This window comes from Talpa europaea (genome assembly GCF_964194135.1).
Source record: "Talpa europaea genome assembly, chromosome: 12".
In the NCBI taxonomy this organism is placed as follows: Eukaryota; Metazoa; Chordata; class Mammalia; order Eulipotyphla; family Talpidae; genus Talpa; species Talpa europaea.
In genome coordinates this window covers 70,538,884-70,680,419 of record NC_140079.1, presented here as the reverse complement: position 1 = coordinate 70,680,419, position 141,536 = coordinate 70,538,884, and the positions used below count along the sequence as shown (strand labels likewise).

At 50.3% G+C, this 141,536-nt stretch overlaps 6 protein-coding genes across 8 annotated transcripts in view; 4 read left to right on the top strand and 2 right to left on the bottom strand.

The window, feature by feature from the left end:
* The window catches only part of IGSF8 (immunoglobulin superfamily member 8), a gene marked incomplete at its 5' end in the record, with an annotated part of 6,178 nt that extends 2,485 nt beyond the window's left edge, over positions 1 to 3,693 (bottom strand). The window contains 2 exons of the mRNA XM_084249483.1: positions 443 to 820; positions 3,639 to 3,693. Coding sequence (XP_084105609.1) covers positions 443 to 820; positions 3,639 to 3,693 — 433 coding nt within the window. The remainder of the gene's footprint in view (positions 1 to 442; positions 821 to 3,638) is intronic.
* A 14,519-nt stretch (positions 3,694 to 18,212) lies between these two features.
* On the top strand, positions 18,213 to 37,931 carry LOC311182491 (sodium/potassium-transporting ATPase subunit alpha-2; the record flags this gene model as incomplete). Its single annotated transcript, XM_084251316.1, has 23 exons — positions 18,213 to 18,224; positions 22,669 to 22,773; positions 22,987 to 23,046; positions 24,432 to 24,635; positions 25,050 to 25,163; positions 25,409 to 25,543; positions 26,225 to 26,342; positions 27,879 to 28,147; positions 28,900 to 29,098; positions 29,219 to 29,328; positions 29,475 to 29,609; positions 30,286 to 30,475; positions 30,583 to 30,758; positions 32,454 to 32,590; positions 32,950 to 33,100; positions 33,204 to 33,372; positions 33,602 to 33,756; positions 33,999 to 34,122; positions 34,274 to 34,419; positions 34,651 to 34,781; positions 36,660 to 36,761; positions 36,871 to 36,962; positions 37,903 to 37,931. 23 exons carry the CDS (start codon positions 18,213 to 18,215, stop codon positions 37,929 to 37,931), a joined length of 3,063 nt encoding a protein of 1,020 aa, XP_084107442.1.
* A 6,996-nt stretch (positions 37,932 to 44,927) lies between these two features.
* On the top strand, positions 44,928 to 71,638 carry LOC311181662 (sodium/potassium-transporting ATPase subunit alpha-4-like; the record flags this gene model as incomplete). The annotated part of the gene is made up of 22 exons (XM_084250104.1): positions 44,928 to 45,053; positions 45,227 to 45,286; positions 47,020 to 47,223; positions 47,513 to 47,626; positions 49,188 to 49,322; positions 49,592 to 49,709; positions 53,432 to 53,700; positions 55,749 to 55,947; positions 56,176 to 56,285; positions 56,490 to 56,624; positions 58,259 to 58,448; positions 58,584 to 58,756; positions 62,351 to 62,487; positions 62,878 to 63,028; positions 63,331 to 63,499; positions 64,735 to 64,889; positions 65,017 to 65,140; positions 66,367 to 66,512; positions 68,889 to 69,019; positions 69,113 to 69,214; positions 71,349 to 71,440; positions 71,610 to 71,638. 22 exons carry the CDS (start codon positions 44,928 to 44,930, stop codon positions 71,636 to 71,638), a joined length of 3,069 nt encoding a protein of 1,022 aa, XP_084106230.1.
* A 3,187-nt stretch (positions 71,639 to 74,825) lies between these two features.
* CASQ1 (calsequestrin 1) lies at positions 74,826 to 83,349 on the top strand (the record flags this gene model as incomplete). Its single annotated transcript, XM_084249344.1, has 11 exons — positions 74,826 to 75,086; positions 76,520 to 76,604; positions 77,308 to 77,408; positions 77,644 to 77,755; positions 78,196 to 78,269; positions 78,614 to 78,744; positions 80,179 to 80,224; positions 80,586 to 80,640; positions 80,837 to 80,937; positions 81,600 to 81,674; positions 82,722 to 83,349. The coding sequence occupies 11 exons, from the start codon at positions 74,826 to 74,828 to the stop codon at positions 82,863 to 82,865; spliced, it is 1,185 nt and encodes a 394-aa protein (XP_084105470.1). The 3' UTR covers positions 82,866 to 83,349.
* A 3,658-nt stretch (positions 83,350 to 87,007) lies between these two features.
* PEA15 (proliferation and apoptosis adaptor protein 15) lies at positions 87,008 to 93,238 on the top strand. The gene is made up of 4 exons (XM_084251527.1): positions 87,008 to 87,083; positions 91,691 to 91,865; positions 92,692 to 92,847; positions 92,989 to 93,238. Exons 2-4 carry the CDS (start codon positions 91,694 to 91,696, stop codon positions 93,051 to 93,053), a joined length of 393 nt encoding a protein of 130 aa, XP_084107653.1. The 5' UTR covers positions 87,008 to 87,083; positions 91,691 to 91,693; the 3' UTR covers positions 93,054 to 93,238.
* A 3,636-nt stretch (positions 93,239 to 96,874) lies between these two features.
* Positions 96,875 to 124,493, bottom strand: DCAF8 (DDB1 and CUL4 associated factor 8; the record flags this gene model as incomplete). Of its 3 annotated transcripts, XM_084249172.1 has the most annotated exons (12): positions 96,875 to 96,991; positions 97,505 to 97,621; positions 98,013 to 98,132; positions 101,682 to 101,812; positions 103,368 to 103,475; positions 103,994 to 104,051; positions 104,624 to 104,696; positions 113,434 to 113,544; positions 118,295 to 118,389; positions 119,375 to 119,515; positions 120,460 to 121,142; positions 124,445 to 124,493. In XM_084249172.1, the coding sequence occupies 12 exons, from the start codon at positions 124,491 to 124,493 to the stop codon at positions 96,875 to 96,877; spliced, it is 1,803 nt and encodes a 600-aa protein (XP_084105298.1). The 3 variants fall into 3 exon arrangements, with proteins under 3 accessions (XP_084105298.1, XP_084105300.1, XP_084105299.1); XM_084249174.1 differs by lacking the exon at positions 98,013 to 98,132; XM_084249173.1 differs by lacking the exon at positions 103,368 to 103,475.
* Positions 124,494 to 141,536: the final 17,043 nt, after the last annotated feature.

Genomic DNA, 141,536 nt, shown 5'->3' with positions numbered 1-141,536 from the left:
TATCACCTACTCATCCTCACGTTTGGGCTTGACCCCTATGTAAAATACTCAGAAAAGTGGCTGTCATCCTTCTCTGAAAACAAAAGAACTTAAGAGAGCAAGAATGGCATGTAGCCCAACTCCTTCCCCTCCACTTCTGCTTTCTGTACCTCCCCCTCTAGATCTGGAGCTTGTTCACCCTGCAGAGAAATGGCCAGGGTACTAATAAGCTTAAGGACACCCAGCCAGGAGGCAGCTCAACAGACAGAGCACAATGAGCTGGAAGGAGACCTGGGCAAGGGTCCTCTGCCAGTCATCGACTTGTTGGGTGACTCTGGGCAAGCACCTTACCTCTTTGGGCCTCAGGTTCCTTAGATAGCAAACCTGTGGGGTGGCTGGACAGGTCCCTCCCAAGCTCTGGCTTTCTACCTGTGGGGGGTGGCACCCCAGCCAGCACACGTACCTCTCAACTCCACCTTGCCACTGTAACTGCCCAGGTAGTGGGCATCAGTGGAGGGGGTGTAGCACTCATAAATGCCGGCATCCTGGGCCTGCAGGCGGGCGATCCTGAGCACCACTGCATCACCCTGCACGCGCTGCACTTGCACCTCCCCGGATGCCACGCGGGGTCCAAAGACTGCATAGGAGAATCGGGCATCCCTAGTGCTGACAATGCCCAGCGCAGCCTCTGGGGCCTCAGGTCTGTAGAGGAACCACTCGAAGTCCTGCTGGGCTGGGCCATCATAGCCGGTGACATTGCAGGAGATGGAGACGGCAGTGCCAGCCACACGGTACAAGGGCCCCTCAGGGACCAGCACCTCCCGGGCCCAGCACCCAACTCCTGTAGGGAAGGAAGGCAAAGGTGGGGATGTCTGGTCCTCATTTGCTTCCTTCCCAGCAGCATGCCTGACCCCCACCGTAAAGGGAAAGGAAATCTGAGGAAAGCTGGCCCCCAGCTTCTGAGAACAGGGCAAAGGTGCTTGGAGAAGAGGCAGATCCAGCTTTGCCTTAACCTCTGAGGGCAGATTGTAGCCAGCTGCTTCTAGATCTAAGCTTCCTCATTCCAACTGTCCTGGTTTCCTCCCCTGATCCCCTACTCCCAAGTCTCTGTGGTTCTCCTTCAGGGCATAATCGGGGGGAGTCATCTATCTAGAGGTTCCAAGACCACAAATCCCTCTCTTTAACTGGAGGGTAGCTGGCATAATCTTGTTCAGAAGTGCCGGTTGGCTCAGCTGTGTCACCTGGGCCAGGGGACTCAGACAATGGAGCCCGTGGTCCGCACTGGGCGGCACAGAGCAGTTGTTCTCACCACACAGTGTCTGCCCCATCCAGCTGTGTGGTGAGCTCACTGCTTCTCCCACCCATAGGACAGCCTGGCAGCTGGCGCTCAGGCGGTGAGAACTAGCCCCTGCTCAGCTCTGGGGTGGACAATCCCCTCCCCAAGTGCCTGTCGATCTTCCCAGTGCCAGCTGAGGCACAGAGTCCCCCAGCTCCTTAACAAAGCCTTCATTTGCATATGACGTGAAGTCATTTACATAAAGCTCTCTTATGTGGGGAGGCCCTAACCCCCAGAAGCCCCTTCCCACCTGGGAAGGCCAAAACCTTCACCCTCCCCCGCCCCTCCTGGTGACCTCAGAGAGCTCAATTTCTTCCATTTCTTCTGCACCCCTCTACAGTGCTGTTACTACATGAGATCACAGCACCCCAGAAAGTAAGCAGGGCTGTGTTAACCTGCTGCCTCCATTTTATAGGAGAGAAAAGTAAGGCGGGAAGCTATAAAGTCTTGGGCAAGATCCTCCTGTCTTACGTGCCATCCAGGTGTCCCTACAGAGGGAATAAGCTTGGGAGGAAGGTGGTGAAGCCCAAAGCCTGAAGGGGTGACCTCACCAACCAGAACTTTACCTAAGGAGCACACCCACACATCCCTGCAGGGGCTGAACCACAAGAGTCTGTGCTTCAACTCTGTCCTCCAGCTCCTCCAGAGCTCCCCTTGACTGTCTCACCCAGAAGGGCCCTTGGCCCCTTCTTCCTGTGACTGAGTCACGGGGGAAGGACACGTGTCCAGAGCACAAGCTGGACATCAGGAAGCCCAGGCTCCAGCACAGGCGATGGGCCCAGTGTCTCTTCACTTCCCAGGCCTCAGTTTCCATGCTGGAGGAGAACAGGAGCTCCAAGCTCTGCCAGGGATGGAGTTGTGACTCAGGTCATTCCTGCCCCAGGGTGTTTCATAATCAGGGTGATGGCAAAGACAGCAGACACCTTCCCTAGAGGCCTCCGGGAAGACTGCTCAAAAGGGCCCACTCCCAACTTCTTGGCTCTACAACTGCTGATTCCCAGAAATCCTCATGGGAAAGCCACTCCACTGCCCTAGGAAACCAGCAGCCAGGGAGCCCTCTGTCAGCCAGGTTCCCTCTGTGCTAATAAAGAACAGGGAGGAGAGATCTGCTTTGGATTCATACTGATTTGGATTCAACACCCAACCCTCCCTAGTTATGTTCTCTGGGGCAATTACTCCCTTTGCTTCATCTGCAACTGAAGCAGTGGGCACTCTGTCTCAGCAGCTCCTCAGGCTCTGTGCACCACTCCCCACTCACCCCACCCCAACCCCAGCTCATCTCTGCTCCTAGCTGCCCACAGGGGAAAGCAAGCAAGTGCTAGGCAACCACCCCAAGGCTCCTTCCTTTAAACAGCCTCCTGCCTCCTGCCAGGGCCCCAAGGAGAGGTCTCTTTCTAGTCCCGCAGGGCCCAGGGCCCCAAGGATAAGCTGTGGTCTAGAAGCAGACACTGAACTGCGTCATCCTGTGCCTTGACTGACAGCTCTGAGTCCTGGCGGCAAGACCACTCTCCACCCCTAGTCTGACAGCACTCATTTCAAGGCCTTGAGTCTCCTGAACATCAACACCGGCAGTCTCACTGTCCCCATGCCATAATCTCCCCTGACCACCTCCTACAGGGAGCCCTCCACTTCAGGCCAAAACAATCCCACTGTCCTCATGCATTCGTGGAGAGTGGACCAGAATATTCCACCATGAACACGCACCACAACAGATACAGGGTGCTTGGAGGTCCCTGCACCTGTCTCCATGTATCCCAGTTTCTCTTAGGGTAAGGAAACCAGGATAAGAGGTGTGACACTTGGTGGCTGACCACAGAGCCAAGTGTCATCTGAGAGAGGGAACCCACCCAGGGTAGGGGGGCGAGAGAGGGAACTGACCCTAGCTTCAGATGGTGGTGGCAGGGGTGGGGGGGATAGGGTAATTACTTCAAAGACAGAGCACTACCGGCCCCTTGGCCTCCAGCCAAGACCGGGCAATTAGGAAGACCAACAGGCACTGCCCACGCAGGGCGGGCACCCAGAGCTGGGCCTGCAGCTAAGTCTGAGGCACGGGAGTAGAACCCTAGGCCCTGCGTGTGCAACGCTGAGAAGTGGACACTGTCCAGAGGTCTGGCTGTCCCCGGGAGCCAAGGGGTGCGTCCTCCCGCGCCCCGCCCGGGGCCTAGAGCTGGGGAACCTTAGCCTCCCAGGACCGGCCCCAGGCGGCCACAAAGGGCAGTTGGGCGCCGAGCCCAGGGGGAGGCGCCCAACGGAGAAAGGGGTGCGAGGGCTCCGGATGGCAAGGCAGGCACCTGCCTGGGGGGCCGGGCGGGGCCGCACTTACCCAGCATCAGCAGCAGTAGCAGCAGCGGCGGCGCCGCGGGGTCCAGGGCGCCCATGCTGCGGGGCCGGTTCTAGGGGGGCTGCGGGGGTCGGCGTGGGCTCGGGGTTGCCGGGGGCTCGGGGGGCGCATGCCCGGGTGGGGGCACGAAGCGGAGCAGCGAGGCGTGGGTGCGCGAGGCTGGCCGAGCCGAGCGGGAGCTGCCAGCTCCCCTCCCTCCTCCCGCCTCCTCTCGCCGCTTCCGCCCGCCCGCGACTCGGAAGACCGCCCCTCCCGCCCGGCCCCGCCCGCAGCCCGCCTCCCGCCCCGCCTCCCGGCCCGCCCCTCCCCGCCCCGGGCCCGCCCCGCCCCGGCCCCCGCCCCGCCTCTGGCCGCCTGCCCGCGAGCCCCTCCGACTCTGGCCCCGCCCCGCCCCGGTGCTCGGCCCCGCCCCGCCCCCAGCCCCGCTCCACGGGAGCTCCAAGCCCCGCCTCTGGCCCTAAGCCCCGCCCCTGGACTCTGGCCCCGCCCCACCCGGGCTCCAGGCCTGGGGTTTCGAACCCAGGCTGGATGCCCAACTCCACCCTCACCCCGCCCCAGCGCATTGACGTCCTGACCCTGAACCCAGGTCCCTGACCCAGCCCGGAACCCTTGGTCCTGACACCTGGCCGCTCCCGAACTCCCGGTCCTGGCCCGCCCTGATTCCCAGCCCCCCCACTCCCGACCCCAGCTGGGGCAGACTGGCGGCCCCTGGGCTCAACCAAATTGCCTCCCACTCCGAGTTCAACCCACCCCAAGGACTCTCCTAACTCCAGCACGCCCCCACCCCAACTTTCCCTGAAAGTCGGGTGTGGAGCGCGGGTTGGGGGGGTGCCTGTTTGAGCACTTGAAGTGCAGCGTTTGCGCCATATGCTGGAGCTCCCCCCTGCCAGGCCGCCCGCAGCACTGCCCCTGTGGGACTGGCCGGCACGAGGACTTTCGCAAGGTCGCTGGAGACCGCGTGCCGCTCCCGCGGTGAAAGGGCACGGGGAACCTGTGTCGCCGCCTTGGGAAAAGTTACTGGCAACGGCGGGCCGCCCCCGCCGCAAAGGCGGAGCAGGTGGCTGCGGAGTGACCTCTGGGCAACAGTGCTTCCTGGTCGGTGATCCCATCAAGTTGCTTAACCTCCATCCTTTGTTTTCTTTTCTTTTTTCACCCTCAGTTTTCTTGTCTGAAGATTGAGCTGGGAAGCCCCAACGGGTCAGGTGACAACTGAGATAATGTACTTCAGGTGCTGGTCCAGTATTGCACGAAATAAATGGGGTTTTGTTTGGGGTCAGTTTTAAAATATGATTTAAAAGTGAGAGGTCGCTAGTTCCAGGAGGAGAGACTCTGTCCTTGGAAAGGTGGGCTGGCCATGGAGACTGGATCTTGGAAGAGCTTGCTTCCCAGCCTCTGATTCCTTTGTCTGTGCAGAAGATAGGACCAGAATGAGGGGAGGTTCAGCCAGGTCTGCTAAGCTAAGGCTGGTAAAGTGGCAACCATGGGAGATGACCCTAGCAGCCCATCTGGCCCCATTCAGCCCCCCACCCTCCCGCTCACCCCCTTCATCCCTTTTTCAGAGGAGTAAACTGGGGTCAGAGGAGGAAGGGGCATAGGTCCAACCAGGCCTGCCTGGACTTTCTATTCAGAGAGAGACCAGAGAAACTTGGAGGTGACCATCCCCTCCAACTCAGCAGGGGGCAGCAGGTGCCTGTTCACTCCCATGTCTCCAGATCCATTTCATCTTAAACCCATTCACAGGCCAGACAGAGCTGTGTGAAAACTAAAAGACACAGGGGAAATTTTGGATGAAAACACTCCTGTTATTTGCAAGTGTAGTGGACATAATGCCTTCTTGAGGCTTGAGAGATGAGGGATATTGCCAATCACCATGATAATGAGGCCATTTGTGGGATGCCAGCACAATAAGGAGGCCCTTTTTGATATTACTCTAGTCTCTACAGAGATTTTCCCAGGTGGTGTCATTTAACACAGGAGAAATCTGAGGCTCAGAGGGGTTAAGCATTTTGCCAAAGGTCACCCAGCTTTTAAGTGGCAAGGAATGAGGAACCCGGGTTTATTTGCCCCCAAAGCCCTAAACCTCCCCATAACTCACTGTGTCTCCTCCCAAGCCTGTTCATCCTATAAACTCATTCATTCCACACATATTGATTGGGCCAGGTTTGTACAGTGGCCTGGAGAGCCCACATGAACGCTGCCATCGTGATACATGGGAGTGCCAGGAAGACACATCATAAGCAAGTAATAACCGATCCCACTATGCTGTTGCACAAGAGACACTCAGGCAGCTGAGAACCCGATCTGGCTAGGGTTAGAGGGAGCAGGAACAGGTAGGTAGGTGTTGAGAGCCAGACAGGGTCTGTTGCCAGGAGGAGCCCCTGGGAGACTCAGCCTCCCCAACACGTTCTTCCCAGACTTAGTTTCAGAGGCTCCAGCAGGGGGCGCCCTCAGTCCAGGCCTGGCATGGCAGATGCTTATGTAACTGGAAACTTGGGGGGAGGATGTGAAACCCAGGCACGAGGCTGCTCACATATGCATGCATGTGCCAGCATAAGGCAGAGGCGCTTCCTGCAGAGACATCAACCCCCAACAGAACCCAAGCATGCGGGCGCGAGCGCACACACAGTCTCACACACAAACACAGTCACAAACACACTACAAGAGTTGTGTTGTGTGCATTGAGAGCATCTTCTGGCCCCAAACACATTTCCCTGCACCTTAGCCAGCACTCTCGGAGGGGGAAGCAGAGATGAAGGAAGGAGACTGTCAGTGGGTCTCAGACCAGGAGACAGGAGGGAGGGAGGAGCTTGGGATTGCAAAGGGCTGGAAGAGGAGATGACAATGATGACGGGGCTCTGTGGTCACATGATCTCACCAGATCCTGGCCACCCTCGAATGCCACCAGCTGTGGGAAGACATCAGACACCTGTCTTGGGTTTCATGTGTTTGTTAAATCCACAAGGCACTAGGTAGGCGCCACCCAGGTGTCCTGAGCATTGTTAAAGGTAATTAAGAACCACGCTATGCCCTGAGGCAGGTTCTAGTCTGGCTAAGGTGTCACATGTATCACATGTGACAGCCACCACCACAGCTCTCCAGGCACATCCCTAACACACTCCGTTCTAACCCACGCCAAGCACACCTTGGTCTCAGCTAACTTCGCCAGAACCCCAGGAAGCTAGTGCTATCGTGTCTCCAGAGGAAACAGGTGTGAGAGAGCATGTCCATCCCGTGTAACCAAAGATTGGTTACACTTGAATTTGAACCTGGGATTTTCTGAGTGTGGAGGAACCTGGCTGCTCCAAGAGGGACTGGTTGGATATGGGCTCTCTAGAGACCAGGTTAGATGTGGGCCCAGCACAGAAACACACTCCCAGTTATAGACAGACAGACTTGGAGGCAGAAAAACAATCACACACACTCATGAGACGCTCAGAAATGCCACAAACACACATGCAGCACTCAGCTCTTTTTTAAATGTGAATAAACCCCAGGTGCATGAAGCTGAGCAATACACACAAGAATGTCCTGTGGTTTGTGTTTACAAGACCTTGACCCGCACTGCCCGCATGAGCCATATTGTCCCACCCTCCCAACACGGAAAGTTCTCGCTGCTGACTTGCTGAGAGGCTCAAGCAAAGAGACAGAGGTAGAGCAAACCTACCTTTACCCTCACAACAGGCGCAGGCAGACACACACAGGGGGCCAGGTGGACTAGCACTGACCCTCTTCCCCTTGCTTCTCAGCCGGGTCTCTGCATACTCACGGACGGCTGTGATTATGTGTGTGTGAAATAGAGTGGTGTGAGTATGTGTGCATGAGTGTGTGTCTGAACCATCCCTGCCCTGGCTAAGCCCACGCTCCTGCCCACGTCCTTGAGCCCTATGCACAGAGGGCGGTACAGCTGTTCCAGAAGAGAGGAGTCACAGTGTCACTGCAAATTTGGCACAGCTGGGCCCTGACTCCTGAGGAGGCCCTGCCATTTCTGTACCAGATGGGTGCCAGCGACCGCCCACTCTGCATGCCAGGGATGGATCCCCTGAGCTGGATCTCCTCATCCTCCTCCCCAACAAGTTCCTATTCCTTGTGCCTCAGGACCCCACCCCAGCTGCCCAATGTCCCCCTCCTCCATTTCCATCTAAGAGAGAACTGATGGGTCACAGCATGACCCAGAGCTGACACTCTGTGCGTGACGTCATTTTCTCCCTGGAGCAAGCTGTGGTGGAGGTGGGGTCGATCAAGGGCAGAAGACAAGCCATAGTCTAGACAGCAGGCTGTGGGCTGTGGGCTGTGAAGGAGCCTGGGGGGCAGGAGGTGGTTAGTACAGGTGCTGCCTGAGTCACTGAGATTGAGCAAGAGAGGCTTGGAGAAGGTCATTTAAGAGCTTGTCCAGTCCAACTCTGAGCTGGGTGAGCAAGGCAACAACCATTACAAAATGCCTGAGGCCCTGCTTCGTTTTGGGGGCTGTTCTGTGCTCTCTTCGAGCTCTCGCTCACTCTGTACTCACAACCTCAGGGTAGGGGGTGGAATACTGTTGTGGCTGGATCTGCAGACAAGTAGCAGAGGCCAAAGAGGCCACGCCACTCACCCAAAGGTTTCCTGGTTGGCAGGAGGCAGCAAGCACCTCAACTCAAACACAAGCTGTCTCACAGCTGCACTTCCGCTCCTAATGTTCTTCATTATTCCCTAACCAGCACACAATTACTCACGTGGGGAAGATGCCATGTGCAGGCACACCCCCACATACACCTCTTCATGGACACACATGCCACACACTTATTCATGGACACACATGCCATGTGCAACCTTTCAAAATTTTTCTATTCCTAGCACACAGTCGATGTTCAATAAATATATGCTGAATGAGTGTGCTCAGTTCTGGAGGCCCAGGGAAAGAGGATCAGTGCGAGGGGTGTGTGTGTGTGTGTGTGTTAGAGGCTGGAGAAAGGGGAGACGGGCCCCTCTCAGGCTGCTAATGATGTGCCTGACTCCCTTCTAAGTTTATGCCCCAGGCTTTCGAGCATCACGGGGCAGAGGGGTAGGGAACAGGGACTCACAGTGGCTCTGGTGTGGAGGGGGTCCTAAATGCCCCCTCCCATCAGATAGAGGACGCAAGACTCGAGGAGAGGTCTGGGAGAGCACATGAGCACCCAGCCAGGCTTGGTCAAGACATCACCCTTCCCTGCCCCTCTCCTCCAACTGCCCCCTCCTCCATGGCCACACCTGGACACTCCAGGGACCTGGCACCCCTCGGCTGTTCCGACTGAGGAGTGGACAAGTCCCCTTTCCTCTGGTCCAACTGAAACAAGTGTGGAATTTTTCCAAAGGCTCTCCACTGGGAAAGGGAAGGGAAAACAAAGCCAGAAATAAAGACTACAACAACAAAGAAACAGATGGGGATGGTGGGAGTGAGCGGGCTCGCCACGGGAACGAGTGGGCCATGTCCTGATGCTAATGTGACCTCCTCTGGCTCGTGGCACCCTGTCCTCAGCCCTCGATGGCATGCCACCCTGCCTCGTTCCAGGCGGGCTTATATCTGCCCCTTCGTGTTGACTGAGCGTGTCTCTGGTCACTTAACTCTTGGAGGCTCTGCCCCCACACCTCGCACAGAGCCTGGCAAGGAGTCGAGGCTCAACAGACATTTGCCAAGTAATTGAGCAAGCGAGTGAGTGAGTGGGTGAGTGAGAGGGAAGGAAGCTGGAGCCCGTCTCTCCGGTGGCCAGATGGCCGCCACGGTGGGCACCGTCATTCCCTCCGGAGTTTGTCTTACACTGTTCACTTCCATCCACAGCTGACAGAACGCTTCTCCTGTTTCAGAGCCAGAATCTTCCATCCTTCAGGAAACAACCTAGAGAGGGTCGAATTCTATCCCTGGGGCGGGAAGAGGGCCGGACATTGGAATCGACTAAGAAAGAAATTACAGTCCCAGGCAGAACATAGAAAAACAAGGGCAGAAAATAATAGGTGGTGTGCACTGAGCCTTCGAATTCGCAAAGCAACTGTGAGTTAGAGTTGTTAAGGAAAATGAAGCTAAAGTTTGTCCAGGGAACTTTAGATCTGGGATTTCTTACCCAGCCATCCCCCCTCCACTGCAGCTCTGCACCACACTGCCCTTGTGCAGGACAAGCCACCCACGAGAGGAGCTGGGGCCTGGACAAGTGACAAGGGTGTGCAGATCCCCTGGCTGACAGGATAGGGTGACGGGGATCCAGGGTTGCCCACTCCCGGTGGGCACCAAGCTGTGGGGCTGAGGATGCCAGCAGCGGACCTCCGTGACCCTAGGGACAGGGCCTGGACAGAACAGACCTTGAAATGAGTGGAGGAGGCGAGTTGCCAGTCAGGTGTTCTGGTGTGTGGAATAAGCTTCTGTGTTCCCAGCTCAGTCCAAAGCCTTGGGGCTGGGATTCCAGAAACAGATGACAGAGCGGCCGAGGCACCTGGATTTTCCGGCTGGGTGGCCTGCTTCCCGTTACTGACTTTCTCCCGCCCGACCTGCCTCCCATGTGAAACAAGAATGACACGTTGATATCATGATGTCATTGTGGAGGATTGTTGCAAAGATGGAGCAAGCGTGTGTGTGATCAAAGCAGGGCGCGTGGTGGCAAGGTCTTGCGGGAGAGAGAGGCGAGGAGCACCTTCTAAATTTCCCTCAGCCCCCAGTCCTCTTGGAATAGGATGACTTGCACACTGCCCAGCTTCCTCGGCACAAGCCCGGAAGCCATCACAAGTTTATTTCCAAACTCGACCTCTGTGGCAGTGTTTCTCAAAGGTTCCATCAGTGACCTCTGACTTGACAAAAGTGGCCAGTCTTCATTTCCCCTTGGCCTCTCTCATAGTTTTTTGTCCCTGAAAACTTTTTCCTCTCTCAGCTTTCAGCCCCTTCTCCTGGCTTGTCTCCTTCCCTGTTTTCCAGATCCTTCCTCTCCATACTGGTGTTGCCATGGCTCTGCCCAAAGCCCTCATGCCCTCCTCTGCTGTCTGGCTCAGAGTCACCTGTGCTGGTGACCCCCAAAGCCTACCCTCTGTCCCAGGCTCTGCCCCATCCCCATCCACCACCCACTGAGTGCTTCACCTGGAAGCCCTGTCAGCTGCACCTCAATTCAATAAGCTCCAGAGTCAGTGCATAGCTTCTTTCCCAGTCTTCCCGCCTCACCCACATTTTTGTTAACATTGCACCAATAACCCCCATCCCAACTCCTTCCTCCTCCACCCTGCTGCCCAATCAGTGGCCAAATCCTAAAATTCTACCTTCAAGGTCCTAAGAGCCACCAAAAGCCACCAGGAAGGAGAACACACACTCCCAAAACACAGCAGAGAGCTCCTCCCCTGTCCCTTCTCACTGCCATCACACAGTCTTGCCCCTGGCCCTTGCCACCTCTGCCTGAATTATAGCCCTAACAGCCCCTCAAGTTGGATGGTCTCTCCTTTCCAGGTACACACACCCTACCATCCAGCGAACCCCCCAAGAGCACAGTTTTAATGAGATTACCTATCTGCTCAAAATTTTGAAAAGGCTCTCTTTGGCTTAACACCATATTTCTTAAACTCCCTTCATGGTAAGATACAGATTTCCCCCACCCCTGCCCTGCTGTAGCAGAATGTCCAAGAGATGTGCCTGCTCTTTTTAAAAAACACCCCAGAGTAGTCTTGTCATCAGACGTTTTAGGAAACAGTGGCATTTAGAATGGCTGCCATGCCTCCCAGCGGCTCCAGCCCTGTTTCCAGCATTGGCGCTGTGTTTGTTCTTTGTGCCCAGGTGCTCCACTTCCATGCCAGCGCCCGCACTCTCCTCTGCACCTGGAACACGCCATCATTGCTTCTCAGAGCCAGATCCTACCTCTTGGCTAAGGCCCAGTTAGAGTGCCGCCTCCTTCCAGAAGGCCTCCCAACTCCTCCAGCTGAGAACGCTCTAAGTGCAGGGGTGTGCCACCACAGCTGGCCATGCCAGTCCAACAGAGATACTCAGAGGCAGCATCTTGCCTTCCCTTTATCCTCTGGGGTTCCTGACCATGTATCCTGGAGCCAAGCACTCAGGGCATCTCTTTCTATGTCCTCACAGCATGGGGGAGAAGGGAATTCATGTGCAGCTCATGGAAGCAAATTGCTAAGGTTGGAACCCCAGCTCCCTACTTAGGTAAGGACCTTGGGATCTCTGTGACTCAGTTTCCTCACCTATAAATAGAGCAGTCATGAGGACAAAATGAAGTACTTGCAGAAAGTGCTGGAGTCCCCAGCTCAGAGCTTCACTCACTGCTCTGCTGGGTGAGAGCTCTTAGGGATAGTGCAGCTCAGTGTTCTCAGCCCTGCCAGTGCAGCGAGGCATCTGCAAGCCTTTCAGAAGTACTGATGCTGGGTCCCTGCTCAGGCCCGTTAAAGCATGATCCTGGGGATAAGGCCCAGGTCTCAGACTTTAATACAGCTAGGAGTGAGAATCTCCACTTTTTCATCGAGCGATCTAGCATGCATTTGAACTTACATGGGGAATTAACCATACAGTGAGTCCTCCCCTCTCCCTCCAGTCCAGCCCAGAGCCATGTCCAGTATGCTGTGGTCTGCCCAGGCCTGCCCTGTATCTGTGGGATGGGAGAATCACCCGGTGGAAGGCAGAGCCTGGGTCCCCTCGATCTCACTCAGCGGAAATGGAGGCACAGATGTGAGATGGGGTTGTCCTGGGGGGAACAGGTCAAGGACTGAGGAGGAGAAATTTGTGACTAATGGCTGAGCTTCTGACAAAAGGTCTGGGAACCTTGGTTATAATAGCTTCTCCAGGACAGCATGCAGCCAGCACACTACGAAGGCAGCAGACCCTCTGCACAATAAATAGCATCGAAGTGAGCAGTTGCTACTGACAACATTGATGGTGCAGGAGTCTAAGAGCAAAAGGATCCTGGGTTTGCAGAGAAACTGAGGCCCAGCAAAGCTGAACTCCCAGAGTCCCAGAGGAGCCCGTTCTGAGGAAGCAAAGCCAGGCCTGAGTGCCAGATGTTTGCAGGGCATCCTGTCCTAGCAGGGCGTCCAGACCACTGAGACAGCAGAGCTGAATCCTGGGCCAAATGGGGGCCTTGAGTGGAGAAGGAGGAGGCTGGAGCCCAAGCAGGCTGCCTCTGGATAGGGGGAGCAGGGGGCGGGGCGCTCTGGGCCAGTGGCTGGGTCAGATCTTAAGCCAAAGCAAACCTGCCTCAGGGTGCTGGGGCTGCCCCCTCCCTGCCCAGATTGAATCAAAGGCAAACAGGAACCCCAGAGGGCCCAGCTGTGACCTCTGCCCCTGCATTTAGCAAGACCCATTAACCCCCTCCTCCCTACCACCCACAAACACTTTTTCAAGAATCTGGTATTTGCTGATCAAGTACCAGCCAGGAAATGACTGGCTTCTCCTACCTCCCTCCACCCCATCCTTCTCCCCAGAAGACCCCCAGACTCTGTCCCACCTCCCTGGTGGTTCTGTGGGATACCAGTCCCTCAGCCTCCTTGCTTCTGTGTTGAGAGTTCCAGGGGTCAGCCTTGGAGCACCTGCTCCTCCAGAACCCAGACCTCCAGTGGGGGTTTCTCCTGATCCCATGGACTGAGCCTGAGCACAAGAGGGGGGAAACCTGGATCATGGGTATCATCAGAGCTTCTGGGGAGGTTCTCGCCTAAGGTCATACAGGTGGCTGGTGGTCCCACCAGCCATCTCAGCTGGCCTGACCAACAAGCACATGCCCTTAGGCCACATGAGGGGCATGGGGGGAGGTGGGGAGAGACAGAAGCATTGAAGAGTCTGGTCATCACTCAGGGAGGAGGGCTGGCAAGGCCAGGCCACAGCATTGGTCCAATTCTTTTTCCTCCCTAGGGCCCTCACCTGTGTGCCTAGGCAAGACAGAACATGGAAGGTCAGTGAGAAGGGGAAATGCCCGAAGGAAGCGGAGGCCAAGATGGAGGAAATTCCTCCTGGGGCCTTACCTCCTCTTCATTCTCTGAATTCCTTGTAGTGTGATTTTAACAAAAGGGATAGGAAGAATCTGGGTGAAAGATTAAAGATGATGGAACAAAGAGAGCCAGAAAAGAGGTTTTTATGATTTATTGAGTAGATTGAAAAGAAAGAAATCAGGGGAGATGTCAAGAGGGAGATGGAAAGGAAACCCAACTCATCCATGCTGTGGTCCAGTGGGGAAATTGAGGCAGCAGCAGGATTTGGGTAGTCCTCCTGGGATGTGAGCCCAACCTTCCCATTACTTGTCAGTGCTGCTGTGGGGTGTGGAGGGTGAAGGTGTTAGGGGGAAAAGGATGTCCCAAAGCAAATTCCATATAGGCTTTGTGGACTCCACCCCCACCCCAGGTCAAAGCCAAAGACACTGGGAACTCCAAATCCCATCACCACCAAAGGGAAGGTGGCTGGGACCTGAGGGTGGGGTTAAGCAGCCAGGTGGATACAAAAGGCAGACACGTGGGCTTTGGGGGCTCTCCATTTTTGGGCTCTCCGCCAGCTCGCAGCGTCCGGTCAGCTCTGAGAGTGACTTTGGGTTTCCAGGTCGTCGGATGGGGTAGGATGCATTAAAGACTTTATTTCCCTATTTTCTCCCTGAGTTGTACATTTTCCTTATTTCCTTTTCCCTTGTAAATAAACCTTTTATTAACCCTTTTGCGTGTGTGTGTGTGTAGTAGAGTATTCATAAGTCCTTTTAAAGCGCGCGGGTGAGGACCCACAGCCAGGAACCCGTTTAATATCGGGGTTGCTCTATAACAAAGGGGCTGAGACAGAGAGGGGGGTCAAGGTGCCTTTCTGGACGCTTGTCACGGCCACAGCAAGACTTCCCAGGCTCCCTCTACCCTGTCACTCCAAGACAGCCACACCCCCCAGCAGGCCCTGAAGCTCGGTGGTGGTGAGCACCACAGGCCCTGAAGAAAGTAGTGGAATGGAAGGGAGCAGGAGAGGAAGAGAGGCGAGCCTGCCCTGGGAGGACTGCCCACAAGAGGGGAGAGAGCAGGGCTGGCCAGAGGCCCAAACTGGACGAGGGCAGAGAAGTGGGGCGCGGAGGCGGGTAGCGACAGCTCGACAGCTCGACAGCTCGGGGAGATAGGCCTGGTTCTTCCTGCCCTCCCTCTTTCCCTCCCCCTCCTTCTTTCATGATCTTGAAACAACCTTCAAGTCTGGGCGGGAGGCCCCAGGAGGCCAGTCACTTAGGAAACAAAACTGTTTCTTGGAGACCTTGAAAGCCCATCTGCAGCTGAGCCGTCCCCACCCCCACCCTGCCACACACACTCTCCCATGGACTCTCACGTACACCCACACCAGCCCACGTGCTCTCACTGATCACACTCAGGCTTGCACACTCACACACACACTCGCCATGGACTCTCACGTATAGTCACATTGGCCCACACCTGCCCCCCTCACTGATCACACACATGCCTGCCTGCCACACTCACACATGTGTGTGTACTCAAATGCATTTGCACACACCACACATTCCTGCCACACTCACATGCACACATAAACACACACATTTGCACACACACATTCTCACTTGACTTTTATATACACCCACACCAGCCTACATGCCTGCCCTCCAGCTACATACACCAGCATACTCAGACATATATAAACTCACACACATATACACTCACACACACATAAACATGCTCGTACTTGCACATATATAGAGCTATTCACATACTGGTGCACAACGTATTTCTGCTGTCAGTACAATGGCCACACATTTGAATGAGTGTTAGCCTCTTGTGTCTTGAGGAGAACGCCTCCAGAATCAGCATTGGTACATTGGCATGCTCTCTTCCCCACACACAGGCTCCCACAGGATCAGCTCCCCTCAGTCATCAGCTACCCCCCCACACACACACGAGAGTGTATATGCACATAAGTGTGCATACACGTGTGTGAAGTACATTCCTCTGTCAGGCCCTCTCTCTCTCAAGCACACACACGAACCCCTACCTCCTAGATCTTCCTGTGCCCACCACATGACTGAGTCAGGGCCACCCTATCCTTCCCTCTCTTGAACCCCTGCTGACCTTTGACTGTCACACTCACTCCCAGCCAGCCACCCTGCCATCCTACCTCCTACCTTCAAGTCTCTTGGTCACTGTTTTGTTCCTCTTACTCCAAGGCCTTGGTCCAAACTGACACCCAGGCTGCCTTCAGGGAAATTAACGAGCTCCTGGATCAAAGGACCAAGTGTCTACACTGGAAATGTCCTGGAAGCTGAGGTCCAAGAAGAGAAGGAGGTGGACCCCAGAGCCTCTGCATTTGCCTGGGGGCCAGGTGTTCAGTGGTGCCAGGCCCTGAGGGGCAGACCCATCCCTTCTTTGGTCTGAGTTCCAAACATGTGAGCAGCAGTGCCCTTGGGGCCATGTGAGCCCCAGTGCCAGGCATGGCAGGGAGCCCTGCCAGGCTGTATGGGCAGAGGGAGGGCACAGTGCTTTCCGGTATTTCCCTGGCTGCAGGGCCAGGAGCCAGGGCATTGGAGGGACTGGGCAGTACTGGGAATGCCAGCAGGAGCAAGATTGGGGGCGGGGGGCAATGTGGAAACTGTGAGAGCCCAGAGTCTGAACCTCCACTCCAGAACCTTCTGGGACTGACGTGTCCCCACCCCCCCCCCCCTTGTGTCCTAGGATGCTGCGCAGAGATGACCCCTGGGTCCCCACCCAGGAACTAAGGAGCAGGTGCTTCCTCAATTCCATTACCCTCTCCCCATCCCAGCCCAGGGCAAGGCTGCCCTTCAGCTGCCCAGTGATGAGTGACCTGACCACCTGTGGCTACTTTTCTAGAGACTTCCCCCAGACGTCTCTCCTGATGTCTAACCACAGCCTGCTCTGGGTTCCAGCTACTTCTCACTCTTCTATGTATGCAGGGACTTTCTCCTTGTTGTTTCCTCCCACTGCCTATCTTCCCCCAGGCCCAAATTCAAGGTCACTGAGGGGCCAGGGGAGAAGGTGTCTGACCGTTCTACCCACCCTTCCTGCTGTAACCCAGGAGGAGAAGGAGGGCGGAAGCTGGACGTGACCTTCCGGATCCCTGTGATGGAAAATCCCACTGCAGGCCGGGAGGGGGCCAGTTATTTGGGGAATTCAGGCATGAGCCCAGTGGCTTGAGAGTGGCTTTTCTAGAGGAGAGTCCCGTAATCTCTCTGTAGGGAGTTCCCTCTGGGCCCAGCCTGCAGCACCTTAGGCTTTTGAGCTGAAGGCCTCCCCCTCCTCTTTTCTTTGCTCCCTTTGGGCTCAGAGCTCTCAGACCTGCTCCCATTCCACTGGCTTGCAGCCATTGCATCTCTGTGCCCAGAGAAACGGGGACACCCCTAGACAGTCCCATCCTGGCTGCTCCCAGAAGAAAGGGGTAGGATTTCATCTCCTCTCTCAACCCTTCCGGTTTTCCCTTCCTTTCTGTACCCCATTCTTGGTTTTTTTCATCAAATGAATAGCAGTAACACCCCTAGGCCCAATGTCCTTTTCCAGACCATCTCTTTTGCCCTTGCTTCCAATTGGTATGGGGTTACAGATACTACCCCCACATGCAGCCCCCCAGTCCGGCCTCCAGCTTCTCCTTTGCTGCCTTCTCTGTCTGAGGAGGTCTAGCGCACTGCAGTGGGGAGGCCATGTCTTCCTCTCTAACTCACTGTAACCTGGTCCCCTTACAACAGGGATTCCACATACCTCTTAAGAGTTGCTTCCCCTCTCCTTCCCACCAAATCCAGGCATGGATTCAGCCTAGAGCTGTCAGATTGATGGGTGTGTTCACTCAGTAACACAGTAGCAAGGGGAACAAGGCCCAGAGGTGTCATGTGGATGCCTGCTGGGTCGTCCCTTCCAGGCCACCTCCTTCATCCCCGGGAGTCCTGATCCTCAGACTAGAAAGGTAGCAACTAAGGTTGAGAGACCCTCTCCCCTCTGTCTCCTGACTTCTTGTTCCCTCTTGAGCCCCTTTTGGCTCTCACAGGGCCTCCTCCACAGTTCTTCAGATACACGGCGGCCCTGGGCTCCCACACTAGCTTCTTTGGCTTCAGCACCCCCACACCTTCTACAGTAGAGGAACAGTCTCTGATTCTTTCTCTGGGAGATTGGATGTGGACTCAGGCCTGAGTTCTGATTCTGTTTTATCAGCTCAAATTGTTTAATCTCTGGACCTCAGTTTCCTCACCAGGAAAACAAAAGGCCCGGTCAGACCACGTGTCCTCTGCATTTTGGATGCTGAGAGGCCGGCCCCCTCTGCCCCCCTCAGGGCCATTTCCAGCCCTCCCCTTCGTTTCCCCTCAGTAGTGGCTGCCATGGGCAGAGGGAGTTTGAAGGGAGCCAAGGGGGAGCACTCAGCAGGACAACGGACCATGCAGGCCAGTTGCTTCAGGGGCGGGAGGGGAGGAGTCCTCAGGGATCCTGTTTCAACAAACGTTTCTTTCCGAGGAGGGGAAGGCGGGGGAGAGGGGAGAGGGACCTATTTAAAGCTACCCTGTTGCTCAGCCCTCTCTGTCTGTCTGCCGGGGTCTCCAGAGTCCCAGGCTGGCGTGTGGGCTTGAGAGCCTCCTGGTGACCTCTCCTGTCTAGGCCCCTCAGCCACTCTGCCCCAAGATGGGCCGCGGGGTGAGTACCCCCAAGAGTAGGTCTTTTTATAGGGAGGAGCGGGGGTTCTCCAGAGGTGAGGGAGGTGGGCAAGCAGTAAGGATGAGGTGGGATGGGATGTGGAGGGAGGGGGCGGACGCTGACCGAGTGGAATGGTTTGAACTGGGAGCTAAGTCTTAGCTACAAATGCCTGACACATCCACATGCTCTTCTCTTCACCCCCACAACCTGCCCTAAAGCCACACATAATCCTTTTGCTCTCCCTCCACCTCCCTGCACCTGCATCCCTGCTCCTCCCACTGACCAGTCCCACACCTCCCTCCTTACTGCACCTCCAATCTCCCAGGTGGAGGGACTCTTGGTATTGCTAATCCTCCCTCTTCACCTCTCCGGGAAAAGATCCGCTCCCCTGAGAGTCTCAGCTGAGAGCCTGGGGGTCTAAGTCACAGGGAGCATTTGCCCTTGAGCCACTTAGCAGCTTCCCAACACCAGCCTGGGGCCCCAAGGTCCAGAGATGGCTGGGACGGGTGTGGGGAGGAAGAGAGAAGGCCCCCCGGGGCCGGCCGAGCCCAGCACCCCTCCAGATGTCCCGGCAGTGCTGTCTTCAGGCTCTGGGCCATGGACTTTGAGGACTTTCCCAGAGCTGGTGAGAGCTGCCTGTACCCCCAGCCCACCCACTCTGGGCACTCTGCAGCTGGGTATGCCAAAGGGAAGATTAACAGCCACTGAGGGGGCAGGGACAGGGCTTTGAATTCTTGGAAATGAAATTTCCATATGGAGAAAAGTGACCCAGTCCCTCTACATACTGCCTGACTGTTTTCCTTTTGTGGAGCGCTGGAGGGGCAGGGCAGCGGAGAGGGTGCTGAATAAAGTGGGTGCCCGCGGGAAACTGGGGGGGAGTTTCTGGGCCTGGAGGGGTCAGGCAAGGACTTGTTATTGCAACGAGTTTAGCAGCTGGGAAAACTCTCAGCCTGGACACCAGGGTTCCTGAGCTACGGTGGGAGCTATAAATAGAACCAGTGTGTATATGTGTGCATGTGTGTGGAGTGTGTGAATGCATGTGTGTGTGTCTATATGAGTGTGCATGTGTGCGCCCGGCCTGTGCACTCGCCTTAGGCTGGAGTTGGCAGGAATACCACCGATGGGCACCTGTGTCGTGTCTCAGCAGGCGAGTTAGTAAGCTCCATAATTTCAAGCATGGATTAGCATGGATATTTCTGTCCATGAGCATGGATGTCACTGAGTGTGAGCATGGATGTGTGGGGGGATGAGAGTCTGAGTTGCCCATTGGTGCTGTCTGTGAGGTGTGGGTTCCAGAGAGGAAAAGGTCACCACTGTGGGAAAATATCCTGTTTGCGCACCTTACGCCACACCTTGACCTCTCGTGTTCCCCCAGAGAGAGGGGAACCCAGTTGAAGCACAGGACCTCTGAGAAAGGCCAGGCTGAGCCTTGCTACCCCATGACCACAGAAGGAAGGCAGGCAGATGGCCTCTGCCCTGCTCCACTTTGGAACAGGGTGGACCTGTGCTATCTGCCTGGGAGGTCCTACTTGGGGTGTGATCTGACCTTGACTTCTCAGGGGAAACCTAGTGGGGTGGACACTCTCCCTCAACATCCCTGAAGACTCTTTACCTCCACCCCCCGGTAGCAGCAGGTGAAGCGACAGCAGCTGGAAACATATCTGGTTGTTGGGGCAGAGACACTGGGGAAAGTGGGATCTGCAGGATGAAGCTGAGAGTTCAGCTGCCGGAGGGACCCCTGAAGAAAGCACTCCCACCCACATCCTGGTATAGGATTCATTTAACCTCCCATCCCTGTCCCCCAGTCTTTGCTCCAGAACAAGGCCTAATGCCACCCATCACCCTGTGACCATGAAGGGCAGCGTGGGAGCTGGGGGAGAGACGCGGTGGGAGGGAGCCCAGCCTGCTCCAGCTGCCACTGAGATGCTGGAGAAGGGGGGGGGGCACTGGCTGTTTTCCAGCTGCCCCTACTCTGTCCCAGCCTCTAGCTTTCTCAGAAAGAACTCTCTGTTCTCCAGCATTCAAGACCGGAGAGGGGGACTTGTGGTTGGGGAGGGAAGAGGAGGGGGTCCTTGCTTCCTCTCTTTCTTTCTTGCCTGGGCAGCCCGCTGGCCCCAAATCTCTGCAGGCTCCTGGCCGCAGAGTCTGAGATCCCTGCCAGGACAGGAGGAGGGGGAAGGGCAGTGTGTCCAGCTCGCTCGCAGGACACCCGGGTGGAAGCCTAGAGCAGGGGTGCTGCATGGAGCTGCTTAGCTCAGCTGCCATCCAGTACACCAACGTGTGTGGGGCGGAGGTGTTTTTTAACCGTGCTTTCTAGTCTAATCTCCACGAATTTTATTTCACGTCTGATGTTCAGGACTTCTCAGAACACTGTTTCCTTGCCCCCAGCGGCAGCCCCTTCCTCTCTGAATGCCCCGGCCTGTTTCTTCCTGGAAGCTCCTACGGGTCACACTGAAATGCTCTGTCTGATGTCTTGCCTGCGTCCCTTTGCTACCCTCATTCACTTCTCGGACCATTGCCCCCACCTCCCAGCCCCCAAGGACAGAGCCTCAGTGTCCCCAAAATAGCAGGCCTTAGGAAGCCGAAAGCACACTTGATTCAGGACGCCTCATGCGGAAGCAAATGTTAGAACCACTGGTCACCCTGCTGGGAGGAGCGCTCAGGCCACCTCTCCAGGCATCCTTTTACATGGCCAGTGTCCAGGGCACGATGGTCCACCGCAGTGTTCACTGAGGTGCTCCTCTCCCACGCCCCGGTAATCTCACATTCAGACTTCACCCTCTCTGTGTGCTGAGTTCTTGATCTTTCTTGTCCAGGGCAGCGGCCACATTCCTGGGACTGCTCCTGACTCATTGGTGGGGGAAAAATGCCTCACCCCAGCGCACAGAGGGCATTTAGGCCGGTGAAACTATTCTGGATGATACTATAATGGGCACATTTGTCAAACCCATAGAATGTACAGCACCATCAGTGACGCTGGTGTAAGCTGTGGACTTGGCGTGGTTATGATGAGTCAGCGTAGGTTCATCAATTGTAACAAATGCACCATCTGGTGGGGGTGTTGGTGGCAGTGTTGTTGGGATGGGTGTTGATGGTGGGGGAGGCTGTATGTGGGGGCAGGGGGCATGTGGGAACTCTGTTCTTTCTGCTCAGTTTCGCTGTGAAGGTAAAACTGCTCTTTAAAAAAGATTTTTAAAACTGCATTGTTCTGCAAACAAACAAACAAAACCCCAAAACAACAAACTGCTTGGCTGTAGATAATGCCCAGATATTCATTCTATGGCAAAAACAAAGTCTAGTATAGTGTAGCTCATTCCTGAAAACCTAAGCAGCCCTTAGGGCTCAGTGGAGAAATTGGGGCTCAAGGACAGATCGGAGCAGCCCTCCAGGACAAGGACGCATATCCCTCTGTCTGCAGGAAGAAGGAGGACACTGTCTCCAGGCCTTCCACAGCCCCTGCTGTCCTGTCTTCCCAGGACAGCCTCCCCTTGCAAGGAGAGCTTCCTGCCCTCTTTCCCGAAAGTTCCCTGTGAGGCCTGGAAACCTGGGTCCAGGAGACCATAGACTCTGAAATAGAAGGGAGCACAGGGGCTCAAGGGGCTCCAGTTAAAACTGTTACCAACTTCAGCAGAGACCCAGGAATGCCTGGACCCAAGAATGACATGAATTTTAGTTTTAGATTTACTCTCAGAGATAGCTTCTGCTTTTTTTTTGACAAATGGGACCTGGCTCCCTTTTTGTCCAATTGTTCTTGGGGCCTTGAGTCTTGCAAACTGCCTCTTGTCCAGTAGTGGGGCCGCCACCAGCAGGATGGACAAGGTTCCCAGCACACCATGACCCCACTTCCTGGACTTGCTCTGACCCTCCAGCTCCTGGCTTCTCGAAGTCTGAACCCTGCTGAGTCTATTTCCCCACAGTCAGATCTGTAGCTGCCACTGCCCTCCAGACAGGTCCCTGTCCTGACACCTGACTCCCCAGACCTATGTACCCCCAAATCCCTAACTGTCTGTGCTCCTCTGAGAGTAAAGTAGCCAAGATGTTGGTACAAAGACGCTCCTACAGGGCCCTGCCACGCCCCCAACCACCCCAACCCTGTCCACTCCCTTCCAGAATTCTAAATAGCCTAGGATGCAGTTTGTTTGCTTTGTTTGAGCCCTATTTAGCAGCAGGCTTCTTTCAACAAACGGAATCTTAGCAGAACTATTAAACAGCTCAGGGTGGGAACTATGAGTCCCCAGCCCCTCAGTGTCCCCCAAAATGCAAGCATAGAACTCACAGCTCTGCCAGTAGCTTGCAAGCTGAGGGGCTGGGATCCCACCGCCCTCCAACCCCCCGGACTCTCACTGCCTTCACTTTTAGTGTCCCAATTCCCCACTGTCCAGGGGAAGGAGAGGCTCCAGCCTCTGTCCTCCCTGACTCTCTGGACACTCCCTTCCTCTTGCAGGCCGGCCGCGAGTACTCGCCTGCAGCCACCACTGCGGAGAATGGGGGTGGCAAGAAGAAACAGAAAGAGAAAGAGCTGGACGAGCTGAAGAAGGAGGTGGTCATGGTGAGCGCCACAGCCTGCCCAGCGGCCATGAAGGGGCCTGGACTGCGAGAGCTGCCCTGCAGCCCAGTGCACCCAAGAGGCTCTTGCCTATCCCTGCTCCTCGCCTCACCCCTATGCCAGCACTCCCCCCGACCCCAACCCCGCCATCCCCTCATGCACATTCTAGACACAGCCAGCCTCCTTCCCCAGAGTAAAGTGACTTCCCTTCTCCAGGATGACCACAAGCTCTCCCTGGACGAGCTGGGCCGCAAATACCAAGTGGACCTGTCCAAGGTGAGTAGGGGTCCTGGGCAGGCAAGAAGAGGTATGAGATCCCCATAGCCCCAGGGCAGAGGCACCTTAGAATTGCAGCACAACCCTTCACAGATGAGGACGCTGAGGCCCAGGCAGGACTGGCTGATGGCAGAGACAGAACTAGAGCCCAGAGCCCTGCCTCCTGGTCGGTAGCTCTTCACCCATGTACCAGGAGGCCAGGACCCCAGAGGGCCCCCAGGCAGGGCTCTTCCCTGCTCCAAGCAGCTTCAGCAACACACAACCTCTTGCAGAGCTGCTCAGTGGTACGAGCCTGTCACTGTGCTCACGGCTCTGTGCTGGGCCCGCTTTGCACAGCAGCCCCGTGCTGGACGTCACACACGCGTCTCCAGTCCTTACCCCTGCTGGGGAGGAGGGGCTGCATGCTACTCATTAGAGCAAGAAACCCCACAATGGGGAGTAGCTTCCAAGGTCACATCACCACAGTGGCACAGTCAGATTGCTAAGTCTGTCATTTTGAAAAATAAATCATTAATCACGGATTTTGTGGGTGGAAACCCCCTCCTGCAAACCTTCCCGGTCCGCCTCCTACAATTCTATGCCCCCTTCTTCTTGCTTTAGTTCCCTAAATAACCCTTTCACCATCTGGCATAACCTCTATCATTGTGCCACCCTGTAAGACCACATACTCCACAGGTGGGGACTTGGCCGTTGGGGGGGGGGGTGTCTTGTCCATCTTTCTCTGGACCACAGAACTGACATAGAGCCTGGTATGCAGTAGGCGCTCGATGCACATGTATTAAATAAATGAGTGGCAGGCAGAGAGATCAATCAGAAGTGACTGCTGATGGGGTTCAGTCTAGCGGCAGAAAGGGCGCAGATGCTGGGCTGTCATGCAGCAGGGCGAGGGCAGCTCTGGTACCTTCTGAGGGGGTGCAAGGTTGGGTAGAACCCTGAAGACTGGGGAACAAGCCAGGCCATGCCTGCTGGGCAAAGTGACAGATGGCCTCCAAAGCTGATGTAACACTGAGGGTCGGTAACACGGGGATCATTTGGGGTGCCTGGGGAAGGGGACCGCTGAAGGAAGCTGGGGGGAGCTAAGCAAGATGTCTTCCAGGCAGTCTTACCCGGGTTGCCTCAGGAGGAGCTGGTGGCCCAACCAAAATGGGTGTGAATTCTGTGACAAGCAGAGATGGGGACATAGTCAAACCCTCCCCCAACCTTCAGGGACTCCAACAACACACCACAAGGTCACCTCCCCTAGGGCCCTCTCCTGGCCGGCCCTTCTTCCACACATGCAGTTTTCTCTCCATCTGGATGTCTCTCCCTGCCAAGGAGTTGATGCGTGGTGGGGTAGGACTGGTTGGATTTGGATGTGCCTCTCACCCTCTCTTTTCCTCCCTCAGGGCCTCACCAACCAGCGGGCCCAGGACATTCTGGCTCGGGACGGCCCCAACGCCCTCACTCCACCCCCGACGACTCCGGAGTGGGTGAAGTTCTGTCGCCAGCTCTTCGGGGGGTTCTCCATCCTGCTGTGGATTGGGGCCATCCTCTGCTTCCTGGCCTACGGCATCCAGGCTGCCATGGAGGATGAGCCGTCCAATGACAATGTGAGCCAGCATGCTGGGTCAGCCAGCCCGTGACTGCCCAACCTCAAAGCTCCCATATGGCTGGGGGCAGGGAACAGCCCAGTCCTACAGGCCATTCTGCTCCTTAAGCTGATCTCTGTGTACCTTCTCTGTGTATCTGCACACTCATACACGCACATGCACACGCACTTGAAATCACCCATGACCGAGGCAGCCTATCTCCGTTCCTTTGTACGCAAGTGGACTTGCCTCTTGGCCCCGGAGAGAAGCTCTAGTCAAGGTTGTCCCTCAGACGGCCACCTTAGGAGGTTGGGATTAGGAGGGTGAGGTTGGAGAACACTTTCCTCTTCTGGTCACAGACAGGTGACACTGACACTGGGGTGAGTGGCAGCCCAGGGGAGAGGGCAGGTCTCTCTAACTCTGTCTCCTCACCAGCTGTACCTGGGTGTGGTGCTGGCAGCTGTGGTCATCGTCACTGGCTGCTTCTCCTACTATCAGGAGGCCAAGAGCTCCAAGATCATGGACTCCTTCAAGAACATGGTGCCTCAGGTAGCTGGTGGGTCCCAGGCTGGGCATCAGTTCCTGGGAGAGTCCAGCTCCCTTTCTCAGCCCTGTGTGCTGGGAATGGGTCATGAGCCAAGATGCCCTTCTGCTCTCCCATCAGGATCTGGGTTTGTGGCTGAGGGTGCAGGGTTTCTCGCCCTACTTGGGGGGTTAGAGGAATGGTGGGGCCAGCAGGAGAGGAAGGAAGGGGTGGACATGAGCACGTTCTGAGCGCCTACGCCCTTCCACAGCAAGCCCTTGTGGTGCGGGAGGGAGAGAAGATGCAGATCAACGCAGAGGAGGTGGTGGTAGGAGACCTGGTGGAGGTGAAGGGAGGAGACCGTGTGCCCGCTGACCTCCGGATCATCTCCTCACATGGCTGCAAGGTGAAGGGATTGCAGAGCCACTGGCTGGGTCAGAGCAGGCTGCACAGAGGGGAGGGTGCCAGCTAGAGCTCTAAAGATTGGGAGACTCCGGCCCAAATGCCAGCCCTGGGCACACACCTCCCAAGCCAAAACTCGTTTACATGTTTACATGTGGCGTTTGTGCAAGGCTCTGCATCCTGTGCTGGGAGGACCCTGTCCAGGCGGATTTCTCTAATACCCACTTTACAGCAACCACAGACTGAGTACCAATGACCTGTCAGCACTAATGTACATTCACAGATGCTGTCAAATCTGACTCTGCAGGAGGCTGTAATCAAGCAGGGCTGCTGTGCGTGGCCACACAGGCTGTGCTAGGCACTGCCCTAAGAGGTGCCACTGTCACAGACAACAGGGCTGGTGACGCCCCCTGTAGCTGTGCGATGCAGAGATTCTGGCCACATTCCCATTTTACAGACCCGTCAAAGGAGGCTCTGTTGGTTGAGTAACAAGCCCAAGGTCACATAAGAAGCCAGTAAGAGCCAGGTTTCCAGCCAGTGCAGGGACAATAGCTGAGTAATGCTATAAATATGTGATGAGGGCAAGTGTAATTTTGGGTCAGGGAGATTGAGAGCGGTCAGAAGCAGGAGACAGCTGCTTGCCTGTGTGCTTGCCCGCCTGACGGCCACACCCCTTCCTCCTCAGGTGGACAACTCGTCCCTCACAGGAGAGTCTGAGCCCCAGACCCGATCCCCTGAGTTCACCCATGAGAATCCCCTGGAGACCCGCAACATCTGCTTCTTCTCCACCAACTGCGTGGAAGGTGAACAGCAACCTCATTCAGCACAATGGGGGCTTGCTGGGGATGGTGATGGACTACCAGACGGGAGTGGGTTATGTGTTGTACTATGTCTCAAGAGCCCTGCCGGAGGAGTGAGCTGAGGGATCAGAGTCTGAATATTTCAAAATAACTGCCCCCCCCCCCATAGCAGGGTATTGGCTGGGGGAGCCCAACTCCATGGAAAAGTCACCTCCCCATGGGAGCATCTCTATTCTGTCTACCCCAATTCTGGGTGATTCCAAAGCTTTTAGGGTTTGGCTCAAGGTCCCCTACACACGCATGTACACACACACTCGTGAACACACATGCACAAGCCCAAGCCAGCCTCGAGTCTGGACTCTGGTCTATGATGCACCCATCTCTCCAGTTCTGGGACTGGGCATCCCTCTCTCACCCTTAAGCTGTGACGGGGGAGGTGAGGAAGGCTCCAGGCCAGGGGAGCACTTGAGCCCTCCCTGAGCCTCACTTGGGTCTGTGCGTCGATAAAAGAGCTGACTGGTCCCTCACAGACTGCCCCGTTTGCTTCCCACCCGCTTTCTAGTTCTAGAAGAACTGCCTCCCAACAGCAGGGGTCCAACTAAAACCCACTGTGGCCCTGAGGGTCATGCCTGGGAGCCAGGTGGGTGCTGGTGTGGAGGAGGCACGAGAGGAGTGGGAGAGAGAAGGCTCTGAAAGAGGCCTAGGAGGCCTGTGCCCCCCTCCTGCCCCTCCTCCTCCTTTCTCTGGGGTGCATTATGTTTCTCTGGGCTTTCCCTCCTTCAGCAAATTGGAATTACAATGAGAGCCACAACACATTACATTTCCTAAATTTTTAATGTAGAGATTCTGTAATTTGCTCTACATTTCCCACAACTGGTAAATATGCCTGGTAAAATATTTGAATTGCTTATTCTGAATTGACATTTAAATTTGGAGAGGAAATGAACAGAGATAACATTTGCTGAGGGCCTACTATGTGCCAGGCATGGGTCTAGCTGTAGCACAGGTCTCACTCACTTAATACAAAACCTAGTCAGGAATACAAACTGGATTCGGACCCAGGCTTGCTGTTCCAGCTCACACACACTCCCCCTCCCCCAGGACCTTAAGTGTCCCCATCAGGGTCAGTGATTGCCTGGTTCTTCCATAGAGACTCACACCTAACCTGGGCAAGAAAATCCATTAGTGTTTTCTTGCGTTCATAATGTGCTTCAGGATGATAACAAGCGTGACATTGATTTTACTGAAATACTGTAGGCAGTATTTTAATTTCATTTATTGACTCTCCTCAGTTTGAACTCTGAGTTTATTTGCAAAGTTTTCCAGGCCCAACTAGAAGAGACCATTAGCTGCTGTCACATGGAGTCTGGGACTGGTGCTCCATGCAGGGACTTAGCCAGGCGGGTACTGCTCAGGGAGAGCAGCCTCCAGGTCTGAGTCTGACTCCCTTACCTGTGCCACTTTCTTTTCCCAGGAAGGAGGGGAGCCTCAGTCCTGGGCCCCCAGCATACCTAGCCTGGTGTCCTCTCTGTGTTCCAGGCACTGCCAGGGGAATCGTAATCGCCACAGGTGACCGGACAGTGATGGGCCGCATCGCCACCCTGGCCTCAGGCCTGGAGGTGGGCCGGACGCCCATTGCCATGGAGATCGAACACTTTATCCAGCTCATCACGGGGGTGGCCGTCTTCCTGGGTGTCTCCTTCTTCGTGCTCTCCCTCATCCTGGGCTACAGCTGGCTGGAGGCGGTCATCTTCCTTATTGGCATCATCGTGGCCAATGTGCCCGAGGGGCTGCTGGCCACTGTCACCGTGAGTGGTCAGGCTGAGGAGCCACCAGGGCGGTCCTGCCACATCTCCTCAAAAGTGACAGAGACACATAGCTGCACAGCAAGTCTTTTACTTCTGGCCCCTGAAACCATGTCACACTCTCAAGTAATACATGGCTCTGGGTGTGAGCCTGAGCTACTCTGCTGGGTCATGCTCAGCACTCAGTCTCTCTCCTGGAATTTTTCTGGTGGCCTTCCTCGTGGGCCGCTCACCCCCATCCATCTGGAGCCTCTCCTGTGAAGGCTTTCAAGGGTCACCAGTGACTAACTAGCAAATCCAGTGACCTTTTCCCGGCAGTCATCCTTAACTCTGCAGCTGAAATAGATACTCCTAACCAGCCTCCCAAATTCTTTCCTTGGCTGCTATGATGTGTCCCTCTCCTGGCTCGCCTCTCCTCAGTCTCCTGTGGTGTGTCCCCCTAATACCCCCACATCCCCATCCCAGTTCTCAGCTGCAGCTTCCTGCTCTTCCCTTTCCCCTGACAGAGCCCCTCCCCTCCTGGGCCCAGCGCCCTTCTTAGTAGGACTCATACAAAAATCTTCAATCCCCTACTTCACTTCTCACCTAAATATACACCCATGATCTCAGTTCACCACTCACACAGAGCACATTCAGGTCCCACAGGTGCTGTCTTCTGTGGGGTGGAAGGAGGGAGGAGGGATAGAGCCACGGTCTGGATAAGATCATGCATGTCCCCAGTGCAGACTGGGCCTTTCATGCTCCCCTCCTGACAGGTGTGTCTGACGCTGACGGCCAAGCGCATGGCGCGCAAGAACTGCCTGGTGAAGAACCTGGAGGCGGTGGAGACGCTGGGGTCCACGTCCACCATCTGCTCGGACAAGACAGGCACCCTCACCCAGAACCGCATGACTGTCGCCCACATGTGGTTTGACAACCAGATCCACGAGGCCGACACCACAGAAGATCAGTCTGGTGATTGGGTGCCCTGGGACTGAGGGGCCTGCAGGGGTTCAGGCATGCCCTGGTGGTCTGAGGGGAGTGACCGGAGGGCTCTGAGGTGAGCTAGCTCGGATCTCCCTCATGTCCTCCCAGGGGCCACTTTTGACAAGCGCTCCCCCACCTGGACGGCCCTGTCCCGCATTGCTGGTCTCTGCAACCGAGCTGTCTTCAAGGCCGGCCAGGAGAACATCTCTGTGTCCAAGGTAGGATGGGGTGTCTGCATGCCAGCTCAGCTGGCTGTGCCTGTCTTCCCCTCTGAACCTTGTGGGGTTTGGGAGGAGCTGTCTGACCTGCTCCTCAGTGCACACTTCCTTCGGCCCACTGTGACATTTGACCCCCCCTCTGGCAGCGGGACACAGCTGGAGATGCCTCCGAGTCGGCTCTGCTCAAGTGCATCGAGCTGTCCTGCGGCTCCGTGAGGAAGATGAGGGACAGGAACCCCAAGGTGGCAGAGATCCCCTTCAACTCCACCAACAAGTACCAGGTCTGTGGGCTGCTGGGATGAGGAAAGTGCCAGACCCAGAAATGAAGGGCACACAAACCAAAGGGGTATTGCCAATAGGAGAAGAGGGGGCATCTGAGGGGCATGCTCCCTCACACTGCCTCACCCTGGGGCAATTTGGGGACCAGGTCTGGATGCAATCATCCCCTTACTCTGGATTTTCATTCCCTATGACAATCTGTCTGCCGTTGGGTGCTTCTTTACAGAGTACCCCATCCTCTGGTCCAGGTCCCCAAACCTTCCTTCCATCCTGTTCAATTGGACCACACCCTGGAAGGTTCTCAGCCTGTGGGGACCTGTTAGGTGCCGAGTGTGCAGCGTTGACTATTCTATATAAGCTGTGGAGTAAAGCCCCCCTGAGGCCTGTGTGTGTGTGTTGGTGGTTGTGTGCTGTTAAGCCCCAAGCATAGCATCCATCTTAACTGAGTGCTGCTGAGTGATGAATATCTTCCAGAAGGTGACTCTTGGGACTGTGAGTTTTGGGGTTGGGACTGTGAGGTCCGAACACCTGTACAGAAGACGACCCTCTGTTGACCATCGTTCATGGATCGGGCCTGTTTTTATGAGAGTGGTTTCCTAACCAATCTCTGCTCTGTCTTGGGTCCATGCTGGGCACCAGGCACCATGGGTCCCTCTCTAACTGCTGCCCTCTCTCTAGCTGTCCATCCACGAGCGAGAAGACAGCCCTCAGAGCTACGTGCTGGTGATGAAGGGGGCTCCAGAGCGCATCCTGGACCGCTGCTCCTCTATCCTGGTGCAGGGCAAGGAAATCCCTTTGGACAAAGAGATGCAGGATGCCTTCCAGAATGCTTACATGGAGCTGGGAGGCCTGGGAGAGCGTGTGTTGGGTGAGGACGGAGCCGGAGTAAGGCTGAGAGGGGCCCCCAACCTCACCGCTCCCCTGGGGTCTAGGCAGCCACTTCCTGCTCTCATCCCTTCCTTCTGACCCCTTCAGGGTTCTGCCAACTGAATCTGCCATCTGGGAAGTTTCCTCGGGGATTCAAATTTGACACAGATGAGCTGAACTTTCCCACCGAGAAGCTGTGTTTTGTGGGGCTCATGTCCATGATTGACCCTCCCCGGGCAGCCGTGCCTGATGCTGTGGGCAAGTGCCGGAGTGCAGGCATCAAGGTACTGCTCACCCCTGCTCTCCTCCATCCTCTCCCCCAAATACTCAAGGTCATACAGTTGTAGGGGCTAGAGTCCCTTTCCTGCTGAACAAGGCTGTTCCTCTGTCAGGGAAGGTCAAGTCCACCCTGGTGTTCTCACCCTGTCTCCTGTGCTCAGTGGCCCATCTCCCATACCCAGCCTCTCCCGGCCCCACCTCCACTCCAGACACAGCTCCTCTGACTATAAGTTGATGTGGCTCCCATCTTGGACATCAGGGTGTCCTGCCTTCCCATCTACTGCCCACTCTCTCTGCCTATTTGGGATGGGATTCGCAGGCTCCTGTCTGCACCCACTCACTCTCCAGGACCCCCTGGCCTGACTCCAGGCCTCAGCCCACACACCTCACCCAGGTTCTCTGGTCCAAGTGCAATTGCCTCTCAGTGACTACCCGCCTCTGAGCTCCCTTTGTTCTTCACCAGCTATTGTCTTCCAGTTACACACCGGGCACCCGGGCACGGAGCTGGGGACCCACAAACAACAGTCCCTTCCCTCTTGGAGCTTATATTGTTTCCAATGTGCAGCTCTAAAGCTCTCCCTCTTGAATCCCGCCCCCACCCCGCCTCACACACACACACACACACACACACTCACACACAATCACACACGCTGACTTCTGGCAGGAGCCATTGCAGTTAGAGCCCTTGAACACTCACAGCGGGTCAGAATCCATTCACCGTGGATCAGAACTAATATAAACAGTGCGTCCTCAACTGATACAAACAGTGTGTCATCCCATGAGCCTCTGTACGAACCAGGCTCTGCTCTAGACACTGAACCTGCATGATTTCATGTGCTCTGCACAGCAGCAGAGGGGAAACTGAGGCAGAGTCATCTGCCCAAAGCTAGTTCATGGCAGAGCCAGGGTTTAAGCAGCAGCCTGCTATTCCTCACAAGAAGACTTGGAGGATTTCTGAACCCCACTTTGTCTCTCAGGTGGGCACATTATCTCCATTAGAAGTTAAACCAATGGAGACTCTGTAGGTCAGTAGCTTTCCCAAAATAAAATGCTCGTAAGAGGTGCAGGGGGCTGTGAGGAGTTGCCTGCTGGGAAGCCTGTGCTCCCCTGCCCAGGCCACTATCATGGGGGATACCCTGGGAGACACCCCGGGGAGCCAGCACAGGAAGCAGTTAATGCAGCCTCAGAGAACTGAATCATGTTTTACAGCAGCCTGATATTTGATCTGCCTGGTAGGTTAGAGATACTTTGTAAGTCAGCGAGAGGAGAGAGAGAGCACGTCAGGAGCAGGGACAGTGTGTACCCAGTGTGGTCTCTGCTCCGGTGCTGTGGGGGAGGTGGCAGAGGAGCCCTGGGGATTGGGCCAGGGCCAGTGGGAAGGACTTTGCTTAAATGCCAGACATTTAAGCAATGACCCCCTGGTACAACTTGTTGTCTCTTCCAGCTGTACATACACACACACACACACACACACACACAAACTCATATGCACTTACATATCCGAACACATGCACATACACCCAAGCATGCAGCACCCAAACGCACACGGAGCACACATACACACTCACACACATACACAGTTCTATTGTTTTGGCTGGAACCAATCAGCCCCACCATCTAGTAGCCTGGCTTTCCTGACTTTGGGAAAGGAATAAGAGGGAAACATTCACACTGCTTTCCTTTTCATCTCTCCTCACCAGGTGATCATGGTGACTGGGGACCATCCTATCACAGCCAAGGCCATTGCCAAAGGCGTGGGTATCATCTCCGAGGGCAATGAGACAGTGGAGGACATTGCAGCCCGGCTCAATATTCCTGTCAGCCAGGTCAACCCCAGGTGAGGCCTCTGTAGGACCTCTGTCCCCAATCACCTCATCCTCTCCTCCGGAGCCCTGTGTGTTCCCTGAGTGTCTGGTTCCACTTCTGAGATCTTTTCAGCCTTACCTCTGGTCTGTCATCCCAAGTGTGTGCCCAGGCTGAGCAGGTTGGGTCCTCTCTGGACTAGGGTGGCTCTAGGAGGAGACGAAGCATGTGGCTGGGATAATGGTGCCTGCCTGGAGCTAGCAGATATATGGGGCAAACAGGTCTCTGAGTGTTGTGGGAGAGGAGCACTGGGACCCTGGGGACCCTACTTGGCCCCCAGCAGGAGGAAAAGAAGTGGACCAGGCCCCAGCACAGCATCACTGCCCCCTACAGAGAGGCCAAGGCATGTGTGGTGCACGGCTCCGACCTGAAGGACATGAACTCGGAGCAGCTGGATGAGATCCTGCGGAACCACACGGAGATCGTGTTCGCGCGGACGTCCCCGCAGCAGAAGCTCATCATCGTGGAGGGCTGTCAGCGGCAGGTGAGTGGGGCTGGTGGGCACGGGTGGGCTCAGAGCAGGAGCTGGATGAGAGCCAGGTGTGGGCAGGGCCTCCATTCCCCTGCTCCTGGAATCCTCTCCCCAGGGAGCCATCGTGGCGGTGACCGGAGACGGGGTGAATGACTCCCCCGCGCTGAAGAAGGCTGACATCGGCATTGCCATGGGCATCTCGGGCTCTGATGTCTCCAAGCAAGCGGCCGACATGATCCTCCTGGACGACAACTTCGCCTCCATCGTCACAGGCGTGGAGGAGGGTGAGGAGGGGCAGGGCTGGGCTGGCGCCAGGATGCCTGGTACCCAAATATCTCCTTCCGAGGCCCTTTACCCAGTTAGAGCCAAACAGGGGCCCCAAGGACCCCTCAGCCTCCTCTGTGTCCCTCATTTACACTCTTCCTCTCTCAGGAGGACCGGCAGCCATGCCTCGGGCACTGGGGTGGGGAAGGGCCCTCTAATCTCCCTGATGCCCTCAGAACCTCCCCACAGGCCGCCTCATCTTCGACAACCTGAAGAAGTCCATTGCGTACACGCTGACCAGCAACATCCCCGAGATCACCCCCTTCCTGCTCTTCATCATCGCCAACATCCCCCTGCCTCTGGGCACTGTAACCATCCTCTGCATCGACCTGGGCACGGACATGGTGAGGCCGGGGAGCAGAGGGAGCAAGACCGTTGTGTGGGCACAGTGGACAGGAGGGGCAGGGTGGACAGGGAGGAAGGAGGGATGGACTGGGCAGTGACCAGGTAGCAGTGGCCGAAGAGACAACAGGCACAGGCCTGGAAGTTAATGGGGTCTTCATAAGCTGTTGTCAAATTGTGTCAGAGAGTCCTCCCTGCGGTGTCTCCCTTCCAAGCCCACTGTCCCCTCTCCCTCTGCCCGCAGGTCCCTGCCATCTCTTTGGCCTATGAGGCAGCTGAGAGCGACATCATGAAGCGGCAGCCTCGGAACCCACAGACGGACAAGCTGGTGAATGAGCGACTCATCAGCATGGCCTATGGGCAGATTGGTGAGCGGTCCCAGCTTTGGGGGAGGAGCCCTCAGGTTCCAGGGCCATGAACCCGGGAGGTAGGGGCCATTGTCTTGCCCTGGGGCCACCCCTGGTGCTTCTTTCTCAGACCAGACCATACCTTTGCCTCCCCCGCCCCCACCCCCAACAGGGATGATCCAGGCGCTGGGCGGCTTTTTTACCTACTTTGTCATCCTGGCTGAAAATGGCTTCCTGCCCTCACGGCTGCTGGGCATCCGCCTGGACTGGGACGACCGGTCCACCAATGACCTGGAGGACAGCTATGGACAGGAGTGGGTGGGTGGGGATGTGGAGGGGCAGGGTGGGTCCACCAGTGTCCTGAAGGACCACTCCAGACAGGAGTAGATGGGTGGGCCATGATCCTGCAGACCAGTGTGGCTGACCTGGTGGGAGAGGCCACTGGGACCCAGTCTCAGGCAATCTGGGTGCCCAGGGTTGGTCAGTGGCTTGAGCCAGGCTGCCCTCAGGCCCTGTCCTCTCCTCTCACACTCTCCCCCTGCCCCCTAGACCTACGAGCAGCGGAAGGTGGTGGAGTTCACATGCCACACGGCCTTCTTTGCCAGCATCGTGGTGGTGCAGTGGGCCGACCTCATCATCTGCAAGACCCGCCGCAACTCTGTCTTCCAGCAGGGCATGAAGTGAGCGCCCCCACAGGCACCACCCCCACCTCCGGGCTGGGTCTTTCCTCCTTCCTTTCGTTTCTTCCTCCCTCCATTTCTTCCTTTCTCCCCCTCCTCTCTTCACTCCTTTTTTCCCCTCCCTCCCTTCTCTCCATTTCTACTCTACTGACAGTACCCTAGCCTTTGCCCAGCCCAAGTCCAGGGTCTCTGGTGCCCGCACACCAGCAGACAGCTCTCCTTTGTGCGGTGGTGGTGCTGCTATCTTGGGACCTTCATGCTCAGGGTCAGGTTCACAGCCTTCTTATATGTGTTACTGCGTACAGGTCACTGCACTAGTGATCTACAGACTGTGCGACCTCACATAGCTTCACGTAGCTTCATCCCTCCTTATTTTCTACTGGCAACAGTGGGCACATTCCCCAAGTGAGTTCCGTCACAAGTTCTTAGTATGGGATGGGAGGGGGGGTGAGGGCTGTGAAATGCTAAACCCAGGTGCAGTTAGTAACCCTTAAGATGCTAGGAGAGGAAGCGGAGACATCTGGCAGGTAAATAAAAGAGACTCAAAGGAGAGTCCAGTAAGGCAAAACACTACCGGGAAGAGGCAATGGGAAGAGAGCAAAGAGCAGAGTCCGAGAAACTGGGCTCAGTCTGGACTGGGAACTCACTGTGCAGGGAGTGGGGCTGGCAGGTGGAAAAGAAACATCTGCCATGGGGTAGGGCAGTCACACCAAGGCCACAGCCAGGACAGCCAGGCCTCATACCCATCTACCTCCCGGCCCCGGGCACTCGAGATGCTGTCTGCATTATTCAAAATGCGTCTGGAAATCACACGTTTCTGTGGGAAGGCTCCATGCTGACTAAAGTCTCGTTCTTGGTCAAAAGCCAAAAAATTGTATCAAAAGACAACGTGACCACGTGCTAATCCGCCCTCTATTTAGATGCCTGTGTATTATTTCTAGTTTATTTTTCTATTTTGGGATTTATTTATTTTCTTATTGAGGTAACATGAGTTTACAATGTAGGATAGGTTTAGATTAGTTCATTTTCACCAGGGAAACGCACTCCATCCTGACTAGCAGAGCAGCTTGTGAGACAATTCATGAAAACGTGGCCTCTAAAGAGGAAAATTGAGAGGGATGTCAGCGGGGAGTGAAAAGTTTGGGAACCACTGTCTGAGCCATAAAAGAGGTGCAGAGGGGTAGTAAGCACTTGCCATGTTCTAGAATTTTCTAAGAGTTCACTCCCATCATCTACAATGAGGATAAAATCTGCATTTCACAGAGAAGGAACAAGAGAAATCAAGGGCCTCTACTTACATTGAAAAGCTAGCAGGTGGCAGAGCTGGGACTAGACTATCTGACGCCAAAAGCTGCCAGGGTCTGATCTGTCCAGCTTTCTATGCTGATGCGTAAACACATAGAGGCACTTACTACCTGGCAAGCCTTCCCTTTGTTGAGTACTTACATTCTCTTTATTGAGTCTCCACAACCAAAGAAAAACCAGCCAGGGTGACGAAGAGCTGGAAGCGCTTGAGCCCCTTGCTGGGGAGACCAGACTTGGGGCCACTGTTGACTTTGCTTGAGGATTTGAAAGGAAGCTTGTGTAGCACACAGCTTCTCCAGCACAGAGCACAGCATCCAGCACACAGGGAACATGTATTAAATGAATGAATGTACATGCTAGACAACCGTCAGGTTGAATCAGTGAGCAGAGAAAATAACTTCTTACTTTGACTACACCAAGCATGAGAAAAGGGTGTTCAAGGGCACTGGGGAAGGCATCTTTGCAAGCTCCCCTCACATTGCTTCACTCCTTTCCCTGTCCCAGAGGCTCCCAGGCCTCCCCCTTCTGACCCCCTTCCAATGCTACCTACCCCTCCTTCTTCTGCCTTTCCAGGAACAAGATTCTGATTTTCGGGCTCCTGGAGGAGACGGCGCTGGCTGCCTTCCTGTCCTACTGCCCGGGCATGGGCGTGGCCCTGCGCATGTACCCGCTCAAGTGAGTGTCTCTGCAGCGGGCCTGTGCCACTAGAGTCAGGGCTGCCAAGTCTTTCATGTCATCCCACCAGGCCGGCCTCTGAGCTTCAGCACTGTCTTGTTTTTTTCAGGGTCACGTGGTGGTTCTGTGCCTTCCCTTATAGCCTCCTCATCTTCATCTATGATGAGGTGCGAAAGCTTATCCTGAGGCGATATCCAGGAGGTAAGACCCCCCCACCACTAATCACCCCCTAGATATAGGCACCCCCATGGCTGCCTGTCTGCTGACCTCCAGACTCCAAACTCATTCCAATGTGGGACCCCAGCTCCCTTTCTGGATCCCAGTCCTTCATGCCCTCAAAACCTGAGGTCTGGGTCTTTGGAGCTCTGACTCCTGTGTACCTTCTTCCTGGCCCTCTCTTCTCAGTTTTAAGTCCCACTGACCCACAGCTGGTCCCTAACTCCTTTCCCCCCCACCCAACCCAGTGTCAATCATATCCGAGCCAGAGGGCCCTGCCAGGTCATCTTGTTCCACCTGCACATTTCACAGACGAGAAGGGGAGAAGAAAACTTATTTATCAGGGTCATCAAGCAGGGAGGGCATACCTGGTACTAGAGCCCAAGCCTCCTGAATCCCAGGCAGCAGCCAACAGTACTTTTTCCCAACAAGCATTTTTGATCACTTGCCAAAAGTTGAGAGCACATGACCACACCAAGTGTGGTCCCCGGCAGCTGCTGGCTTTGGCCTGCCCAGTAACGTGCTCATGTGTTTTTCATTGGCCCAATATCTAAAATGTAGGGGCTTTCACGCAACACCAGCATTTCTGATGGCTGTGAAGTGCCCAGAGCAGCCACACTCTGCCTGGCACGTTGGAGCCGCCCTCCTAGGTTCCACTTGTCCCATGAACACCTTGCAGGCATTTCCCACGCGCTGGCCTGTCGCCACTCTAAAGGTGATCTCCTCCAAATGCACCTCCACTTCGCCTTCCCCTGATCTAGACCTCAGCCCACTGGGCTTCCACCTGCCCCTCCGCCTGCCCTTTTCACACCTTCTCTCCCACCCCTCTTGCCGCACCTGGCCTTAACCACCAAACTCTTAGGGGACTTGTCACGTGCTTCCTTTTAAACTTTTGCTACAGCCCCTACCCTAATCTCTCTGACAGGCTGGGTGGAGAAGGAGACTTACTACTGAACACGTTGGAGAGAAGAACCAGGCTCTGGAAGATGGGGTGCCCAGGAGGTGTTGGGGGATGTAGATGGGGAGGGGTGGACAATGCTGGGGTAGTATTGGGGGGAAGATATGGAGAGAATGAGGCAACAAGGACAGACTAAGTAGACAATGGGTAAAAAAAAAATCTGGGGTTGCCCCTACTGAGCCATGAGATCCCACCTCACATGAGGACACCTCCTAAGATCCTCCACCCTCCTCCACTGTGCTATCCAGCTTTTCCAGGAATTGGAAAATCCCAGGCCTCCCCACCCCCTCTCTCTCCACCCTGTCCCCTACTAAAAGATCAGCATGCAAAGACAGTTGTGGTCTAAACCTAGAGGAGAGAACCACAGTAACCAATGTCCCCGATCTCTCTGACCTCACCCCACTTCCCACTTTGATCCCTCATTTGCTTCCCTCCTGACTGTCACCAGTCCTGCTCAGACCTGGAATTCACCATGGTTTCTCCTGGACAATGCTCAGCCTGAGGCCAGGGAGGGAAGGTCCTGGAGAAGCTGCCTATCTCCCATGCAGGGCAGGGTGGCAGGATAGAGCAGAGTGAGCATCACACCAGGTCAAGGTGTGAGTGTGGCAGAGCAGGGAAAAGACAAAGGAAAAGACAGGGAAGGAGAGAGAGCACCCACTGACTGCGTACTTGACGTGTCGAGCCTCCAGCTGGAAGTCTGGGCTCCGGTGCTTTGTCCTACCCTCTGCATACTCTCTGCCAGCAGAACAAGTTCAAATCCCACCCAAGGAGCAGCAGGTGCAGGACAGGGAGGTGATCTGGGAGATTGTCTTGGATGCAAGCCTTGCGCCACAGAAGTCCTCGCTGACCCTGGTTTGTGGCCTACTTGCCCCACATGGCCCAGGGTCACAGGTGCTCCAGCTCCTCCCCCACCCGTTAGAACACTGAGTCCCCAGAGTGCCATGTGCTCCAGGAAGGACAACTGCAGCTCATCTCCTGCTCACCTCCACACCTCCCTCCATGGCCATTCTGATGAACCTACGTCACTCCCAGGCACTGCCAGCCAGCCTGGAAAAGCAATTCCCTGGCTGTGGGCTGGAATTGGGGTGGGGAAATTCCCAGAATCATCTCTGTCCAGGGAGATGCAGGATCCTGTTAAGTCATAACTGAGGTCCACACCTCAGGAGGAAAGGGGAGGAATCAGGAAACCTGCCTTTGCCCTCTAGATGGCAGGGTGCTCCCCCCAGGAAACACTTCCACACTGACACAGTCTGGCCTGCTTTCCTTGAGATGGGAGTTGTTTTCAGGATCTTTCCCTTAAACCCTCTGCTCTCAACACATCTGCCCGTAGATAGCTCTGCCCATGTTGCGCCTGGCTTAGAAGGTTTTAGGAGTGTCCTACAGAGAGGCCTAAATGAACTGAGCTCAGACACCCAAGAAAAACAGAGCCTTCGGGCAGAGAGGGAGAAGCGCAAAGACAAACACCAAGTCAGACCCACACACACCTCCCAGTGCTGTCACTCCATTACACTGGAATTGTACTGCAACAGAAATACCTGGAACTAGGTGAATGAATCATTGTCTCGGGCTCAGAAAACTAAATGGGAAACCATAGTAACTTGGACCTGGTTAATCTAAGATTTGTTGACTGTGGACAAAAGTTTATCTTTGCACAATCAGTAAGAATGGCATTTCTTTAGTAAGTTAAGAGCACATTGCTAGGGGAGGCATGCTTAGTCTACCTAAAACAATACTTTGCAGGCGCGTTGGGAATATCCATTTAGAAGTAGCAAGTGCATGTGCTAATTATCATCAACTTTTAAGTCTTTGTTAAAGAAACATCTGCAAAACCTTTACATGGTGACCTTCTGTAAGACATTAGTTTGAGGCATTACATGTGTTCTTGAAAATAATAAAATTGCATTTCTTTATGAAACAGAATCCCTTCCATAATTCAAATTTCTATGCTTCATACTTGCCTCACTCCCAGTCTAGGATAGGGAAATGTGATGTGACAGGACATGGCTCGTGGAGGAAGTGGTAGAGAGAAGGTAGTCTTAGTGTGAGATATTAAGATGAACCTCTGACCCTGGCAGAAATGCTTTCCATGACCTTCCCTTTTTATCTACAGAATAGGAAATGTGATGATTCATCAGAGACAGCTGACAAGTCAAAAGGTCATAACACTAAGAATACAGCAAAAAATAGGGAAGATGATGATTATCATAGGAAGGCATTTAATACAAAATGAGTTGCAAACCCCTCCTTGGTTCCAAAGAATTCAATGAAGAGTTTTTCCACGTTCCTTAAAGAACAGCCTTACCTTATTTCAACTGTGCTAGGATATGGGCGGTGGGGGGTGGGGCGGGGAGCGGGAAGTTTCTCTTGCCCAGTTGGTATTATGAGAAATACATTTTTAATGGGACTTAATAAAATATCTATATAATAACTTGGCTACTAACAAAATAGTGGAACTAAGATTAATCCATTACACAAAAAACTAACTAATGTTCACTGAAAGAATGATTAAATACACTCTTCAAAAATGTTGAGATGACCAGTAAAATTCAACATCTATTTCTGATTAAAATGTTGGAGGAAAAAAGCATATAGGAGAATGTAATCATATCCAGAGCAAGGCTAGTAACAAGGGCAGTTAAAACAAAAGCAATAGAAATGGCATCTAAAATCCTGGGTAAGGAGTTTGTATTTAAATGATCTAAAAAAGAGATAAAGAAGAAAAAACTAGAAGACATAAAAACATGTTTTTTGGTAAAGGACATGATTAAATTCCTTTAAAAAATCCAAGAAAGTTAACAGGAAAGAAGGAAGGAAGGAAGAAAGGAAGACCAAACAAAATACCAGCAACAACAATAAAGAAATTCTAGAAGCAATGAACTCAAAGTTGTTAGGCACAAGATATCAAATTTGAAATGTTAAAATGATTTTATTTTTTGTGTTCTTTTAAATTATGTTTATTGAGTTAACATGGATTTACAAAACTGAATATATTTTAGAGGAATAGGTTCACACCTCTACAAATATATGTTTGCCATTCCCATGGTTAAACCAATATATCAATTATTCAAAAATAGAATGCATCCCCCAAATACTAGTGAGATGGAGAACACAGTATAAAGATCTTCTATTTACAACAGAACCAAAACAAATTACACTCAAGATTTAGCATGTTTGACATACAGGCTTATAAAAGAAAATTTAAAGCACCATGAAAAAGAGATCAAGAAAAACACGAATACATGAAGAGCTAAACTCAACTGCCATTAGGAAGACAAAATGTAGTAAAGACAAAAATAAGTCACTATAAAGAGCCATTCCAATATGAATTAAAATCTGCTCTGTATTTTTATAAAGCATGACATATAGGTTGTGACATTCAGCTGTAAGAAGTAATCAGACAAGAATAACAGAGTTTTTGTAAGAAATTAACTGTGAGGCCAGCATCTTTGGTCTAACAGATTTTAAAATATATCAGGCCAAAGCAATGATTATCAAAACCTTTAGGATATAACCTGGAAATTCACCATTCATTTCACATATATCTACAGCTATTTGTGGACCACCAGCTCTGTGCCAGGTGAGGGTCCACAATGAAGTGGAAACAGATAACTAACAGGTCAGCAGATAAATGAACAGGATAGTTTCAGGAAGACAAAAGCATATAGAAGACCACAAATGATGGACAGACAGACAGACAGATGGATGGATGGTTGGGTGGATGGATGAGGGGCCTGCATGTGGGTAGGACTATTTTAGATTTGGCAACCACAGCAGACCTCTCTAAAGAGAGAGACTGTGCTAAAATCCATGGAACAGAATAGGGTTTCCAAAAATAATTTCAATTGATTATATGTTGATCAAGTTCTGTGGGCAACTGGGCTGAGTGCTGTTGTCCCATAGATGATGCATAGATGAGCTTGGCAATTTTAACTTGAATTCTAACCTTGTGCTTAGGATTTTCTGATCTACAATAAACACAAGACTGGAAGAAAATAATTGCAGTATGTATAATATGTGGATGATCCTACAAGTCAATAGGCATGGAAAACAGGGTAAATGATAATAATTCACAAAAAGAAAAATGAGATCCAGAAAGTTGATAAATATAAGAAAATATGTTCACCTAGTTAACAAAGAACTGCACATTGGGACTGCAAGATACCAAGATTCACCAATGATTTAATAATGATTAAAACGTGAAAGATTAAGGTCACTCAATGTAATCAAAAGTGTGAGGAGAGGACATTCTGCATCTTGTTAGGACTTGGAACTGCAATCTTAAGATTTTCAATGGGCGTGTCCTACGATTCAGCAGCAGGAACTGGTGCTACAGATTTAGAAGCTCGGGGGTCTCATGGCACATATGTCAAAGATGTTGCTGCAACAATGTCTTTAATGGTTAAAAATCAAAGGAAAATTTCCTCTTGGTCTATCAGTAGTGGGAATGCTTGCATAGACTATGGTCAGTATAGACCATGGAATGTCTTGCAGCCATGTAAAAAGAGCCTCACATACACAACAGATGAAAAAGCAACGTTGAACAATTATTTCAAAGTTCAAAATCCATCTTTCAGCTGTCTCAACATAGAAAAAAAGACTAAAGTTAAACACTGTCAATGGGTAACATCAGCAGTGAGGAATCAGTGTTTGCAGGGAAGGAAAGAAGAGATTTCAGTTTTCATTTTATGCATTTTTAATAGATAAAAAAAATCTAAACCCATCAACTAAGAAAAGAGGCCATCGTTTGTCCTGATGGGAAGGGAACATTTCTACTTCCGAGGATTAAAAAAGGACTGCATCAGCACTCGCGTGGATGTTCTCAGATACAGTCAGATTTCTAAAAAGCATGCCAAGCCAAAGTGGAGTCAAATGAGCATCAAACAATAGGAAGAGGGAAATGTATGTGGCATACACAAGTGGAAAACAATGTACAAGTGATTGATAGAAATGTATCGCTGCTTCAGATCCTTTTGAGAAAGACATGGTTAAACCATTTACAGAGATGTCAAAGGTGAATGGAAGAGACAAATATGTCATCAATGTCATAAACACACAGAAAAGCATAGTTTTACTGTGAAGAGCTGTACAGGAAGCCACAAATAAACAAGGAATACTTAGCTCAGCAAGCCATTGAGCCCGAGGTTGGTGTCAGGCGCCGGGACCTAGCAGAGCATCTCCCTTCAATCCTTCCTCTTGCACCCTAGAGCTATTGCAGCCAGATCCCCCCTCCAACCTGTAACCTCAACTTTTCTTTGTTAGAAAAGTTAAACTAAGCAGAACCAAACGCTAAGCACCCCTCATTCTCCCCTCTCCCTCACTCCGCACCCTTGTGATGGATTCCCGCACTGCATTCCCAGGAACCTTGAGAACTGATTATGTTACACCTTTAGCAAAATTCTCTCCGGCCCTGGGAGATTGCATCAGCTGGGCTGTTAACCCCAAGAAACAGTCTCTGCTGAAGAAAAACACTTACCAGCCTGCACTGAGCTGGTGTGAGTAAGTGTGAGTGTGAGTAAGTGAGAGTGTGAGTAAGTGAGTAAGTGAGTAAGTGAGTGTGAGTGTGAGTAAGACCTGAGAAAGGGAAGCCCCTCACTCTTTTTTTTTAAAGATTTATTTGTTTGTTTGTTTGTTTGTTTGTACATACAAGCACTGGGTACAGTCAGACGCGCGGGAGGGTGAGAGAATTCACCAGAGCCAGAGCGGGGAGCAGAGCAGGCAGAAGGACCGAAGTACACTGCTGAGGGGAGCAGCGGGCGGGGATTGAACCGGCGCTGCAGAGGCTGCGGGCAGCTTCGCAACCCAGCACTCAACCGCTGCGCCACCAGGGAGGCCCTAAGCCCCTCACTCTTAAGCCAGCACCTCCTCACATTCCTTCCTTCCACGTATAATCACAGCACCCCTGCCATTCATTTCAGGGAGCCAGCTTCTTTTAGGGCATTCACACTGCCGACTCCCCTGGTGACCACCTCCTATAATAAACTCCTTTGTGCGAAGATATTCTCAGGGTTCATAGTTTGTCTTTCTAGACTGAGAGCAAAAGACCTGGTTTGGTCGCTTAGAGTAGATAGTACCTCCTCCACAGATGAGCAAAGAGTGGCACAGAGAAGTTTAGTAACTTGCCCAAAGCCACACAACTGAGGAACAGGGTCAAACAGGACTGAATCAAAAGATCAAGAGCCCACTTCTCCTGCTCGCTGATCTGAAGCTAAAAGCTCAGCACCAGGGATGGTAGAGGAGAGGACTCAGTAAAAACACACAAAGCGACTGCTTTATTTTGGGGTCCATCTCAGAGTGCCTCTAGTCTCAGACACTGCAGGACCCAGCTGGAGCTTTGTTCTGTCTCGTCCTCAGACTGGAGTGCTTTCTGTGCAGAACAGCTGCGACCGTTCCCCAACCAGAGCCTGGTCTGCAGGAGCCGGGTTAGAACTTTCCGGAGCCCTTTGTGATGCTGGTCGAAGACCCTTGGCTGTTGCCAGGTACCCACTGGTCCTGGGGCTGGGGGCATCCAGCATGCCCTGAGCCCAGTCTGCCTCTCCACACTTCCCACCTGCTCAGCCCCTGCGGCCTCTCCACCACGAGCACAGTCACCTCCACCTGCTGTCCCCAAGGTCCTCCCAACATTTCCTCAACGCCATCGGCTACCTTGCCCTCCGGAACTCTCTCAGGTCCCAGGCTGAGCCCTGTCTTCCCTGGTGGCCACCTCTGACCTCTGGACCCCTCTTGGTCTTCTTCCCCCAGTCCCCACTTATGCACTCCCCTCCCTTCCCATCTTCAATACCAGACTTACCATTCCTTCCCCTTCCCCCGGCTCCCTCATCTTCAACAGCCACCACCATCTTGGTCCCCACTCCCTCTGCCACCATTACTCGCACACCCAGTCAGTGCTCGCTCCCCACTCTCTGCTGCTCCCTCTCTCTCTCCCCACCCACCTTGTAGCTGGGTTAACCAGATCTGGGAACACCACAGGGCTCAGAAGGAAATAGAGGATCAGGATGGCTCCTGGGCAGAATCCAAACCCAAGATCCAAAAAGGGGCTGAGAATGACTCGGAGAAGAGTTGTGAAGAAGAAGAAAAGAAATAAGGCAGAACTGGAGGAGCTGAAGAAGGAGGCGGACATGGTGAGGAACCCGGGATGATGTGACAAGTCCTCTGGAAACACCCTTCAACCCTCAGCCTTTTCATCGAAGCCTAAGAACTTACCACCCAGGCCAGAGTCTCCCTCTTCCCCAAAATGCCCCCCTCAATGACCCAGGGCCACCACTTGCCCCTCATGACTCTGCTGTCCCCTCAGGATGACCACAAGTTGACCCTGGAAGAGCTGAGCACCAAGTACTCTGTGGACCTGACAACAGTGAGTTTGGGGAGGCTGAGTGTTCCCCAGAACAACAGTCGGTGGGCGTGGTGGGGGCACAGGCATCAAACTGCTCAACTGTAAGGTGTGGGTCCTTACATCTGCAGCCCGCCCGCAGGACACACCTGGGAAAGATGACGGTGTCACCTTGTCAGAGTTTAGGACTAGGTGAGAGAGCGAGGCTGATTTAGGGCAGCGCTGCTTGAACCGTGGTCCCCCCGTGTTACACTCTCACCAACAGTCAAGGACCAAAGAGCCTTTCTTATGGGCTTACATCTCTCTATGTTTACTGCCCAGGAAATTGAAGTTGAGAAATTAAAAAATATTTCTAAATTCATTAAAAAACATAAGAGTAAACTCACTATATACTAGTATAGATAACATTTTATGACAATTGTTTTTCAGAACAAAAAAAGCATTTCATGTTTTTGTAAGCCTCTTTAATGTCTAGCTTGTTGATAGAAGACAACTGGATTCTCAGTATTTTCAGTATAAAATCTGTCATATTGTTTCTGGAAAATTCCAATGTACACGCAAGAGAAAAAGAGAAAAAATGATTTAGTATTATTAGGAACATTGTTTGGCCCTGTGGACTCCCTGAAAAAGTCTCAAAACTCAGACCATGCTTTGGGGACCACTGGTTTAACTATAAAAATGGATATCACCACTATTACTACTACTAGTGCTGCTGCTGCTGCAGCCATGGCCACTAATACAACAACAACAATAAAAACATCAAAGTCTTCCAAATGTAAGTTTTTCTTAGTTCTAGAATTTCTTCATTGGAGGGGCTAGAGGCAAACATCTGGTAGCCTGGAGGAGCGTAGGAGACTTGTCTTGTTTTTAATTAAAGTTGTCTTTTTCAAGGTTGGGGCGTGGCTGATGAGGGTTCAGGAGAGTTTGTAATGTCTACTGGTAGTTTCTGCTATCATTTTTATCTAGAGGAAAAATCACACACAAGGCTAGACTGATAATGTATGCATGTATCTCTCTGATTGGTATCTCTTTTCTGTTTCCAAGTTAAAGGGTCCATGTGTGAATGTCCATTTGTTATCAACATTGCCTCTCATCGTTGCTGTGACCTGGCATGATATGTTGTAAATTGTCTGTATTTATCTCCCACCAGAGTTTGAGATCCACATGGGTGGAGGCTGTTCTTACTCACTTTGGTAGCCTAGCACTGGGCCCAAGCCAGGTGTCCAAAAAAGGTGTGTGAGTCAATCCATAAACTAAAACTCCTGAGGACACCCTGCTAAGTGCCAAACTGCTAAATGATACCCCTTTCATCATGCAAAAATCCATTTATCTGGTAAGTCTTCCAGAGGGGGGCCCTCCCTGGTGGCACAAGGTGTTAAGTGTCAGCACTATGAAGCAATCAGCAGCTACTACAGTTCGAGTTCGATCCCTGGCCAGGGAGTGGCACAACAGACCTTTCCTGACTTGCCTGCTGCTCCCCTCAGCAGTGTATTTCAGTACACCTGCCTGTTCTGTTCTCTACTCTGTCTCTGGTGAATCCTCTCACCCCCTATCACCTCTGTCCTGTACCCCAGTTCTTGTATGCATAAATAAATAAACCTTAAAAAAAAAAACAAACTTCCAGATGGAACTTCAGAGAGCTTCATGGTCTCTACACCTATCTGGGCTATGAATGGCAGTCTTGAGTGTGAAGCTGGAGTCCCCTTTGACATCTCTCTTGGCTATTCTCTACCCACCCCTGCTTCTACGCCCCACAGGGCCACAGCCCCGAAACAGCAGAGGAAATCTTAAATCGAGATGGACCCAATATGCTCACCCCACCCCCCACCACTCCAGAATGGCTCAAATTCTGCAAACAGCTGTTTGAGGGCTTCTCCCTCCTGCTGTGGACAGGGGCCATCCTCTGCATCTTGGCCTACAGCATCCAGTTCTACCTCAATGAAGATCCTGTCAAAGATAATGTGAGTGTGCTCAGCCTACTCTCTGTTGTGCCTCTGTTTCTCCTGGGTCCTCTGGCCCAGACCTTTGGTAGTGGGGGCTGTGGAACCTCCTGGTTTCCCTAGCTTTTTATCTAGAAAGCTGTCAATTCAGCTCCCTGAGAGGCATGGTTCCCCCGGATACTTAGAGTCTTCAGCTTATCTTCCCCACTAGTCATCAAAGCACTTTGTAGTCTATTCCCAGAACTTTCATCCCCTCATCTCCTTACTCCCCATGTCTCTCACTATCCAAGTTCTTTCTCTCCCTCCCCAGCTGTACCTTGGCATTGTCCTGGCTGTTGTGGTTATCATCACTGGCTGCTTCTCCTATTATCAGGAAGCCAAGACCTCCAAGATCATGGAGTCTTTCAAGAACATGGTGCCTCAGGTAGGGCCAGAGCAAGAGGATCCAGTGAGAAGTGTGTAGAATGGGACCAAATACACAAATGCTAAGTCCCAGGAGAATTAAATCCTGTGATGAGGTTGCTGAGTGAATTTGGTGACAGGGGTGAGCTTCCTTAGTTTGTACTCTGTTGGGTCTTAAAGTGTCCTGAGGAGACACTCCTAACTATGTCTAAATTGCATCATCTGAATCTAGGGTGCATAACCTGAAGTCCTAAAACAAAAGCATTCCATTTTTTGAACAAGGACAAAGGAGGTTGGGGAGGTTGGATTCTTCACATGTTGATGACATTAAAGACAACAGTCATAGGAATGAACATTCCAGATTAGAGGAGATTAGAGAAACAGGACAACTAAATGCAATAGCTGGCCCAAGACTAGATCCTGTGCTGGAGGAGAAAATAATACTGTAAAGGACTTACGGGCCAACTGACAAAACCGGAATGCCAACAGTAGCTGTCAGCATTATGTTCATGTGAAATGTGCTGAGACTGATAACTGTGTTGTGGCGCTCTACTCTCCTAATTTTTGGGACAGTGCATGGAGTATGTAGGAGAGAAGTTATGATGTATGTGGGTCATCCTCCTCTGATTCGGGAAAAGCAGTTCACACTTGTGTGTGCACACACACACAGACGTAGAGAGAGAACCAACGATAAAGCAGCAGGGATAGGATGTAAATCTGGGTAAAAGTTATACAGGTGTTCTTGGCACAGTTTTATTCTTGGCATTTTTCAGAGGGCTTAGATAATTTTCAAATAAAAGATCATTTTAAGTACCTGGCAGGAACAGGATAAGGTTCCTAGGCCCGGGGCTGGAAATGGAAACTTGGAAAGGACTCCGAATGTCCCAGCCCCTCCATCATATTCTGGCAGCACAGCCCAGGAGTTTCTTCTCCCTTTGGTATCAACATAACTTAATTCCTTCCTTGGGTAAGAGTTTGGGGGAAACGTTTTGGTGGAGTGAGCAGGGTATGTAGGCTCTCAGGTAACTCTTGCTGCCTAACCAACCACCTCAAAATGTAGTGACTCAAAACACTTCTCTGACTGGCAGTTCTTTCCTCTGGGCTGACCTGGGCTGGCGCTGTGTGGTCAGACTGACCTCGCTCTTAGGAGTGGGGCCATGACTGAGAGTTGAGATGGTGGGATGTGGGATGGTGAGTCTTACTCTTCCCATCTCTCTTCCTCTAGGAAGCTGGCTGGGCTTGCTCAGTGAGTGCAGAGGGAGTCCCAGTGAAAACAGGGCAGGCACCAACACACACACTTTTTTTTTTTAAAGTCTCTGCTTTTATTCCATTTGTTAGTATTCCATGGGCCAAAGCAAGCCTCTAGCCAAGCCTATGTGAGGGGTGGAGAGAGACCCCAAATATTAGTGGGAGGAGCATCGTGGTCACGAGAGGCAGACAGCCGAAGTGAGAGCTTCACAAAGGAGCAACAGTGTGTGAGAGGGGTGTCAGAAGGAAGAAGACTGGGAACAGGCAGTGACAGGCCAGGAGCAAGAAGGGAGAAGGAGAACGCTTTGGAAATGACCCTGCACTATCTCCCACAGCGAGCTCTGGTCATTCGCGGTGGAGTGAAGATGCATATCAATGTAGAAGATGTGGTATTGGGAGACCTGGTGGAGATGAAGGGGGGAGACAGGGTTCCCGCTGATATCCGGATCATCTCTGCACAAGGATTTAAGGTGAGGGGTGTAGGGAGCAAGGGGAGGGGCCATCATGACCTTCAGGCGCTGCAAGTGACCTGAGTGCAATTCGAGAAAGCATGATCCTATTCAGAACTGGGAGAAGTTACAAGTGCAGCGTGGTCAGGGCAAATGAGGCGTCGGGGTGTCCATTCCCGTCACTCTCTGCTCTTCAGTAATGACAATGGCGGGGGGCAGAAAACACTATGTCACCTTCATAAATGAATCCTTTTGCCCACGCTCACCACCCATCCTCCCTCCCATCCCAGGTGGACAACTCATCCCTGACTGGAGAGTCGGAGCCCCAGACCCGCTCCCCCGAGTTCACCCATGAGAACCCCCTGGAGACCAGCAACATCTGCTTCTTCTCCACCAACTGCGTGGAAGGTGAATATCGCATCCCAGAGAACTGAGATTCAAAGGCAGAGATTGTCATAAAGATCTTGAGAAAGTTCTGTCTTCTAAAGGCAGTAACGCAGATGACAGTGGGACACCATCTAGTTCCCTGTCCCTTGTGAGCTCTGTGACCTCAGAGAAAAGGTCACAGCTCAGTAGTGATAGAAGTTGCTACCCCATGGATTTGTATGTGGATGAACTAAGCTAATACATATAAACGTTTAGCACAAGGCCTAACGCATTGTGAGCGCCTTACAATTGTTAGCTGTAGCTATTCTAACTAGTGAACAAACGATGCTCTGTGAGCTGGAAATAAACAAAAGGGAGGAAAATTATTCAGCCCTGCTAGGCTGTTCTTCTCCCAATGTGAGCCCAGCCTCTTACTACTCCAACAGAGGGTATTGGCATTGGAATGTGAATTACCAGACATGCCATACTCTCTGGCTTTGCTCTTAGGATTTAAGACATCCTTGTACTGTGAGACACTGGCCAAAGAAGTAACAGTGGCTCAATGTCATTATGTCATTATGTCAACCTCTCCTTCTCCATATATATATATATATAGCTAGTGAACAAATGATGCTCTGTGAGCCGAAAATAAACAAAAGGGAAGAAAATTATTCAGCCCTGAATATATATATATATATTACATCATTGTTCATATATATGTACAAATTTTAAAAAAACATTACTCTTGCTTAAGAATAATGTTTCGGTATGTAAGAAAGATTCTTTTTTAAAAAAATTGAATGTCTAGTCTAGTGCTACAGATATCTCTGATACTCACAATGCTATACAAAGACACCATCCCTCCTACACATGAAAGGCTTGGGTTCAAAGAAATTCAGTGCAGTATCCAAGAGCACAACTCAGCAAGAAAGAGGGTCCCGATCCACACCAAAGCCCTTGCTCTTGCCACAGACATGCCTCTGAGACCAGCTTGCCAGTGACCTCTCTAGTAGTAGAACCATTTCCTTTGAAAATACCTTAAGGCATAAGAGTAACATAAAGACTGAAGAAGAATCCAACCAGTAAATAAAATATGTATGATGATAAATAATTTGAACAGAAAGCTGCAAGCTAGCAAACTTCCAAAACACTAGATTTCTATTATTAAATTTTAAGAAGAAATTTGCTCAGGTTTGTCTTTCCAAAGTAGGGTTGTTTTGTTTGTTTAATCAGCAAGGTATATGCTTCACATCAGGAAGAAAACAAGTGGTAGCTTTCCATGTTCGCAATAAGGGTCTAGCTAGAGTGGAGGACGTCTTCAAAGGAGACCAGAACAAACCAAGATGTTGCTTCTACTGAAGCAGCATGTTGCAAGGGAGTGGTGCTAGGTTGAAGAAATGATTGGCTGTTGAGCTGAGGGATTTCTCTGCACTTTGAAAGCTTGTAGCATAGCTTTAATCTTGACCTAGACCCTTGCCTCCTGCACTCATCACAGTGCACCTTGACAGGACTGCCAGTACAAGGGTCCCTCTTTGGGTACCCATGTATGCTCATGGGGTCTGAGCTATTTCTCTGGCAGTATAGAGAAGTCCCAAGAAGGAGTCTGTCTATCCTGGGATGTGGGAGGCTTAGTCCCCACCCAGTCTCAAAACTCATTGGGATTAATTATTAATCTGGTCTTTCCAAGCATGGGGAAGTCTAGCAGCAGAAGTAAAAAGGAAACACTAGACTAACAGTGGCACAAAATAGAGGTGATGCTATACTCTACCCCCCACATAAAACCTTCTCATATTTCTGGATTATTTCAGTATCTTCCTTTCACAAAGCTCAGTGATGCCCGTGTTACCAGTCTGATGCTCACTGATACAATGAAGATTTCTAGAATACTCCAAAAAACCTTGACCTGGCCCATCTGCTATCTGAGCAGGATACTGCCTGCAGATCCATAACTGAAGGTGACCTTGGTAATGGATTAGCTGTTGTGGGTCACAATGTTTGTAGAAGCTGCTTCTACTGAATGATACGTGTGACTTTATATAGTCTTTCTGCAGACACTAAATTCATCTAAGTGAAGAAAGAAATGAGATGAATATGTGTGTGCTTAGGAGTCTGTGTTCCAAGCTCTTTTTAAAAAACAGATAGCACTCACATCTTGGTGGGTGCTTTCATCTCATTTCAAAGTTGAGGAAACTGAGTCTTGGCCTTTAAGTAACTTGCTCCAGGGCAAAACCTCCTAAGATGGAAAGTTGAACAACTCATAGTCTTTCTAAAGATTCTAAAATAAGTGCTATTTTTGTAACATGTTGCTTTTCTGGGTGATTCTGAATATGACTTTAATGGTAGGAATTTCAACCATTATGGTAAAGCAGGAAGAATTATTTTGAGCAAAGAACTTTTTTTCCAAAGTAGCCAGGGTTTGTAGCACTACATAGGCTGCAGGTGTGCAGACAGCGACATCACCATCTGTATACACTACACTCGCTCACACCCAAAGTCTAGTTTCCATCCATCACTGGATAATCAACCCCACTTACTCAGTTTACCTACCTTCCTTCTCCTTTCTTTCTGGTAACCACTATTCTTTTCCTTGTAGTCTTCGTTTTGTTGATTCATTTGTTTCTTTACCTTCCACATAGGAGTGAAACCATAGGGTGTCTGTCTTTCTCTGTCTGACTTCATCTAGCATCAGCCCTTCTCAATCCACGCATACCCATGCAGGTGGGTGGCCTGCACCATGTGTGTGTAAAGGCAAACATGATGGCATGTTCCCTGCCAACTCTGGCAGGTGGCGGTGAGGAAGCACAGAGGCCTGGCTGCTATGGCTTATGCTACCCAGCAGGGGTCACACTGGCCCTGGCGGCAAGAAGGGAGGGGCTCTGGTCAGAGCCAGATTTCCCTAAGTGGCACCTCTGACACTTATGGGATGGTTCACTTGGGAAGGAGGGTGGTCCTGTAAATTGCAGGGTATGTAGCAGCATCCCCTGCCTCCACCCACCAGAAGCAAAAGCAAGCCCGCGCATCCCAGTTGTGACAACCAAAAATGTGCCCAGACATGGCCAAATGTCTCATGGCAGGGGGCAGATTGAGGACCACTGGGTAAAAGGACTAGGGGATGTTGGAACAAAGGACTACAGCAGAGGGGTAGCCCTTGTTTCTGAGTATCGAGAAACTATCTCAGCTGGTGAAGGCAAAATAAGATACACATAAGGGGCCTCCCTGGTGACCCAAGAGGTTAAGTCTCAGCACTATGAAGCTATCCACAGCCACTGCAGCACGAGTTCGATCCCCGACCAGGGAGCTAACACACGTGTTGCAGCAGACCTCTCCTGTCTTGCCTGCTGCTCCCCTCAGCAGTGTATTTCAGTAGATGCACTTGCTCTGCTCCCCACTCTGTCTCTGGTGAGTCGTCCTACGCCCCCACCCCCCACATGTCTGGCCTATACCCCAGCTCTTGTATGCACAAATAAATAAAATTAATATTTTTTTAAAAAAGAAATGAAACACAAAGGCCCCCAGAAGACCTGTAGACGAAATATGAAAAAGAACTTGAAGACAGGCCATAAAATCAGTCACCTCTGGAGAAGTGCAAAGTAACTTCAGATTTTTCAGGCCGGAAGACCCTGTATTTCTATGAACTAAATGTTAGAACAAATCATACCTCTCAGAGGCCTTCACTTCCCACCTTGTAAATGACCACTGACAGCTTTCTCTCTGTAGGAACCAAACCCAACAGTCTCCCCACTTCATACCCACCTTGTTCACAGGAACTGCCAGGGGCATTGTGATCGCCACGGGGGATGCCACTGTGATGGGCCGCATCGCCACACTGACCTCGGGCCTGGCCATGGTCCAGTCACCCATCTCAATTGAGATCGAGCACTTCATCCACCTGATCACCTCCGTGGCCGTCTTCTTAGGCATCTCCTTCTTCGTGCTCTCCCTCATCCTGGGCTACAGCTGGCTGGAGGCGGTCATCTTCCTTATCGGCATCATCGTGGCCAACGTGCCCGAGGGGCTGCTGGCCACTGTCACCGTGAGTGGTCAGGGGGCGGGTGGCCACCTGGCAGTCACCCCAAGAAGTGCAAGTCCTGATTATCTCTTGTGTTGTTGAATGTTGAACCTCCCAAGTGCAGAGCTTTCCTGCCACTTACACAGGTGTGAAGTCATTTTGCTCTCAGATTGCATTGACTTCCTCCTTCCCTGTTTTCTGGTGCCTTCTCTTTCTTTTTGATGAGACATTGTGATGCAGAAAGCATTAGATGCTAAGTCACCAGGAGTGAGTTCCTCTCTTAGAGATCAGTGGTGAACAGCCAGGTTACTTAATGTCTCCAGGCATCAATGTATTCATGCTTAGGGAGGAAGGTAAATTTAGAATTATAGAATCTTATTGGAAAGGACTTCAAAGGCCACATAAATTCAATCTTTCAGCCAAGGCAGAATATCCCGAATAAAACCCACCTGAGACGATTATTTCCAGAGATGAGAAGCCCACCCTTTTTGTCTTCTCTTATTTCATTCTTGGATTGCTCTATTTATCAATAGATCTCACTGTTGAGCAGAAATATGATTCCCTGCTTGGTCCCAATTTTCCCATCTGAAGAAACACAAAATAACTCAACTTTGTTCAGATTTTGGCAGTAGCCTTGAGGTCTCCTCAAGCTGTCCAGATGGGAGAGGAGATAACCCTTTCTCTTAGCCATTCCGTAAGCCATTCTTATCTCGCCAATCACCTACGTGGGGCATGCTTCTAGTTTATCAACATCCTTCTTAAAATAGATATGAGAATAATACTCAGGTGTGGCTGTACCAGCACGAAAACATCAGGATTGGTGCAAATATGTAAATAGATCATGATTCTCTACTTATATAGCCACAACCTAAGAATTCATTTGATTTTTTTAAAGATTTAGTTATTTATGCATACATTTGATTTTAAAACAACCTTCCCACACACCTGACTTCATGGTCAATATAACTTACAGTCAACAAAAATCTCCTGGTTAAGGGCCTCCCTGGTGGCGCAAGGGTTCATGTTAAGCATAGCACTGTGAGACTATCCACAGCCTTGGCAGCACGAGTTCATTCCCCGGTCGGCCAGGGAGGTGGCCCACATGGGCAGCAGCATCTCCTGTCTCGCCCGCTGCTCCCCTCAGCAGTGTATTTCAGTTAGTCTGCCTGTTCTGCTCCCCACTCTGTCTCTGGTGGATCCTCTCACCCCCTGCACTTCTGGCCTGTACCTGAGTTCTTGTATGCATAAATAAATAAATCTTTAAAAAAATTTTTTTTCTGGTTAAATGATGTCCCAAGTCCTTTTCAAGACAGCATATTCCTTCTCAATTCCATCGTTCTCTCCATTCTTTACACTATCAGTATGACTCTCTTTTACACGGGCACCTTATACCACAGTCAAACATGGGTGATGCCTGGAAAGGCTGGGTGTGAGAGAGAGGTGTGGCCAGAACTGAACAAAGAAGAGTGTACTGTATAGGGAAGACAAAAGGATCTGGCAGCGGCAGGTTCTGGGTGTGGGGGTAAGAATAGAGATCCTGTTCTGTGATGCTCTGGTGGAGGAACACACACTTTTTTGAAACTCTGCCATAAATCATGAACCGCAACCACATTCTAATTTCCTTTGCTATAACCACAGATGGGCTCTATAAAGACCAGGTGGGCACAAAAGGAAAATAAATACAGAAAATTACAGTAGCAATAAAAACTATCAGATTTCAGGCCTCCCTGGTGGTGCAGGGGTTAAGATGCAACCTATGAAGCTGTCTGCAGCCACTGCAGCACGAGTTCAATCCCCCGCTAGGGAGCTACTTACATGGCGCGGCAGACCTCTCCTGTTTCACCCGCTGCTCCCTTCAGCAGTGTATTTCCATCGATCTGCCTGTTCTGTTCCCCACCCTGTCTCTAGTGAATCCTCTCACCCCCCCACCCCACACCTCTGGCTTGTACCCAAGTTCTTGTGTGCATAAATAAATAAATCTTAAAAAAAAAAAAAACTATCGGATTTCCAAAATGCAGGGTGGTGTGAGTAGCTAACCTCTTGTCTCCATTGAGTCTCTCCCCTCCCAACAGGTGTGTCTGACACTGACGGCCAAGCGCATGGCACGCAAGAACTGCCTGGTGAAGAACCTGGAGGCAGTGGAGACGCTAGGCTCCACGTCCACCATCTGCTCGGACAAGACGGGCACCCTCACCCAGAACCGCATGACTGTCGCCAACTTGTGGTTCGACAAGACCATACATGAGGCCGACACCACTGAAGATCAGTCCAGTAATTAGTGACATTTGTGGGCAGAGGGATTGGGGGTGTCTTGAGTGACCTGAGAGAGCATGATGAGTCCAGACAAGGAGAAAGTCCCAGAACATGTGTGGAGAGAGGGGAGGTATGGGGGACAGAGATGGTGTCTCTAAAGTATTGGGGTACAGAACAGGATGGGAATGGGAATCACTTCTGTTTTGCACTCTCCCACCCCCAGCCAAGTCTTGTCTTCCTCCCCAGGAGACACTTTTCCCAAGGACTCTCCTACCTGGTTTATCCTGGCCCGAATCGCTGGCCTCTGCAACAGGGCGGACTTCAAGGCACATCAGGAGTCAGTCCCCATAGCTAAGGTGTGAGACCCAGAGGAACAGAGGGCCCTTCAGGGCCCAGAGTATAACCATCTCTCTCCCCCAAAGCCTCTTTACTGGCTCTCTGTGGTTTCCCTGGAACCCCTCCACATCCAGCTCCCTGCTTGTCACCATGGGCAAGTCCCGATGCCACAGCCTTGACCCTCAGGCTCACATGTGTGAGCTCATCCCCACTCATCCCGGCAGCGGGAGACAACGGGGGACGCTTCCGAGTCTGCCCTCCTCAAGTTCATCGAGCAATCCTACGGCTCCGTGAAGGAGATGAGAGAGAGGAGCCCCAAGGTAGCAGAGATCCCCTTCAACTCCACCAACAAGTACCAGGTACAGAACCCACAACAGTAGGAGAGATGGGGGGGGGCAGGCTCATCACCTGGGCCTCCAGGAACACTGCCCTGGCCTGCGGTCCCCCTGAGCTAAAGAACACCAGCCAAGAGCAAAGCTCACCTTAACAGAGGTGACCCACGGGTGGCAAGGAGGGGCGCTAAAGAGAAAGAGCAGACAGCGCCGACCTGCCGGGGACAGCAGGCCTCAGGGTGCTCTGTGGAGTATGTGGGGCTGGCACGGTCATATTGGCAGCTGCTGGGAGGCTTGTCTGTGGCTGCTTAGAGACGCTCCACCACAGAATTAGGTGGATTCACAAGACTGAAGAAATACATTGGCTCTCGAATTTATTTCGGTGAAATGTGATAAAGACCTAGAAGGCAGTTAAGACATAAATTGGGTCTCTCTGATGAAGAAGACTTCCCAGAGTCCTTTCATTAGTCAACAACTCCCCCCTCCCTCCCATGCCTGCACTTCTGGCCCTGAGGTGGGCCATGGGGTCTGCATGGGGGAAGGAGAGCTGCTGAGTGAGGGACAGGGCTTTATGAGAGGAAAAGGAAGGCCAACATTTCCTCCCAGTAAGGATATGAGCCTTAGGAAGAGGGGCCGGTGGAGTATCCCCAGGCCTAGGCCTCTCCCACAGAACTCACGGTCTGGGTTCCGTGAGTGTCCCCATTTACTCAGGGGTGAAATTCTTCGAGTTCATGTGCTCCCGTAAAGATCAGACATTCAGAAATTGCTAACCAAGAAGGAATGAGAGACTCCCAAAATTCAATTTTGATTTTCAAAATGCCTAACAATGCTCATTCAGCAGCTCACAGACTAAACATGGAACAACAACAGAGATTAGTGTAACCCCCACACAGGATGGCACAAATTCAGGATGCACCCCGTATTTTTATATTGGTAAGTTGCAAGGAGAGTAGACCTTAAAGGCTTGCATCTGCTAAAAAACTTAAAAAGCTTTCATCATGAGGGGAAAAAAACATGTAATTACAATAAAAAAACACATAATAAAGAAAAACTATAGAGATTTTTAAAAACTGAGTAACGTAAATTTTCACATTGAACACTTAAAAAGTAAGAATTAGAGAAACAGATGTGCAGTTTTTTGTGTGGACTGGACTTTAGTCAGTGTGACAAGATAGGTCTCCAAGGCCCAAACTGCAAACTCCTCTCCACTTTTTTCTGACGCTTAGTATCCTCACCAGACAGGAAGGAATTCTGTGTTGGCAGGAATCTGTTAAAGTCTTGGGCTGGAAAGAATGAGTGCCTTTCCCTCCACGCAAGTCAAAAAAAAAAAAAAAAGCCGAACACCCATGACATTGGTTGGGAAATCCAACAGAACTTTCTCCTCCCAGCTTAGAGGCTGATATTAGTGGGGGAGGCTCCCAGAAAACCCCTCTACTGCCTCCAAGCCCACCAACAATTTTGCTCCCTGGAAAGGAGACACACTGGACTCCTCACGGGTCAGATTTGACTGCAGGAGGGGTCATGTTGGGGTCAAGAGACACAGAATAGGGGGTGTGAAACAGCCTGCCTATAATTCATACCCTCCGGTTTCTACTGTTCCTTGCTTCTCTGCCTGAGCCTTGCTCTCTCCTGCTTCTTCAATGCTTCCTCTCCTCCCCCAGCTGTCCATCCATCTTCGGGAGGACAGCTCCCAGGCCCATGTCTTGTTGATGAAGGGGGCTCCGGAGAAGATCTTGGAGTTCTGCACCAGTTACCTTCTACATGGGCAGGAGTACCCAATGGATGACGAAATGATGGAAGCCTTCCATAATGTATACTTGCAACTGGGAGGCCTGGGCCAGCGTGTCCTAGGTAAGGGGCTGTGGGAGAATGGCATCAAATGGTCATTATTTGTGGGATGAAATGTGAAAAATCTAGGATTCGGGATGCACAGGATGGGGATGTAGACAGATAGCTAAGTGACCGTGACCCCTCTTCTGTCTCCAGGGTTCTGCTTCCTGAATCTGTCCAACACTTTCTGCAAGGGATTCCACTTTAACACAGATAAAGTCAACTTTCCCATGAACAACCTCTGTTTCGTGGGGCTCATGTCCATGATCGACCCTCCCAGAGCTGCAGTGCCTGAAGCTGTGGGCAAGTGTCGTAGCGCAGGGATTAAGGTAAGCAGCTGGCAGTTCCAGGGCCCCCCTCCACCGTCCCAAGTGAAGCCCCGGTAGAAAGCCTTGCACTGATTAGGTGTTTAATCATCTGGTTTAATCTATTTCTGCTTCCTTGAGTTTATCATTTTTAGTCTTAAGATTAAAATAGGTTTATTCATAGGTTCCCTCTGTATTTCGTATCCTGTCTTGCATTAAATATTAGAATCATCAGGGAGCTTCAAATCGGATGCCTAAGCCACACCCAGACCTATCAAATGAGAAACTGTCAGGGTGAGGCATTTTTAAAGCTTTCCTAGAGATTCCAGTGCGCTAGGAGTGCTTCTCACACTAATGTCGCGGAAAGACCTAGAGGCAAGTCCTGGCTCAGTAGCTGCAGACACAGCCTAGCTAACCGTTCCCGGTGCTCCAGCAGCTGCTGGGCTGCTGCTTGCTAGGAGCAGTGGAGAGCAGAAGGGGTGGAAGACGCTGTGTCTAAATACCTCTGGGAAGGAGCGAGAGAGGAAAGCCCAGTGGGCGAGGGTCTGGAGCAGGAGAGATGAGAGACTGAGAGTTGGCCCTCAGTGAGTAAGACTCAGTGAGCAGCTGCCCACAGCTCCATGTGCAGGAATGAAAGGGAGAAATTGAAGCGCGTGGTTGAAGAGCACAATGCAGCTGCAGAGCAAACCCAGGGTGGGGACTCCCCTGGGGTTGGGTGGACCTTGGACTTCCTGGGATGACAGCTGCAGACTTGCCCTCATTTTGAGAAGTTCTGTATCCCACGCTTCCCAGCTCAAAACCTAAGACTCATACATCTTCATAGATCAGATATTGACACCTTCCAGCTCACACATGATATTCTTGGACTGGGGGGAGGTTAGTTAGGGGTGGTGTGGGGCGTCATTGGAGGCATTTCATGAGAACTAGGTGCTCTCTGTTAGAACTGGGGCAGACTGCTCCCTAAGTTCAACAATTGGCCAGTGAGCAGGAGCCCAGGGATAGATGTAGGGCATTATTCCCAGTGAATCCCCTAATGACCATGAGATGTTTGGGGAGAGCCTTGTTATAACACATCCACAGGCTGGCAGGGTTGTCTGGATCCCCCTGCATGGTCCTAGAAGCTCCGTCACATGGTGAAGAAAGAGGTTCACTTGAATTTTCTGAGCTGTGAGGTGGGCTGCCAGGGTGAGGAACAGTGTGTGGGTATGGGCTGCCCACTGGGACAGTTCTCATCTGAGAACTGATGGTCCCTTTAACAAGAAGATGTAGGGCCTCCCCGGTTGCACAGCTGGTTGAGCACAGCGCTGTGAAGCTGTCCACAGCTTCTGCAGCAGGGGTTCGATTCCCGGCCAGCCAGGGAGATTGCCACATGGCGCAGCAGACCTCTCCTGTAGCACCTGCTGCTCACCTCAGCAGTGCTTTTGGTCTGTCTGCCTGTTCTGCTCCCCACCTGTCTCTGGTGAATCCTCTCACCCTCTCGTGCCTCTGGCCTGTACCCCAGCTCTTGTATTAAAAAAAAAAAATAAATCTTTAAAAAAAAACAAGAAGAAGATGTGCCTGCAGGTAGGGGCGCCCAGATGGGGACACAGTTGGCTCAGGCCAGGACACCGACAGATCAAGGTACAGTCATGACTGAGCAGAATGGCCCAGGTGGTCTAAGGCAATCCTCAGTGGTCTGGAGCAGGTCACTCGTGCAGAAGGAACTTTCTGAGCCAGGCACAGAGTTCATGGGTCTCGCAACAATTTCTTACTCTTTCTGGAACCTCAACTGACAGAAATCTGGCAAAGTTGGTGATTTTGAATCACTCTCTTCCCTATAGAGAAGATGTCATGCATCAAGGGCAACAGAATGGGCTGTGGACATACAGTGTCCTGTAAGGCAGGTCCTTCCAGAGCTGCCTCCACAGTGATACTGAGACAGCGCATAAAGGGCTCACAAGGAAATGAAGGTTGGGGGGTGGGGGGCTATTTCCCAGGCAGAGCCGGTGCTCAGGCCTTTGGAGTAAGTGTGATTTTAGAAATTTAAATACAATAATCCCATTATATTTGCCACTATCTGAGGCTTTCAGGAGCGTGAAGCTACTTGGCTGGTGCTATGAACTGGCTTCCTCCAGGAGCTGCAGCCCAGTAGCAGCCCACAGCCACATCACATCACTGGGTGTTTCTCTCACAGGGCTGACCTGGGGAACAAGGGTTCAAGGTCACAAGGGGACAGTTTGCAGGGCTGCATGGGGATGTCAGAAGCAGAGTCAGCACCAAGAGGTTGAAAACGAAATTCCTTTAGTACTTGGCAAATTCCAGAAACCACTAGATGCCCTTTACCTCAAAGGGAGTCATTCTCTGTAGAGCTGGCTCCCATTATACATATGCAGTTTGGGGTGCTGAGTTGGAGCCCTGGAACTCACTCTTGGGAGGATGGGCTGTGTTTTATTTCTCCAGCATGGTGTGAAGGTGGCACTGCCAGAAACTGGCATGGAACATTTGGATGGCCACACCGGCTAGGTACCGGGAGTGGGTCAGGATGGCACCACTCCTGTGCTAGGCCCCAGTCTCCACTGATGAGCCTGGGAGGGGCAGCTTTCAGGGCAGTGGGCACATCAGGCCTCTCTGGGGGCTTGGTCTGAGCCACATCTGAACCTCCTCATCTTCTGTGCAGTTCCCTCCAGAGCTTCACCATCCTCCATGCCCCCCAGGCCAAAATGGAGGAGGGCCCACACCCCGCATGCACCAGGCAACTTCATGGACGCTGACATAGGTTGTTAGGCTCTGCTGTGGGGGCGAGGCTCAAGCTCCTTCAGGCTCTGAAAGAGAACAGATTGGCCTTCTCAGGGACTGCTCCCCAGCACTTGGATGGTTCAGTCATAGTCAAGGAGTCTCCTTCTCCCTCCAGTCAGAGCCAAAAACCTGCTTGGAGGGCACTTACAGAACGTGGACATGGCTCTAGGAAGTGACCATCCCTAAATTTGACAGTTGCTTGTCAAGGAATTGCCAAGTGCTGGACAGGAAAATGAACAAAGAGTCCAGACACAGCCTCCCCAGGAGCCCTGGGGCCCTGGGGGGACAGACAAGCCCTCACCGGAGATGTGAGAAGTACTAGGAGAAAAGAAAGGAAAGCACACACATCAGGAAGCACAGAGCACAGGCCCCAACCTTGGGGTGGGAACAGCTAGGACTAGGGCTGGTACCAGATATCCAAGAAGGGGTTGAAACTCATGGGTGAGGGGGGCGGGGGAAGAGGAGGAGGCAGATAGGTGGAATGAAGACCGCTATGTACCAACCTAGGTGACACTTTGCTAGGCAGAAGGATTATTCCAGATGTTCCTTCATTACCACCTGTCCTATGTGTAGGAGTTTCTGTCTTTGCATTTAATGAAGCAGAATAGCTTCTGGGGCAATTAAATTCTGAATATAGTAATACACCCAAATTCCTGACTTATTCCTGGGAAACCTAGAACCTAAGTTGTCCTCATACACTCCCAAGAGTTGATCTATAGGATGTGTTGTTGGAAATGAGTTACTACCTCTCCCTGTGGAATGAAAGCAGAGATCTGTTAGTTCTTGAAGGATCCAGGACTTCTCCAAAGATAACTCTGCCCTCTTCCCTGTCCTCTCAATCAGGTGATTATGGTAACAGGGGACCATCCCATTACAGCCAAGGCCATTGCCAAAGGTGTGGGCATCATCTCAGAAGGTGCCGAGACAGCAGACTCCATTGCAAAACAGCTCAAGATCCCAGTCCATGAGGTCGACAGGAGGTGATGAGCACACAGATCTGCCTTTTTCCCCTACTTCTTGACTTACCCCAACCAGGTCCTTTAGGGAAGTTCTTGGAGGCTCCTATACAGAAGGCAGGGAGTCAGGGTTTACTTGCTACAAAAGAAAACATACAAGAAAGTGGCCAAGTCAGCTATAGTGTGTATGTGTGGTGGCGTGGGGGCGGGGGACGAGGTTCAGAGGAAGAAGAAAGACAATGAAAAAGGTAGAGAACAGGAGGTATGGTCACTGGGGAGTGGGCATGATGAGGGACAGTAAGGCCCCTGGGTTGAAAACGGAAACCAGGGGGTTTCAGTAAAGGTTGGCTGGAAGGCAGCAGAGCCCGTGAGTTCTCTACACTTCCAATGAGCCTTTGAATTCTTTCCCTGAAGTAATGTCTCTGCCATTGTGATACACGGCTCAGAGCTAAGGGACATGAACTCAGAGCAGCTGGACGAGGTCCTCCAGAACTACAAGGAGATCGTGTTCGCCAGGACGTCCCCGCAGCAGAAGCTCATCATCGTGGAGGGCTGTCAGCGGCTGGTGAGGGCATCAGGAACACTTGGGACTTTGGCAGGAGTCCTGGGCATAGCCAGGTCCCAAACCATGCAGAGGGGTGTACAAGGCAGGTTGAGGGGGTTCCAGAGAGTGTATTTGTTGAATCCTAAGGTGGGCATCAGCGTGGAGTCTCAAGAGCCTTGGTATCTCAGGAGGACTGGGAGAAGGAAAAACCAAGAGGCCTAAATCTCACGTGATCGTTTCAAGAACCAGGGAGTGGGGTCGAGCTGCTCTTTGGGATGGGTTCTGCATCTGACATGGGGTTTCATCCCTCTGGCTTCTCCCAGGGAGCCATTGTGGCGGTGACCGGAGATGGAGTGAACGACTCCCCTGCGCTGAAGAAGGCTGACATTGGCATTGCCATGGGCATCGCGGGCTCTGATGTCTCCAAGAAGGCGGCCGACATGATCCTCCTGGACGACAACTTCGCCTCCATCGTCACAGGCGTGGAGGAGGGTGAGGAGGGGCAGCGGGTGGGTTTGGATCATCAAACTCAGGTGGGTCTTGTGTACGTGCTCCCATTCCATTAGGCCATCATCCAACCTGCATGAGTCTCTACAGACTGGAAAAAAAATTCACCGTAAGACAAAATCGTGCAAATTAGATTCAGCTGGCACTTAGAATGCTAGCACCGCTGGGAGCCGCTTGGTTAAGGGACTGCAACTCTGGGACTCTGGATAGCACAGTATCGTCTTTCTCTCTCTGGGGAATTGCAGTGGGTGGAGAAAGTTCGAAGTTGTAGCCACCCCCTGGGGTACCCACAGTCTCAGGAGGCCCCTGGGAAGCTGCTGCCTGAATAACATACCCAAAGCAGTCAGAGCCTGCTCTACGGGCTGACCGCACATGCCAAATTAAGCCTATTTCCGCGAGAATTCTGAAGACAACATCCACTGGTGAATAGGGGGACTCCAGAATCCTGCAACTAGGCTCCCTGCTGTCTGCCTGGAGCTGTCTCACTAAAAACCTTGACAGTCCACATAATACTAATAGCTCCCATGCAACAAGACCTAGTGTGGTCTTGACACTTGCTCAGTTTTTGGTATCCACTCAATTCAGTGAACTTTTTTGAATACCAAATATGTGCCCAGGCACTGTCCCAGGAACAAAGAGGCAGATCCTGTAATTTAATTCCTAGTGGAGAGACACAGACAATAAAGCAAATCATGTAGTATATTAAAAGAAGCTAAGTGCAATGGGAAAGACACAAAGCAGGGAGTGCTGGAGGGATTACCATTTTTTTGAAGGGCCTTCAGGGAAGGACTCAGCCTTCTGAAAGGAGAACAGGGGAATGGAGAGCAAAGGTGGGGAGGCCTCAGGCACGAGCGCTGGTGGAGAACCTGGGGTTGGAACAAGTCCAGGCTCTTTCCACTTCTGCTTCGTCTCCTAGTAGCTTTTATATTAGCATTCTCAGACAGCTGTAAGGACTGGCCAGGCCCAACCCTGCTTAATTTTCAGAGATCAGATGACATTGGCCTTGTTGAATCCAAGAACAAAGAGTCCACACTTAAAGCATGCTAATAAACCAGAGCTCTAATTAGTATTCACACAATTTAGAAGCAGAACTGAGACCGCCAAGGCCTGGGAACTCCAGACCTTTCTTTGACCATGACACTGTGCAGTAGCGTCTGGGAGCTGGTTTGTGGGAGGTGTGTCCTCTCTGTTCCTCACAGAAGATTGGCTGTCCTCCCCAGGCCGCCTCATCTTTGACAACCTGAAGAAATCTATTGCGTACACGCTGACTAGCAACATCCCCGAGATCACCCCCTTCCTGCTTTTCGTGGTCCTCAGCATCCCGCTGCCCCTGGGCACCATAACCATCCTCTGCATTGACCTGGGCACGGACATGGTGAGACCCAAACTGGGACCCAGTATGGGAGCGCCTGGGAGATGATGAAGGAGCAGGAGTAGTTGGCATCAGGGAGGGGGCTGAGCGTCCCTGCGAACTCTGTGTCCCTGTCACTCCTGTCCGCCAGGTCCCTGCCATCTCCTTGGCTTATGAGTCAGCCGAGAGCGACATCATGAAGAGGAGCCCACGGAATCCTGCGTGTGATTATCTGGTGAACCACCGCCTCATTGGCATGGCCTACGGACAGATCGGTGCGGTCCGAGGGAAGGGGTGGGTGGGACAGGCTGCTCCTGCTAGGTATTGGAGCCAGATCCAGGGGAGAGATTTTCTTAATGTCAAACTGCTAGTTCCTGGGACCACAAAGAACCACTCATCTCTCACCTGCCCTTGACTTAAGACTCCAGTCAAGATAGAATAAACATACGTGTAACAGCAGCTTCTTCCCAAGTGCAGATAAAGAGTGTGGACAGGACCAACTGCAGGAGCACAAAGCGGCAGACTGTCCATACTCAAGGGTGGTCAGCGAGGGCTCTGGAGGAACAGGACCAAAACTAGTTGTTGGAGGACAAGGCTCAGAGGAGAGGGTAGCGGAAGACAGACAGCTCCCAGGGCCTCATTGTTGGAAAGTAAATCAGTCCACTGAGTGGGGCCCTTACTCCTGATGAAGCAGCGGTGGAAAGTAAGGCGCTAGGCATAAATAGCATTTCCCTGGGTCCAGCCTTGAATGCCACTTGAGAGCCATTAGGAAGTATTGTTCTTGAGTTGCCAGGTGCAATGAGGTATTTCAAGAAGAAGATGAAGGATGGACAAGGAGGGGTCTGGGGAGGGGAGACATGGGGAGGCCCACATCCCAACATCTAGCAGAGGAAGCGCACAGGACAGGCATGTTTGACAGGCAGACCTGGGTTTGATCCTGGTCTCTCCACTGCTACCTGTATGACCCTGGGTGACACCAGAGTATTCACATTCATATCTTCCCACTTGGGAAATGTGTTTTTGTAAGGATCCCAGCCTCGACATGGTGCATAGCTCTGTAGGTAACATGCAAAAAGTCAGCTGTCACCGTGACCCAGGCAAGGGGTCAGAGGCTTTGAGTAAGGCACAGGAAGGGGAGATGTGTGTGTCAGGGACTGGCACTTGACAAGCATCTGACGTCAGAGCCAGGACACTGAGGAGTCATGCACTCACTCAGTGGGCGAGGGAATGAATCCCTCCAAGGCCCTTTCAGGTTGAAAGAGTCCAAAGAATCCTCAAAGAGGACTCACTAGGTTAGAGTTCAGAAAAAAAATGTCAAGACTTGGAGGTAGGTGCTACAGAGAGGAGGGGATGGGATCCCTGAGGACAGGCACCCTCAGCATTACTGCTCAGACACACGCCAACTAGTTAGAAGCAAGCCCTGGCCACCACCCCTCTACCACCTGCTTCTCGACATCCTTCTCTGAACCACTTCCCTGTTCTGTGACTCTCACACTCATAGGGGTGATCCAGGCTCTGGCTGGATTCTTCACCTACTTTGTGATCCTGGCTGAAAATGGTTTCAAGCCCTTTGATCTTCTGGGCATCCGTCTGGACTGGGAAAATCGGTATTTGGGTGACCTGGAGGACAGCTACGGGCAGCAGTGGGTGAGTTGGGTCAGAGTAGCGAGAATGGCTGATGAGCATGAAGACATGACAGGGAAGAGTGGGGTTAGTACATTTCCAAAGAGTGAGAGTCAGGAGGCACCAGACCCATGAGTTTACTCCCTCCATGTTTGCCCTGTCTCCAGTCTCATCAGCTGGTACTCTTCTCTTTATTTGCAACGACTTCACTTCTATTCCTTCCTACTGTCCATTGTCTGTCCTTTCCTTCCTAGATCTTTTTGGCCCCCTGCACCTGGAAGTCTTTGTCAATCAACCTCTGGGGGCTGATTTCTGTTTTACCAGGTTCCAACCATCATGCCTCTAGGACCAAGAGCTGGGTCCTCTCGTCTATTACGTTGCCTCCCTCCATGGAGTTCACATAATACACTTTTAAATCTGAAAGTCTGCTTTCTTCATTTATCCCTTTCTCATCATTCTAAACTCTTTAAACCTAGAGGATGCCTCTCTGTAGTAGTCTCTCCAAACACCCAAGCGGAATGAGGCTCCAAGTCCTCTGACCAACACCATGTGTTCAAGAATTTGAGTCAGTAGGCTTTTTTTGTATCTGTGAACATTCCTGTCTCCATTTCTCAGACAGTGAGAGATGTGATACCAATTATTGCTGGAATGGAGGACACACAGCCTAGTATCATTTTATAATGAGGAAATGGACTGGAATGATTTAGTGACTTCCTCAAAGTCCCACAGTGGGTCCCCAAAAGAATTGGACAAGAATTCTGAGCAGATTCCTGCCCAGCTCTTTCCCTCGTCACCATAGTGCCTCCAAAGCAAGCTAAATGCAAATTTTCAAAAGTATGTTAAAACCGGGGTTGTTGGGAAGATACCCCTCATATACACTTGGCTTCCACCAGCTGAGACTCACGAGTCCAGCAGATGCCAATGTTCCCAGCCACCAACATTGCTTCGACCCAGTGGCACCCAGGGTCCTCTTCATCTTGCAGTCCATCAACACATCCATCATCAGCTCAAGTCCTTTTTAGGGTCACATCTTGGTTCCAGCTCTCCACTGCCAAGAAGCAGTGGACACACTGCTTTATAAATGAATTTGCAAAATGAATCTAAATAGAATATAAATATCCATATATTCCATCAAAAACAAACTTGGCCTGAGGTATGACAGGCAGTAGCTCCTTACTCTCAGTCGTACCTATTTTCACATTCCTCATCCAATCTACAAGTCATTTATAAGCCTGCCCTTCTATGTTTTAAAACATGGCTATTTTCCCTCCAGTCTCATGCGTCTGTGTTCTCATAGTTATCCGTGTTCCCGTAGCCCCTGGGGTCTCTCTCTGAGATCCCTTCTCAGATCTCTACGGCATCTGTTTTAATGATGCTTAGTGTGGCTGTACAAAGACACATTGCTCAGAGCTGAAGAAATCATAAAAATAGCCTCATCTATGCACAGCTGATTCCGGCATATGAATGCAAATATATTACCATGTGTTTATGAACGAGTAGGCCACTGAAATTTTTCTTGTCTGGTACCTTGTTTTGTTCAAGGACGTACAGTACTGACATAATTAGCAGAGTTATCCCTCTCCCAGGCCCTCTAAATGATCCTATGTGAATGAAAGAATGGAGGGGGGCCTCCCTGGTGGGGCAAGGGGTTAAGCACCGCACTATGAAGCAATACACAGCCTCTGCAGCACGAGTTCGATCCCCCGGTCGGCCAGGGAGCAACCCACATGGCGCGGGAGAACTCTCCTGACTCGCCTGCTGCTCCCCTCAGCAGTGTACTTCAGTCAGTCTGCCTGTTCTGTTCCCCACTCTGTCTCTGTGGATCATCTCTCCCTGCAACTCTGGCCTGTACCCCAGCTCTTGTATGCATAAATAAATAAATCTTTTTTTAAGAAAAGAAAGAATGAATGGATGGATAGATGGATGAATGGATGGATGGATGGATGGATGGATGGATGGATGGATGCGAGATGATTTCTGGACACATCCTCTGGCTCTCCTCCCCCTGCATCCACATTCCCTCTGGCCCCACCTTCCTTCTTGACTATTTCCTTACTCTCCTCTCCAAGCCCACCTTCTCCACACTGCCCTTTGTGCCACTTTAGCCATTATGTATTGGGTCATACTGCATGTGTTCAATGAATGAACCACAGGAAAGGGGCACAAAGATAAGCAAGATGAGGTTCTGGCCCGAAGGAGCTTCAATCAGGTTAAGAAAACACATGAGCTCACAGAGCAACCTGAAAATGCTGGGGCAAGGGGATGTGCTCAGGGGTGTGGCAACCTACAGAAGGGCCCTAACCCGACCTTGGGGGGCAGGGGTGGGAAGCCAGAGAGGGAAGTAGCCTTCAGCGGTACCTACATCCCCCCTGACTCTGCCATTCCCATCCCCTGCCCCAGACCTACGAGCAGCGGAAGGTGGTGGAGATGACATGCCACACAGCCTTCTTCGTGAGCATCGTGGTGGTGCAGTGGGCCGACCTCATCATCTGCAAGACCCGCCGCAACTCCGTCTTCCAGCAGGGCATGAAGTGAGCGCCCTTCAGCACGCCAACCTCCCCCAGCTCTGACCCTTCTTCTTTCCCACCCCATCTCCAAACACCTTTAACCCCCTTTCTTCCAAGAAACAAGATCCTGATCCTCGGGCTCCTGGAGGAGACTCTACTAGCTGCTTTACTGTCCTACACTCCAGGCATGGACAAGGCCCTGCGAATGTACCCGCTCAAGTGAGTAAGGAAGGGGTGTGGGGTGCGGGGGTTCTTGGGGGCACAGTGAGAACAGTGAGGGGATGGCGAGTTTGACAGGAAAGTCACAGCTGGGGCATGATGGTGAGACTACCCTCAGCCATGGACACGGAGGGGCTTCATCTGCTTCCACAAAGGCACTCTATTTAGGGAGGGTTAGGACTGTGCCTCTGATGTGATGCAACCCGCCAGACACAGAGGTGGCAGACTCCCCGGTGCCCAACAGCGACTCCCTCTTGATGACGATGTGTAGTGTAGCTGCTGATTGCTTGGAGCTGAAAACAATCATAAAATAGCCGCATCTGTGCAGGTACAAAGCAAATAGGTGTCCATGTGCCCCTGAGCAAGCAGGCCACTGAGATTTTTATTGTCTGGCACCTTGTTTGATTCAAGCCCCAAGTCTAGTTTTAGTGTCTTTTTGTTTTGGTTTGTTTTTCCCTTAGTGTGTGTTTGTTGTGAAAAAAAATTCTATTTAAAATTGACAGAGAAAAAGCAAAATTCCCACCCCAACTTCACCACCAGCTTAGGGCACGCCCCTCCCACGCATGCTCTGTGGGTACGCACACTTATCCTCTGCCTTGCTGCGATTTGCATGATGCTCTGTCCAATGCAGGTGCTCAATTAATGTTTAATAAGAGACACAGCTCCGCCTTAGATAGTGACAATCTCAGGTTTGAATTTCCAGTCTCCTGGGCACTTGGACAAGGACATTACATGCTGAGCCTCAGGCCCCCCCGGTGAAGTCTTTGTTATGCACACCCGCAGGTGGTGAGCAGAGCAGAGCTCGAGTGGGGTGGGGGCTCTGTTGGTAGTGACTATAGTTGCTGCTGCTGATGTCAACATAAAGGGCTGGTAAGTGCAGCTGAGTATAAACCGTGCTCCCAAACCCTCTGTGTGTGTCTTGACCACAAAACTCCTCACCTAATGTTGAGACTGTTTATTTTGTGTGTTTATGTGTCCTCTTTCCCCTGAGCTCCTTGAAAACCAAGACCATCTGTCATCGTGGTTATTTACCCAGGACCCAACACGGCCAGAGTAAACACTAAAGGCTGCTGTTGAGTGGTGACTACGTGCGTGTGTCTTTTGGGGTGTGTGTGTATGTGTGTGTGTGTTTGTGTGTGCCACGAACCATGGCCTAGCCCTGTGTCGTCCAGTCCTAAAGCTGCTGCACTTAGGTGGTTACTGAGCTCTTAAAGTCTGGAGAGTGAGACTAAGGAACTGAATTTGATATTTTAGTTAATTTAAAAATAAAAATGAAAGCTGTGTCAACTATTATATTAAATGCCTTGTTGTTGGGTCAGACTACATTTCTCTTTAACCATCGAAAAGTTAATGTCTGAGTTGAGATGGGCTGTCAGTGTAAAATACTCACTGGGTTTCGAAGACAGGATTACAAAGAAGAATGTTAACAATCTCAGTATATCAATTACATGTTGAGATGGTAATATCTTTTAATCAGTTAAATAAAATATATTATTAACATTAATAGCACCTGTTTTTGCTTATTTGTTTTTACTTTCTTTAATGTGGTTGCTAACAAAGATTGTTCATTATATATGTCTATAGGGCAACACTGGTCCAGGCCGAGATGGCCTAGACCGTCCAAGACACAGATGTGGTTCTGGGTCAGCCCCTCCGGGGTCATCTTCCTGTTTTCAAATTATAGAAGAGCATCAGGCAGGGAACACCATCCTCTCCTTTGCAATGAGAGGAGAGTGTATGTCCCCTGGCGAAAGCTGCCGTGGCTCTAGTCTCAGACCCATCCTGCTCTGACCTCTCCTTTGTGGGGGAGAGGCCTGGAGTGCCTAGGATGTAGGTGGGTCCCCTTATCAACCCCATGTGACCTCCATTGAGCACTGTGGGTACCCCCAACACCACACTTCTCACAGTCCATTATCATTGCTTCCCTTGCTGCTGCCGTGGGCCTTTACCCCACAGCTCAGGCTCTGCCCTCCTCCAAGACCGCTTGCCCCCCCCACCACCCCGCTGCACCCAGCACAGCCCGGCACCCAGTGAGCACAATAGGCACACACTCGCCCTGTGCTCCCTCTGCACCGGCCCCTCTCCTACCCCTGCCCCACAGCTCCTCCCACTGACAGCTCTCCTTCTCCTGCAGGATATTATGGTGGTGCTGCGCCCTCCCCTACAGCGTCCTCATCTTCATCTATGATGAAATCAGGAAACTCATCATCCGGATGCGTCCTGGTGGTGAGGCCGCCACCCTCTGCCCTGTGTCTCCCCTTGTGCCCATCCTGCGCCTTCTCCCATGCTCCCTATTGCCATGCTCCCTGCCCTCTGCTACCCCTTGCTCTCATTCCCCCAAGCCACCTGTCCGCCCCCAGCTCTCTCCAATTCACGCTGGTCCCTTCTCTGGCAGGCTGGCTGGAGTTGGAGACCTACTACTAGATTCAGCAGCGAAAGCTCCATGTGAACACCGGGATTCAGGAGGGGTCTGGGGGTATGGGTCTGCACTGACAACGGAGAGGGCATGTGAGCTGGACCAGGAGAACTTAGGAGGATTGACCTTGGATGAGAGCCAGCCGCTCTGGGCTGAGATGGGGGCACCAGGGGCAGGCAGTGGTGGTGAGCCTGCAGCCAAGGGCCCGGGTGGAGAGGGCACTGTCTTGCTAGGCAGCCGGTCAGAAATAAATGTTGAACAGCTCTCGTCTGCCGATGTGTCTGTCTGATTTTTGAGCATGGGGACTTCGGCGACCTCCCTGCGTGAACCCACGGGAGCAGGCAGGGGAATATCAGCTGAGAGGGGTTACAATCAAGCAGCCTTGTCCCCTGCAGCCTCTCACCATCCTGGAATCCATTTTGATCCTATGGACAAGTCAAGTCAGGATCAGAGAAATGGAAGGGCAGAGAGGAACAGAGGAGCCCCCACCTCTGGTGCTGGTTGGGGGACTCAGCCCCCAACCGCTTCAGTTTCTCAGATGAGTTTATGGAATCCCAGAGCTGTGCACTGTGAGAGACCTTGTTTCATTGACAACACAGTCTGCGCTCCAGAGAGGTGACTGGGAAGGGCCATATGGGGCACAGGCCTCCTCTGGGGAAGGGAAGGTGGTCTTCTCTGGGGTGACCTTGAAGTGGTGGAGGTCTTAGAATCTCGGAATCCCCCCAACTTTAGGTGAAGCACCTGCCCCCATGGAGCTCCTGGTTGCTGCAGTCTCCCCGGGGTGAAAGCTATTCCCAAAGCCTGTCTGATGGCGGAAGGGTGCCCAGGAGCCCTCTCTCCTGCCCACCCGCTGGCTCCTCCGTCCCCCTCACCAGCTGGCTGCCTGGCTCCGGCTGAGGGAGGGCAGCACAGGGTCTGGAAGAAGAGCAGCCTCGGCCAGCTAAGGGAAGGCCACCGCGAGGTAGAGCCAGCCACTCTTCCCACACTGACCCCCCCCTCAGAGGTCTCCTAGGGACAGGCTTCATCAGAGTGGGGTCCTTCCTGACTGCTGACAAGGCTGAACCAGACCCTGGAGGATGGAGGGTCAGGTATGTGTGAGAGCGAGGTGGGGGGGGGGATGGAGGGGCCGCTCCTCGGGTTTCAGTACGGGGAGGCTTGGGTGGCTGGTGGGTTAAAAATACAGAGGCCCCAAATCAGGGTCATTTGATCCCAGTGACTGAGGCTTGCTAAGCCCAAGGACCCAAAGCAGAGGCCCAGAGAGAGGGAAAGGGCTGAGAAGAGAACAGAGAGCTCCATGTCATGGGGGTTGATGGGAAAGGGGAGCTGGAAGGGGCACGGAGGAACCGCAGTTCAGGGTGGAGAGAACCCTGGCAGCTGCAGGAGTGGATGAGGAAACGGAGCCGGACTAGCCACCATGCTGCCCACTTTACCTCTTCGGGGGGACAAATGGTTAGATTCACGCTGGAGTAAGTCCAGTGTGCCAACATCTGCCCAAGACTGTCCCTCTCCCCCAGAAGTGAGAAATCAGGGCATTGCCCACTGCTGGGTAGTCTGCCCATCTGCCATGAGCATGCCAGCCACTACCACCCCCTGGGAGGCCAGAAGTGGGTCCCTCAGCCACCTCAGCTCCAACAGGCTACAGCGCCCAGCCCTGGCGCTCCTGCTCAGAACGACGCCCCCTGGGGCCCTCTCCTGCACATTCTGGAGAGGCACCATGATGGACTGCCTGAGCTCTGCCCATAAGAGTGTGGGAAGTTATTCCTATAACTTCATTCCATGCCCCCACCTAGGAGCAAAATAAGCACAGTGTCTCCAAAATCAGAGACACCTCAGGGTGGGGTTGGGGGCTGCAGACGTTGGCCTCCATGGCCTCCCCGTGCCTCTGTGGTGAAGTGCGCATGGTAAGAGCCCAGGCGGACAGTGGAGAGGCCCCTGCTTTCCTGGGCACCCAGAGCCAAGCTCGTCCCGCCCACCCTCCCCTCCAAGCTGGGGTCAAGTCCCCTGACAACTCTGCCTGGCTCCTAGGGAGAGCTCCCAGACCACCTGGCTTGGGGCGCAGGGTGCACCTCTTTCCTCATGTTTCCAAGGTTGGTGAATTTTCCCCTGGTTTATTTCAGATCCTCTAGGTCTTGTCAAAGACCTGGAAATGAATGGTCGCTACGGCCCGCCTGGGACTCACTCAGCGGAGGACTCCTCCCTCCCCACTGTCCCGTGGATCAGAGCGAAGAGCTGAGCAGGAGGCGGTGGCCTCGGGGCAGAGAACCGAATTGGCGTGTCTGCAGGGGGACGAGGTCCAGCCCTGTCCACACCCTGGTCAGGAGTGGCAAGTGGGCAAAGGAGACTGGCTGGAGCTGCGCCAGGTGCCTCTGGGATGAGGCCCACTTTTATCCAGAGGATGAGCTCATCTTCTTTAGAGGGAATTGCAGGGTCTCCTGCCCACGGCCTACAGCGTTTTCCTCGCCCCTCTCCTCCACAGGACCAGAGCACAGGCGCCGCGGGGTGCAGGGGGGTGCAGACAGCTGGGTCTTGGGACTGAGAGTCCGCACACATTTGCCCTCTTGGTCCGGTATCGCCAGCTAACCTCTGACCCAGGCCACCCCTTCTCTTGCCCTATTTCCTCCTCTCTGAGTGCCTTCCTCGGCTCCCCCAATACACACCCCGCCCTCCCAGCTTCACTTACCTCCGACTCATCTGGTCTTATTTTTAGCGCTGGCTTTTTCCTTTCTTAATATGGCGATGAGTTCTTGGGCAGTGTGGGGACAGGGGCTGAGCAGCCCTGCACACTGGGGCGGGGGTGGGGAAGGTACCTCTGGAAGCCCGGGTGAGGGGTGTGGGAGTTGAGAGGGCTGAGGCCTTGCAGAGCTGTCCTGGCCTCAGAAGGTTATCTGTCTCTCCTGCCAACCCTGAGACATATTTAGACAGGGCCAGGTGGGGCCGAGGGTGCCAGTGTCGGGCAGCTCCGGTTCCCTCCCCACCCCCGCCCCAGTCCGCCTCCTGACCCTTTTCCTCTTGGCCCTGTCGGCAGTTTCCCTAGGACCCAGCAGTGCCCTCCAACCACTGCTCTGGGCTGTTCCCCACCCCACCCCCAACTTGAGCCCCTAACTCGGGACCTTGGGGCCCTCCCTGCTGCAGCCCACTCCTCTGGACCAGAAGAGCCACCCCAGACCCGCTCCCACCACGTGTGCTGCAGGCAGGATGGGGGCCAGGGCCAGGCCAGGGCTGCAGCTGGTGCTGCTAGTGCTGCTGGTGCTGGGGACACCCCAGTCAGGGGTGCAGGGGGAGGAAGGGCTGGACTTTCCTGCGTACGATGGTGTGGACCGCGTGGTGAATGTCAACGCGAAGAACTACAAGAATATATTCAAGAAGTATGAGGTGATGGCACTGCTCTACCACGAGCCGCCCGAGGATGACAAGGCCTCCCAGAGACAGTTTGAGATGGAGGAGCTGATTCTAGAGGTGAGTGGGGTCTGTGGGCCTGCAGGATACCTGAACCCGGCCCTGAAATCCCTCCTACACCCCAGACAGATCTTCCAGGAGGCCTGGGTCAAGGGGCATCTGATGACAGAACGCAGCACCATGTGGCCTTAGCTAAGTCTGGAACCAGAGTGCCACCAAGTTTCCCAAGCTTCCCAATATCGGGGGGAGGTGCGATGGGGGGGTCTCTGAGGCTGGCAGTAATAGGTGTGGTTGCATCTGGAGGGGGCAAAGGAGGGAAAAGGAGGTTCTTTAGGGGAAATAGGACTGGAGCATGTTGCACTTCCAGACCTACTTTTGTGGTCACTTTAGGGGCCACTTCACCGAAGCTGTATAAACTTATTTGAGATTCACATCTGATTTGCACGTCATGTATGTAACAGAGACCACCACACTCCCATCTACCCCAGGCCCCACCTCCCCGTAGTGCCCCCCTGCCCCACTGGATCCAGCTGACACCCAGACTGGAAAGCTCTGTGGCTGAAGGAGGCTTCAGACACCTCCCCACCTCCACCTGTGGGAAGACCCCTCACCCCTGAGCTGACTTCAGGCCCAAGGAGAGAGGGGTTGTCAGAGTGATTAGGAGACATGGCCACCCCCACCCCCCAGTGTTATCATCTCTGTCCATGCTCAGGCACTCCTTCTCCTGCTGGGGGCACACATGGGCCCCAGCTTGCTCTGAGTTTGGAGGTTCAAAGGATCTCATTTCTCTGCACCCTTGCAGGAACTGGAACCCGCCCTGGACTAATGAGCTGAGTATTTTTATACTGCATGCTCAGCATCCCCGGCCACACACCTGCCACCAGCCTTCCTGTCCTGAGCGCCCAGCCGTCTGTGCTGGGTGGGCAAGGCAGTGAATGCAGGGACACTGCAAGGAACAGCTGGGGTAGAGCGAAGGGGATTCTGCCAGGGGAGAAGCAGGGCCTGGCCTTCTCACCTCTGGTCTGCCTGTCTCTTCCTTGGAGGCAACCTCTGGCCCTAGTGTTCTCCACTCCCCAGTAAAACCCCCACCACTTCCCTGCCCTCCAAAATTCTTGCCACTGGGCATCACTTGGAAGAACCCGGGGACTTACAACATTATGCCCACCCTGAGCGCAGCCTTGGACCACAGTGGAGTGTAGGACTGGGCCTGAGCAGAGAAGGGCCCAGGCCCTCAGAAGGCAGAGCCAGGACCTTACACAGAGTATCTTGAAGTTCAGTGTAATAAACACATTGTAGGTGAACAATGTTCTGGGATTAAAAGTGAATGAAAGATCAAATGCATGGGTTGTAGGGAAAGTAGAGATGCCCTGCATCCCAGCGCAGGGTCAAGGTCAACTCCTGTCCCCTGCATCCCAAGGGACTCAACCTGGAAGCTTGAGGTGAGAAGTGGGTTACCAAGAACTGCAGGGTTTTAACCCTGACCCTTTCTCCAGCTGGCGGCCCAAGTCCTGGAAGACAAGGGTATTGGCTTCGGACTCGTGGACTCTGAGAAGGATGCGGCCGTAGCCAAGAAGCTGGGTAAGGGAGGGATGGGGGGGGGGGCGGTGGCAGGAGTGCTGGGGAGACCTCCCTTCCCTGGAGGACTGGTGCCTTGCAGGCTAGGCTGGGCTGGGGCCCCTGTGCGCTACTGGGAAAGCAGGGAGAAAATACCGAAAGAGGGAGGATTAAGGCCGGGGCCTCCCCTTTATTCCTCATAGAAACTCATTCTCCAATACCAGAGAGAGGTGGGGTGGCCTAAAAACAGGGCTGAGGGCTGACAGGCCCCTGCGCCACTGCCCTTCCGCCCAGTGCCATAGCCACCGCCTCCAGGGGGCAGCACCCGCTGCAAGCAGCCCTGGGTGGGGGAGGGGCCGGGATGAAGTCAGTGGTCAGGAATAGCCAAGCCCTGAGGGCTGCACTGGAAACTGGCCCTCAGAGGAGGCAACAGGAACACCCGAACATCCGAATCCTAGTCTCAGCTGTGTCAGGCAGAGCGTGAGAGGAACTTTCTAGAGCCTGTATCTCCCCACGCTCTCCCTGAACACCCTAGCTGATCCAGCTTCTCTCCAGAGAGCCCTGGGACCAGGTTAGCCAACAGGGCAGGGTCCAGGCACAGAAAGCGGGGCTTCAGGGCAGGAGGGCCAGGAGGGGAGGAGGGGCATGAGATGGATGCGCCTGAGGCACACCCTTGGATCTGAGGGGAAGCTGAGGTCACAGCTCACCTCTGCTCCCCACCCCGCAGGACTAACGGAAGAGGACAGCATTTATATCTTTAAGGGAGATGAAGTCATCGAGTATGATGGAGAGCTTGCTGCTGACACCCTGGTGGAGTTTCTGCTCGATGTGAGCGTCCCTCAGACCATGCGGGCTTGTGGCGATTTCACACCCACCCAGATCAGCCCAGCCTTCCCGGGACACCCCAGTGAATGCACACACATGCACACACATGCACACACACGCACACACATGCCATCAACAGCTTTTCTTCCCTTCCCCAACCCTCCTTATCCCAGTCCCTCCCCCGCCTCTCCCCTGGGGGCTTATAAATTGATACTAACCCCTGGCCCCCTGCCCCCAGGTCCTGGAGGACCCCGTGGAGATGATTGAAGGGGACAAAGAGCTTCAGGCCTTTGAAAACATCGAGGATGAGAACAAGCTCATCGGTTACTTCAAGAACAAAGACTCAGAGCGTGGGTGACACTCCTATTGCGATGTTCTGCCCTGAACCCCATTTTGCCCCCTCCTGCCCCTCCTCAGATGCTCAGCATCTGTCCTAAGTCCTCTCCCGTAGTTGGCTCCATCCAAGGCTCCACCTCTCTGCACCTGGGGTCTTTAGACAGGCCCTCAGCATCCCACCCTCTCCCATTATAGGGCCTCCAATATTGCACACTCCCCGACTGGTCCCCCAGCATTCTGTGACCCCCCAGTCAAGTCCCCCCCATTCTATCCCTCCCTCCCAACAGCCCTTCTGGGATTCTGTATTCTGTACGCCCAGCCCAAAGTAACCCCCAGAGGGTGGAAGAGTAGGTCTCAGAACAAATCCATCTTCCAAAAAAGAACTGGGTAGGGAAGGACAGAGGGGTGATTCTCAGGGGCTCTGGTCCCCGAGACTGACTCTGCACCCCTACAGATTACAAAGCCTTCGAGGACGCCGCAGAGGAGTTCCATCCCTATATCCCCTTCTTCGCCACATTTGACAGCAAGGTTGTCTGCTTCCCACCACTCCCTCAGCTGCCTCCAGCCCCTTCCCAGAGCCCATGGGTCTGCCCTCCCCCCCACACACAACATTCCCCAGTTGCTCAGGTCGCCCTGTTCCCAGTTAAGTATCTAACCCACCCTCCCAGTCCACCAAAGCCCAGACCAGCAAAGACATTTGTCTGTCACCAGAAGTGACAAGCGGTCTGTTCCTTCCTATTGTCTGCCCCCTAAAACCCTGCTTCTCACCATGACCCCCTGTCCCTGTCCCCACACCCCTGCCCAAGGTGGCAAAGAGCAGACCCTGCTGACCCCACAACCCCTCCCCCTCCACCTGCCCCCGCCCCCTCAAGGTGGCAAAGAAGCTGACCCTAAAAATGAATGAAATTGACTTCTATGAAGCCTTCATGGATGAGCCCGTGACCATCCCAGACAAGCCCAACAGTGTGGAGGAAATCGTCAGCTTTGTGGAGGAGCACAGGAGGTGGGCCACAGGAGGCGGGGCCCCAGGAGGTGGGAGCACAGTTGGGAGCAGAGGCAGTGGGGCCACAGCAGGTGGGAGCAGAGGAGGTGGGGCCACAGCAGGTGGGAGCACAGGAGGTGGGGCCACAGCAGGTAGGAGCAGAGGAGGTGGGAGCGCAGGTGGGAGCAGAGGAGGTGGGGACCACAGGAGGTGGGAGCACAGCAGGTGGGAGCACATGTGGGAGCAGAGGAGGTGGGAGCACAGGTGGGAGCAGAGGAGGTGGGGACCACAGGAGGTGGGAGCACAGCAGATGGGAGCACAGGTGGGAGCAGAGGAGGTGGGAGCACAGGTGGGAGCAGAGGAGGTGGGGCCACAGCAGGTGAGAGCACAGGAGGTGGGAGCATAGGTGGGAGCACAGGAGGTGGGGACCACAGGAGGTGGGAGCACAGGAGGTAGGAGCACAGGTGGGACCACAGGAGGTGGGAGCAGAGGAGGTGGGCGCACAGGTGGGAGCAGAGGAGGTGGGAGCACAGGAGGTGGAAGCACAGGAGGTGGGAGCACAGGAGGTAGGAGCACAGGTGGGAGCACAGGAGGTGGGAGCACAGGAGGTGGGAGCACAGGTGGGAGCACACAGGTGAGAACACATAGGCGATGAGAGCACAGAGGCTGGGAGCACTGGGAGTGGCAGGGGCAGTGAGAGGAATGCCCCTCCTGGAGCAGAACCCTGGCTGTGACAGCGGTGGGGGCTGGAGTGACTCTGGAGAAACTGGAGCTCACTAACATGTGTCCCGCTGCGACACTGCACGCTGGCTGGTAGCCCTGCCCACATGGTGGGGTTGCTGCCATGTTGGCCTGAGTGCTGGGGCTGGCCAAGAACCGCAGGTGCTTCTGTCTCTGTTGTCACATCGAATCCTCCTGACATCGGTTAAAGAGGGTCGTAAGTGTCAGAACTGGTTCCCCTGGGACCTGGCCTGCGTTCTTCCTCGCACGATACCCTACACCAGGGGTTCTCGACAGAGTGGGGGAGTGGTGGGGTGGGGAGATTCCTGCCCTCCAGGGCATAACTGCAATGTGTGAAGACATTTTCGTGTGGAGGTGTAGTATTTAGTGGGCAGGGACTGGGGTGCTGCTAGACCGCCTACACAGACCCCCAGTGCCTAGTGCACTCATACGCACCTGTACTCAGAACAAATGAGAGGAAGGATGAGTGAGTGAATGAGTGCACACCTGCCTGGCTCTCTCCAGTCCGCTGGCTGCCCTCGCTGTCCCACTGCACTAACCACACAGTGGCCTGGACCTGGTGCCTGGAGCTCAGATTTTGCCGGCTGGCTCTTCTCTGGGCTACAAGTGGCCTGTGTCCTGGATGCGGCCCAGAAGGGGCCTCTGTAGTGGAGCCCCTCTGGAGAGGGGCACATCCTTCTCGCCCCCAGAATGGTGACTCTCTGTCTCTTCTAGATCAACCCTGAGGAAACTGAAGCCTGAGAGTATGTATGAGACCTGGGTGAGTGTCCCTGGATGGGCCAGAGCCTTGGGCAGCAGGGGTGGCTGCAGACTCACGTTCCAGAAGCTTCTCCTCATGCTCAGCTTGAAGGAGAGACATCACCCCACAAAATTTGAGGCTGTCACACATACTTTCATGAAGATGACAAGGGAGGAGCCCCAAACTCTGGGGCCAAAGGGTTTGCAGAGGAGGTGTGGAAGCTCGGGGGGGACACTGAAGGGGCAGTGCCACTTGGAGACAGGTCACTCCACAGTAATATACCGCATCCAGAAACAAATTCACAAACTTGAGGGTCAAGGAGGATTGAGGGTAGTTTGGGGGCCTTTGCTTCTGGAGCGTCATTAAGGCCTGTCCCCCCCAGGAGGATGACATGGACGGAATCCACATTGTGGCCTTTGCTGAGGAAGCAGATCCTGGTGAGCAGGGAGGCTGGATGGGGGAGCACTGGTGACAAGGGAGATGGGCCTCACCGGAGGGATTCAGGGGCATTCACAGGTGCCCCTGCCTAGACTCAGGTTGTGGGGAGTCGTGGGGGGAAACGGGCTCTGGCACCTCTGGTGTCCCCTCCTAGATGGCTACGGAGCTCACCCTTGCCATGGTGTCCCCTCCTAGATGGCTATGAGTTCTTAGAGACCCTCAAGGCCGTGGCCCAGGACAACACTGACAACCCTGATCTGAGCATTGTCTGGATCGACCCTGATGACTTCCCTCTGGTGAGAGGCTCACTTGGGCACTGCTGTCCTTGGGACAGGGAGGGACCTGACTCACCGAGGTGGAGCTGGCTTTAGGGTCCCTGCCCTGCTTATGCCCAGGGCACTGTGGGCAGGGAGGGCACACCGAGACAGGAGCAGGGTGCAACCTGAATCGCATGCACATTAACGGCACAGGGAGCCCAGGTGCCCTGGGCTGGCTCCTTCTAGAGAAATCCAGAGTTTGGGGAGCAGGTGGGCCTATTAGCCTGCATGTGGGTACACACAACCAGACATATGGCGTTGTTCCCTGCTGCATCCCATCACTCAGAGCACCCATTGCGGAGTCACTGAATGAACACGAAATGCAAGTGGCCACTACTCGCATTAACTGCCTGGGCGAGAGAGAATGTGGGGCCAGGAGAAGACTTGCTCCAAATCACAGGGCCCCTTGGTAGCAGATCCCCTCTTCAGAAGAGGGGTTTCCTACCTAGTTTTCCTCAGTGAGGGGAGGCAGCGGCCCAGCTGACACTCCCTTTGCTTTCCCTTTGGGATTTTGGCTTGTCAACTGCTGAGCAATCCCCAAGTGCTGAGCCCTGCAGCTGGACTGTCGCTCCCTTGCTCCTGGGCTGACCCCACACTCGCGACCCTGCATGCCACTGAGCTGCCCTGTGGTCTCTCTGCAGCTGGTTCCATATTGGGAGAAGACATTCGACATCGACCTGTCAGCCCCCCAAATCGGAGTCGTTAATGTCACCGATGTGAGTGTCCTTCCCTCATACCCACTGATCCTAACTCTGCTCCCGGCATGGCCAGCTCCCCTCAACTTCAAGCCCTTCCCAGAGGACCTGGACCTGCCCCCTCCAGGGCTGAGGGGGGGAGAGGTTCACCCCAAACACAAGCCTCCATGTGCTGGAATGGCTGCTCATTCTCCAAAGTCCAGCTCAAACCTCACCTCCACGAGGTCCCTCCTGGTCTCCCATTTGGAATCATTTCCTTCATAGCACCCCCACAGTCCACTGGCACTGAGGACACACTCTTAATGGCTTTTCATGTCTACCTCGTCCTAGATCAAATTTTCTGAGGGTAGAGCTCTTGTTCACACACAGCAGGTGCTTCAAAGGTGTTTGTTGAGTTAAACTGAGTAAGTCATAGTCTCTGCTTTCAAATAATTCTCAGTGTAACTGGGGAGACAGGAATTCCATTAACTATAGGGCCCAATCTGATAAACTCGATAATAGAGATACAAATAAAATGTTCACAAGGCGCAGAAGTCAAAGTGACTTCTGCTGGAGAGAACAGAGTGCGGTTCCAAGGAGTGGCATGTAATGTGGACACCGCACAGAATTCTGCAGGTGAACGCAATGAGAAATCACTTGCAGATTGATGGAAAAGTCAGCGCGCACTGTCAAAAGCAGGGAAATGAATACAGGGTTGGGAACAGGCAACTTGTTTTTTATGGCCCAAGTCTCAAGATGTCTGCAGGCTGCGCTGGAGACGGGAGACCTGAAAGCCCAGACAGAGCGGCCCTGACTTGACTGTCCAGGCCACGAGGAGCCACAGTGGTTTGCAGAGGGACAGAGAGGTCTGCTAGGAAGCTGCTCCTGCCAGGTGCAGAGTATAGGACAGAAGGAAGAAGGCAGACTTGCCCATCCAGTTGTTTTTTCCCTCCTGCTATTGCTGTTCCAACCTGACCCTCCTCTGGACCATTCCTTGGCTGTTGGCAGAAGCAGGAGAGGAACAGAGGGGACGTGGGAGGATACACAGGGGAGAGGGGCTCACTTCTGTCCTGTCCTACCGTGTCCCAGGCGGACAGCATATGGATGGAGATGGACAATGAGGAGGACCTGCCCTCAGCGGATGAGCTGGAGGACTGGCTGGAGGACGTGCTGGAAGGCGAGATCAACACAGAGGATGACGATGACGATGATGACGATGATGATGACGACTAGCTGCCGCGTGGAATCTCCAGAGCCACCTGCCATCCTCTCACCCTCTTGCTTCCCAGCCTATCTTCAGTTCCTCCAGGCTCCCTGGCTTGTTTCCTGCCACAGGGCCCTGTGGGGTCCCCCGGGATCCTCCAGCTGTTGAGGGAAGAAGCCCCTTCCCTCCACATCAGTCCAGCCATCTCCCAACAGCTGTTTCCTATTGCACACGCCCACACCCGTGATTGCTTGTCCATCACCCCCCCACATTCTTTCTGGTGCTTTTCCTCTTGCCATATCTTTGGGCCCATTTCACTTGGATTCCCTCCACATGTGCAAACCCTCCTGCCCCTCGAACCCCGTCCTTCTGTCTGTCCTACCCTGAAGGGAGGGAGGCCCTGTGTTTGGGGCTGTGTCTCCGCAATCTCTTATTAATGTATTTGGGTCAAAAGAGAGGCCTCAATAAAGGATCTGGGGCAGCGTGAGCAAGTGTCTGTGGAGGAGGTCTCGCCCCGGGCAGGAGGGAGCAGCAAGGATGAGGTCTAGATGGTCATGCTTGCTCAGGACCATGAGAGGGAGGGAGAGGAGGGCTCCCTTGCCTGCTTATGCTGGAAAAGCCTGGATTATTTATCTGCTTCCAGTCAACAAGCCTTTTCTGAACACATGGTGTTTGTCCAGCAGCGCTGGCGTGCTCAGGGAGGACAGGCAGTGCTGGGACTATCCCTGCTATCGGGCTGATTAACCTCCCTGGGAAGTCAAGGCAAGCACACTAAATGCTTGAAAGAAGACACAAAGCAAAATGTAACTAGGTGATGAGTGCCAACAGCACCCTCCCTTGCAGCTCTTACGTGAACTTCAGGATAGGCCCCAAGAACACTTCCTCTGGCAGGCCTTCCCAGGCCCTCCCACAGCTCCCACTCCAGGTTCTGCTGCTCTCCACACCCCTGCCTTCAGTCCCAGCACGCTCCCTTCAATGATGTCTCCATTCCCAACCTGTCTCCCCCCCCCCCCCCGGGCGGTGCCCTTGAAGGCAGGAACCCAAGGCCTTTTCTCTGTGTCCCTGGCACTGGGCACACACAAAGTAGTCCCTATTAGGTGTCTGTTAAAAGGAGAAACAAACAGAAATGCACTAAGGTCAGAGTGAGCTTTGATGGTCTCATAATGGAAGGGGGCATTTTCTAGGCCATATATTAAGAGCAGGATTTGATGTGTGTGGAGGGGGTGGGCTATAGGGGTGGGGGAAGGGACATTCCAGTTGATGGAAACATCAAAAACACTGGCAGAATGTGAGTCACATTTGGGACACAGAGCAGACCAGAGAGGCAAGAAGAGAGGTCCCAGTTTAGTTGCCAGTTTGTCTCCAGGAAAGGAACAGGCCGCATAGGGGTTGCAGAGGTGTTTGAATTTCATCCAGCTGTTATGGGCAGGGTGGGGAAGGGAGGAGAGGTGATGGAGACACAGAGGGAGGTTGCCCACTCTGATTGTCAGAGACCAATAGAATAAACACAGGGACACTGGGAGAACACCAACCCAGCTGGTGTCTGGGAAAAGGACAGGAGACATTCAAGCAATTGGAGTCACAGACCTGGACCCTGAAGGAGTGCCCAGCAGGAAGGATCAAATTCTGTCCAGCAGGCCTAGGTGGGGGTAAGAATGAAAGAGTTGGAGCGGGGAGCAGGCCCTGAAGACACCTGAAACAGGTATCAGTTTTTGTGGGTCAGGGATATGAACCTTCATGGGAGACCCTAAAGATTTTTTTTTAAATTTATTTATTTATTTATACAAGCACTGGGTATAGTCAGAAGCGTGGAGGGTGAGAGAATTCACCAGAGCCAGAGCGGGGAGCAGAGCAGGCAGAAGGACCAAGGTACACTGCTGAGGGGAGCAGCGGGCGGCAGGAGAGGTCTGCGCGCCATGTGGGACCCTCCTCTGGTGAGGGTGACGGGGGAGCAGCCGGGGATCGAACCGGTGCCGCAGAGGCTGCAGGCAGCTTCCCAACCCAGCGCTCAACCGCTGCGCTACCGGGGAGGCCTGAGACCCTAAAGATTTTGAAGTATGGGAGAATGAGACCTGAGGCTGGGGAGTCTCACCTTCTCCGGACAAACCAGAAGGTGATCTGAGAGGGAGGGCGCACCCAGAGAGCAGAGAGCCTGTGTTCCTCCAGTGTGCGTGCTCTGACAGAAGTCTAACAGGGCGCGTGTGCTGTCCAGCACTGGTGGGAGGAAGGTCCCGATCTGAGCAACATCTCCCACTTTTTAAGCATCATCTGTGCTAGTCCCTGGAGAAACCCCCTGTAGGACAGACACTGGCATCCCCATGGAAACAGCAAGGATAGGGCTCAGAGGCATAACCGGGCCAGGAAAGGAGTAGAGCCAGCATGAAGCCAAGGCCCACACTTGTCACCTCTGGAAGACCTGAGAATCTCAAAAATGGGTGAGCGGAATCATTTTCTTACCTACCACCCAGAACAAAGGCAGATGAGTGCTACTATGAAAGGGGCAGCCAGGACACAAGTGGGACAGGATGAAGAGCAAAGAGAAGAGCAAAGCAGCGGTAGCCTGCGCCTCTGCTAGGGCAGTGCACGCTCAAGGAAAATGAAGTCACGCAGGCTTCCTGGGAAGTTTCTGCCAGGCTGGAGAGGAGGCGAGTATAGCCAGGCATTCCCGAGCCGGCACAGGCACGAGTGAAGCTCAGGCCTCTTCCAGGGCCAGACTCCGCCAGAGTCCAGGCAGGACCCCTGGGGCAGAAAAAAACGGATGCTTCCCCAGTGCTTCCTTCCTTCTTTCATTCTGTCTGAGAATCTGGGGAGGAAAGTCCCTGGGGAGGAGGGGAAGGGAGAGCGCCCTGCCAGGCCTGGGCAGAGGGGCACAGCTGCAGACAGCAGCGCGGTTTTGCACGTTGTCTATATTTGCACGCTGAGCTCATTGATGTACTTCCCCCCCCCCACCCCCCGAGAAATAAAATTACATCATGATGGGGGGAAGGCAGGAGGGCAGTACATCTGAGAAAGGTGAGAAGTGCTGGGGTTGGCATCACCCCGAGAGAGGTCAGGTGCTGCTGGGCTCAGGCGGGCGCGGAGGCCCTGCTGTGTGGCCCTCACCACCCGCCCCTCTTCTTCCCACAGCCTCCAGCCCGCGAGAAGGGGGAGGTTTCCGAGCACCAAAACCGCAGCGGAGAGGACCCGAGGCCGAGCCGCCCAAACCCCGAATCTCTTGCCCTCCGGGGGTCCCACCCAGCGGTCACGGAAGGGTCCCAGGCAGTGGGGGAGCCCGCAGGGGGCACCCGCTGGAAACCGGCCCCGCGGCCCCGGGGCCGCAGCGGCGCCGCGCCGGCCCCTCCGGAGCCTTCCAGAAGCCCCCGCCCCGCCCCGCTCGCCCCTCCCGCCCCTCCCCGGCTCTGACGTCGCGGCCGCGGGCGGGGGGTGCTGGGCTCGGCGGAAGCGGCGGCGGGAGGCGGCTCCGGACGCTTCGGACCCGGGACGGCGGAGCGCCGCGCCCAGAGCGCAGCGGGCGGTGAGGGCCGGGGCCCGGGGCTGGGGGCCCGGCGGGAGGGGAGGAGGAGACGGCGGACTTCGAGCCCGGGAGTAGGTCCGGGGTCCCGGCTCCCAGGGGCGTCCGTCCTGATGGGGGCGGCTGACCCCCGGGTCCGCCCTGTCCGTGCGCCCCGTGCCGCGTGGCGAGGGCCGCCGGGTCTGCTGGGGGGCGGGCTGGGCGTGAGACCCGAGCCTGGGAGGCTGGCGGGGGACAGAGCCCGCTCCCGCCCACCCCTCCCCCGCCCCCTGCCTGGTACCTGCCCGGGCGCCGTCCCGGCCACCAGGTGCCCCGGGGCCCTGGCCTTGCCACCTGGGTCGGTGGGCAGGCCGCGGGCGCCAGCACCCAGGGAGGAGTGGGGAGCCGGGGGAGGAGAGGAGCCCTGAACGTAAGCTCCCATTAGTTTCACACAACAGTGTCAGACCTGATGGGGACACACACCTACAAGACAGCACACACACCGTGACACACGCCCATGTGACTTACACACGCCGTCTGGCACACAGCAAATCACAGCCGCTCCGCACTCCCTGCCACCCCCGCCTCACCCTTGCTCCCCGCTGTCTGCTGGAGGAGCATCTCAACTGTCCCCAAGCCCACCCTGGGTTCTGGGCGTCTTCTCAGCCCTGGGCTTCAGATTGCGGCTCTTTGGAACAGTGGGAAGAGACAGGAGACAAGCCTGGTGTGGCTCCGGGACAGGGGACAGGATTTGAGGGTGAGTGAGGCTGGCGCTTACACTGGGGGTTCGTGGGGAGAGCAGGGATGTTGGGTGGCCTCTCTTGCTGGATCTGTCAGAGCTCAGGGCGCTGGGAGTGGCGCTTTCCTGGGTTCCGAGTAGCCAAGGGATGGAGGTGGGGGTGGAAGAAAGAGAGAAACATGAAGAATGAGTATGAGTCAGCTGAGGATGGAGCCCAAGTCAGAGGGAATGAGGGGAATGTGTGTGAGAGGGAGCTGGACATCGCAGAGGGACGGGGGAGAGGGATGTGCGTGCGGGAGGTGGACAAACGAGGGGACAGAGACGCAGGGGGCTGGGAGTGAGGACAGAGGTGGTCAGAAGAGGACCCAGTGCAGAGGCGTGGACAGCAGGGGCTCAGAAATCAGGGAGGTGCCAATGGACTAGGTGGCGAGACCCCAGGGAATCAAGAAAGGCGCTGAATATGTGGGTTTTCTCTCCGGGTGTCTGGCCAGAGTGTCCAGGCGATTAGCTTGAACTGCTCTCTCCCCTTTGTGGTTAAACACGCCAGTGGGGACCGTGCCAGAGATCCCGCAGCTGCCCCGCGTCCCGCTTCCTCACTTCCTGACACCTGTGCCCATGTGTGCTGGGCGTGAGGCAGGCCAGGCTCCCGCGCTGCCCTGGCCCCCGTCACGCGGTGGTGGACATCAGTGATCCAGCCGTCAGGCCCTTCCTCCAAACTCACCCTGACTTCACAGCAGGGACGCTTCCTCCAGAGGAGTAGCTCTGAGAACTCAGGAGGCTTTGAGGCACAGCCCCAGAATCTGAGCACTCCCAGTACCACCCTCTTTAGTGAGATACAAGTCCACTGAAAGGAGAGGGAGAGAGGAAATGGCCGAGGAAGAGACAGAGTGGGAGATACCGGAGCAGCAGTGGCCCAGGTCCCGTGGCCTCCTCGCCATTGGGCAGCGCTCCCTGCCTCCCCCACCCAACGCCAGGTGTCTACCTCCTGGCCCCTAGGTTCTGCTTTCTTCCCTCCCACTGTGGGCTGAAGGCTCAGTCTTGCCCGCCTTCTGGGGCCCATTTTGCATTTTGGTCTGAATATTTTGAGGCCAGGTGTCCTGCTCCCCTTATTCCGAGGCTGACTCTGTAGACCCTCTTCTTCCTTCGTTACAGGACTAAGATACTCCCATCCCCCCCCCCCCCCCCCCCCCCGTCTGAATAGAAGCTAAGGAAAGAAGTCAACTGAGTGACGGCAAAGGAATGATTAGGGCAGCCTGCCAGGCTGCTTCAGTTGGGGGCCCACCTAAAACTGACGTTGACCCAGAACTCTCCCTTCCCACTGTGTCCTGGGCCATCCCTCCACAACTCCAAGTAACAGGGCAAATAGACTTGAGAGCCCCTCCTGCCCATGGCAGCACCCCCAGATCTGTGTGGCTGCAACAGATGGGAGGACAGGAGGGGCTGCAGCCCCCAATCCTGGCTAGCCTCTTAACCTGCTGAGGCTTTGGAAGCCAGGGAGGGAGAGGGATCATCATGGATTTGAGTCAGATGCACAGAAATTCTCTTGATGCTGCTGCCTCCTCCACAGGTGGTTCTCCCTCTGTAACCCCTGTAGCACTCCCCTGACTGCTCCCTCTCCTGAGTGCTTCCCTGCATCCTCTGGAGGTTGGGCCTTTGTCTGGGGCGGGCCTGGAAGAAGGGAGGAAGGAAGGAAGGTGTGAGGTGGCTCCAGCCAGGCACTGAATGGTCTGGGAGGGAAGGGCTGGCTTCCTGGCTGCCTTGGCAGTCCCGGTTCCGGCCCTGGTATCCTGTCCTGAGAATGGCCTCCACCCAGGGCTGCAGTGACCCGGCCGCCCTGATTCAGGGATCAGGAGGGCCCTTCAGAGCAAAAGGGTGTGAGGGGGTCCCATAGGAACCCCCCCAGGGAGTGACAGGAGGGTGCAGGAGCCTCACTTCTGTTGGACTGCCATGGCCAGAACCCCTGTGCATAGTGGTTGTTGAGTGAGACTTGAGAGCCTTGTAAGGCGATTCCACCTCCTTGAACCCGGAAATTCCCCCTAAACTCTCCCGCCCTGGCCCTGGCTCTGGCCAGCCACAGCAGCCAGGCCCAGGCAAACGGGTCTCTCCAGGGAGGAGCATAGGCCACGCCTGTCCCTTCTGTCGTCTTACTCACCACTCCTCACCCCTCCGGTCTGGCAGTGTCATTGTCCTGGAGACTGGGGGGTGGGTGGGGGGGGGTGGGGGGAACCGCCCAGAACTGGGGTTGCCATGGTAACAGCTGAGCTGAGGCTGCAGCCTCCTCCTCTGGACTCTGGGGCTGCCCCTCCCCCCCCAGGGTCTCTTCCCTCCTGCCAGTGTTCTCCCCTGACAGGCACTCTGCTCCCACCCCCAGCACTCTCTGTTCCTTGTCTCTCACCCGTCCTGGTCTTTGGATGTGGCCTGTGGTTCTGTGCCTCTTACACACTCAGCTGGTTCAGACAGACACACGGCCAGTGCTGAAGCACACGATCCATGACCAGAATGTGGTCACACACCCACAGATGTACATACACAGGGATCAGCATGCGCACAGATCTTGGCACCTGTATTCTCCCCAGAAATGTCCCTCCCCATCTCTCAGGGGCCTCCTTGTGTGTTTCACTCTCAGAAGGCTCCTGCCCACCGCCCTCAGGCTTGTGGGTGGGTATCGCACACACAAACCCCTTCCGCCTACCTCCCCTGGAAGTCTGTTTTAGTTTCAGAACCTGAATCTTCACTCCTGCCAGGAGAGACACACACATTTGCACACACGTGCACGTGCACACTTAACTCCCACAGGCTCTGTTTACACTCTCCCAAGTGAAAGCAGGGCAGGGCGACCCCGAATTCTGAATTCGGTTCCGTTTTCCAGGGCAGGATCGGTTGCAGTTCTCATCCCTAGGCTGGGGCTTCTTGGCTCCCTCACATGCTGCCTTTCCCTTCGACTCTCCTCACACCCCTCTGTTATTAACCCCATCTCAGGAGCCTCCTGTCATCCATCACCCCCATTCTGTCCTCGGATGGTCCGTGGAGGAGTGCTGGGCTCCACAGCCTGCTGCTGTGACCTAGATTTCAAGGCAGAGTCGGCTCCTAGTGCTGACAGGCCGAGAGCATTGTTCCTGGCCCCGCCTGACGGGGCCTCCCCTGGGCCTTTCTGTCTGCCTGCACCTGGGGTGCAACCCAGAGTGCCTACAAGTGCCTGTTTCTCATGGGGGTCATGCTGGCCCTGCTGCCAGGCTCATTGTGTTCGTGTCACGGTGCCTGCCACCAAGGGAGTCTGGTTTGTTCGGGTCCAAGTAGGGGGCTGAGAAAGGGGACTTTGTAGTCCACGCCGTTTACTATGTAGTGGCCGTGCCTCTCTGCCTGGCCGTGCCCCCTGCACACATGCCAGAAATAAGGAAAACGATGTCAACTTGCCCCCTTCCATCTGCCACATTCCCAGCCCACTCTTGGGGTGATTTGCAGGCAGCTCAGTCCCAGACCACCTAGTTCCTTGGTCTAGCTAGTGGTTATGATATAATTTACTTTTGTAAATGCTTCACTTTTCTCATTGTAGAAGAATTATATACTCATTGTGGGGGAAAGCCCCTTTTAAAAACTCACCGTTAGATTTTGAAAAATTATCAAATCTGGTAAGTTCTCTGTCCGATCTGACCACCTTCCTCCTGTCTTAGCCACAGTTCTATCACAGCAGATGGAGGGGGGGCGGTGACGGGGGTGCTCACCTAAGAGCTTCCTCAGAGAGGAGAGGGGTGAAGTCCTGGTGAGAACTTGCCTTGCCCAGCCCTCTTTGGGGGTTCACGCTGAAGCTGGTGCCAGCGGATATTGCTGCCAGCAGGAGTGGCAGCCCCTTCCTGTCAGACTCCCCAAACTGCATCTAAACCCCTTCCCTGCCACCCAGCCTGCCTGGGAACTGGGCAGGGGGCCAGAGCCAGCCGCTTGGTATTCTTGGGCGCGGGGGCAGCGAGCACAGCACAAAGGCAAGGACAGAGGGCTATGTGGAGGCCCACTAGCAAGCAGGGGAGAAAAGGGGCTCCACAAAGACCGGGGTGGCCCATGGTTTCCCTCTCCCTGTGCCCACCCCCCCCCCCATGTTCAAGTGATTGAATACAGGTCCAGCGGAGGGGCTGGGGACATTAGAGCAGGCATCCTTCCAAAATGAGTCATCAGTGGGGTGTGGGGAGATGAAGCAAGGGACCCCCTTTACTCTGGGGCAAAGAGCTACAACACAGGCCCTGACAGCCCTCCAGTCCCTCTCACTAGTCCCTGGCCCTGTTATGGAGTTTTGGGTTTTGTTTTTTTTTTTTTTTTTTTTTTTGACAGGGAGGGGCTGCTGGTGGGTGGGGCAATCCTGGGGGGACTTGGAAACTGCGGGTGAGAAAGTCGGGAGCAGGTTACTATGGTAACCGCCTCCTCAGTAAGGGGAGTTGTTGCCAGGGTGACTGTTAGAGGGAGAACCAAGGAGGAGGATGGGGGAAGGAGGTGTGGCTGTTACGCCAGGCTCCGCCCTGGCCCGTGTCCTAGGGTCCAGGGTCCGTGACGCTCCTACCTCCATGTTGTAGGCACGCAGGGCCAGGCAGAGGGTGCGTGGTCCCCACCACTTAGCCCCACTCCCCTTATCCCCCCAGGCCATGGCCGAGTACGGGACCCTCCTGCAGGACCTGACCAACAACATCACCCTGGAGGATCTGGAGCAGCTCAAGTCGGCCTGCAAGGAGGACATCCCGAGCGAAAAGAGTGAGGAGATCACCACTGGCAGTGCCTGGTTCAGCTTCCTGGAGAGCCACAACAAGCTGGACAAAGGTGGGACAGGTGGCCCGCTGTTCACACTGCACCCCTCCCTGACTGGCAGGGGCTCAGGGGCGTGGGCTTGTCTTCGCTGTGCCCCTGAGTATGAAGTATTACTCAGACTCTCCTGTGCGGTATCACGTAGAAAGTAGAACATGAAAATAGAAGTGGTAACACTCCAGATAAAACCAAGACGTCTAACATTTCCTTACCCACCGTCAGAGACCACTGCTCTGGGAGGGCCTCTAGGGAGTCGTTTAAGGTGATCCAAGAGGCAGTGGAATGTCCCTGAGGAGGGGAGCTGGGCAGGACAGCAGGGGGGCAGCATGGGGTGAAGTGGGGCCTGGCCAGGCAGCCGGTGTGTGCAGAAGCAGCTGGAAGGAAAAGTGGAGACTGCTGGGGAGTGCAGTGATTTGACGGGTGTGGGAGATACTAACTTCACTGCTGTGAGAGCAGGGGGCTGGGCTGGAGGATAGTGAGGAGACTCCTGCTAGTCACAGGGGCAGCCAGGGAAAAAGTCCCATGTCTGACCGGGAAATTTTTTTGTTGCTTACTTGGCGGGGGCGGGGGATTTAGGATGGTTATTCTGTCCTCCTCTCACCCTGGGTGGGACCTGCTGTTTCCCTCAAATGCCTTTTTAAACCCATGCTCTGGGAAGAGCACGGCCCTACCACCCCTTCCTGGGACGGCCCTCTGTACTGTCGCTGCCTTCCTCTTTCCTGGCTAGCAGCGCCTCTTCTTCCAGTCACCCGCAGCCCTACAGATGGTCCTCAACACGCCCTGGTAGAGCAGGGCTACCGGCCTCCACAACACTCTGACCCTCTCCTGCCTTCCTCCCCAGACAACCTCTCCTACATTGAGCACATCTTCGAGATCTCCCGCCGCCCCGACCTCCTCACCATGGTGGTGGACTACAGAACCCGCGTTCTGAAGATCTCAGAGGAGGATGAGCTGGACACCAAGCTCACCCGCATTCCCAGTGCCAAGAAATACAAAGGTAAGCGCGCTCTGCTCACTCCTTCTCGTTTCCCATGGGTTGTCCTTGAAGGACTTGAATTGGGGAGAATGGAGGCCCATGTTCTGTGGGCCTGTCTGGGGTCTCCTGGCTGCTCCCTGGACACACCCCCTTTCCCCCCAGACATTATCCGGCAGCCCTCTGAGGAAGAGATCATCAAATTGGCTCCTCCACCGAAGAAAGCCTGAGCAAGGGGGAGGAAGAGAAGGTTGGACCTTCATCGGACCACTCCCTTCCCCCATCCTCCATGGGAGGGGTCAAGGGAACCCCCCCACCTACCCATTTACTAACCTGGTCCTAACCCCTTACTGTGCGCGTGTGTGCGTGTGCGCACGCTCTGGCTGTTTGTCTTTATGTCTAGCTCATCTAGTTCCTCCTCGTGAGGGGATGGGGGTCAGGGGCTGGGGATGGCCTAGTTTTCCACTCTGGGGGAAGGGGGAGGCACGCTCCTCCAACTTCCCTTTCCTCCACTCTTTCCCCCCCCACACACACCTCTGAAGTGTGGGAGCAGAAAAGGACCTGGATTTCCCTCCATGGAGGCGCCCAGGTGGGGTGAGGATAGAGAGAGGAGGTGCATCTTATGAAAAGCAGTGAGGGGAAGTGGAGAGGCTCCCCCACCCCCACCCCAGGGACTAAGAAAAGCCAGGGCAGGCTCAGTGTTTGCACCATGCTGGATGGGCTGAGGAGTTGGCTTCCAGCTCTTCCTCAGGTTGGAGTTCCCTTTGTGCCCCTTGCAAAGGCCTAGAATGAGTGTGAACCAGGGATCTAAGAGGACATTGGGATCCTTTCCTGGCCCCGAAGTTCAAGCCCCACAAGCACCCAGCACCCAGCATTAGACGCCATCCTCCTATTCTGGGACTGCATTGGGAGCACGCCCCCCTGGGCCTGAGGTGGGCCGAGGGCATGTTCTGTGGTTCTTCTTTCCACTCCTTTATTCCTGCTCAGACTGTTGCCCGTGCTGACCCTGAACCCAGGGAGGCTGGGGAGGAGATTCTTGGGTTTTAACTGCAGTCCTGCCCCTACTACAGGGTCCCAGCATGGTTACTGCAGGTACCTTCTTTCCCCTGGTCTAGAACACACCAAGCAAGCAAGAAGGGAAGAAGTGAACTAGTGTTTTCCTTTGCACTGATCCCCAATTCATCCCAGGAGGGGACTTGGTAACCCCTCTCCCTCAATACCCTGGCGCCTTGGGCTTATGAACGCCTCCTAGCCAAATCAGTGACCCCAGCCTCCTGCCTGTCCCAAGACGCCCTTCCCCACCTTGACCGTGCTAACTGTGTGTACATATATATTCTACATATATGTATATTAAACCCGCACTGCCATGTCTGCCCTTTTTTGTGGTGTCTCGCATTAACTGTCTAGGTCAGAGCAGGGGTGGGGAGGGAGGCCACAGTTAAGGGACCGGCACAAATTGCTATGTAGTCAAGATAAAACATTTTTTAAGCTCAAATTGACGTGGAATCTGAGACTACTCAGAGAAAGTCTAAGGAACTTTTAGGATATGGGTTACTTTCAGGAGCAAGGGTTGGGGGTGGGGCAGCGGGCTGTTTGGAGAGGGAAGCAGCACACTCCAATCCCAGCCAGCCCACCTGCCCTTCCCTCTGGCCAATGCGGACACCTGCCTTAACACACACCTTGAGCGCTCCAGCTTTGCCTTAAAGGACCTTTGCAGCCCTGCCTGGCTTCTCCCTCAGGGAGAGAGATCCTTGTGGAATTAGGAGGGGGTGAAAGAGCTGAATTGTCCTTTCAGTCAGAATGTGCTTTGCTGGGGGAGGCAGGGAGAGGAGAAGAGGAAGGAAGAGTAGGATCCTTCCTTGGGAGAAGGGAGAGGGAGAAGGGAGAAAGGAGAGGGAGAAGGGGGACAGGATCGTTTTCAGCAGTCCGGGAATTTCTCTGTAAGGCAAAATCTCAAGACTAACCCATTCCCCCAGCCCCCCATACTGTTGTGAGATGCCCCGTTCCTGTGCTCCTGTCTGCAGTGTGCACGGCCTTGTTCTAACCCTGGAATAAAGGTGACTGATTATACTGACTGACTCTAGACTAATTTCTGTGAATGACCAGGATTTTGAGCCTTCGAATGACTGGGAAGGGAGGGGAGCAATATTCATACCCCACCCCCCCAAATCCCTCACTGCAGCACAGAAAATAGGCCAGGAAAGTACTCCTAATACTATCTCTCCCCCCTTCCCAACCTCCTAAGTGTTACTGAGCAGTGGAAGCCTCTTCCGCAGTGGAAATCCAGACTGGCCCTTCTGATACTAATCCAGGTGGAGTGAGGCCAGGGCCAGGCCCCAACAGTGGGAAGAGCCAACCAGCTTGTCATGAATGAGTGCCTGTATCATGAGAGAGCAGAAGTCAGGAGAGAAAAAAAGAAAAGAAAACTTTACTGAGAAACACACAACAAACTGCAGAGTGCATGGTCTCAGCTTGCACCATCATTCATCACCATGGGACACACCAGCCGCTGTTACCACACTCCCTACCTAGGGTACAGGCGGCAGCACTGAGAACTGCTAGGAGGACCAGGAGGGGGGTGAGTCTGGGATCCTTTTGCTCTTCCCCTCCTTCTTGGCCTAGTAGTAGAATCAGACTATTCCAGGATGCAGAATTCCTGGTTGGGGGGTGAGGGGGGTGCACAGGATATACCAGCAAAAGCATATAAAGGCAAGAGCTCAATGGGGACTTAGATATTCAGTAGCCAGTGCTAAGACAGCCACCTCCATCTATCCTCACATGAATGATTCGTCCCCCAATCCCAGGATATCAAAAGGTGGACAAAGTGAAAAGTAAAACCCAAGAAGCCACCCCTTCACTTTTCCATTAGGAAGGGAGTTGGTATGGAGATGAAGGCTCAAGAACCAAGCATGTCACAGCCCACTAGGAGGGACCCTTCCTTAAGTCATAGTTCAGTCAACCTGTGGGAACCTCATGGATTCAAAAACAGGAAGCTGAGGCAGAGTTGGGAGTAATTTCCTGCTTGTCCCAGCCTGAAAAAAAGGCAGAAAGCAACAAGAGGCAGAACCGAGGGGCCGCCTACAAGCAGAGGTAAGCCCCACTGGCTGAGGATCATACATGGAGGGTGGGTGGATCCTAGGTGTCACCTCACAGCATTACTCTCACACTCCTGGAAGTCCCTTTATTGCATTCATAGAGAATATATAGTTATTTAAACTTTGACAATAATTTTAACATGATACATCCAAGTTTGACTTGCTTTTTAATATATTTATAGATATAAAATTAGGCCTCTAACAGTGATAGAACAGGGAGATTACTGCCATCAAACAACTTTTTTTAGAGTAACAGAAGAGGTCACACATCCTATTCTTGCTCCACCTTTGCCCCTCCCCCCACCTCTGTCACCAGATCCTTAGGGTGACAGATAGTGAGGAGAGTGAAGGACAATCAAGTGCAAAATATTGTGAGAAGCACAGAGAATATGGGGTGGGAGGGAAAGTGAAGTGTGGGTGGTCAGGGGTGCTCTAAGGGCTTCCCAGAAAAAAAGGATTCTGGGATGGGGCTGTTCAGGGGGGAAATAAACAATGAAACTGTCATAGATTTTCTTTTTAAAATAAAGGGGAAAAAAAGTCAAAAACCTAAACCAAAGAGAGAGTGGATGTCTACTGACCCACTCTCGCCCCTTGGTACTGAACAGTCAGTTGTCCCCCCACCCTCCCCACCCCAGAAGCCAGGAAGATTAAAGAAAAGGAAACCCCATTCTCTACCCCAAACCAGTTAACAAAATAGGTTCCCCCACCCCCAAAAAAAGGCTCTGGGGAGAGGCCATTTCTGCTGGGTCCTATGCACCTCTCCTGGAACCCACTCTGGGCCTGGCACTCTCTGTGGCTTTGCTCCCTGTTTTGTCCTTCTCCTGGGAGTCTTTCTTTTATCTAAAGCAAAAAGTCCAAAGTGCATTTCTGCTGCATGTAGGGGCCTGAGACAGGAAAAAGCTGCCCAGGCAGGATGGGGTGGCAGCCCCACCCACCCCTTCGGAGTCCGAGGGGCCTCAGGATGGCATGCACTGCACCCGGTCAGGACCCTCCTCCTCGTCCGATGTGTCTGAGAAGCTGGGAGACTCATCCGAGTCTGCATCTGTGGCCCCAACCCCAGGTTCTCGCCAGCGCTGTAGGATGGGAAAGGTGTGTTAGTAACGTCCCTGAACAGGACAAGCCTGTCAGGTCTTAGCTGTAGTTCAGATGCTTTAGGCCAAGGGTCAACAGATTGCTCCTTAAAGGGCCAGTGAAGAGTTTAGACTCATGGGCCACATCTCTGTTGCAGAGATTCAACTTTGTACAGGCAGTACATACATGAAAGGGTGTGTGCTCTGTCAACAGAATTTTATTTACAAAAACAGGCAGCGTGCAGACTGCTACTGTATGCTAAGCTCTGCCCTCAGCCTCTTGGTGTGAGAGGACACAAAGGTGCTTTCTGAAGGCAGCAATCTCCCTGGTGATGGGGACAGAGAGCAGATACAACCAGCTTCTACTGGTGGTCCTTCCCAGGTTGTAACAGGGACCCACTGGGATGGGACTAGGGGGAATAAGATAGGAAACTTGACCAAGACCACCCGACTTCCCGGGACTCTTCCCTTCCTGAGAGGCCTCTACCCCAGAGCGCCCTTTCTACCCCAGCATACCCGGTGGTGACGCGTCTGACGCAGGTGATGCATAAGGAACCAGAGCATGTGGCTGTCAAACAGGTCCGTATGATGCAGGCTGTCTTCATCCCGATCCCGTTTGTTCCTCTTAATTACCTGAAGCCCAAAGGGTTGGGGGTACAGGTGGCTTACAAACAAACCCTGGAGCTGACCCATTCTAATAAAACCCACCTTGGGAACTGTTAAGCTGAAGTACAGCTACAACTCATTAGGAAAGGCAGTCCCAGTTCCATCCACTGAGAAGGTAGAGGCTGTAAGTCACAATGATTCTTGCTGAAGATCCCCCTACCCACTCTACCATGAATGAAGGGCACTTCACCACTTGGCTCTTGGGCTAGGGACTGTGTTTCTAGAGCGGCAGTGACGGCATGTAAGGTGGGTATTCAACATCGGCTCTGAAGGCCTGGGCAGCAAGTGATTCCTTTCCAGGACAGCAAAGCTCACGGCAGTGTGAGCAGGTGGAAAGAAGGTGCAGTTAGCTACTCACATCCTTTAATCCTGTCAGCTCGGTGGAAGCTTCTGCCGTGGGGGCCCAGATCTTGACGTCATGGTCTAGGCCACTGGTGGCCAGCACAGGCAGGTGAGGGTGGGGCTCAAGACAGTTTACCTGGTGAGTAGGACAATACAGGCTATGCAAAAGCAGAATTTAAAAACCACCCTGAGTCAAACAATTGTCCTGGATTAGAGCAAAGGCAGTTGCTGGGAATGCAGGCTCTTGCACCCACCCTTAGACAAGGTAGACCCCGGGGTGGAAGGGGCACCGGACATTGATGGTTTAAGGCCAAGCACATCTTAATTTCCGACAAGTAAGGCAGGGATGGTCTCCTATAAGTGTAAGATGTGTAAACTACAGTGGACAAGTGACTAGTCAGACTAACAGATTCACAAAGGAATACAAAGCGAAGATGACCTCATTTACCCTATTCCACAGCTCCCTCTTGCCATGATTGGAACAAACTGTAGCTGAGTGGCTCTTACCAAATCACAGATACATTCTGAAAATGGAAGAAGGGAGCAGCTGCTGAGCCCCCCAGGAGTCTGGGGACAGTTTTGTGTGTCTGTTTACAGAAATAAAGGAAAGCACAGGCTAGGAGAGGCTGAGGTAGACAGTAGAAGCACATGCTCCCTGCCATGAGAGCACAGAGGCCCAGTACAGGTCTGCTCAAGCCTCAATTTCACACCCCCAGCTGGGTGTGCCCACTGCTGGCTCAGGCTTCCTTCCATCGGAAGGTACCCCGCCCCCTGCTGCCAGACAGGGGAACATCAGCCTTCCTGGCTGGACAGAGCTGGTCAGGGCAGTTCCTACCCCCACCGGAAAAGCTGTCCCAGATTTAGCTGCTAAAGCATTTTTGTGCTTTTAGTCAGATGAGGATTAGGTAGGACAGGCACCCAGAAGGAAAATGGTGTGGTCCCAAGCACTCCTCCCCTCACGCCACTATGCGGCCACCCTACAGTCCCAGAAAACCACCCCTGGCAAAAAGCCTTCTGGTTCTCTCCAGACCAGCTTCCACAGCCAAGCCTGCAAACTGACAGCCAGCATGGAGACGCTCATTAACCTATAATCTTCAATTTCCTAGTCTTCTATTTTACAAACAAATGCTCAGAAAGGACTGAAGCTAAGGTGGAGCCTGAGGGTCAAGTAGAAATACCATGTCACTTCTGCTGCTCTGAATCCACACAGAAACTCACTGCAAACGTGGACTGAGACTGAGGGAAGAGGTGCCAGCTTCTGGAGCACTGGAGGCACCAGAGAAAAACTTCAGTGCCTGGGAGTGTGATCAAAGACAAGTGGCAATCCACACATAAACCCTATTCCTTCAACCACCTGGTGAGAGCCCCGACAGCATCTGCTCAAACTGAGCTCTGTCTACAGTCAGTAAAACCAACAAATACTAGGACAAAGTCCTGGGATCCTAAGACTGAGGACAAAGCTGAGAGGAAAGGAACAACAGAGTGATGAAGTTGGTACTCAAGCTGGAGGGAACCTGCAGGAGGGCCAACAAAGTTTCTGGGCCAAGGTACTGGTCACTTCACCAGTCCTGTCTGAATGCTGGTACTTAGTCTGTCAGTGCTGCCCGAGCACAGAAAAAAGCTCTGGCCATAGATGTCTGCACTGGAGAGGATGCAAGGAATGGGGTGAAGCTTTTGGGAAACTAGGGATTGTCCTCTGCTATCATCCCCTAGACCTTGTCCCTGAGTAGAAACAAAGAAAGGGCTAGAGTTTCAGTCAAAACTAGCGTCAAGGGCAAAGTGGATAATTTCTCAGATCCCTTCTGGTGCTAACATTCTACTATGTGATATAAAGCTGCTAAGAGTCTGCTTTAAGGCTGGTACCTGGTGACCCCACGGCTGGAAGATTAGGACAAAAAAAACAGGGAGCCTATTGAGGACCACACACATTATTTTGCTCACAGAAGCAAGAACAAGTCAGGAAAGTCACTTCAGGGTGCAGTCTCTACACCTCTGGTTCCAGTCCTGCACTCTTTCAGCCTGAGGCCTGCCTATTCCTCCCACTGAGCACCTGGACTTATCATCAAACCTGACACTAAATGAGTTGCAAGCACAGTGGCCCACAGAGCACTTCTGAAGGAGGGCTAAGCCCAGCATCTCTCTGGAACAGAATGCAAGACAATCGTTTATGATCTAGAGAGCATTCACTGGCCTCTCCTGATGTCCTTTGACTGCCTGCCTATTACAGAATTCTCACTAAGACTCCAGTGTTTTGGTTCTGTTCCCTGCAGGTGACAGAAGAGGACCTCTGGGAGCCCAGATGAAGCAGACAACAACAGACACACCTTGAAGTTCTAGACTCCCCTTCACCTACTTTCAGGCCATTGAGGCCAGGGTCTATGCCAATCGTAGGTCCCCAAAGTAAAAGGAAACCAGAATAAAATCAGGCAAGAATCACCTAAAGAATGGGAACCTAACTGCAAGGACCCACTCTGAATTCTACCATCACTCTGGAATAAATCTTGCCAAGAGATGGTGTCTTCTTGTACAGCTCCAAAAGCACAGAACAAAAAGGAAGAGACCAAGTGTCTCGCTCATTCCTCAGAGGCTCTTAGACTCTCTGGGTAAGCAGTCCAAATTAACCTCCAAGACTGTCTATATTCTGCAGTCTCTATAAACCTTATCATAGAAAGCTACTAAATAAAACCTTCTCCACTCTGGATCTCAAGAAAGAAAACAAAATATTATGGTGCACAGATACATCTCAGGACCCTTATGCTTCTGTTTTGCCCTGTCTCCATGGAGAAAGCAGAACTCAAGGAAAGGTGACATGATGTGACCATGATGTGTATATCAGGCTGCTCAGCCACTTTAAAACAAAAAAAAAAAACCAAGGCCTCCCTGGTGGCCTAGGGGTAAAGTCTCAGTGCTGTCACTGCTACAGCCTGAGGTGGATGCCCAGCCAGGGAGCTAACCCACATATAGCCAGCAGACCTCTCCTGTCTCACTCACTGCTACCCTTAGCAGTGCATTTCAGTGGATCTGCCTGTTCTGCTCCCCATTCTGTCTCTGGTAAATCCTCTCACCACCCTGCTCCACACCTCTGGCCTACACCCCAGTTCTTCTACACACACACACACACACACACACACACACACAAAAAGACAAACATATTGCCGTATTTGTTCTCTCCCTATATTATGTGCATTTATCTATTTGAATGTAAGCATGGCACTTCACCCTTAGACACTCCAAAGTGTATCCCTCAAGTAAAGGACATTCTTACCTAATCACATCAAGTAAATGTAACATTAAATGCCATATTATCTACCAAGACATATTCTGATTTCCCCACTGTCAAAAAACAATGTTCCTTCTAGTTTGTATCTGCTGCTCCAAAATCTAGTCAAGATAATTATTTTGCTACTTGTCAGGGAGAAACCTGGAGACACCCTTAGTGTCTTAATGCTTCTCTTTTAGAAAAGGTCTCTTCTTAATAAACCATGCTGTCTTCGAGGGGGCAGAAGATAGGAAAAGGAGGAAAACATTCTGTCAAATCTCAGCACCCCCAGACTCTGCCTTTTACTTTAGAGGCTGAACTACTAAGATGGTGTCACACTCTCACCATGAGAATACAGGGGCCCTATTAAAACCCACCTCAATGACTGGAGAGAATGGAGCCTGCAGCCCTGCATGCCATACTCACCACGCCTCCTTTGTCCCCCTCCATGAATTGAACGATCTGGCAGGATGATTTCTCCCAGAGGAAGATGTGCCCGCAGTCACTACCGCTCACCACAAACTCACTCTTGGGGCCATAGAAATTGACACCTTTTACTGAAATGACAAATGAAAGAATAAATATCATGTAGGCTGCCACCAGGCCCACTTATATTTTACCTTATAGGGAATAAGTTACTGGCAAACTAACTCAGCTAAGACCAAAGATTCCTTTTATTTTCACAAAACAAGAGATTATGCAAATGTAATGAGTTTAGTAAGAATCATACCAGCTCCAGAGAATAATGATATTCTCCCAAAAAGCTCCATAGGGCTGAGAGATCTGCAGTCCCTTAGCAGCAGTCTCACTAATCCACACCCCAATGAGCACACACAGGCCTCATTGATGCCTTAACTGTCCCAAATAAAATGGCCCTACTCTGCCCTCTCCTAGGAGTACTGTCCATGCTATCAGGTTACCTGGGTATATGGATTTCATAGGGACCTGTTCAGTGTTTCGGGGTCATCAGTTGGCTTGAGACTGAGGGAGTACAGGTCATGACTGCTGTTGAGAAACACCTGAACTGGGATTGCAGACACCAAACCAAGCTAGGGAAAGCCAGGAATCCCAACCCTTCTGTCCAGAAATGGACTTTCTTTTGTCTGCCTATAAACTAAAGCCCAAGTATAGATTTTTTCTCTCCTCATCAGCTCAAGAAGCAAAGGAAAAGTGTGCTCTCCAGGCCAAAATTATAACAGATATCTGTTAGGAGTGGTAACATTAAGAGCAGGTGGTCCCCAACTTTCCAGTCCATTAGATTTGCGCAGGGAATTTTCAAACACTTCAATCAAGACATACCCCAGGGGCCACCCTGGTGGCACAGTGGTTGCGCGCTGGGTTGCGAAGCTGCCCACAGCTTCTGCAGCGCCGGTTCGATCCCCGGCCGCCGGGCGAGTGTCCCACATGGCGCGCAGACCTCTCCTGCCACCCCCGCTGCTCCCCTCAGCAGTGTATTTTGTCAGTCTGCCTGTTCTGTTCCCCGCTCTGGCTCTGGTGAACTCTCTCACCCTCCCGTGCTTCTGACTGAACCCAGTGCTTGTATGAATAAATAAATAAATAAATAAATCTTTAAACAAAAACAAAAACAAAAAAAAAAACTTAAAAAAAAAAAAAAAAGACACACCCCAGACCAATGAAATCAGAGTGTCTGGGGACAGGAGCCAGGTACCAGTATTGTTTAGACTATCAGATGACAGCCTTGTGCAAAAAGTTTAGGAACCACACACAGAACAAAAATGCATTCTTCATCACAGATTTGGGTGAAATACTGTCACCACCCCTCCTGTGAGGCCACCACCATTTTAGGAAATGTAGTACCACTGACTAAAAAGGGCTGTCCTGAACACTCTAACTAGCTTTTTAATCCTGACCATAGTTAGTCTAATCTCCATTTACCCAGTGACATCACAATGGTGAGAAAGCCCTATGGAGTCCTTGCTCCATTAGCACAGCAGCTCCATGGACTCTAGCCCCATCAGAACCCCTCTCACTGCCTTCAGGGACGCCACTGTTCTCATTCTCATCCTTTTAGTTTCTACTGGCAACACCTCAGAGATATACTGTGGTTCTCCCAGCCGGACTGGGCTACAGAAACCTAAACAACAGTCTCACCTGTGGCATTATTTCTGTGGCCCTTGTACCTCTTAACATACTGGGCTCCATCACTGTGAGAAGAGTTGAAGAGGTAAATGTCTTCATCGTTGTAACTGGCCAGGAGCTCTGCCAAGAATAAGCACACAGCAGTGAAGGAAGAGGCTGAAGAAAGCTGGGACCAAGAACTGGGGCTTGGGGTGGGGCTTCTTGCCAGCAGTGCCCCTTCTAACACCCAGTACAGCACCCCTCGTCCTCAGCTGGAGCAGCAGGCAAATCATGTGTCTAGGGTAAACTAGGAACACACTGCCAACCCAGGGTAGCAGAATGCTCAGGAAGATCATGCCGTTAGCTCAGTAGTGAGTCAAAGGCATTAAGACTGCCCAGGCAAGCAGCCTGAGCTTTAGGACAGACCCTGCCACAATCACCTGCAGCATTCTGCAAGTGTGCCCGGCATCTCCGAGGGTCAGCTGCTGCCTCCTCCCGCTATGTGCTCACCGCTGGCTATATGCTCATGGGCAGCAACCACTCCCCAGCAGCTCCACTTGGGGGGGCACAGCGGTGAGCCTGGAGGGCACATGCCTCATGGCTCAGCAGCTCCCTGACTGAGAGGCATGCCAGCCTCGGAGGTGGGCCGGCTCACGTACCTGTGCCGTCGTGGCTGTACACAAGACAGGTGATGTTTGCTTTGGACTCACTGTTCACCTGCAATAAGGAGCAGATACTGACTGATGCTCCACCCCCCCCATGTTATACCACCTTCAGGAAACAGGTTTTCCTTCAAACTCCCCTATATCTTCTCCCAGAGATTGGGGTGGGATGGGGAAGGAGGAATAAGGTGAAGGGGCACAGAGGGGAAGAGGGAAGGATGGGAGAACAGGAAAAAGAGGGATGGGAGAAAGAGAAGGGGCAGGGGAAGGAAGGTGAGAGAATTGGAGAGGAGAAAGGGAGGAGGAGAGAGGAGCACCCAGAGGAGCACAGCGATGACATGTGACCACCTAGGGGGAGGTGGCTATCTCCTATGTAAGCCATTTCACACAGATGATGTCATCAGGCCTCAGCATCATGGTGCCAGGCAGTTATTGTTAGCTGTTTTGTTGGTAAGAAAATTGAGGCTAACAGAGGTACAGTGTGGGCCCAAAATCACAAAGCTGGTAAGCAGTGGCGCCAGGATTCAAATCCAGGTGTCCAGGCTCTTCCCACCATACCAACAAGTTTGGGAATAGCCTGAGGATTGTTAGGAAAGCCTGGAGCCACTGGTCCATTGGGAATCTTACCAGGTGATGAGGACAGAATTTCTTAAGCACGCCATTGTTCTCATTCTCGTCAATTTTCCTCTGGTCATAAATCCTGTAGAGAAGCATCAAAATGTCAAACTTTAAAAACCGATCTGATTTGAAATTCTGACAGGATCAGTTGTCAGATGACTGTCAGGATGGATGAAGGACATTCCTCAACCAAGCTTTGGCTCATGTTCTTCTCTGAAGGTCTTTTCTCCTATCCTCTCCAATTCCTCTTTCATTAGTGGGTTTGTCCTATTTTTTATGGTAATCCTCATACTAGTCTGTTCTCAGCTGTTCTATCACTGTTTATTTTCACTGAAACAGCAGTATTAGAGGGTTTCTGTGTATATTACCTCCCTCATAGGTTTTAGTACACACAGGCAAGATCATGCTGAGCAAGTGTCAGTGAATCCATAATCCCTCCATGGAGTCACCGCCACCTGTATCCCCTCAAGATTCCCTCTTTCCTTCATTCCCATTAAGCATCAAACTACCTTCAGTCTCTCTCTAACCCAAACTACATTAATCATCCATTCACGTACTTATGGCGCTATGTATTCCACCCTTGTGAGGCCCTGGACACACAGTGAGACAAGACCCCTCTGTTCCTAAGCTTGCCCATCAGACTCCTCCAGTCGTAGAGCTTCACCTCTCAAGGACCTCACTGGACAGATTAGTTCATTTCTCAACCTCTTCCTCACGACAGTCTGCCCATTTTCTAAAAACCCTTCTACTGAATATCCTACAGTCAAGTTACTACAAGAGCAATGAAAATTCAGTATTTTCACTTCATTTCTGTTCATTTTTCTTTGCAGTCTTCTTTGGTTCTCACCACTCAAACTTCTGACTAAAGTCTTCAAAAGCCCATCAACGCCAACAAGATACTTTTCATGTTTTTCTGTCTTGTCCTGAAACATCCTTCCCTTGAAGTTCAACAGCTTATTCATGCTGTTAATGGGATTCTCTCTCTCTGTCCATCCATTAAATATTGATGTTTCCCAGAGGTTTGGTCTTAAGTACTCTGACTCCATATGAGGAAATTTTAACCTGGAGTGCAAGCAATATGTGAATGCTCAGGAACCATGTTTATGTGCATTTTTCTAAGGAGAAAGGATCATTGTTCTTAGGTTCTCAAAGAGGCAAAAAATTCAAAGGTGAAAATATTGCTCTATAATTTCATAACCAAATTCCATTATCATGCTTCTAACTACCACCTATATACAGACAATATGTCTCTTAAATCTGTCTCCAGACCATACTTAACCTGAGCTCTAGACTTCACCGACATGTAAACTGGATGTTATAATGGAATGTCCAAAAGTATATCTATTTTCCTTCTTCTAAACCTAAACTAATCCTAAAATCTGCCCCTACCTTAGAAACTTTGTTAATGGCACTATCTTAAATTTAGCTGACCAAACCAAGAATCAGGCCCTTTCTCTACAATACAGTTACTCTCTTGTCAAATAGACTCTGTGGTTATATTTCTTTCTTTTCTTTTTTTTTAAAGATTTATTTATGCATATAAGAGCTGGGGTACAGGCCAGAGGTGTGGGGTGTGAGGGGTGAAAGGATTCACCAGAGACAGAGTGGGGTACACAACAGGCAGACTGAATGAAATACACTGCTGAGGGGAGCAGCGGGCGAGTCAGGAGAGGTCTGCTGCGCCATGTGGGTTGCTCCCTGGCTGGCTGGGGATCAAACTCGTGCTGCAGAGGCTGCAATTGCTTCAGTGCTGCACTTAACCCCTTGTGACGCCAGGGAGGCCTTCTGTGGGTATATTTCTTGACAGTTTTATACTGTCTCCACTCTTACTGGTCATCTTTTGCCTAGGTTATATTCCCTTGCTCTACTGTCACAACAACTGTCCAAAACACAAAACTGTATGTAAATTCCCTGCTTAAGTCTCTTCAGTGATTTTGTACATTCTATTAAGTCCAAACTACTTAGTAAGGCTGCCTACCACTTTTCAAAGTTCCTGTACAGTAGACAAAAAAAAAAAAAAAAAAAAAAGGTAAGCTTCCTTAAACATAATGTCACATCTTATTTTATCTCCAAACATTTTTCCCCCTGCCCAAAATACTAATTTCTCATGTGTCTTTTCGTATTTCCCCTGGAGGAAGTACAGCATAGTGAAATGGCCTCTACCATGTTGAATTCTGCCTAATTTTGCCATTTACTAGATGAGCAATACTGGGTAAGGTACTTAATATTGCTAATCCCCACAGATTCATTTCTCCAGAATGCTATCTGCAAGCAGAAACAATGCCTATCCCAATGTGAATCTAGCACAGAGCAGGTGCTCACTGAATGCTGGAGGAATAAACAAGCAGATCAATGTGTGTGCATAGTCTCTACAATTTCTTAACATCCTGCATAGAGTATCTAGGAAATGTATGCTAAATGAACACAAAAGGGAAATAGGAGACTGCTGTACTAACACTGCTCTTCAGCAAATTTCTCAATTGAGTTTTTCCTCTAAATCAACACTTCTTAGATGTTACTAAACCATCATGAATTTCAGCAAGTTAGTTAAAAAAAATCACGAAACTATTCAATATTTTCATGTATGGACCATTCTGTGTTCCACACTATCTAATGTTCTTTATCCTTTTTGCCTTCTTTCCCCCTTTTTCCTCAAGTATTTACTAAAAACCTATCTTTTACATATGATGCTATGCTAGGGGTTGGTGCATGTTTTCTTAAATGGAAAGATATGAACATTTTAATGTAGCAGACAATCTGGTCTTGGTTGCATCTACTAGATCCTGTCATTATTAATAATGAAAATAGTCATGGACATCATGTAAACATGTTCCAATAAAATTTTATTTACAAAATCACTGCTAGACAGCAATGACTCAAATATGGGGGAAAATTTTCCCCTAATTTTCTGCGTAGGACACTTAACATTAAAAAATTTTTAATTCAGGGGCCTCCCTGGTGGCGCAAGGGGTTAACACCCAGCCTATGAAGCTATCCACAGCCACTGAAGCACCAGTTCAAACCCTGGCCAGGAAGGAGACCCACATGGCACAGCAGACCTCTCCTGCCTCACCCGCTGCTCCTCTCAGCAATGTATCAGTAGATCTGCCTGTTCTGCTTCCCACTCTGTCTCTGGTGAATCCTCTCACCCCACCCCCCCACCTCTAGACTGTACCCCAGTTCTTGTATATATAAATAAGTAAATCTTCAAGAAAAAAAAATTTTAATTCAGGGCCTCCCTGGTGCCGCAAGGGGTTAAGTCACAGCACTGTAAGGCTATCTGCAGCCACTGTAGCACGAGTTAGATCCCAGGCCACGGAGGTCGTGACCTACATGGTGCAGCAGACCTCTCCTATCTCGCCTGCTGTCCCCCTCAGCAGTGTATTTCAGTACATGTGCCTGTTCTGCTCCCCATTCTGTCTCTGGTGAATCCTCTCAACCCTGCATCTCTAGCCTGCGGGTTCTTATATACATAAATAAATCTTGAAAAAAAATTTTAATTCAATACTTTTTTTTAGAGCAGTATTTGGTTTACAATAAAACTGAGAGGACAGCAGAGATTTCCCATACACATCTACCTCCACATAATGCGTGGCCTCCCTCATCATTATCAATCACCAAAGTGGTATTTGTTTTTTTTTAAACCAGGATGAACCTACATTGACATCGTATAATCTCCCAAGTTTGTAGTTTAACTGAAAGTTCACTTTTGGTGTACACTGTATAAGTTTAGAAAAATGTAGAGTGACATATATCGAACATTATTAGAGTGTTTTGATTGCTCTAAAAATAAATCCTTGTGCTCTGCCTCTCACCCCACCCCTGGCAATCACCAATCATTTTAATTGTTTAGCCATAGTTTTATTTTGTCCAGAATGTCATATAGTTGTAATCATATGGTATGTAGCCATTTCAGACTAGTTTTTTTTTTCTTCGTTTAGCAATATGTATTTAAAATTTCTTCATGTCATTTCATAGGTTAACAGCTCATTTCTTTAGTATTGAGTAACATTCCATTGTCTGGGTGGGTCACAATTTATCCATTTACCTACTGAAGGACATAGTAGTTGTTTCCAAGTTTTACAATTATAAAGCTGTTATAAACATCTGTGAGCAGTTTCTGTATGGAAACAGTTTTCAATTCTGTTGGGTAAATACCAAGGAATACCATTACTGGATCATGTTAAAAGTTTGTTGTTTTGTGAGAAGCCACAAAACTTTCAAAGTGGTTGTACTATATTCCATTCCTGCCAGCAGTGACTGAGAGTTCCTATTTCTCTATATCCTTTTCAGGATTTAGTATTGTCAGCGTTTCAGATTTTAGTCATTCCATAATAATAGGTATGGGTAGTTTGTTGTTTTAATATGCATGTCTCTAATGACATAATGCAGGGCATTCCTTCACATACTTATTTGTCATCTGTATATCTTTCTCAGTGAGGTGTCTGTTAAGGTCTTGGTCCATTTTTAAATAGGGTTGACTTGTTTTCTTACTGTTATGTTTTAAGAGTTCTTAAGTATATTTAAATATATTTTACTAGGACTCCTCTATCAAATGCCTTTTTTTAATAAAGATTTACTTATTTATGAATACGAGAACTGGGGTACAGGCCAGAGGTGTGGGGGGTGGTGGTGAGAGGACTTACCAGAGACAGAGTGGGGAACAGAACAGACAGGCTGACTGAAATATATTGCTAAGGGGAACAGCGGGTGAGTTAGGAGAGGTCTGCTGCATCATGTGGGTAGCTCCCTGGTCGGGGATCGAACTAGTGCTACAGTGGCTACGGAGTTGTGTCTTAACCCCTTGCGCCACCAGGGAGGCCCCAAATGTGTCTTCTGCAAACATTTTTTCCAGGTTTGTGGCTTATCTTCTAATTCTCTTGATATTGTCTTTCACAAAGCAAAAGTTTCTTTCACGAATTGTGTCTTTGGTGTAGTATTTAAAAAGGTATCACCACGTAAGGTATCACCACGTCCACTGATTTTCTCCTATGCTGTCTTCTAGGAGTTTTAGAGTATCAAGTTTTGCTTTTAGGTCTATGATCCATTTTGGACAGCTTTTGTGAAGAATGACAGATCTATGTCTAGATCCAATTTTTCATATGTGGATGTCAAGTCCCAGCACCATTTATTAAAGAAACTATATTTACCACACTGTAACTGCTTTGTCTTCTTTGCCAAAGGTGACTGATTGGGGGGGGGGGGTGCTATTTCTAGGTTCTCTATTCTTTTTTTTTTTTTTTAAAGATTTTATTTATTTATACAAGCACTGGGGTACCGGCCAGAGACACGGGAGGGCAAGAGAATCCACCAGAGACAGAGCAGGGAGCAGAACAAGCAGAAGGACCGAAATACACTGCTGAGGAGAGCAGCAGGGGAGACAGGAGAGTTCTGCCGCGCCATGTTGGAATCTCCCTGGCTGGCAGGGAATTGAACCAGCACCATGGAGGCTGCGGACAGCTTCACAGCACTGCGCTCAACCCACTGTGCCACCGGCGAGGCCCCTAGGTTCTCTATTCTTTATGTCTGTTTCTCACCAACACCACAATCTCTTGATTACTGCAGTTTCATATTAAGTCTTAAAACTGAGAGTTGGATGGTATGAGTCTTCTAACTTTGCTCTTATTCTGGGTCTTTTGCCTCACCACATGAAATTTATAATTAGTATGCCAATATCCATAAAATAACTTGCTATGATTCTGATTGGAACTGAACTGAATCATTAGCTCAAGATGGCAAGAACTGATATCTCCACAGCTATTGAGTCTTCCTATGCCTTTGATATTTTAAACAAAGGATGGTTTCAGCATTGTCTCAACATCCTTATTTCATCTCCCTCCACCACAAGTCTTCAGGTACCCCACTACTTTGTTACCTGAAACCTCTCTTCTTTCACCTTCTTTTCCCCCCACTTCCCTTAATCCAAAGTTCTCTCATTATTACTGACAGAAGTTTAATGATAGGAGAATAAAGGGGTTATTTACAGGCTGAGCTTTATTATAAAAGTCCTTTTATAATATATGCACATGCCAGCCAATCACAATGCTAAATCTACCATCATACGATTCATTCATTTGATGCATTCTCTTTTTCTTCACTCCTATAAATCCTTAAGCCAACCTAAACAGGATTCAGTAACAGCGACTCACACATGTATGTTCTCTACTTGCCTTTTTTTCCTCATTCTTTTTAAAACCTTATTTCTCCCAGGCTTCCATTCATAATCCTAAACTAAAATTCATTATTCATGATACAAAAGGGTTGAGGATGAATTAGCTATTTCTCTGTATTCCCTCAAAGAAATTCTGTCAGGCTACTAGTAAAAGCTGAAAGTGTTATAAGATATTCAGCAAAAATATTTTCAAATTTGAACCCAAATTTGTACTCTTTGGGTTCTTTCAATGAAAGAATCACAAAGGCAAAATCCCCAACCATTCAACTTAGCAAGGTGTCAGAAATTGAGAATGACCCTAATGTCAAAGATGAGGTACATAGAAGGCATTCTGCTCATGCAAGGTTGGTGCCCTTAAAAACTGCATGTGCTTCTGCCAAGTAAATAGCCTACTATCTGCTAAGATCTAGGATGAACACAGAGAGGATAATGAGGCTGGGAAGAGATACAAGGTCTGAATCTCTGTACTGAAATGCTAGAGTATTAGCATTGTTACAGCAATCTAAATTAAGATAATTAGTGAGAAGATATGAGGAAGAATTAAGATTCAACACAGCAAATATTTCTTCAGTATCCATTATGTAGGGTTCATTTTCAGCCTCACTCTCACCCCAGGAAAGGGTCAGTTAAGATTAGGGCAGCATCAACTGCAATTCTCAGGACATCCAACTTCTCTACTTTCCTTCAAACACTAAGATCCTAATAGTTAAGCCATCTAGAGACACAGACTTTTCAAGCAATCCATAGTGCTAAGCTGGAAGTCCCAATTAGAAATACTGGGGATTGCTGAATTTAGAGGAGGCATCACCTAAAAGTTCTCATTAGGACAACCCTTTGTGATCAACAGTTTCTTATGGGAAAAGAAAAAAAAAAAACCTATTGCCACATTATTTCCTACTGATAAACAGAGAGAGGACTTTGGAAGGCAAGGAAAAGAGGAAGAAAAGAATAATAAAGTACTCAATTCTGGTGGCAGGATTCTTGAACAAGGTAAGAAAATCTATCATGTGATTATATCCCTGATTCTTACATTAACATTAAAAAAGGTACTCTGGGGCCTCTCTGGTGGCACAAGGGGTTAAATCTTGGCACAATGAAGCTATCGGCAGCTACTGCAGCACAGGTTCGATACCCAGCCAGGAAGCTAACCCACACCACACAGCAAACCTCTCCTGTCTCACCTGCTGCTCCCCTCAGCAGTGTATTTCAATCTATCTACCTGTTCTGCTCCCCACTCTTCTCTGTTTGAATCCTCTCATACACCCCCCCCCCCGACTTCTGGCCTATACCCCAGTTCCTGGATGCATAAATAAATCTTTAAAAAAAAAAATGTACTCTGATTTGAAAAGCAAGATATTTTTCACCCACCACTGAAAAAAAGGAAAAAGTCACTCCTTTAGAGATCCTATCCCTCCTCCTTTACAAACTGATTCCCCTCACCCAACACCAAAATAAACAACTATAGCCAAAATTGGCCATCTGGATAGGGATGGGATACAGTCTGTCAAAGATCAGAAGAAAATTAACTGACACACACAGATTGAATCCACATTGAATCCACAAATCCTGCTGTCCTTAGGCCATGCCTTAATAGCCAGTATGACAATAGATATTCACAGTAACAGATATCATGGCAGATACAAAAAAAAAAAGGGATTCAGAGCCCTCCTTCCCAACATGGTACAGTCAATTAACATCACTGAGCTGAATCTACTGCAGCTAGAAATGGTAGGAGCCAGCTGGGCCAGGAAGTGGAGCTCTCGTCCACATCCATTGCTCTGTTCAAGGTGGTACAGACCAAGTGTGTAGAAGCCAATGACTGTCTGGACATGCTGAACAAAAGCAATGAGGGGAAAGAATTACTTGTTCCCCCAACAAATTCTATGTATGTTCCTGGGAGGCTACATGTTGTGGAACACATGCTGTCTATGTGGAAACTAGCTCCTATGTAGAGAAAGACAGTTGAAGATGCCAAGAACTTCAAAAGGAAGACAAACTTCCTCACCAAATAAATGGAGAAAATCCAGCCAGCTTTACAGAAGGATGCCATGAAACAAGCTGTCATGAAAGATTCAGCAGCTCATACCCTGAGGGGGCAAATCAAACTACTGCCAAAGCCTGAGAGCTTGTTTCCAAAATGGGGCCCGTGTCTTTGTGGGTGTGGGGGAAGAGATGATACTTATATTTCCTGCTAATAAATATGTCATCTGGGCAAAAACTAAAAAATGGTTCAGGGCAATGAGTGCTAAAAATCCTGAATTCACACTGAGTACTCCCAAGTCAAATCATTTCTGAATCTAAAACCAGCATTCAAAATTTCTAGTGCTATGTTCATTCATATATTAAAAATTGTGCTGATTGTGACTAATATAGACTCACTAATAAACCTGAGTTTATACCTTAGCTGTTATATGGGGACCTTGATCAAATCATTAACTTCTTTAAAACTTGATAATCTTTATGTTTCAGTTTGTTTCATTAGGAAATAGAATACCTCACGAGTTTAAGCTCTCTGGAAGATGGTAAAAAAATCAGTAAGGTGGGCCCAATGGATTCCCAGACAATTCCTATCTTCCCATACAGGAAAACTAGTGGTACAATGCATCAGGGTTGCAAACTCTCAAACATAAAAGAACCACAGACTCACCTTACAAACTGATCTCTTCCGCCTACTGCAAACTGGTGGGTATTGGCAGGATTCACATAGATTGTATACAGCCCCACTTTCTTCTCCTTCTCTTTTGTCACTACCAGTTTCCTTGAAGAGCAGAAAAGCAGAAAAAGTTATAATTTGTCCCAAAATTCAATGGGTCATGGCAACTGAGAGTAGACAGAATAATGTAGACATGGATACTAAGGAATTAAACATTCTCATTTGGAAAAAAAGAAAAAGTGATTTGTTTTGAACACTGGAAACAAGGAAAGACAAAACCCACCTCCACATATATTTCCCATCTGTTACTTTGAGGGTGGAAAAGAAAACATACAGAGAAGTCATTTCCCAATGTTCCTCAAGACATATAAGTATATGTATATGGAGTACTGTTCTCAGGAAGACTCAGTTCAGCTGCAGTCCAACATAACAATCTCTAAACAGAAAATATTACCCACATCTCCCACCTTTAATTATAAATCATCTTCCCAATTACTTGGGAGATTATATGGGGGATGAATCATCTGAACAAACGACAGAAAAGACCTCAAGATCATATTCTACCTCCCAGATTCCAGAAAGCATCACCACTGAAAAATGGCAATCCAAGTAAATAACTCTTCTTTTCAAATTCAAGTTTTCCAGTACAGGGCAATCCAAAGGAAAACACCATCCTTCTCTTGTCTGACACAAATTAGGAGAGAGGTTCTTAGAAAGAGAGCCATTTTTAAAGCTTAAAAATCATTTCAAGGGCCTCCCATGGTGGTGCAGCAGTTGAGCGCTGGGTTGCGAAGCTGCCCACAGCCTCTGCAGCGCCAGTTTGATTCCCAGTCGCCCGGCAAGTGTCCCGCATGGCGACAGACCTCTCCTGCCGGGCCCGCTGCTCCCCTCAGCAGTGTATTTCGTCAGTCTGCCTGTTCTATTCCCCACTCTGGCTCTGGTGAATTCTCTCACACTCCCGTGCTTCTGACTGTACCCAGTGCTTGATTAATAAATAAAATAAATAAATCTTTAAAAAAAAAGTCATTTCAAAATTATTCTTCTAGTTATACTACAAAAAAAAAAAAAAAAGGTGGGCCTCCCTGGACGCAAGGGGTTAAGATGCAACCTATGAAGCCATCCGCAGCCACTGCAACACCCGAGTTTGATCCCCGGCCAGTAGTTTGAGCTACCCACATGGTGCAGCAGACCTCTCCTGACTTGCCCGCTGCTCCCCTCAGCAGTGTATTTCAGTCAATCTGCCTGTTCCCCACTCTGTCTCTGGTAAATCCTCTCACCCTTCACACCTCTGGCCTGCACCCCAGTTCTTGTATGCCTAAATTGCCTAAATAAATAAATCTTAAAAAAAAAAAAAAGGTGATGCTTAGAAGGGCATAGGGTCCTGAAGCCCTATCCAATTCCAATTTTATGTTAACCTGAAGAATCTGGCAAATGAGTCCTAACTTGCCCCAGCCTAAGGGCAGGTGCTATAAATACTGTTTCCAAATCTAAGTATCCAACAAGTCAAATATGACATCATAAAACTACTGAATTTAAAGAAAAGGACAGATGTCAAAAAGTATAGGATGGAGTTGGGCTTTAGCTTTTGTTTTTAATTCTATGATTTTGCTCATTTCTGTTGCTGTGGAAATTGAAAGAAATTTAATCATGATAATCATGATAATGAGTTTCTTTGTAAAGAAGTGATTTCAGCACCCTCTCTATATAGTTAAAATCATTCTAACCTAGAATTGTTCTAGAAAAAGTAGTGAGACTGATTTTAAAATCTCTGCAATCTTCTATTAAAAATGAACATCTTTAAGGAAAACACACAAGAAACCTCATTAACACAAGCAGAAGTCATATCAAAGAGTTCCAAGCACAAAATGGACAGCTCTCAACTAGTTTAGACAAGGAGGGGGCAGCATCTGCCCCTTCCACAGGACTATCCCCATGGATTCGCAGGAGGTTCAGATGAATATGAAAGGTACTACATGGAAACAAAACCAAGAATCACAAGTTTGGCTGAAGTGTCACATATTCCTGATAAAGAACTCACTCTATGCCACTATTTAGTCACCTAAAACAAACACTTCTCTCTCCCACTGGATGAATGCAGAGCACTTTAGCTCACTCAGGAACATGCAGAGATGCTTTAAGTGAGTAATCATGGCACTATGAAAAAAATTTTTTCACATCAAAGGGCAGTGATACATGGAAACCATATGAAACAAATTTACCAAATTTTACCTTAAAACATGCAGCATTTTAATGAGCAGGCATGTTCCAGCAAAAAGGGAAAAATAATTATAGATCAAATGACTCCTTTCAAGAGTATCTCAAATTGGCATCCACCTATAGTCCAACTCTCTTCCTGAGATGTTAGCCAACATCCCAGCTTCCAAAGACTCGCCTTTCATAGAGACAAAAGAAAACTCCCCCATGCCAACTTCACGCAAAAATGCTTCTGACATAAGCAGATGTTCAGGGACTAGCTTAACACATAAGGACAGCTTAGAATTTCTGGCCATGGCTTTTTCGCTCAGTCCCCCACCTCATTCCCCTAAAGCAAAAACTTTTTGAAGGCTGTTTCTGATTTCCCAAATCTAGAATTTGAGCTCCTCCTACTCTAAGTTCCTTCTGTGTCTCCCTTTTAGTTTCCGTCCCATTCATCTATTACTGCTTTCACCCACTGTTCCACTCTCAGCTAGAATTTCTGCCCATTTTGCTTCATTGCAAATTCAAGACATGGCCAACATCACCTACTTTGCCCACCACTGAGCCAGGCTACCAATACCTTGCGTCCCAATAGTGGTTTTCCACCAAGTTGCAGGTTATGTTCTCACAGTCAGCTTCACAACTACCACCAGAGCACATCAAACCAATTCACATAACTTTTGCATCTTTGTCCTTCCCCTCCCTACTACAGAACTTGCCAGAGTTCCATGATCATCACAAAACCATGGAACTTGAAAAATGAAAATAACAATTATCATTCTGTTGGAGAGATTCAGATATTTCCCACAGCTGGATTTCTGAAGGCTACTATCAGGTGGCAGATCCCTTATCCCCTGGCTTGTTCCAATTCCCAAAAGATATCCCCATGCCCCCCACCTTCATCATCTTGAAGGTTTACTTATGGAAACAATATAGTTTTTCCCTAAGCCAAAACTTCCATTACTTAAGCAGTTTTTGAAACTCCTCCACTTTGCGGACAATTTTTCCTATACTTATTTCCCTAAAAATAAAGTCTAATAATCAGCCTAAAGATTATATTCCTTAAGTTAATTCATATTTTATTTGGATGCTATGTAAATCAGTAACAACCTTTACTCAATATTGACACTGACAAGATTTTATTAAAGTAATTTTAAGACAAGACAATAAAGTAATCTAGACAATACATCACAAGGTAGCTGGTTAAATTGTTGTATGCCAATGCTGCTACCATACGCCATGGTTAAAAATGAGGTAGGCCTTCAGAGTTTGACATAGAAACATTTCCAACACACATTTAAAAAAAAGCAAATTGCATGAACATATACAAATGTTTCTTTATACATACATAAATTATACCATTTATGAGAAAAGTAAATAGATATATATATAAAGATAAAAAAGAATACAAAAAGATACTTAGAATTTTTTAACAATGTTTACCAATAGCTAGAGTAGTGGAGAGGAGGGCACAGTGCATGAGGAAGCATTTGCATTTTATCCATATAATTTACATTTAAATTTTATATTAAGATGACTTTTTTATAAAATTAAAAACTTACTTTTTATGTTGATATTAAGGGGTTTTTATTTCTATGTAGTCATAATATTTCAGGCATTTTTTTAAGTTAGTTTTAAAATAATGAAACCTAAGTTCTTACACAAACAGCCCGGAGAACAATGCATTCAAATTACAGTTCCACTAGAAATAATCTAATTGAGAAACTGTAAAATGCAGAAACTCTGGAAAAGTTGCAAATTTAAAAAAATACAGCATGTGGCACTACCAAGCTATACACAGTACTTTTAAACGCTCGAAGAACTTTATAAAAAGAAGACATACCCAATGCCGTTTGTGTACACGCACATACCCACCCTATGCTATAATGAAAAATGTGTCCCCAAATTTTTAGCCTAAATACTTCATTACAACATCTTCGATTAGGGATAGCATGTTCTGGTTGCAGGAGAGTTTTGTTTTTATTTTGGTAATTTTAAAAAAGAAACTAAAATAATTGTAACAGTAGTTAGTTACAATGTCATCAGATACCAGGCATCAAACACATTGATCAATCATCCTTATAGCAACAAGAGATAAAGACAGAGATTGAGAGGCAACTGATTATGCCCATAGTGAGGTTGATAAAACTAAGGTCCAAAAAGGTTAGATCATAACTAGTACTGCCCAAGTTGAAATTTAACCTCGGTCTGACCTGGATTCAAACTACATGCTATGTTCTTTTTATGCTATCACACAGCTGAAAAGGAAATAATTGATAAGTCTAGAATTCATAGAAAAATGAACTGGGATGACAGACCTCCAGATATTTTTGTTCAGGATTTATCACAGAATTGCCTTCATGTTTCTCTAAGTAACTGAACTGAAAATGATAGAGGTTCATATCTCTAAGCTACTGTGTAGAGTAACAGGCTTCTAGTGGGTAGGCTGAGTTGCACCCAAGTGAGTGAAGATCACATGTTATTAATGCCCATCCTGAACAGTACTGCAATGCTGGGAAACCACCACAAATTAAGACTAACCTTGCTTCAACCTTAACCCGCTTCTTATCACAGGAACAAAGGGAAGAGTCCAACAGACCAAAGAGTGAGCATTACCTAGGACATGGGACCCAGTTCTGTTAACTACTATTATACTCACGAAGCTGGCCGGTCCTGTCTGAGGTCGATGGTGAAAACAACTGCATCTTCACCTGCAGATAGGAATGTGCAGGGAGAGTCGGGTTCCAGGGCCAACTGAAGGAGAAAGGGAAGGGTGAGGTTTCTAAAGATTTAGGTTAGAGGTCGCCCAATTCATTCCTCTACCTTGGGAAGGGCTGCATTTAAAATGTTCACCAAGAGAAATGTCTGTCTTTTTTGTTGTAAAATCCCAGGAAAGGAGGTCATTTGAGCTCATTCTCTCTTGTTCTGTGTGAATTATTTGCAATTTGTTTATACAAGTCAAAAAGACAGGTGATATGCTCTTTTAACTAAGTCTCCAAGGGATTTGAACAGTAATACCAAAGGAAAATTTATCAGCCATTAGGGCTCATTCTTAAATAAATCAATTCCACATTGGGAGAGAAATGGTATCTGAGTCTCATTCCTCTACATTCTAAAAATTACCTACTTAGTGGACTGGGAGGATTAAAAATTTAAAAAATAGGTAACTTTCACATTTCCTGAGCCACATAGGCTAGAAGAAGATACCCTAGGGCTCCACCTACACGTTTGGCTCAGGGTTGTAAGAAGAGATGACCCTGCTGCCGCTGGCATGGAAGAACATGGTATCTACTCAGAGACTCGGCAGCTCCTAGCTCCTCACTGGCTGCCATGACTATCTGGCCTGTATTTCCAGCTCTAAATTAGGGTTTCCAGAAATAGCTACTAGTGCACTGAGAGCTATGAGCAGAAGAGTTGGAGCTCTAGTGTATGAGGAGCCAACCATTAGCACTTGAGAGCTGTTAAGATGTTCTAAATACAATCAAAGACAATATAAAAGATTCAGAAGGCAAAGGAGACTTTAAGGGTCTCCAGATCAATCATGGTTAGATATAATCAACTGATCCAGCGATTCCAATAAATTTAAGGTGGCTGCCTTTTCTCCCCTCTAATCTACAAACCTTACTGCTGAATGAAGTTAGGTACCCACCGCAAGGAATGCCATGGCAGAAATGCAGCAGAGCTTAGACTAAAACCCGCAGAAGAGTGGATGCATACCCTTTGAGCAGAGCTCACTTACCTTGTGTGACGCCCCCTTGTGCTGGGCCACTCGCTTGGTATTCTTGCAGCACTGTGTGGCGGATAACTCTGCCACCCGCACCTGCCCGTCACGGGCACACATGGCCAGGGTGGAATCACCGCTGTTGGGAAGGAACTTTGCCTGGGGTGTTAACAATGAAAAATGGGACAAACAAAAAGAAATTGAGGAGGTGAATTTGAGAGGAAAAATGTGATGACAACCCCAACTTGTCCCCTTTTATTACACAACAGCTAGAAACTTGGCTTTCCTACTCTTAAACACTTGGCTACAATCCAATTTCTTTCAAAAGTTAAAGGGGAGAAAGAAGAGGAAAAAGTAGCCGTTATAGGAGAGCATTTCAGTTGCCTTGGGAAGGCTAAACTGTACAATGTCAGTACTCAGATGAAATTACGTCTATGCCAACCAGGGAACAAAGAAGAAAAAAAGGAAAATCCATCTTGACTCAGGAAGCAAACATAAATTTGCTACAAAGAAAAAGGAAAGCTACAGGAGATGATAGAGAAGGAACATGAAAGCGCTTAAGGATAAAAGGCTAGTATCTATATGATGAGAGGGGCTGAGTAAAATGTCCAGAATATCAGGATCAGCTTATATTTACCAAATGTTTATTTGCTCTCAGGTATGATTCTAATCATTTAGCTTCTATTACTTAATCCTTATAACCTCAATGTTATTAGCCTTGCACTATAAACAAACTGAAGACAGAGATTAAGTAATCTAATATCACACAGCTGGTAAGAGGTAGGACCAGGATTAAAACCCAGCAGCGTGGCTTACGAGACTTGGTTCTGACATTACCTGCCTCCTCCTGAGGCACACATGGTACTTCCTGATGAGCTCTAAGCACCCCACCTACAATGAACTCCCTTGAACGCTCAAGGAAACAAAAGGTTGCACAGGCTCTCAGCATCCTGAACTCCTCAACATCAGAATAGGAAGCACAGTAAGACCAAGTACAGATGTGTCCTAACAACCCCGCTGTCAGCACCCTCTCCAGGTAGCGATTCAAGCTGTTCTAACTCATGCTTGCTTTTCTCCACTGCTGTTCTGCTCCCTTGCCTCACCTGGAAGACATTACTTTTGTGGCCGCTCTCAAAGTCCAGCACTGGCTGCCGCCGCACCCAGTCCCACACCACCACTTTCAGGTCATCACTGCCACTGGCCAGCCAGGTGCCACGCTGGTTAAAGTGCAAGGTGTTGACACAACCAGTGTGGCCCTCAAGCCCATGCTGCAGGCGGAAACGCTGCACAAACACTCGGGCCCCACAGGCCTCATATACAAAGCGGGCACTTGAACCCAGTTCCCGCTCCCGCAGGGCAGGGAGGGCTTGCCAGCGAGGTCGGGGCAGGGCTGATGTCTCTGAAGACACCCAGTCCTCTAGGGCCCTCTCGTCATCTGACGAGTCCTGCTCACGGTTGGCCCGCTTGCGCTGTACTCGGCGTCGAGGATGCTCTTCCTCCTCCTCTTCCTCTTCCTCTTCCTCCTCCTCCTCTTCCTCTGAGTGGTCATGGACTTGGTTTTCATCATTGATGGAGTAGTGGCCAGTGTCTTCCATGCTGTCTGAGTCCTTGTCTTCACCTGAGCTCTCCGTATCTGTGCCTCGGCTTTCCGTGCTGGTGCGGGTGGGGCCACCATCATCCCCAGTTAAACTCAAGCTCAGGTCTGAGGCCTCCACTTCAATGCCTGAGGATGTCTCCCTCCCCTCCTCAGCTCCAGACATCTCTTCTGGACTGCTCGACAGGCTTCCTGCATGTTAGTAAGGAATGGGTAGGTAAAGGGAGATTAAAGAAATAGGATATTGTCAGAGATATTTTCCTTCCTTAGCCTAAGAAATCATCACATCAAAAGATCAAGAATCCAACTCTGGTCAAAGTGTTTTCACCACAAATGATTATAAAAATTATCTCCAAGGGGAAATCTTGGACAAGAAACTAAAAAGATTAAGATCAAAGCCTCCACACACCCCTACACAGAGAACTGCAGGGCAACCAAATATTATTCTAAATCCTCAAGAAGCCAAGCATTGGCAGACTGTATGAAAGTATGCCTGCTACAACTACCTGAGGCTCTGTTCTGCTGCATGGGCATCTATTAATTACAGCAAATAATTAAGTCACTCCCCACTCCCCCAAGTAAGAGTTGGCATAGCCATCTTCTTAGAAAAGCCTTGAGAATAACTGACTGAAACCATTCTGATAGCAGATGTGAAGTTGGACCCATATTGAGAAAGCACCATTACAACATTTCATGCATCCTAAATTCTGAAGTTTCTCCCTGCAAGGTCCTAAAGCCACTAAGAACCCAGAAGAAAGTAGAAGAGCCAAATGGGAACTGTGAACATTTGAATGGTTCATTGTTTACTTTTTCTTAATAAACGTATTCTGACTTCCAACAATATAATACTATAGAAATTCTTTATTTAGACAAATTTTTAACAGAAACATACAAAAGATTGATTAAAAAAAAAGCAGGGCTACTATGAGAGAAAAGCACAGCAACATATTCCACAGTCACCAGGTTAGCTATAACCAGGGAACTCTTAGTGATCAAACTACCTACAATTAGATACTGTAGTCTCTCAGCTGACAATGACAAACCATACTCCAATTATGTCTATGGCAATGTTCCAGAGCCAGTATGACCACAATGCCAACCTAAGGTCCAGGTGAGAAGGAAGAGGAGAAAAAAATTTACATAGTGCTCATGGATGCTTTCCTCAGAAGACTACAAACTGTATCTTGTCTGAAGGAAAGGTGGTCAGAAAAAGCAGACTACGCAAGGGGTTAAGGTTGTACCTTAACAGCACTATGAAGCTACCCGCAGCCACTATAGCACGAGTTCAATCCCTGGCCAGCCAGGGAGGTAATCCACATGGAACAGCAGACCTTGCATGTCTCATCCGCTGCTCCCCTCAGCAGTGTAGTTCAGTCAACCCACCTGTTCTGTTCCCCATTCTGTCTCTGGTGAATCCTCTCACCACCACCACCTCCCCTACTACTGGCCTAGACTCCAGTTCTTGCATGCATAAATAATCTTTTAAAAAAAAAAAGGCTGACTAGCCACATGTGACTTTGGATGAATTATTCCACTCTAATACCACACTGACGGGTAAGGAGTCAAATCAAAGTCAAGGTACCTTACTGCTTAGTTGTTGGATTAGAGCAGTAATAACTAATTACTTTCTAAGCAACAGAACTCCTTTTCAGTAAACTCTTAGACAAAACCCAATACAGAAAACAAGTGCTTTGGTTCAAGTAGTGACAAAAGGCTGGGAGACATGTAAACAGCTCTTTTTAAACAGCTCTTTTTAAATAGCACCTCAACTAAAAGCTCAGTATGAAAATAACCTGGCTAAGAACTGGATGAAAAAGGGAAAAGTACAGCAATTTGCTCCTGAGCACTACATTTGTTCAGACTGGTATATATATGCTGGGAAAGATTAATAATTGTGGTTTTTGAAATACAACTGTCAGAGATTGGGAGTGGTGAGCAGGGATAAAATATCACACCCATCACTTCCATGAAAAAGGAAAAACGTCAAAATTCATAGCATTGTTAAAATTATGATTTATAAATGAAGATTACTTTGCAGGCCTTATCACATTAACATAAGGGCGAGAGCACATCAAAAGTTCAGCAGGAGATCCCTAACAGTCTATAATCAAGAATTTTTTTCTGTCAAAGACCAGACAGTAAAAGTTTCAGGTTTCACAGGCAATATGGATCTCTGTCCCAACAATTCGACTCCACAGATGTAGCAAAAAAAAACACGCACATACACACACCCCACCACAAATACTACGGGGGGTGGGGGAAAAAAACCAGGAAGATTGTGGTCCAGTAAATTCATAAGAACAGTGGCAGGCTGGATTTGGCCTGAATGCCCTAGTTTGTCAATCCCTGATCCAGCTAATGGTCAAACACCATATCCATTGTATAACTCAAATTCCTCTAGAACCCTTGTGCCTTTCAATTAAGCCCAGAGAAAAATTTGAACTATTTTCTTTTACAGAAAATGAATGAAAGCATTGGTAAGGAAAAAAACAAAGGGACATATTGAAAATATCACTTTCCCTTCCTTAACTTCACTGTTCTACTCATCACATCAACTAGAATTTCAGCCTCTAATCCTGACCTGAAGGTGCTAAGGACGCCATGCTATCCAACCTACTTGAAGGACGTTTCTCTAGTTTAGAAGTTAGCTCAGAGTTGAGGCACTAGTCAAAAAAAAAACAGCAAGTAAGGCCTGCCTCCCTGGTGGTGCAAGAGTTAATCACAGCACTATGAAGCTATCCACAGCCTCTGCAACACAAGTTCCATCCCCGACCTGCCAGGGAGCTACCCACATGGCACAGCAGACCTCTCCTATCTCGCCTGCTGCTCCCCTCAGTAGTGTATTTCAGTCAGTCTGCCTGTTCTGTTTTCCGCTCTGTCTCTGGTGAATCCACTCTCGCACACCCCACACCTCTGGCCTGTACCCCAGTTCTTGTATGCATAAATAAATCTTTGGGGGGCGGGGAACCAGCAAGTAGCTATAGCCTATCAGAATCTAGGTATTCTACTTTGAATCTGTCCTAGACCCAATGATTTCACACTCGGCAGCACTGGTCTTAAAAAAAAGAAGGCCCCAATTCTCCTCTCATCTTGTATCTCTGTCCTGTCTCTACCAAGGAAGGAGACTTTTCATTATCACTGGGGAAATCTCACCTTTCCCTTTCCTACCACCAATAGGGTCTTCTTTTTATCCTTTAATAACAATATCTCCTAACTTTGTCCACCCTTACCAGTTTTCAGAATTCCAAACCACTTAACCTCTTTAAGAAGCACAACTCTACTGCTAATCTCCTAAAGACAACCAGATAAAAGCTAAAGGAATAGAAGCACCTGACAGTCCAAGGTGCTTCCTACGTGGGTTTCCTATACTTACAACACAGGAAGGTCACTCTTAGCAAAGATTTTCTCCTCTAAAATCCAGGTCTCCACTCTCTCTGGGGGAGGAGAACCTCACTTGATAGCAGAAATAGCTTCACCTCCATCTGGCATCTTACCATTAGCTAAATCTGTCTTGCCATCTGTGCTGCTCCCTTTGCTGGACATCTTGAATTCTATTGATTGTAGCCAGCCTGGATTTGGGAGGAAGAAAATGAAACAATTAGGAAACAATCTGGGAAAGGTGGTAAGGGACAAGGAGAGTTAACAGTATATAGCCACTGTCATTTTTACAAAAAATCAGCTTTATGTGTGTGCTCAATAGGGCTTCACAATAACTAAAAATCATATCAGATTTCCCCTGATATGTCTAAATTCCATGAAGGGACATAACTTTGGGAGGTCAAATGTCATCTCTCTATGTTATTCACCAAGTACCTGTCAGTGCTTTTACAAATGGGAAAGAGTGAACTTAAATAAAATTTGGAACAGCAGGCATGTATAAAAGGACAGGTATTTCAATTAAGGCAGAGAGCCTTAATTCAATACAAAAAGTTAGCTTCAGCATTGCCCTATAGGCAAGAATCTTATATTATAAATATTAGTCACATGTATCCACAAACTCTTATTGTGGATCACTGTCTTCACAACACAAAGGGATGGGTCAGACTGTGAATATCATTTTACATTCAAATCAACAGAGATACAGAAAATCAAATTCTTGGGGTAAAATGGCAAACACTATTTCATTTAATTCCACCAACTTTGGCCAGATCCCTCTTTTTTGGCAAAGCCCCAACTGGGGATCAGGGTACCAAAGCTTTTTTCCTTTATCTACTGTAACATTTATTCAAGGCCTCTAGTCTACCTCGAGCAAATTCCAAAGAGCAAATAATAATATTATTCAGACCAGAATTTTGTAAAGCCCTTTCAGTGCCTTGGACAAAAGGCAGTGGTTAAAGACAAAGTATGATTATGACTCCAGTCCCTGTACCCAGGCACACTGGCCTCTAATCTTTCAACAGCCCTTTCATTCCCATAACAATTATCCCAGAAGCAGCCCCATCCTGATCCTTACCCCCTACTCTCCTCTACAAAAAAGGGGTCCTCTGCCAACAGACAACTGCCTCAAGAGTGCTCAGAGTGGGCCTCCCCGGTGGCACAGCAGTTGAGCGCTGGGCTGCTGCCCGCAGCATCTGCAGCGCCGGTTCGATCCCCGGCCTCCGGGCGAGGGTCCCATATGGCGCAGCAGACTTCTCCTGCCGCCCGCTGCTCCCCTCAGCAGTGTACTTCGTCACTCTGCCTGTTCTGCTCTCCGCTCTGGCTCTGGTGAATTCTCTCACCCTCCCGCACTTCTGACTGTACCCTGCGCTTGTATAAATAAATAAATAAATCTTAAAAAAAAAAAAAAAAAAAAAAGATTGCTCAGAATAAGCCAGAACAGGAGAGAAACAATGTAAGAGCAAGACCCAAGCTATACTTGAAGGAAAGGACACCTGGAAGAGTGATGATGAAAGAACACCAACAAAAATATGTAAGGCCACAGAATGAGAAACAGTAACGAGCTATTGCAAGCAGGCTGTTTTCCTCCTCCTACTTAGATTCATGTATTTTTGTGCAGTATTCCTCACAGACTTTTCTCCCCCTTTTCAGTAGCCCTGTTGAACATCTAAGCAATAAATACCTCCTTCAGGCCTGGTGGCACAGGGGTTAAAGACAGTGCTATCAAACTATCACCAGCCACTGCAGTACGAGTTCCATCCCCAGCAGCGAGGTAGCAACCCACATGGCGCAGTAGGCCTCTCCTGTCTTGCCCGCTGCTCCCCCAGGAATGTATTTATTTCACAGGATCTACCTGTTCTGCTCCCGACTCTTTGGTGAATCCTCTCACACACACCCCCACCTCTGGCTTACACCCCAGTTCTTGTATGTATAAATAAAAATAAATCTTAAAAAAAAAAAGGGCCTCCCCTGGTGGCGCAGCGGTTAAGTGCTGGGTTGCAAAGCTGCCCGCAGCCTCTGCAGCAACGGTTCAATCCCCGGCCACCGGGTTAGGGTCCCACATGGCGCGCAGACCCCTCCTGCCACCCCCTGCTCCCCTCAGCAGTGTACCTCGGTCCTTCTGCCTGTTCTGCTCCCTGCTCTGGCTCTAGTGAAATCTCTCACCCTTCTGCACTTCTGACTGTACCCAGTGCTTGTATAAAATAAATAAATCTTAAAAAAAAAAGAAAGAAGCACTCCAGAGAACCTTCCTCAAAAGCAAATGTCATCCACTTCCACACAAGCCCAGACTAATGGAACTTTAGTTTTATAATGGGACTAGAAAACCCACTTGCTTTGCCAGCCTAGATGACCAGGTATGAGAAGTAGAAAAAGTTCCCATGAGAGTCACCCACACCCACGGTGCAGAAATCATCATCTGGGGAAACTGGCTTAAGGTCCTGAAAGAAGGGATCGCTATCCTTTGAGGGAAGAAGCTGAGAGACTTTACGTCTAAATTCAGAAACAGAAAAAAGCTCGTGAATGCTTATGTAACTCTGTTTAATCACTGACTTGATAAGCAGAGGGCTTCTAAAGGTCACACTGTAGGGGCCACTGAATTTAGCAAAATTACTCCTAGAATGAAAATTAAAGAGTCCAGGGCTCTAGTATCAGCTAAGCTATCAGCATACTTTGTGACTGTGGATGAGCTACTTAATCTTCCCTTGATTTCATCTTTTTTTGGTCACATTACTTGTATTCCAGCGGTGGTAAAGATGAATAGAATTTTATGTTAAAACTTGTGCAGAGGATGCGCTAGAGCAGCGGTCTCAAACTGATTATGAACCTCTATCAGTGAAGACTTTGAGCATGAACCCTCAATACCTATGTACACACACAATCAATTCTCATTAAATATTAAACTTGTCTTGAAAAATAGAAACTTCTTTATTTAACATTCCTTTTTCTGTATACCACTGGATCATCTTCCATACCTCTTGGACTGCAATCATACCTATTTCGGGAGATAACTCCCCTAGAAAACCAAGAAATGATGACAATAATAAAACAATTACACTTTGGAGATATACTGTTATTTTTATCATATAAATTTCAGCCAAAATGAAGAAATTTAAAACCATCTCCACTCTGGGGCAGGAGTTAGAGTGAATGCCAGAATCACAGCAGACTAAGATGCTCAGACTCTGTCCGTGTCAAGAGCAGCAGTTACTCTACAACCTCTTCAACCACTAAAGAATGCCACCTTGTTTTATAATCTGAAGTTAGGGACCTAACTTAATCCAAACTTAAGGCATTCTCATCATTCTTTAATGCATTACATTCCCAATAAATTATTTTTACCTTAAATTCCATGTAAAATCCGAGCCCAGGCAAATCAAACTGGAAGAGCTGATGAGCTCACTGCCCCAGGTAGCTGGGAAGTTTAATTAGATTAGCTCTACTGCCTGTACTCTAAAAATAACCATAACCCCTGCCAAAATGAAGGTTAAAGAGTAAACTATTGGGGGATGGGGAGAAAGACCTGGGTGTCATTTTAATTTCTACCAAGAAATACCAGTGACCTAGATCTTTTGTCTTAATAAGAAAAAGGCCTCAAAATTTTAACCAAACATATGATAAAATATTAACTAAGAAAGAAAAAAAAACAACAAGCAGAGGGTGTTTATTACAGATAGTATTAAGAGTACTTTGTGGAAAAGGCACTACCAGCTCTTGTTTAAAACCACTGAAGCTTATATTTTTCCCTAATACTAAGGAAAGAGACCATGTATACCAGATAATAGAACATCCAAATGCAAAAAAAAAAAAAAGGGTACCTGATTCTCACATTGCACAATATACAAAAACAACATGGATAACAGACCTAAATGTAAAAGCGAAAACAGTACACCTTCCAGAGAAAACGAAGGGGATAATCTTTGGAACACTGGATTAAGCAAACATTTAAGATAGAACACAAAAATCATAAAACATAAAAGAAAAAAATTTAATTTTGTACATATCAAAATTAAAAATCCACTCTTCAAGAGACAATGTTGGGCCTCCCCGGTGGCGCAGCGGTTGAGCGCTGGGTTGCGAAGCTGCCCGCGGCCTCTGCGGCCCCGGTTCGATCCCCGGCTGCTCCCCGGCCACCAGAGGAGGGTCCCACATGGCGCGCAGACCTCTCCTGCCGCCCGCTGCTCCCCTCAGCAGTGTACTTCGGTGCTTCTGCCTGCTCTGTTCCCCGCTCTGGCTCTGGTGAATTCTCTCACCCTCCCGCGCTTCTGACTGTACCCAGTGCATGTATATCAAAACAAACAAACAGACCAGCAAACAAATAAATAAAGCATGCCTCTATACAAAAAAAAAAAAAAAAAAAAAAAAGAGACAATGTTAAAAAAAAGAAAACATACAGACTGGAAAAAATAGCTACAAAAGACATTAAGTTAAGGATGGCAGCTAGAATGTATTTAAAATCTCCCACAACTAAATAACAATCTATTGAAAAGATGCTCGGTATTAGTCACTAGGAAAATACAAAATAATAAAACCACAATAAGAACCCGCTACAGGGCCTCCCCAGTGGTGCAGCAGGTTGAGTGCAGCACTGTGAAACTGTCCACAGCCTCTGCATCCTGGGTTTGATTCCCCGCCAGCCAGGGAGAAACCCACATGGCACAGCAGACCTGCAGACCTCTCCTGCCTCGTCCGCTGCTCCCCTCAATAGTGTCTTACGTCCATCTGCCTGTTCTGCTCCCCGCTCTGTCTCTGGTGAATCCTCTCACTCTCCCGCGGCTCTGACCTGTACCCCAGTTCTTGTATAAATAAATCTTAAAAATAAAAAAAGGGGAAAAATATCTTAAAAAAAAAAATCCTCTACACACATCAGAATGGCAAAAATGTTTAAAATAATAATAAAAACTTACTTTATTAGCACTTAGTAAAGTGCTAATAAGAAACAGAGCAATTAGAATTCTCATACACTGTTCACTTTGTAAACAATTGGGCAATTTTTTAATAAAGTTAAACATATGCTTACTATACAACCCAGTAATCACATTCATGTATTTACTCAAGAAAAATGAAACTATGTGCTCATCAAAAAAAAACCCTGCAGGTGAATATTTTAGTGGTTTTATTGAGATTCACCAAAAACTAGAAATAATCAACTGTTCTTTAGCTAGTCATGAACAAATGAATTGTGGAGTAGTAAAAAGTGATGAGCTACTGGTACTGACACACACAGCAACACAGATGGATATCAAATGTCCATATGAGCAAAGGAAGAATCAGGACTCAAAGAGCTTCATAATGGATGAATCCATGTATAGGACATTATGGAAAAGATAGACTGTAAGAACAGAAAGCAGGGCCTCCCTGGTGGAGCAGGGGGTAAAGACAGCACTATCAAGCTATCACCAGACACTGCAGCACAAGTTCAATCCCCAGCGGGCCAGGGAGCAACCCACATGGTGCAGCAGACCTTTCCTGCCTCGCTCACTGCTCCCTTCAGCAGTGTATTTCCATAGATCTGCCTGTTCTGCTCCCCAATCTCTCTGGTGAATCCTCTCATACCACCACCCCCACTACCACTGCCCATCTGGCTTGCACCCCAGTTCTTGTATGCATGAATAAATAAATCTTAAAAAAAAAACAAAAAACAAAGCAGATCAGAGGCAGCAGGGATTAGGGAGGGGGAAGGGAAAAGACTACAAACTAGAACAAGAAAACTTTGGGGAATGATGAAAATGCCCTATGCTTCAATCACAGTAGTATTATGTGGGATCCTGACCTTTCTTGTTCTTGGGGCTGCTGTCTCAGTGCCCAGAGTTCCTGCTGGTCAAGCTAAATGTACAGTCAGGCAGGGGGCCTCTAACCAAGGACAAAAGTTCTGGCATGAGGAACATACTGGGAAACCAGTATCTGCTGAAAACTGCGGGCAGACATTATGGCCAGATTAGCAAGATCAGCTAAAATACCTTTCTTACAAAGATCAGCAGACGGGTAAGTAAGAATAGGGAACAGATAGTATGCTCTGCATAGCAGGAACAATGGAGCCCCTCTCCATCCCCCCAGCAATAGCCCCTGGTCATTGCACCCTAGCTTGCAACAGACAAGAAGGCATACAAGAACTGGGGTACAGGCCAGATGTGTGGGGGATGAGAGGATTCACCAGAGACAGAGTGGGGAACAAAACAGGCAGATTGACCGAAACACGCTACTGAGGGGAACAGCAGGTGAGTCAGGAGAGGTCTGCTGCGCCATGTGGGTCAGCTCCCTGGCAGGGGATCGAACTCATGCTGCAGTGGCTGCAGATAGCTTCACAGCAGTGCGCCTCTAAATCCCGTGCGCCCCCAGGGAGGCTCTGAACCTGATTCTTATTAAACAGACTGTCCTTGGATGGGACTTCACCTTCTTGGTATAGTCCCTTTAGGCTTCTGACTGCTCCACATGGACCTTGAGTAATCATTCCCTAGTCCGCACCCAAAGCTGCCACTCTATGATGTGGCAGTGATACAATGATGTATTTTTAAGAACCCACAAAAGCATCACTCAAAACAGGTGGATTTTACTATATGTAAATTATACCTTAATAAATCTGGTCTTAAAAAAGAGAGAGAGAATGGTGGGAAGGGGCAGAAATCATATAAAGTGTTAAATGACATAAAACCCAGCAATAAAAAACACTCAATTCTTAAGGATGTGATTAATAGAAGTCAGCTAAAGTGGACAATCTGCCATAATAAACAAGGCCAAAACATCGGGTTTTCTTGCTTAAAAGTGAAAGTGCTAGAAGGATTTTTGCTGCAACCAAAGTTACCTAAGTGATTTATCAGCAACCACAGTAACCCACAAAAGATGAATCCTGAAGTTGATGACAACTAAGGACATCAAGAGTTTAAAGTTGTTCTAAGCTACTAGCAAAAAAAGTGGTTATACCATTAATTTGTATAATTATGCTTTTTATTTCTACTTTCTAAAGTTCTCTCAATTTCATTTTAATTTATTTGGGGCTAGTGTCTGAGAAAACAGTCTGCTAACTCTCCCTGATTTATTTCCTAAGACAGGAACTCACTCTCCATTAGGTCCCAGGAGTCAGGCCTCAGGCCAACACAGCAGCCCTGTTTGGCATACCTCATACAACTTGATCACCCAGTTCTCCTACCGTATTTAAATGAGATAAGGTTTTAGCATTTCCTCTGAATTTAAAAGGTGACAGTAAAAAATATTCTGATTATAGTAAGACAGATATATGAGCACTACACAGTCCCTGATTCTTTTGGGAAGACAGATGTCCCATCCACTCACAACTTTGAACAGCTGTTCAGGACTGATCTCCATCCAAAGTACAAATTTGCTTTTCAGTACTATGTGGCACAGTCCATCTAGAATCAACCAGTCCTACTTTCCCTTTCCCCAAGTTTTGCTTTCAAGCTGAAATGGCTCATTTTAAATTCATCCTCCTTACTGTTTTTATACTTCACAATAAATATTTTTCCACACCACTTTCCTGCTTCCTATGCCAGCCATACTCAACTACAGTTTATTAGCCATAGAGAACCTAAGGCATTGATATTCAAAGGAAAAGCCCAAAGCAGCTGAAACTGATACGACACAAAAACATGTTGAAGCGGTGGGCAAGGGGTTAGCTCTGGGCCACCCTCTATTAAGTACTTGGAGTGAATATACTATACTGTCTCCTCTGGTCAACTGGACAGACAAGCAAAAAGAAACTATGAAATGAATGTTACTGGATCAGAGAATTTATCTCCATTCCTATTGTGCAGATATGACAGCACAGGGCAATCCAACTGTAAAGGCTGGGGGTGGGGCCACTCCTTCCTTATACCAATTACGGACTCTGGTGCCACCCAGTGGCTCATCTGTACTCCACCATGCTAGCAATGCAATAATATAAAGAAACAATGCTGTTTGCAGACCAATATAGGTCTGAAACTTGAGAAATAAATTAGGGCCACAGATACAGTCTTATTATTTCTAGACAGAGCTTCAAAATCAAATACATCATAAACATAAACCTCATTAATAAAACAAAAGAAAGACAGCAGGCCGCCCTGGTGGCACAAGTGGTTAAGTCTCAGCACTATGAAGCTATCAGCAGCCACTACAGCACTAGTTCGATACCCAGCCAGGGAGCTACCGACATGGCACAGCAGACCTCTCCTGTCCCATCCGCTGCTCCCCTCAGCAGTGTATTTCAGTCAATCCGCCTGTTCTGCTCCCCACTCTATCGCTGGTGTGTCCTCTCACCCCCTGCACCACTGGCCTACACTCCAGCTCTTGTATGCATAAATAAGTAAACTAAATCTTTTAAAAAAAGAAAAAAAAGAAAAAGGAGCAAGCAAAGCTCTGAAACACAGGCCAACAAGGACTCATGGGGAATGTCTACCTTCTTTATGAAAATGAAAGAAAGACAGAGAAATGCTCTGGTATAAAGAATAATGACAGTTAAGTGCCTTGGAAGTCAAAAGATAAAAAAGTCTAAAGAAGTTGGGGGTGGACTAAGCTTCAAACACTGCAGAAAAGTGCATACTGAGAAAAGGCTGCAAGAGTCACAATAATTTCTCATAGAATAACCTCAGGTATTGAGTGAGAATGTCAATTTTCTCCCTATTCAAGGATCACATAACAAAAGGATTCAGCTGTCCTGCAGTTATGTCCATTAAAACGATCTCTTTAAAAAACACATTTAGCTGACCAATTAAACATAACTGAGATCCATGTTTAAACAATTCAAAAATGTTTCCATACATATTGTCATTTGGACACATCTTTCACACTTTATGCACACTTTTGTAAGTATGTAAATACTGAATTGTACCTTTCAGTTTATGTGCTTCATTCTTTGGCACCAAAAAGGCCCATTTTTTAAAAAGACAGCATATGGTATAAGAGAAAGAAAATGGCTTTGGTGCCATTCAGACCCGGTATATATTCCACTTCTACCATCACCTGTTTGAGTTTCAGTTTCTTCTTTTGTAAAATGGGATAATACCATTACCCTGCAAAAGCTGATTTGGAGGATTAAAGACAACATATGCAAAGAGTCTGCTGTACATGGCAAGCATTATTACTGCTTTCCTAGCTTCTCATCTCTGGTTCCAGACTACACTTCCTAGAGAAGCCTGCACTTCTACATCACCAACAATAATCTTCCAAACACTGTACACAACTTAGGACACTGTTCCCAGTCCATGAAATCTGCTTACCTGTTTCTCACTAGCTTTCCAGATGGATAAGAAAAACCACTATCACAATAAAAAAAGAAAAACCACTAACCCAAGTAAATAGGTGAGGCAAGAACAGATGTTTCACATTAGAACATGGCCAGACCTCCTCAAACAGCATCCTCAGAGGATAAAACCAAACACCTAAATTCTCAGATACAATGATAAAAAAAACTTTAGACATACTATGTTTTGTTAGTAAGATGTCATCTTTGTGATATTAATTACTCCCCATGCCCCATTGGCAAACCTGGGTCAGACTCAGTTCATTAAATACTTACAGCCTGCACATTTCTGAGTTAAGATACTATTTGAGAAATTGGGCTTTTGGCCCAGAAATTATGTCCTGTTGAGGTAGAGATAAAAGCCTAATATAAAGGAGTGATTAATTCATAACATTCATCACACAATAATTTCTGAAGACCTTTCAAGGACTTTCTCCAACAAGAGAATGACTGAATCAATAAATAAAAATAGGGGGCCTCCCTGGTGGCGCAGGCAGTTAAGCACAGTGCTGTGAAGCTGTCTGCAGCCTCTGCAGTGCCAGTTAGAACCCTGACAGCCGCGGAGATACCCACATGGCATGGCAGACCTCTCCTGTCTCACCCACTGCTCCCCTCAGCAATGTATTTCGTCAGTCTGCCTGTTCTGTTCCCCACTCTGTCTCTGGTGAATCCTCTCACCCTCCTGCACATCTGGCCTGAACCCCAGTTCTTGTATAAATAAATAAATCTTTTAAAAATAAATAAATAGATAAATAAAAATAGGTAGGTAGCCCCTTTTTCTGATCCACTTTATAGCAATGAAGTTTCTTGGGTATATTCACTAAAATGAAAGTTAAATTTTCAATTTTATGCAAAGTTAAGACAAAAAGCACTGACAACTGGCTGTGAAATTAAGATGTACATAGTAACTACCCTCCAAGTCTGTTGCTAATTCAATTCTTTTAGTTACCTGGTTGCCAAATGGATGAAGGTAAATAACAGATTATTTTGGTTCAATGATAATCTGCTTTAAAAATGAAAAAGGTGGGCCTGCTCTGGTGGCACAGCGGTTGAGCGCTGGGCTGCAAAGCTGCCCGCAGACTCTGCAGCACGCCAATTCAAACCCCGGCTGCCAGCAAGGGTCCCACATGGAGCAACATAACCTCTCCTGCCACGCCCGCTGCTCCCCTCAGCAGTGTATTTCATCAGTCTGCCTGTTCTGTTCCCCGCTCTAGTGAGTTCTCTCACCCTCCCGTGCTTCTGACTGTACCCAGTGTTTGTATAAATAAATAAATCTTCAAAAAAAATTAAAAAGGTAATTCCATCTTTTTTAAACTAAAGTTAGTTAAAAACTAACTTTAACACCAATGGTATGCAATAAAGAGTTGTCTGAATGACTTTGTATTTTCTTAGACATATCAAGACATTTCTTAGACATATCAAGAATAACTTCCCTATAGCATTGATAGAAACAAAACAGAAAATAAATCCACCACCTTAAAACGAAGCTTAACAAGTCACTTTATGAGTATAACAGCCTGAGAGAATACAGGATCCAGAGAGGGGAACTGAAAAACTCAGTTTCCCACAACATGGTACACTTCTACCCAATGTCTTCTTTTAGAGTCCACTGGCTTCTGAAATGCCAGTATTGTTTTAAATTGGTAACAAAAGCCTGCTTTCTTTTAATTCTCTGGGAAGACAAATTTGGGTCTTAGGTTGACCAAGTCTATCCTAAGGATTGTGCTACTGGGACTGATTTAATAGACCACTGGATAAGAGGCAATATTTCTTAAACAAAACTCTGAAGTATAAAATATCTTCAGAAAGGTAAGAATTTTACAGTTGCGGTCAAAAAGAATACTGGAATATTGATTCACTGTATACATGAATGTCACCTGAAGCATAACACATGAAAACCTTGAGAAAAAGAGGGGATTCTTACCCAGCACATGGAAGAATAACCAACAGTCAAAGGTATACCTCTTTCAACATACTTCCTTTTCTTCCTCCCACTTTCCTCCACTCCTCTCACCCAGCAGAGCTCCAGATCTCATAAAAAGACAAATTAAAAAAATACAGCCCACCTTACCAACCTATACCCAAGAGTCTTTCTTTGAATAGAGAATTTCAACCCTGAAGGGTAAAAATGAAAACTGGTCAACTCCAAGTTCATCACCAGCCCAAATGCATACAGTTGCTTTGATCATTATTAACATTTTCTTAATTTCCATGTGTCTTTGTCTCCCTCCCAAAAGATCTGGAAGTCAACAGAGAAGGCTAAAAAGTTTTCATCTGTGCTAGTCCAACTGGGGAGATGAAATAAGAAATTCTGCATTCTGAATTCCCAACCAGAGCTGCTCCACAAAGAAGGACCTTTTCAGGGTCCAGCTTTTTTTTTTTTTGGTGGGACGCTCGCGAGCGGCCAGGGAATGAACCGGCACCGCAGAGGGTCCGGCTTTTTGATAATTTGTTGATGGAGATCACTGAAGAGCCCAACAGCTTGGAAAAATGTACTCCCTTTTTGACACTGCCCCATGCTGCTGAATACACAGGAGATTCCCCTGCTGACCAAGAATTCTTCAGCTAGAAAAGAGCGGCCCATATACTTTTTAACTCCAAATTTATCACTGTGTCCTAAATAGTTGGAATTCTGAGGTGGACTGAACACAGACACCACCTGAGGGCAGCATCACTTCTCAATCCCCAGTTTTTCAAGCAGGGGAATATTTTCTTCTAAAATAGCAGGAAACAACTACCCAATGCCCTAAGCTGGGAATAGACTTGATTTGACAAAAGGCTGAAGAGAACTCAGGCAAACTAATTCTCAACTTTTAACAATGTAAGAAACATGATCCACAACACACAAACAAATGAAGAAAGAAAGGAGACACATTAAGTTCAGGCCTAACTGGAGACATGTGAAATACAAGCCACAGTTGAGGACAGAAAGTCAAGATGCCCGCAGCCAATTAAACTTGTAAAAGTAATTTAACCAGTGGTAGACACCACCCCAACTCTTCGGGAAACTGCGGTAGGAATTTTGACTTTAAGTGTTCAGCACCTGAGCAACAAAGTCCATCTGGAACTCGGAAATTTCAATGCCTTCATCTCCTACTCACCTTTCCTTCTTTACCACTGAAGTAGGGTCGGGCTGAGCTGCTGAGAAAATAGGTCCGTAGAGTCACTGAAGGACTGAGAAAAGTTACAGTTTAAGTGGAAAAGGTTGCTCTTCTACTAAATTTAATTAAAAAAAAAATACCCATCATGACATTTTCGGCCTCGTAAAAACTATTTAAAACCAGACTAATTTACCTAATTTTGACTACTAAGTACCCGACATAGTTAGGAACTCTCCCGGTTGCATGAAAACGTAAAAAGAAAACCCTGCGCCTTGGACTAACCCTCCCCCATCCGCTCCACCCGCGGCAGCCCAGTGGGAACCGAGCTGACGGCGGCCACAGCGTCCGGGCGGCAGGTCACAGACCCCAGACACAGCCGCGAGCGACAAGTCCCTGCGCCAGCTGCTCCCAACGACCGGACCCAAGGGCCGCCCTGCGGGGTCCCGGAAGGTCTGGACGCGGAAGGAGGGGTGCCATCAGAGGACGAGCCGCCGACAACCGACTCAGGGCCCCCGGCTTCGGGCTCGCGGGGCCGGCCGAGTCCCCGGTGGGGGAGGGGCGCCGCGGGGTCGGGGGCACGCGCTCCAAGCTGGGGCCGCACGTCCCTTCGAGTACAGGGCGGACTCTCGGGGCGGGCCAGTGCGGGCCCGAGAAGGACGGCCAGGGTTCCCGGAGGCGTCCGGGACGGGGGAGGGGGAAATGAGCCAGGGGAGCGGGGAGAAGGGTCAGAGCCATGCTGAGAAGAGGGCTGGAGGAGGGGGCAGGCCGGTCGGGCCGGGACACGGACCGGGTAGGGCGGGGGATCCGGCCGGGCGGTTACAGGCGCCGTAGCAGGCGGGGCTGGGCAGCCCACTTCCCGTTTCGGGTCCTCCTTCTGCCAGCGGCCGCTCCGACTGCCCCAGGCCCAGCTGCCCGGTCCTCTGCCGCCGCCAGAGCCGCCGCCATCTTACACTGGCCCGCGGCCGCCGCCTCCGCGCCCCGCGCCTGCGCCTGCGCCACCGCACTTTGCGGCCGGTTTGCGACGCCGCGCCGCGGGGGCGGGGCGTGCGAGCGCGAGCGCCGCTGGGGTGCGGGGCCGCTGGGGTGCGGGGCCGCTGGGGTGCGGGGCCGCTGGGGTGCGGGGCCGCTGGGGTGCGGGGCCGCTGGGGTGCGGGGCCGCTGGGGTGCGGGGCCGCTGGGGTGCGGGGCCGCTGGGGTGCGGGGCCGCTGGGGTGCGGGGCCGCTGGGGTGCGGGGCCGCTGGGGTGCGGGCGCGCGCGTGCTCCGTTCTGACTGTCCCGCAAGTTGTTTCCTGGAGGCGGCGGGCGGCAGCGCGTTCACGACGCCTTCCTCACACTCTCTTTTGAGGACCCTGTTTGCTGACAAGTTTCTGTGACCTGTAGACCTGCTCTCCAAGAGCGCCTTCCCTGCTCTTTAAACGGGGCTAGAGAGGTCGGGGTGCAGTTTCCCCGGAAGAGACGCCCAGAAGGCCCCCAACACCGCGCAGCGAGGGCTCTGAAGCGGGGAGGCTACCCCACTTTTGAAGCCCGGGGTGAGCACAGGCCCCACAGCTGACTTTCTGCCAGTTGATGTCCCGCTGGATAAACACGGGGTATGCAGAGTGATGTTTATACGGAAAAGTTGTAACGTAAATCGATGCCTTTGGTCCTCGTTCTCCCTCTGTGAGTTCCTAGGCTATGTGTTGTCAAGAATTTTCTGGGGAGAGTTACCTTGTAGAATGAAAGTTAAGGGGCCTCTTTGGTGGCGCAGCGGGTTGAGTACCGCGCTGTGAAGCTGTCCGCAGCCTCTAAAGCACGGGTTCGAATCCCGGCCGGCCAGGGAGATTACCCCATGGCGCGGCAGACCTCTCCTGTCTCGCCTGCTGTTCCCCTCAGCAGTGTCTTCGGTCTGTCTGCCTGTTCTGTGCTGTCTCTGGTGAATCCTTTCACCTTCCCGCGCCTCTGACCTGTACCCCAGTGTTTGTATAAATAAAAAGTATTATTTTAAACAAATAGAATGTAAGTCAAGTCTTAGTATTTCCTCACTCAAAACTTCCCAAAGCTTCCCATCACATAGTAAAAAGAACAAGATGATCACAGTGCCACTAAGGAAGACCCTCACGACTTGCTTAACTCTCCCCCACTATCTGTTTCTGCTCTAGCTTTATAGGCCTGGCTGACACTCCAGAGGCGTGTTTCAGCAGCTGGGCTTTTGGCCTGTTTAAGATCTTTACCAGACTTGCTCTCTCCGCTCAATCAGATCTCTTAAATGCTGCTTATTTCAGTAGATCTGCCTGTTTAAAAAAAAAAAAAAAGAATAAAAATATTTAAAAAAATTAAATGCTACTGTCTCAGAAAGGCAGCTCTTGACCATTCCAGCAAAATTGGTACCCTCCACCAACATCCTGGCTTTGCATTGTATTGTTTTCTTTATAACTTTTTTATCATTAACATTTAATCTCTTAATTATATATTTGAGATCTGACTATCTAGAATCTAAAGTCTGTAACGGCAGGAACTGTTTTTTTCATCTTTGTGTCCTCAACACCTAGAAGAGGTCAGAGTACAAAGCAGTTCTCTAATGCACTGCCATTCTATTCATTAATTCATTCACTACATCAACCATTGGATTCCTATACATGGGAGGCCCTATTCTAGATCCTATTTATTGGGAGGAGAAAGGGGTCAGGAAGGGGAAGGAGACGATGCAACAGATTATGGTGCTATGTTACATACCGTAAAAAAAGCAGAGTAAAAGTGGATTATCTGAGTAGGTGTGATCTTTTACATAGGAAAGGTCCATCTGCTGAGGTGACATTTGAAGTGAGAGTGACTCACACAGGCTAAAGAACCTTCCAGGCAGAGGGAACAGCAAGATAAAAAGACCTGCTGCTTGAGTGTGCTCAGTGTATTCAAAGAACAGCAAGGAATCCAGTGTGTCAAAGAGCAAGTAGAAATTTAGAGAAATATAATGGCTGTCAGATCACTTCAAACTTGCCCTTAGGAGAGGACATTGTCTTTTATCCTAAGAGTGCTAGGAAGCCATGGAAGATGTTAAGAGAGACTTGATCTGATTTGTAAATGAAGAGATTCACTTGGGTTGATTCTTTAACTGCCTGTAGGAAGGGAAAAAAGCTGAAAAAACAGGAAGCTATTACAGAGGATAATGTGAGATTAGTTACAGGGCAAATGGGAGGATTCAAGATGTACTTGGAAGGAGGCAAAGGGGATTTGCTAATGTATTAAATATGGGGTACAAAATAGAAACAACAATCTAAGGTTTTTTTCTTACTTTTTTTTAATTTTTGTATAATACTTGATTTCTCTGCGCATGTGGTCCCTATACATCTCCTGCCAAATCACCCATGAACCTGAACGAACCATCACCATAGTCCTGTGTGCTCTTCCCTATTTTGACCCATGTCCCTCCCCCTCCCCTGCTATATACCTCAGATCTATAAGTTGCCTGCAAGTTTTGTCTCTCTTTTTTTTTTTTGACCCTTTTTCATTTTCACTATATTCCTCCTGTATGTGAAACCATCTGATATTTTTTTTCCTTCTGACTTACTTCACTGAGCATAATCCCTTCTAGCTCCATCCAGGTTGATGGGAAAATGGGCCTCACTGGTGGCACAAGGGGTTAAGCATAGCACTATGAAGCAATCCACAGCCTCTGCAGCTGGAGTTCAATCCCTGGCCAGCCAGGGAGCTACCCACATGGCACAGCAGACCTCTCCTGTCTTGCCCCGCTGCTCCCCTCAGCAGTGTATTTCAGTCAGTCTGCCTGTTCTGTTCCCCACCGTCTCTGGTGAATCCTCTCACCCCTGCACCTCTGGCCTTTACCCCAATTCTTGTATGCATAAAAAAATAAGTCTATTAAAAAAAAACCCATGTTGCAAATTGCATGACTTTATCTTTTTGATTGATTGTTGAATAGTATTCCAGTGTGTATATATACCACATTTTCTTGATCCAGTCATCTGGTTTTGGGCATTTAGGTTGTTTCCATATCTTAATCTATGTTTTTTTTAACATGAGCATCAAGAATTGCAATGGCATTTACTGAGATACAGTAGAACTTAACGGGGAGTGTTAGAGGAGGCAGAAGTTTTTTTGCGGGGGATGTCCAGATCTGTTTTAGGCCTGTTCAGCTGGAGATACCTAAATTTCCAAATGCAGCTACTGAGTAAACAAATACTACAAATTTGGAGCTTATTAGAAGGGGCAATTATTAGTATGAACTGGGAAGTCGTTAGGTATAAAAGGTACCATTACCAAGTGGAGAGCCCTGTTAAACAGGAACAGTTTATAGACTGAAGCCCTGATCCTGAGGTGATCCTGTTAGGGGGAAGTGATGTCCTGAGTTAATCCTATACAGGCTTTGTGGACTCCACCCCCACTCCAGACTAAAGCCATCAAGACTCTGGGAAAGACAAATCCCATCACCACCAAGGGAGGGTGGCAATCCAACTAGCAGAGGTCTGAAAGAAAATACAGCAAAATTTATTTAAAAGGTATTGATTTAAAAGTAACAACTAGGGCCTCCCCAGTGGTGGGGCGGGTTGAGGACAGCGCTGTGAAGCTGTCTGCAGCCTCTGCAGTGCGGGTTTGATCCCGGCCGGCCAGGGAGATACGCACTTAGCATGGCAGACCTCTCCTGTCTCTCCTGCTGCTCCCCTCAGCAATGCCTTCTGTCTGTCTACCTGTTCTGCTCCCCACTCTGTCTTTGATGAATTCTCTCAGCCTCCTATGCCTCTGTCCTGCACCCCAGCTCTTGTAATGCTGCACCTCCCCCTGCAGTGACCTTTAGGGCTAATGGCTTTCGCCATGGTCCCTAGGTCCGGCTGGGCAAGGAACCAGCGCGCAGGGGAGTACAGCAAAGTTCCCTGAAAACATAG

Coding starts and splice junctions, on each gene's coding strand:
- PEA15 (XM_084251527.1), top strand. CDS start 91,694: ATGGCCGAGTACGGGACCCTCCTGCAGGACCTGACCAACAACATCACC. Junction 91,866..92,691: donor CCACAACAAGCTGGACAAAG/GTGGGACAGGTG, acceptor CTTCCTCCCCAG/ACAACCTCTCCTACATTGAG. Junction 92,848..92,988: donor CAGTGCCAAGAAATACAAAG/GTAAGCGCGCTC, acceptor CTTTCCCCCCAG/ACATTATCCGGCAGCCCTCT.